This window comes from Mus musculus, chromosome 1 (assembly GCF_000001635.26).
Source record: "Mus musculus strain C57BL/6J chromosome 1, GRCm38.p6 C57BL/6J".
NCBI lineage: Eukaryota > Metazoa > Chordata > Mammalia > Rodentia > Muridae > Mus > Mus musculus.
In genome coordinates, this window is record NC_000067.6 from 71,550,458 (window position 1) to 71,672,104 (window position 121,647).

The window sequence follows — 121,647 nt, forward strand, 5'->3', positions numbered from 1 at the left end:
GATGAAAACACTGACTCTTCAGCTGGGTTTGCAGATGTCCAGTGGGTGACCTGAACAAGCTGAGAAGGCCTGACATCTCTTTGCTCACAGTACATTTATTTGCTTTGTCACCTTGACGTTGGGGACAGATTCCTCTCAACTCTGTATATCTGTGGATATGTTGACTATTTGAGAAGTATTTTGTCCAGGACTGTAGTGCGGGGTTGACCTAGACTTGCCTTGTTTCTCTTTTCTCGACAGCTATCACAATGGGAGCACCAGAACATGAAAGGCGGGGAAGGCATGCGAGTTATGAAGAGTCTCTGCCTATACCGAGAGCACACCGGCATACCCTCCTTAGTCCATCCACTGGCTCAGAGCCACGGCTTTCTCCTATTGCCCTGGGCATTCACCGAAAGTCTCCTTTGGGATCTTTCTGCTTCATTGATCTTTGCTCTCCACAACTAGAGTAACCCAAGTAACAGATTAAATGCCACTCTGCCCAACGGTTCCCAAAACTTCCTTATTGTTTAGAGTACACAGCAGTTCATGGTTCCTCCCTCATTCTACCTGGCCACTCCCTGCCCTCCTTTTGTTCTCTGTGTTGGAATCATTCTTTGCTCCCTGTTGTCACAAACCCTACCAGCACACTCCCTGTGCAGGGAGGGCCTTTGCACTTGCTCGTTTTTTCTCACCCTAGAACACAGGTCTTCAAGTTTCCTGGAGCTGGCTATCCCTCACTCAGTGTTCAGCTCTTCACTCAACTGTGATCAGTGGAAATTTTTCTGACAAAACTGCATAAAGTTGCAGTTTCCTGCCCTGTGCATGGTGAGGCAGGCCCGTGAACAATCATGGCTCTCTCGTGGCTTGCTATTGTCTTTGATGAGGGGAAGGTATCGTCACCTAACACCCTGTACATTTTATTTATTCCTTTTTAAAATAACTTTTTCTTCTCTGAGACTGCCAGCTCTATTTTTTTTCAATTCAAGATTTTTTTTTATATAATATGTTCTGATTATGGTTTCCCTTTCGCCAACCCCTTCCAGGCTTCCCCACTCACCCAGATCTACACCCTTTCTTTTTCTCTCCCTCTCTTTAAAACACAAACAGACAAGGACACACACACACACACTCCCACACACAGAAAATCCATAAAAACAAAATTAATACCCATAATATATAAGAAAAATATTTATAAGGTAAAAATGACGACAACAACAACAACAAATAAACAAACAAAAGCAACAGGCAAAGCACTATGACACCCAAAAGTCTTCAAAAATGCCATCAAGTTCATTATGCCTTGACCAGCTACTACTAGGCTTGAGGCCTCTCTAAAATGTGACTTGTGTATCCTGTGAGACTCGGCTGGAGAAAACTAACTTTACCTTTGTGAGCTTCTGGATTAGACATTGGGGCTTGTGTTTACTTCTCTGAGCACTGAAATCCCCTCTGGTTTAAACTTGTGCGAGCCTTGTGTGTGCTGCCATAGTTTCTGTGAGTTCCATTGAGTAGGCCTTGAGTCCAATCAGAGAGTGGTTTATTACCCCCACAACTTTTGTGCCACTATTGCACCTGAGTGCAATTTATCTATCTTGCAGGTAGGTCATTATTGTAGTTTAAGACTCTAAGGGCAAAAATTTCCCCTTTATCTTTGTCACCACAGAGTAGCATCTTGTTATCTTTCTATTGCTATGATAAGACAACATAGCCAAGGCAACATAGAGAAAAAAGTTTATTCGGATGTAGGTTTAGATTTTTCTAAACCTACATTATTTAGGGTCTAGATCGCTTCAACTGCCCTTCTAGCCCACCAACCAGAGGTAGGGGAAGAAAAAGGTTTATAGGACAAGGGAGTTATGGACCTGTTTAGAAGTAGTTATTTGGGGGTTATTGCACTCTTTGTTGTCAAGATACCAGCAGTCCAGTCTAATAACAAACACCAAACACAAGTCAGCAGCAGTGGCTCGATCCAGCCAAATCAGCATGAGTCGGTGAAAATAGCATGAATAAGTCAGGATACCACAAGAAGTTCATTGGCGCATTTTTCTCTATAAAGTGAAAACTAGCAAAGACCAGAGAAGACAGCAAAGCTTACACAGCCAGCAATGGAAGACCATCCTTTCCATGTCTGTGGGGTTCTGCTTCTACTCTTCCCAAACGTCACGTGCCCTCTCAAGCATCTGCTTCAGCAAAACATCCTCTCACAAGACAGCTCCCAGAAAAACATCCTGTGACACAACTGAGTTCCCAAAGAATCAAAAAATTCCCATTTTATTTGGGCTTATGGTTCCAGAGGGTTGAGAGCCCACGATGGCAGGAGCATGAGGCTAAGAGCTTACTTCTTGAACTGTAAGCACAAAACAGAGAGAATGAACTAGAAATAGTGCTGGTCTTTACTCTCAAAGCCTATCCCAAATTCCTTCCTTACTCCAACAAGGCCACCTATGTTTCTTCAAACAGTGCCATAAACTGGAGACCAAGTATTCCAATGCCATACACTATAAGCACATTTCTCATGAAAACCACAAACAACTCTCAAAAGAGATTATTATTGTTTGGTTGGAATTTGTTTGGTGCTTGTTTTTGCTTTGCTTGCTTGCTTGCTTGTTTGTTTATTAGAGAAGATCTCACAGTGTTGCCCAGGCTGGCCTTAGGCTTCATAATTCTCCTCCTTCTCTCCCTCCAAGTATTGGGATTCTAAGTGTGTGGCATAACACCTAACACTTTGTATATATGCATATGTACAGCACTCTCAATAAACACTTAAAAGAGAAGCATTTGCTTTAATATTATCTTATTGCTCCATGACTCCCTGTGTGCATGGTATAAATTCTACTGGTCACATCCACATACACTCCTAGAACATTAAGTACCTCTTTGAATACATTTTCCACATTTGGACTGCCTTCTCGCTTAGTCTATTTGTTCAACCTGATGATACACGCTTATCTTTTTCTAGGCTTATCAACTTCTAGTCTTTCAATGTCATTAACTTTACAAATTTGTTTACCTTTAGCCTCTCTCTTCCATTGCTAATTTGCATTCAAAATTGCAAAACCCTCTGTGCTGGCTAGATCCATGCCAACTTGACACAAACTACAGCTGGGAGGAGGGAACCTTAATTAGGAAAATGCTCTTACCCCTATAAAATCAGGCTGTGGGCCACCTGTAGAGCATTTTCTTGATTAGTGTTTGATGGGAATAGGTAGCTCATGTGGGAGGTACTACCCTTGGGCTGATGGTCCTGGGTTCCATAAGAAAGTAGCTGAGCAAACTACTGGACAGTGCCAGTAAGCAGCATGACCTCTGCATCAATTTTTGCTTCCAGATCCCTGTCCTGTTTAGTTCCTGCCCTGCAGTTCAGTGGTGAACTACAATGGAGCAGTCTAAGCACAGTAAACCCATTCCAACCCAAATTGCTTTTTGGTCATAGTGTTCTATCACAGCAATAGGAACCCTAACTAAGACACCTCCCATATGATTTTAAACTTTATTGGTTATCTGTTCTTTAAAATCAATATTTAGAAATTCAAATGATTTGTACAGCTACTCACATTGACTTTGCACAAAATATATACATACCCAGACCGTATCTTCTTGTTTGCATAGGTATATAGTAATGTACAAGTTATCTACCTCATTATATGGTCATATAACCAAGGTACACATGATGGGCTCATTCCAGAACCTTCCAAAACTGGTTTCTCTGCTTCCAACCATTTTAACTGAAGTTCATATTATTGTCAATTTCCTCTTTCCAAACAGCTCCCAGACTTCAAGGAAAAAGGCTTGCCATTTCTTAATACGTATTAGTAGGTTAAACTTCTCAATCAATTTTCTCTACCAACAGTGATTTTTGTGACAAATACTTGGTATATTAATTCAGTAACTTAACCTCCTGGGAACTCCTTCTTCTGACAGATGTTCCCATTGGAGGCAGAGGCAGGTGGATTTCTGAGTTTGAGGCCAGCCTGGTCTACAAAGTGAGTTCCAGGACAGCCAGGGCTACACAGAGAAACCCTGTCTTAAAAAAACCAAAAACCAAAAACAAAACAAACAATAAAAAACAACGACCAAAAAAAAAAAAAAAAAAAAACCCCAAACCCTTAGTGGGAGTCAGCCCAATGTGAATGGGCTTCACTAGGCCTTAGTGGCCAGGAGAAAAGCCTAGATTTGGAATGAGATGGGAAGTAGGGAATTGCTACAAGGAACAAGCATAAAGCAAAACCAAACTGTAGTGCATTCAACGTTGAACAAACACATATAGACTTTTCAGATGTGCTCCCGTGACTCAGGGCTCTCAAGCTTCCTTTGGACCGGGTATGAAATAAGAAGCTATGACAATGTCATCATTATAGGATAGGATAGAATAGACCTACTTTCATTGTCGGTATGTCTGGAATAGCAGCTAGTGATTGATCAGCTCGTCCTCGAGGCTGGATCTCTCACTTCTAAGATTCTAGCTTGCTTTCCATCGGCATCTTCAAGGACGTGGTCAGAAGCTTAGAAACATATCCGAGAGGTCAACTGTTCCAAGAGAATGAATGGGGGAGGTATACTTGTATGCTATTGTTTGCCAGTCAGTTCACAATTTGTTCTTTCAATAGATTACTCGATTGGTGTCTTACAGGCTGGTCAGGGCTACAGAACAATTACTGTACCAGTGTTATAAGAAAGGCAAGGAAGATTGCCCTAAGGAAGTGACTTTGTCCAGGGTGATCAAACAACTAAAAACAGAACTCATTTTTTCTTCCTGTTACTAACATGAAACAAGCACCAAGTCTGTATTCTAAAACTATGAGAGAATGGAATCAAGGCTAATCACTGTAAATAGCTTTAAATAAAAGAAAGGAATGTGTCTTGCCCTGTTACCAGAAGCCCTAGTTAATTCAGTTTAATACCTTGGTTTTTGTTTGTTTGTTTGTTTGTTTGTTTTTAACTGGTGTTTTCTTACTGCCCCAGGGTATGTGTCTGCACTTTCTTCCCAAGTTGAGCTCCTGGGCAGGTAAGGAGGTCATAGCTTTCCTTCTTTATGTCCGGGAGAAAGGGCTAAATATTTGCCTATGTATTATTTTTTCAATGTGGAAAATGTCTAGTGTCTAAGCGCTGTTTATTTCCTTTTATTGTTTATTGCTTTCTCTGCTTTCTAGTTCCTGTAGAAATCTAATGTGGTTGGCCAGGGAAGTCCCCTGGAAGTCCAGGAGCACCAGGCTCACACATGTAAACAAACCTTCACGCAGGCAAAACACCCATATACTTAAAATAAAATTTTAAAGATAAGATAAAGAGAAATATTTCTTGGAAACACCTTTGCCCACTGAGCCACTCACTTGTTCTTCCTGAATTTTGACTATTTCATACCCTCTTATAGTAGCTAACTAAAGGCTGATTACAATCTTATATGCGTGGAACTAATTATTCTAATATCTGTCACCTTTTGTTGTTTGTTTAACATTTTTGAGACAAGGTCTTGCTGTTTCTTTGGCAGGTATGGGACTTAAAGTGTGGACCAAACTAGCTCCAAACTTGCAATGATCTTTCTGAACCTTGTTCACCTCTGTACATTGAAAGTTGTGAACACATCCTGAAGACACTCTCATGATCCTAATATATCTTCCTTAGAAACATGAGAGGTGTTCAGAGCAAGGAGTTAACACGTTCTGAGGTCAGAAAAATGAGATAGATATTTGATCAATAGATATTTGGAGAAGGAAAAAGAGATTGGACTATTAGAGAGGAAAGACAAGAAGCAGACTAGCATCCAAATAATAGGAAAATGGACTTTGCACAGATTGGGAGACTAGACTGGAAATAAAAAGCTAAGCTTTCTATAGAATTGTACAATTTTAGGCTCCTTTATAGAATTTTTAAGTTCTTTTTTGGAATTGTATTAAAGAACATTACAAAAGAAAACATAATCAAAAAATTAATTCTAAACATTAATGTTAAAAATAGGGCTGTTAGCCGGGCAGTGGTGGCACATGCCTTTAATCCCAGCACTTGGGAGGCAGAGGCAGGCTGATTTCTGAGTTCGAAGCCAGCCTGGTTACAGAGTGAGTTCCAGGACAGCCAGGAATACATAGAGAAACCCTGTCTCGGAAAAAAAAAAAAAATAGGGCTGTGTATACAGCAAGATATGTTTATTTTGTGCCAAAGGTGTCACTTTTATTAAAAAGAAGCAGATGAGCTCAATTTTGCTATTCCTATTTTTAATAACTTAAGTCTTGAAACCTTTACTCCTGCCACCTGGGCTTGAAGGAAAAGAGCATTTTACACATGGTGATCTTGATGTAAATTCCAGGCCATTTTATAATGTGGTATGAAAAACTTCAAATGACGGTCATTTTACTTCTTTGGGGCTCTCAACTGTGGAGGCAATGACTTCATGCGTAGGTCTCCCAGACCTGTAAAAGGGAGACCATAGCAGAAGGCTTCTCTAATCCTTTCTGACATCGTCAGACAGGGTCTGTTTAGTCCTCTCGCTAGTTTCCCCCAATCAGTGCTCCAGCCGCCGCGGCCCCACCTCCCGGGACCTCAGCAGCAGCACCCCAGATGCGCGCGAACCGCGAGTCCCCACGCCCAGATCTGGGTTCGGAAAGAGGAAGCCCGCGGCTACAGATCCCAGGCTCCGGAGTTAGCAGCCGCCCCGCCCAGCGGCGCCTTCCACCCTAGGCTGCAGCTCACTGGAGGAGGGGCGGGACCTCGGGGTCACGTGGGGTCGACACGCCCTGCCCACTGCTTCCTGAACCGCGGGGTCCGGCCTGCCTGCCTACGCACGTGGCCTGTCCGTCCCTTGACTCCGCGACCCAACGCAGCATGGCTCCGTCTCAGCTTGGTGAGGCCCTCGCGATGCATCATAGGGGTCCTGCCTGCACCATCCCCGCCACCCACTCATGCCGCTGGCCGAGCTGGGGAGGCCCCGGGCCCGGCCTGCAGGCTGGGTGTCCCCAGTGCTGGGCCCTGGGCCTGCAGTTGCATGAGTCCCCTTCCCAGGAGTCCTCCCCGGGAGATCTCGGTGCCAGAAGCCGCGAGTAATGAGAACTGCCTTCTCTTTCAGCCCTGTTCAGTGTGTCTGACAAAACTGGCCTCGTGGAATTTGCCAGAAGTCTCGCGTCTCTTGGTTTGAGTCTGGTCGCTTCCGGAGGCACGGCAAAAGCGATCAGGGATGCTGGCCTGGCAGTCAGGTAAGGCAGTAGGTAGCGTTAAAGGGAGAAAAACGTTGTGACCATATTCACCAGAAAGCCATGCAAAAAACTGACAAAACACAGGGAGAAGTTAGGTTAGAACTAGGGAGCCTTGAGTTTTAGAGTCCTAGCACCCAGCCACTGTTTGCAAACAAATTAACTTCGGAGGGCCATGTGTTATGCAGAATAAACACGAATGTTCAGGTTCCATGGCCTGGCTTTGACTGGTTGCACAGTTAGACTGTAACATCTTTGAAGATCTGTATCTCCCTCTTCATAGCCTCACCCATCAGAAAGTACCAGTGGCTCGATCACACTCATCTCCTGACTAACAGTGGGAAGGGTTTGACAAGAGATGTCAGGAGATGACCCTGAAGGTCTGGAAGGTAGAAAAGGAAAAAGACCTTAGTTCCCTGGCTGTTTTCATTGCCATTATAACTCTTGGTTTGTGGAGAATCCCTATAGAGGTAAATTATTCACCTCTTCATAACTCTTGTTTGTGTAAGCAGTACATAACCCCTGTACATTTGACAGCTTCAGACAGCAAGAATGCCTTTACTTAGTAAATGTCTTCAGTGGATTCTCTTGTGACTTATGGGAGTCCGGAGCATCAGGGACAGCAGACAAGTAGGCTCCTGTGAGGTGCAGTTGAGTTACTGTGGAGCTGGTATGGGTAGGCCATTGTTGCTGTGGCATTTACGATGAAGTACGAGGAGTTCTTGCATTGTCTATCGCCTAGTTTAAATGTTTCTCAGATGGTCATTCATATTTCCACGCCACTGCCCAGTATTTGCTTGCCCCGTTACGCCTTCTCGTATTCTTTTGGTGGTATGGAAGACTGACCCCAATGTCCAGTCCACTCCTGAGCTGTATCCCTAGTTCATTTTTTATGCTTTGCTTCAGAAACTTTTAAAACTTAGAGCCAGGGTCTCTGTAGGTTGCCCAGGCTGGCCTTGAACTTGTGATCCTCCTGCCTCTTCCTCCTTGAGTGAGTTGGAGTATGGATATCTTTTAGAAATTAGAACTATGTCCTGTTAAAGAGTAAGTGTTTTTGTTTGTTTATGCGGGTCCTGGTGCATGGGAGACAAACTTTGTACACCTGAGCCATATTTCCAGTCCAAACATATTTTTAATGTTTTTGTTGTTGTTAAATTCACTATAAATGATTCTCAGTAGAATCTCTTTGCTTTGTTTGTTTGCTTTTGGTTTTTCAGGCAATGGTTTCCCTATGTTGTCCTGGAACTTTATCTGTAGACCAGGCTGGGCTTGAACTCACAGAGATCCACTTGCCCCTGCCTCCTGAGTGATGGGATTAAAGACGTGTGCCACCACTGCCCTTGAATTTCATAATTAAAGGTTGTTAAGAGTCTGGACATTGTAAAGCCAGTGCTTTAATACCTAATTGATTTTCTAAAACATATCATTTAGGAAATATAACATTTTGCAGTATATGAATAACATTTAGGAAATCCAACACAGTGAAAATTTTTAAAGCTTTGCTTAAGTTGGACTTGAAAAAAAAACCTCTTGTAGATTTGGTGGGAGATGCTTTGAGTCCTGGAAAGTGATAATTCAGTAACTGTTTTATTACTCTGTTTTCAGAGATGTGTCTGAGCTAACAGGGTTCCCTGAAATGTTAGGGGGACGCGTGAAAACCTTGCACCCTGCGGTCCATGCTGGTAAGTGGTTGAGGGTTGTAATCCCTCAGTTTATAACAGATTTTAGTTCATAGTTTCAAAAGATACAGGAAGAAATAAATCATAAGCCCCCAAAAAAAGATTTTAAAAGAGTCTACTTCTCCCATTGATCCCTTTATAATCTGACTCCTCACTACAGGATAAGTTCAGATTGTTTTCCTACATTGCTTTTGATCGTGACCTACTAACTAATTTAGCTAATCTAGATTGCGTTGTTTCTATGTACAGTCTGACTATACACTTCTGTAGTTCACACTTGGAATACAGTGTTACCCTGTAACTGTTTCTCAAAAAAAAAAAATGTGACTTCTGTTTAATTGCCTAGCATAGCAAACCCTCTAAGCAGTAATAGCCACAGAAGTGCATGTCTGCATCACAGGTTGCAATAAATCTTATTAAGAAAGACCAGAAAGCTAGTGCTGGAGAGATGGCTGGGCCTTAGCAATTGAGAGATCAGCTGCTCTTGCAGAGGACCCAGGTTCAGTTCCTGGCACCTACATTCCGATTCAAAACCCTCTGTAGCTCCACTTGCGGGGATCAAATTCTTTTGCCCTCCTTGGGCACTAGACATGGGTGGTATACATGCGGGTGTACTTGTCAAACAATCAGGCACATAAATGAAGAGAACAGGAAAAGAAAGGGAAAAGGCTGAAAAGCTAAGGATTATCAGTCAAGTTATGAGCTATAGCTTATGAAAATGTAGACTGGAAAGCTGGCAGACGTTCTGTAAACATTCCTTTTAAGGTTTTTTTGGGGTTGGGGTTTTGCTTTGCATAAGAAAAGGGAATTAGGTCATTTTGGTTTTTTGAGAGTCTCACTCTGAGGCCAGACTAGCCTAGAATTCCACTGTGTAGTGTATGCTAGTCTGGAACTCTTAGCCTCTTAATCAGAAGTATGGGGCACGAGGCTCAGTGAGAATTAAGTATTGAGGGAAAGGGTGGTTTTGTTGTTGCTCTTTGTTTGTTTATGGAAATAGGGTTTCTCAGTGCAGCCTTGGCTGTCCTGGAACTGTGTAGACCAGGCTGGCCTGGAACTCACAGAGATCTGCCTGCCTCTGCCTCCTCTAAGTGCTAGGATTAAAGGTGTGCACCACCACGCCCAGCTGGTTATTTTAATAAAATAAGGTCTTACTATGTAATTCAGGCTTGCTGTCAAATCTGCTATCCTTCCTTCACTTGCTTGCTTGTTTGCTGTTTGTTTCAGAGCTATTCAACTGTGTGTAATGTTCTGTAAGACTATTAGGTGCTTGCTACATTTGCACTGATGTGTAATCCTAAAGTTAGAACGCTGTGACCAGAGGGTCGTTTGAGCTCAGGAGTTTAAGACCATCCTGGTCAATGTGTAAGGCGTTGTCCTTTATGTGATGGTGTGTGTCTTTTGTCCCAGTGCTCGGGAAGCAGAGGCAGGCAGATCTCCTGAGTTGGAGGCCAGCCAGCACTTTATTGTGAGACCCTGTCTCAGAAAAAAAAAAGAAATACTAGAGGATTTGCCTTGTGAGTGATGGGACTCTACAGTGTGAACTCCCTGCATTTCTGACCCTAGCATGTCCTCTCACTTTGTTACATTAGGGATCTTGGCACGCAACATTCCAGAAGACGCTGCAGACATGGCCAGGCTTGATTTCAACCTTGTAAGGTAACAAGTTTAAAGCTGAATGTTGAGAGAGTTAAAACTGAGTGATGCTAAAACCTGATGCCCTCTCCTGCCCTCTCTATAGAAACCCTTTTCTGCATCTTCTGTGTAATATGTGTTATGTATGAACATTTTAATTGGCCCAGATTTGTATTTTCAAACTGTGAAACTTAGGTTTAAAACAACCTTGGCTTTGCTAATTGTTTCGAGCGAACTTCCCACCACTGAGTTAGACCCTTGACACAATCTTTGTTTTTCAGAAGTTAAAGTTTAAATTTCACTGCGTACAACCAAGAAATATAACTGTGTCCTTTAAACATACACGGCAGCTTTATTGAGGTGTGGTTTATGTATTGTTTAATTCAGCCTATTAAAAAGCTGCGGAAAAAGCTGGGATTTGATGCTTACATTCATAAGAGGTTGTGAAAACATCACTACACTCATTGTCAGAACATTCTGGTCTCCCATCTGCACCTCCCACCAGAAGCCCCTGTACTCAGCACTGCTCAGTCTTACCCGGTTTCTGATTGTTTGTAATTAGACTTGCTTGTTTGTATTTAGACAGACTCTTGGTGTGTGGCTGAACGAGCCTCTGGTTCTCCGTCTTAACCTCCCCAAGTGCTGGGATTACTGGGCTGTAGTACCATTTTATACCCAGCTCTGTTGACTGAGTTAAGGTTTACTTTTGGGGAGGTGTGGGTGGGGCGGAGGTCTAGGTATGGGGCTGTCCCCCTGTCCCAGCATCATCTGTCAGAGGCTGCTCGTTCTTCCATTGTGGTCCAGGTATCCTTAGTCTCTGTAAACCACTAAGGTAGATTTGGAGTACCACCTGAAGTAGAAGGCCCTGGTCTTCCCAGTCTGTTTTCTTATGCAAGATTGTTGAGCCATTCAGGGACACTTGCATTTAGGGTCCCTGTGCAACTCTTGGGAAAGACAGTGGGACTTTTAAAGTCTGTATATGCATGGGGAGTAATTGTCATCTCAACAGGGATGGTCTTCCAACTCATAGGTGTGAGATTCTTCCCGTTTTTGAGAAACATTAATTTTTATTAGTTCCTCTTGACATTGTTTTTATATTTTTCAGTGTGTCAGCTTGACACTTGTAATTTTGCTCTTCAGTCTTTTGATTGGCCTTAATACTGTCATGTCTGCATTGTTTTCTTAATTTCCTGTCTGATTGTTGATTGCTAATGTGTATTATTACAATTGATTTCGTGTATTGATCATACATCCTGCAGCCATGCTGGCCTCATTCATTAATAGGTGTTCTTCTTAACAGCTAGGGACTGCCTCGAGATGAACACCGGGTATCCAACCTTGATGCCTTTCCGTTAGTTTCTTTATATATTTCTCTGGCTGAAACACAGCAAACTATTGACTAGAAATGGTGAATAGCGAATACTCTTATTTCTGAATCTTAAGAAAATATTGGTTTTTATCATGTTGAGGTACTTCACAATTCTGGATTTATTGCTGTCTTTTTTTTAAATTATAGATAAATATGGAATTTTTCACACTTTGTGCATCAAGTAATCCTGTGGCTTTTGTCTTCTGTTAATATTACAGTTAGTTTTTCAAAGATCTTTATGAGGCAAACGTGGTGGCTTGGCGGTGGGAGGACAGCCCACAGGACTTTGTTCTTTCTTTCCACCATGTGGGGTCTGGGTCTTGCAGCAAGCACCCGAATTTCCTGAGCCATCTTGCCAGCCCCTAGTTTTTAGGAGTTGAGTTAACCTGACCTTGCTAGGATGATGTCCTATTTGGCTGTGGTATGTAATTTTTTTATTTTCTGGCTTAGACTTACAAGTTAGCTTTTGTGTTGAGCTTACATTAGAAGCAGCAGCCTGGCAGTTTTCTTGGGATGTGTTTGTCCAGTGATGGAATCAGGATACCAAGCTTAATCCAGTGTCCCGGGAGGTCCTCACCTCTCCTGTTGTTGTACTGGTTTCACCAGCGGGCCTATGCCGTGGTCCTGGGGTGGGTGTTCATGACCTCACTGAAAGCAGAACAAGTATTTACATTTAGAATGCTGAGTGTTCCCATTATGTATACAATCTCTTGGGGAAATAGTGGAAATGTGTATGTCCTAGGTAAACATCACAGTCTAAAATGAGATTTTTCTGTACTCTTATAATTTTTATTTATTCTTAAAATATTTTGTTCTGAGTTGGGGGTCTAACTAATGTAGCCCAAATTAACCTCAAACTCCAAATTCTCTGAGTGTTGGGTTACTACCGCTCTCAGCCAAAAAAAAAAAAAAAAATAATGATTTAATAGTTATAGTTAGCTAAGGCTAATCAGCCATCATGCTTGAAGGGTGGTCTGGGGAGTAATAGTAAGACTAGCCAAGCATCAGCCTTGTAGGAGGGTCTGGGAGGAGCATGTATGTATCCCATCTCCAGAGCGTGTGCTGATCCTATGCTCAAAGAGCCTTGACCTTTTTAATATAACTGCTAAGAATTTAAAAATGGTGGGGCTGGACAAGCGGCTCAGCAGTCAGGAGCACTCGCTGTTCTTGTAGAGGACCCGGGTTTAGGTTCCAGCAGCTCACAACCGTTTATTTATGACTTTGATGGATTCTCTTCTGGCTTCCATGGGCACTACGTGCAGGTCACACACACGTGCAGGCAAATCCTCGTACACATAAAAGCAGTCTGTAAGACAAGAATCTGAAATCAGCAGGCTTACAGTTTGTGGTCTAGATCTTCCCAGGTCTTGATCACATCTGTAGTGACTTCTCTCCCAGATAGCTGTAAGTGATGAAGCTGCAGTGTTGTAATGACAGCTAATTTTCTTCCATTGTCAGGGTTGTGGTCTGTAACCTGTACCCCTTCGTGAAGACTGTGGCTTCTCCAGATGTAACTGTTGAGGCAGCTGTTGAACAAATTGATATTGGTAAGGTAAACACTTCAAAACAGGCGGAATTACAGTCGTCTCTTGCTTTTGCTTTTGTTTTTATTACTGAGTGTTTCTGGTATTGTTTCATGTCTTGGAGACAGGGGTTTGCTGCATTGCCCAGACTGGCCTTGAAATCCACTTGTAGTAATCCTCCTGCCTTAGTCTCCAAGGTTCACAAATTTGATTGTGTGTTACCACTGCCAGCTTAGAAAATATTTTATGCCAGGCAGTGGTGGCACACGCCTTTAATCCCAGCACTTGGGAGGCAGAGGCAGGCCGATTTCTGAGTTTGGAGCCAGCCTGGTCTACAGAGTGAGTTCCAGGACAGCCAGGGCTACACAGAGAAACCCTGTCTTGAAAAACCAAAAGAAAAAAGAAAATATTTTATAAACTACCTTTGTGTACAAGGGGAATTCCGATGAGCTATTTTCTCCTTGTTTTTTTTTAAGGTAAAAATTAAGGTAGTAGTGCTATTCACAGTTACTTTATTTGAAAGAATGTTCTTCAACTGATAGGAAAATGCCAAAGAAAAATAACATATTTTGTCCTTCAAAGGTGGCGTGACATTACTGAGAGCTGCAGCCAAAAACCACGCTCGAGTGACAGTCGTCTGTGAACCAGAGGACTATGCGGGGGTAGCTGCAGAGATGCACGGCTCTGATAGTAAGGACACCTCCCTAGAGACCAGGCGCCACTTGGCCTTGAAGGTGGGTACACTTCTGTCACACTGTAAAGCAGTGTCCATGTAGTCTAAGTGTGTCAGTCTAAGCACCACTCAGTTCTGCTAAATATGTCTGTCAGCTTCCCACACTCTGCCTTCTGTCCTTTCATTGAACACAGAGAAATCAAATATTAGAAAAAGTGTTAATTGGGATGTGTTGGGGGGTGGCGGCTGAGGCTGTACCTAAAGGCGTTCTTGGGAGACATTCCTGGTATCTCACAAAATGCAACTTTTTGTAGGCATTCACTCATACCGCTCAATACGATGAAGCAATTTCAGATTACTTCAGGAAACAGTACAGTAAGGGAATTTCTCAGATGCCCTTGCGGTATGGGATGAACCCCCATCAGACTCCTGCCCAGTTGTATACGCTGAAGCCCAAACTTCCCATCACAGGTAAAGTATGAGAAGTACCTGTTGTGTAGACACCTGGCTTTCTCTGTTGTATCTGAAGTTGCTCTCATTCAGAATGTAAGAGTAAATTACTTAGGAGGCCTTAGAACCACCCAGAATGGAGGTGCATGGAAAGTGTCAGAGTGGTACAGCAGCTTCACTGTCTGGCAAACGCCAGGCCCTGGGTGGCAGGCAAAGCCCGAGTTAGAGATGACAAATCTTAAGGCTGCTTTGGAAGACTTCAGGGTGCAGCTGCTGAGGTTTCCAGAGGAGGAGCAGAACGAGCCTGTGGTGCGTCTATAATAATATAACGGGAAGCAGTGAAGAAAGCAGCCGAGGAAGCTGTTGTGTGTTTCAGTGGGTTGAGAGCCACCCTCTGTTTGACAGATGTTACAAGAAGTGATTTCCTTGTTGGGCCTAAAAGGCCAGTAGTTGTGGGCCAACGTAGAAGTGTGAAGTTAAATAACACTGAAGGGGCAGAGTTCTTGCTGTGTTAGCCTGGTGACTGGAGTTCAACCCCAGGCCAGAGTTGTCCATATTCATACCTATTCCCCACACACATGCACACAGGACAACCTTTTTTTTTTTTTTTAAAGACGTGACAGTGATGGGTATTGAGAATTAAAACTGTGTCTATGCTGTGTGATACTGTTCCTGGGGCAATTGGAACATATCCACTCACTCCAGAGAAGGGGCCAGGGACAGGCCAGGGTACAGATTCCACCAAAGTCAAACCTGGTGATCCAGTGTGGTTGATTGTGATTGTTTACAGGAATATTTGTGAGAGCGTATTTATAGGGGCAGAAATGACATAGCTCACAAAGCTGGGACAACCCTGGAGCACACTGCACAGCCTGCAGGCAGCTCCACAGGTTAAAGAGTGTCCTTTCCAGGTAGCTCAATTAGTCTGAGAATGTCTGAGCAGTCTGTACAGCTTCTATAGTGATCCAGTAAATCTAGTCGATTTCAGGGACTTCCTGGGCTTAACCGCAGGGTCAGCTGTTTCACATCCCTTTTAAAGTCCTGTGTCCAAAATAGAGTTGTACCTCCAGGGAATCGATACATGACATTCTGTAGCTATAATAGAGGTATTGTCGGTGTTTCGCCCTGTTTTGTTGCCCTGAGAGGAGTCTGGGAAGAGCTCTGGGTGTGGAGCCCCAGAACTGACATGGGGGCAGCACATGGTGAGAGCTAGGACAGCTTCATCCACTCCCAAGGCAGGCCGCCCTGCTCCATTGGGAAGCAGCTGTTCCCGTTGGCTTCTTTTCTTCCTGTCTCAGCCCAGAGGGCTGGGGAGAGCAGGGCAGGAAGTTTGAGGATTACAGTCTCCTCTTACCCCTCCCACCCAGGGATTTGCAGTTCACTGCTCTGCCGTAGGCACATTCTTATGAAAGGTAAAAGTGTCCCTTGTGCTCAGGCAGAGGAGTCCCGAGCATGTAAACAGCAGCTTCTTAGAAGAGCTTCATTCAGTGTGTCTCCCGACACTTATTTTTAACAACAGAAAAAGTGTTTTGCGTTTTTATGTGGTTTGAAGGTTTGGTAGCACACCTGTTTGTCTGGGACAAAGCTGAAGCAAAGAATAAAGATGGAATCATGTGTGTGTTTGATTCCTGTCTTTGTTTTGTCTTTTGCCTTCTTGCGACTGGAAGTGAGATGGTGCCTGTTTGTCTAATAGACGAGGCATTCGCTGTAGCTCTTTCTGTTGTGTCTGACCAGTTCCTGGCCCACTTGAGAATATGATGTGAGGGGAACCAGTATTCTGGGAGTCTTTAGACAACTGTTCCTCTGCTCACCTTCCCACTCACGATTGGACAAGCTACCCACAGAGGCAGGAGCTGGAGAAGAGAAGAGCGCAGAGCTGCTCTGCTCTGCTCTGCTCTGCTTGCTGGGTGCCTTGTAAGGTATCCCAGTTTAATGCTTCCCACCGACTTCTGTCCGTTCTTCTGAACCTGTACATCTAAGTTCCATGGGGTCTGCTGTGGTTTTCTTTCTGTTGGAGAACATGTTTTGGGCAGGATCTCTCTCATCCCCGAGTGTTGAGATGATAAGCACACACCATTCAGCTCTGCTGCACTTGCAGTCTGTCTGTCTGTCCTTTGGATAATGGTTTTCCTGTGTTGTCATGGAACTCTGCAGTCCAGACTGGCTTAGAACTTGGAGAGACTCGCCTGCCTCCTGACTGCTGGGATTAAATGGAAGCACCACCGTGGCCAGCCTGCAGCTTCTAAAGGATGAAAACACACTGTTTCTGTCCTTCCTCCTGTCCATGGCACCTGAGCTTGTTCCACAGCTGATAGGGTTGGTCGGCTTGTTGTTTTAAGTTGAGGTTTATGATTTATGACATCCGGTCACTGTCATTTTCATAACTATTTAAGCTATTCACATGGACACAGCTGATACCCGGTCTTGTCATTGTTGCTGAGTCTTACAGTTGTATTTCTACTCTGCAGGGATGGGGGTGAGGTAGGAGGAGGAATTTGAAGATGACCCAAGTGTTCTGATCCTTTTGAAGTGTTTGTAGATATCTGTTACATCTTGATTAGTTTTTCTTTCGGGAGAGGAGGGTATCGGAGAATGGTTCTTGAGGAACTCATTATGTAGCCCTGGCTATTCTAGAACTCGATCTGTAGACCAGACTGGCCTTGAACTCCTAGAGATCCACCTGCTTCTGCCTTCCCATTGCTGGGACTAAAGGTGCACACCACCTCCAGCCTTTGATTACTTTTGTGACTTTTGCCTAAAATCACATTGAAGTTGTATAGCTTATAGGTGTCCCTTTTTAAGGGACATACATATATGTAGCCTTTCTTAACCTGCGTGTTAATGTGTACGTGTGTTTTCGTGTGTAGTTCTCAATGGAGCCCCAGGATTCATAAACTTGTGTGACGCTTTGAACGCCTGGCAGCTGGTGACAGAGCTGAGAGGAGCAGTAGACATCCCAGCGGCTGCTTCTTTCAAGCACGTCAGCCCGGCAGGTGAGGAATGCCTTCCAGAGGGCTCTAGAATGCTCCACGAGTAAGGAGCTCTGAGGCCAGTTATACAGCCCTAGGCATCCTAGGCCACTTGGCAAGTCCAGTGATAGTGTCAGTGTAGTCATGGCAACCTCGGTAACATAATCCATATACACATAATTATGTGACAGTGTCAGGAGACAGAGCAGTTGCACCATTGGCTCTTGTGGTGTCTTTCTGAAAGTTTAGGAATGGAAGTGAAGTGACATAATCTCATAAAACCAGAGAACTGCTGCTCCGTTTTGGAATTGTGCCTTAGTAAGCGTGCAGAGATTGTTCATGTAGCATTCTGCTCCTGTTGCTATTGACTGAGCCATTCTTTTGTGTATACTCTCAAGTCCTTAAGTCCACACACAATTCCATGATCCATAATGTCACAAGGGCTGCCTGCAGTCTCACACACCATTGTTAATATTTATTGGGCGCTAAAGTGCAGTGAGTGAGTAGAAGTGAATGGCGTGTGATGCCAAGCCGAGCAGAGTTGGTAATGCGGTGCCTGGCTGCCTGCCTGCGCACAGCAGTGTGGTCGGGATGCAGGGGCTCTGCTTCCACCGCACAAGCCAGGGGCCTCTGCCCCGCCCCCCCCCCGCCCCCCCCCATGTTGTGGTTTGGATGTTGAATTGCCCCACTGAGTAGTTCTCCTTTAATTTGGCATAAGTGCAAAAAAATATTCCACATTTGTTTGAAAAATGCAGGCTAGGTCTTTAAAGATATATATTGTAAAAATTGTTTTGCTTTCTCTGTTTATTTTGTGGTGCTGAGAATTGAACTCAGTCTGCATGTTTTACCACTGCCCTTTAACAAAATATTTTGGTGTGAATATTGAAAAGTAGCAATCTGAGGTTTTAGGTTTATTGTTTGTGCTTTTAAACAGTTGCATATTTGTGTGTGGTGGCGAGGAGGCGCCCAGTCAGTGCAGTGCCTTGGTGAGGGGTGCTTGGCCACTGCTTTTCCTGCCCACCATTACTTTCTCATTTTCTTTGCCAGGTGCTGCTGTTGGGGTTCCACTCAGTGAGGACGAGGCCAGAGTCTGCATGGTCTATGACCTCTACCCGACCCTCACGCCCCTGGCCGTTGCATATGCAAGAGCAAGAGGTCAGATAAGGGATTTTGTCATTTAGAGGGGAAAGCAAACCTTTATACTGAGTAGAATAAAATAGTACTATAGGCTTTAGCATTTAAATTTGTCTTTCATTGTTATAAATTAATACTTAAGATGAGTATATTCACAAAAATGTGTGTTAGTATTTAATGTAATATGGGGGAAAATGAGATTGATACATTTTATTTTGGATATTTATTTATTTTGAATATATTTTTATTATGAGGAAAATTACATAGTCTAACCACTAAGTTTGATTTGATTACATTTTATATATTCAGAAATACAAGATTCTTGTATAATGACCAGCAGAGACTAGTTCATGAAAAGTTTTGAGAAAACTGCTATAGTTCACTAGTTACAGACATAGGCAGCAACTATTGCAGCCTTGTGCTGAGTCCTGCCTGTGTCTGTGAATACAGACTGGATCAAGGCCACGTGGCTTGCTTATTCTCAGTAGCTGATGCTGGCCTATAGCTAAGTGCTAATTTAGAAGGTAAAAGAAATACTTCCTTAACGATTATTTGACTGATAGGGCTAACTGTGTAATAAGGTTAACTGTAGAAAAAGTATGTTTTGTTTTCCACATCATATTTATAATATACCCACCCACATTGTAGTAACAGAGTGTGGGGAGGTGCATGCCACACACCATCATGTCTATGAACCTGAAAGGATCCGAAAGGAAATGCTAGATTTGATCACATGGATTTCTCTATGCAAGCTTGCTTTGTGACAAATCCCTTTAACTTTCATTCACAGGAGCTGATAGGATGTCTTCATTTGGTGATTTTGTTGCATTGTCTGACATTTGTGATGTCCCAACTGCAAAAATTATCTCCAGAGAAGTGAGTAGAGGTTCAGGTGTCTTGATCCATATGTAACTGAACGGCTTGTCCCTAGGCCTCATTGAAACCATAGCCTGCAGTGGTAACGTTCGTTCCAGCTGTTTACCATGTAGGGTACTGAGACAGTGTACCACACAAATCCTTGACTGTTCATTTTGAGATTTAAGGTTTCAGATGGGTGTTTGTCTTGATGGGGGAGGGAGGTATTCTATGTTTAATTCTTTAAGTCCTCTGCTGGGTGTGCTTAATGCCCAAGTTACTGTTGTTCAAGGCATGCTGAGGGGATGATAATGAGCCCCGAGAGGCTCAGTGCACTAACCCTCCCCCATTAGCACCATAGTGCTGAGCCCCAGAGGTTCAGTGCACTAACCCTCCCCCGTTAGCATCATAGTGCTGGGAGGCAGAAGGAGACCCAGTACCTCAGAGAGGAAGGAGCTCTGCGGCTGGGTGCTGTTGGGTTGCTTAATGATTCTTTCTGAGGTCTTAAGCCATCCCAACCATGCCACTCAGCTGGCATGCTACTCACAGGCGGCTGTCACTGAGACATGTGTCTCTAGATAGGTCTCTGGGATCTTATTTCTTGCTTTGTGTTGAGTGTGCTGTCTGGTGCAGGCCTCAGCCCCACGTGATGAGCGGAACAACGTGTAAGAGTAAGAGGCTCATTTACTGGAGTGAATCTTCCATTTGTTCTTAGTTAAAACGAAGATGAACCACAGAAAATTATGATAGGATGGCTTGCAAAATAGTCAGCCCTAAAGAATAATTCTCAGTCTACCTACTAGTTTTTTTAGTTTTAATGTTAGCAGTTGATAGTTCTGGAACAGTTCTGTTCTTAGGACAGCTAAATATTGCTATATCTTACAGAATTGTTCTCTGATTTCTAAAAATAAGAATTTAATTTAATGTACTTACAGGTGTCGGATGGTATTGTTGCCCCGGGATATGAAGAAGAAGCCTTGAAAATACTTTCTAAAAAGAAAAATGGAAACTACTGTGTTCTTCAGGTCGGTGCAGTTCCAAGGTTGGGCAGTAATTTAGTCTTTGGGTTTATTTTGTGTTCTTTCCCCTTGTAGCTCTTTTTTACCAAGATAGTTTTCAAATTTATGCCTTTTTATTGTAGTTGTCTCTGACCCTTTCCCCCTGGTCTTGTCTTTCTTCTTTTAAAAAAAATTTTTTTTAAAGAATTACTTGTTTATTATGTATATGAGCACACTGTAGCTGTCTTCAGACACACCAGGAAAGGGCATCAGATCCCATTAGAGATGGTTGTGAGCCACTCAGGACCTCTGGAAGAACAGTTGGTGCTCATAACTACTGAGCCATCTCTCCAGCCCCAAAGTTTACCATTGCATTGGCCGGGTCTTTCTTAAGATAGGGTTGTACACTGTTGTAGCTCAAGGTGGCCTCAAGCTCACAGCTTTGCGAATGCTGCAATTAGATGCTTATAACAGCGCATCAGACTCTTCTGTTCTTCCTGTTTATGAGACAGGTCTCACTATGGAGCCTTTGGCTGGCCAAGAACTCAGGTACACCTGCCTCTGTTAATCTCAGGGCTACAATTGAAGGCATGAGCACCGCCTCGACCTGCCAGTCACCTTTATTCTCAGTCCTATCCTTTTTATATAGGTGGTTTGAGGCCTTTAGAGCCTAGCTGTTAACTGTCTATTTTTCATTTTTATTTACATGCTTTCTTGTTCAGATGTTGCCTGTTTCACTGCCACTGTTACCCTTTAAAGTGACTGCTCTAAATGTCTTCCTTGTCCTTCCAGAAATAGTCAGGGCACACCGCATCCACCAGGATGCTCATCTGCATTTCTTTTGTTTCTTCCACTCACTCACCCTGCTTCACACCCTTGCAAACCTGCCCCAAGTCTTTATATAACGTACACATTCTGAGAGAGACAGCTGGGCCATAGGCTGTGTATGTTGATAACTTTATGCTGCCTCTGTCAAGAGTGGATGTCCTCGTGGACTTGCTGTTTTTAATTGTTTCACCTTTGCAATTATATGAACATCTCAGACTCACCAACACATTCTCACACGTGGGAGATACACACTATCATTCTTATTTTTCCCATATGATGTTATTTTACTTTTTCCATTCATTTAGTAATATTGTCACCAAGAGTGTGCTGAGATTTGAACCTGGGGTCCTTGTGAATGTTAGACAGAAACGACCACTGAGTTGCCTAGGCTAGCCTGTGCTCACTCACTTTGTAGCCAACACAGGTCTTGGCCTTCCAGTTCTCCCACATCAGCCTTCCCAGATTAGCTGGAGTGTCAGGCCAAAACCCTTTTTTTTTAACATATATTTATTTATTATTATCATTATTATTATAAATAAGTACACTGTAGCTGTCTTCAGACATACCAGAAGAGGGTGTCAGGTCTCATTACGGGTGGTTGTGAGCCACCATGTGGTTGCTGGGAATTGAACTCAGGACCTTCGGAAGAGCAGTCAGTGCTCTTACCCGCTGAGCCATCTCTCCAGCCCCCCAAACCCATTTTTAACTGTACTTCAAATATTGGCCAAATTTCTTTAAAAGAATTTTAGGAAGAAAGGGAAAATAGAATGTAAATGTTGTGCCACAGCCTGTCTGAGTAAGTCGGTTCTATCTGCCAACTGTAGAAAAGGACTGAGGGCATTAACCTAGCAGTGTGCCGTGATGGTCAGGGATTGCAGGGCCTGGCTGTTGTATTGTGCCCATACTAAGTGATGTCAATACACATGTTCATGTTAGGAATAGAGGTATAAATAGACAGTGAAGTCTTTGCTGAGACACAGTGTGGCTGTGTATCTCAGGCTGGCCTGGAACTTAACTGTGCCTCAGCCTGGTGTCTAACCTGCAGTCCTCCTGCTTCATCTTTCCAGGTTCTGGGGCCACATGCATGTACCTTCATACCCGCAAGAATGAATTTTTGTGTGTGTAAAATTTGGGATTGTAGATATAATACTTACAATTTTTTTAATTTGTGTCTCAGATGGACCAGTCCTACAAACCAGATGAAAATGAAGTTCGAACACTCTTTGGTCTTCGTTTAAGCCAGAAGAGAAATAATGGTGTCGTTGACAAGTCATTATTTAGCAATATTGTCACCAAGAATAAAGATGTAAGTTTGGAAGTATGTAAACTAAAAGTTAATAGCATGTCTGTCTTCAGTATATGTAAGCTTATTCTTTATTAGGGTCCAACCATATTTGTAAATGGATAGATATGCAAGCAGCTAGCTCATCTTTGAATTGTCAGGTATGCCTGACACATTAGAAGCTTATGTGTTTATGTACTTAAATAGAAATAAGTATCTTTAGTCATACCTAAGTAAGCTCGTGTCTTCTGCAACTCTATGCATGCGTTAGGTCATGGATGTTTTGTTTTGTTTTGTTTTTTTCCGGATTTTTCAAGACAGGGTTTCTCTGTGTAGCCCTGGCTGTCCTGGAACTCACTCTGTAGACCAGGCTGGCCTCGAACTCAGAAATCCGCCTGCCTCTGCCTCCCGAGTGCTGGGATTAAAGGCGTGCACCACCACTGCCCGGCACAGATGTTTTTCTGTAGTGATAAATGATGCTCTGCTTCAGTGAAAAGCCACCTGACAACCCGAGTATGATCTGTGCTCTCCGATATTCAGGTCGTGTCCTTTGTCGCCCTGTACAAGAGTCTATTCTTGAGACACTGATGATATGGGGAGAATCGCTCACATGCAGTCTTCCATTCAGTCACAGTGCATTATGGGAGAGGACCATCCTCTACTGTACAGATTATAGAACTGGGACAGAGAACAGTTACATCTGTCTAAAGTTACAAGATAGGGAAATGAATAAGAGGGTAGCGGTGTGTGTGTGTGTGTGTGTGCGTGTGTGTGTGTGTGTGTGTGTGTGTTGGGACTGACCACAGAGTCTGAGCCAGGCCTTAGTCCCTGAGCTATTGAGCCTTCAGTTTGAAGGACTGCTTCCTGGCTTACCTGCTGTCGTGCCTGGACTTCTTATTCAGTGCTGGGCATTGGATGTGCAGGTGTTTTGAGAGTCTGTGATTTTTTTTTCCCCAGAAATTGATTATGCTCCTGGCAGGCAGGTGAAGCAACATGGCTCATACCTTGTGAAGGACTGAGCTGATTTGAAACTTAGGCTTTGGTGTTTGTGAGGGATGGTCTGTCTGTCTGTCTGTCTGTCTGTGGTTCAGCTCTACAGAAGCCGGCTCAGATCCAGCTCTTGTGCCCTCTGATCTTGCATTACCCCAGCACCGTGTAAGCTTCTGAAATCCAGCGGGGCTCTCTCACCCTCTCCTCTTGGGAAATGTTCAGATTGTTGAGCTCACTGTTTCCTTCCTCAGTTTTTTTCTCTGAATCTTTGCTGTGCGTCTGGCTTTTCTGTGCTTCTGGAGGGGCACTGGTCTACTTACAAGAGGCCATTGTAGCTAGAGTAAAAGATAAAAGAGATCTGAAGTCTCCCCCCTTTAAAAATAAGATTGGGCTTCAGTGGGGAGTTTGCTTCCATCCGCCCCACAGGCATTGCTCATCGTCTTTGATCTAACTCAGAGTGCCAGGGGTATATTTGAAGTGGACTTCTGAGAGGCTATTTTCTATAGAGTCATGTGTACTGGATGGCTCAAAACAAAAGATGAAGGGTATATTAGTGATGTTAATATATAATGTTAGAATAATATATATATATATATTTTTTTTAAACCATTTTTTTATTATTTTACTTATTTACTTTACATCCCACTCACTGCCCCCCTCCTGGTCACCCCCCTCCCACAACCCTGCTCGTTCCCCTGAAAATCTTTTAAAACTAATCTTCAGATGTTGAGATGTAAGAAGTGTGGGTTCACGTGCAGTTGTTGAGTTCTCTCTCCTACATTCTTTATCCCGTTTCCCTTTTGCAGAGTAGAAGCTTCATTCGGATGAAGCCAAGCTTATCTTTTTCTTTATTTTTAAATTTTCATTGCATGTACTCAATATATATGATACTGTATAACATAAGGACATTTTCATGCATACAGTGGATATTGTATTTAACCATACATTCTCCCCCTCTCCCCCTTTTAGTCCTCCCCACTCTCTTCTCTTTCTTCCCATAGACAGTTTTTTCTTCTTTCATATTGTACATACTGTGGATTCATGATTTTATATATCTATAGATCTAGGGAGCACAAGCAAAATAGAATATTTGTGTTTCTGAGAGTGGTTAAGTTATTTACTTAATATGATTATCCTCAGTTACATTCATTTTTTTCACAAGCAACATAACTTCATTCTTCTGTGTGTGTGTGTGTGTGTGTGTGTGTGTGTGTAGTCTGGGCTGGCCTTGAAGCCCAGGTCATCCTTCATTGACCTCTGAGTGCTGATTGCTGGGACTGCAGGCCTCCTGTATCTTTTTTGTAGCTAGTGTAGCTGTCTGTAGCTGACACCCTTCGCATGCTTAGAGTGCACACTTGCTTCATTGTTCTCCTTGCTAATTTGTACCAAAGGTGACGTTTTACAGACTTAATGCTGAATGTTGGCTTTAGAGTTTGCAAAAAAAAAAAAATTATTTATTTCCAAAACTATTTCTTTGTGTACACCAGGCTGACCTTGAACTCACAGACATCCACCTGCCAGGTACTGGAATTAAAGGTGCATCATTGCCACCAGGTGCAAAATATTTTTAAATTTTAAAATATTTTTAAATAGCTTCTTAAAATGTTTTCGGCAAAGCAAGAAATACTATAATTTGACTTTTCCAGAATAGCAGTGGTTATATGTACATCATAGCAGTGCACAACGTATATGAAAATTAATCTTCATGTTAGTTCTGATCCTGAATCTTATATCCTCAGTTAAAGAAATTCCAACCAAAAAGTATTGTCATTTTCAAATGAAGAGCGTGTCTCATTGTGTTGCTGAATGGTTGTTATCAGTGTGAGAGTGACACATGGGACTGCAGAGAGTGCACTGCAGTAGTCACAGCTGTGCTCACGTGGTTCAGTCTTGAGTAAAGTATGACTGTGCAGCATAATTTGTCCATCTGGCTGTCACTGAGGGACCTAACTGTATTAGGTCTGTCACATTATATCCGTACCTTAAAATCAAGAGATTTCTAAAGCCTGGTGAGACTTAGCTGTCCTGTTTGTTTCAGCTGCCGGAGTCTGCACTCAGAGACCTCATTGTCGCCACCGTCGCTGTCAAGTATACTCAGTCTAATTCGGTGTGCTATGCCAAGGATGGGCAGGTAACCAAGCTGTTGGGACAGAAGAGTAAGCAGAACAGAACAGTAGGCAAAAGCCTTGGTGCCGGGAAAGGGAGATTTGCCAAGTTTCTCTTCCTGCTGTGTCAGTCAGGATTTACTCAGCACCTTAGTAGACTTGAAAACTAGCCAGAGCCAAGTACTGCACTTGGGTACACTGGTTCCTGCTTAGAGGAAGCTGCCTCGGGTGGGGCTAGTAAGACTGGTTTACACACACACACACACACACACACACACACACACTCACACACAGCTCATCAGAAGAGCCTTTCAGGATTTTCATGGTTGCCAGCTATGAAGTTTGCCAGTTTTAGTCACTAAATCCTGACAGACTGTGGTCTCTGGTCCTTGGGCAGGATCTCCAGAGCCAGCAAAGCCACTCAGAGTGGAAGCTTCACTACTGTCATTCTTTGAAAAGACAGTGTTGCGGGAGAAATGTCATTGATTGCTAACGTCCGTGTTCCTTAGGTTATTGGCATCGGAGCAGGACAGCAGTCTCGGATACACTGCACTCGCCTTGCAGGTGATAAGGCAAACTCTTGGTGGCTTCGGCACCACCCACGAGTGCTGTCCATGAAGTTTAAAGCCGGGGTGAAGAGAGCAGAGATCTCCAATGCGATTGATCAGTATGTGACCGGCACTATCGGTGAGGTGCGGACTGATTGGCTTCCCAGTGGACCGTGTTGCGGTCGTCTCATGTATGACAGTCTTCCACCATCCTACCACAGAGAGGCTTCTCAAAACCCTCAGTAGTGTGAAATGCTTAAAACACCTTCCTCACCCCTGTCAACCTCACTGCTGCGCCCACAAACCTCTGAACCACAAACCTCTGCTTCCTGGGTAATGAATTCGGATTAATTTTATAGGCCCGTACTTCCCCTATGGGTTATAATATTGTCACTGCAGGGCTGTTCTTCTCCATCTGCCAGCATCCCCTAGTGTCAGCAGAGGTGACATTAGACTTGAGCCACACGTGATCTGATAGCTGGTCACCAGGGGCCTTCTCCTACCACATTTATACAAAAGCCCTTAGCAGCTCCGTGTGGTTTTGGTACTATTTCTGGTTTTGTTTGGTTTCATGTAAGATGGTGGCTCTAGTGTAGGCTGAGCTGCACTGCAGCTGTGAGTGCAGGATTGTCGGCATGCTCCATTGCAGCCTGCAGAAGGCCTTATTACTTACCACCTCTGCACTGGGATTACACTTCATGGTCAGCTTGTGAGGTGACAGCATCAGATAGTAGTAAATGCCGTGCGTCTCTTTGATTTGCCTGCGGCTGACTTTATACCTGAAACAGTTGTACATGTAGTTCATGTACACAGACATCAGTTATTATCCAGGTCCTAGGTTAGACATGAAGCATTGTCTTAAATGGTTTGGTGAAGGTATATAAAATTACAGATTTAACTTTGAGAGTCAGGACTATTGTAGGTTTTAGGATAAACAAAAGTACAATCTATTCTCTTTGGCAACCTAAGAATGACCTTTCCTTAATGAACATGTTTTTAAAACATCAAAGAACCTCGGCGTGTTGTTTAGTGAGCAGACAGGAGAATGCCCTAGTGGTTGCTGGCCTTGTGCTCTCATTGGATTGCGCTAACAGTGATGCTGGGCTCCCTTTCCGTCCCTGGCTCCCTAGGGCGAAGACCTGGTGAAATGGGAAGCACTGTTCGAAGAGGTTCCTGAGTTACTCACGGAGGCGGAGAAGAAGGAATGGGTGGACAAGCTGAGCGGCGTGTCTGTCAGCTCCGACGCCTTCTTTCCTTTCAGGGATAATGTGGACCGAGCTAAAAGGGTAAGCAAGAACTGGAGTGTGCTGGGGACGTAGAATTGTAGGGATGATTTCAGATAGCCCCTTAGAGTCTGGGGATGTGCACAGGCCACTCGAGCAGTCGATGCCTGGCCTCAGTTTCAGTTCCTAGCTTCACAAAACGAAATTGTGCTTCCTGTGTTTTAGCTTCCTAGAGTCGCATCGGAAAGCTATGTCGGTTTGATATAAGTGAGCTATTTTCCTTCCCTGTGTGATGTAGGCAAAATCCAAATTCTCTTGCTTTGTCTGGATATTTCATCGTTAGCTTATGCTTTTTTAAAGATTTATTTTTATATATTTTTATATTTTATATACATGCATGTACTTATGTATGTATTATGTGTACCTTCCTGGTGCTCATGGAGGCCAGAAGAGGGCGTCAGAGACCCTAGACTGGAGTTACAGATGGTTGTGAGTGCTATGTTATATGGGTGCTGAGAACCAATCTTGAATTCTTTGGGAAAGCAGCCAGTGCTCTAAACCATTGAGTCCTCTCTCCCACCGCTGCATTCTAGAGGGGAATTTTGGGTTTTTCTAGGTATGCATACTATAATGCCTTGAAAGTCACCATTGGTTTTGGGGGTTTTCTCCGCAGAGTGGTGTGGCCTACATTGTCGCTCCATCTGGATCTACTGCTGACAAGGTTGTGATTGAGGCGTGCGACGAGCTGGGGATTGTCTTGGCTCATACGGATCTCCGGCTCTTCCACCACTGACCTTAGCTGACATTGTTTCCTGGTCGTAGATAATCATGTGTGGGGTCTTGGAAGTACCTCTAGAAGAGTCATTTGTATCTTAATATCTGGGTGTGTGGTTTAGTAGGTGGGTCTTACTTATCTGAAAGGTAGAGCTTTCTAGCCTAAGACACCTTATGTGAGGCTTGTTTCTGCAAAACCTGAAAGCATCTCTCCCTCCTGGAGCCAGCTTTCAGGAAAAGTCCCTGTGAGACACCTAAGTGCAGGTAACCAGGAGAAGCCACGCTGCCTTATGATGACATGCCACCCCCACCCCACCCCACCACCACCACCCTGCCCAGCGCTCTCCCCAGGGCTCCTTTCTTCCTGCCTCTCGGAAGCTTAACTGTTTGCTTCCCATTATCCCCTGGGAACTGGGTCCTTAACTAGATCTAAATGCTGGGACTGCTCTTTCTTTCTCCAGAATTGCTTAAAACCTCTGTTGGCTACTTAGTATTCCTGTTTGGTATAAACTTATAAATGGACTGGCGTTCTGCATAGAGCTTTTCACCCAAAGTGAGCAGATATTAACTTGTGGGGGTCAGGGGGAAGTGGGGGTGGGGGTGGAGTGCCTCCCTGTACCAGGCAGGACATAACTGGATCTATGTCCCTGTGGTTATAGTCCTCACTGTTCACCCAGAGGATCCCTGTGGTCACTTAGCCTTAGGTTAGTTTTGCCTTCTTTCCAATCCTCTAAATAAATTTTAAAACTTTTTGGGTTTGTGGTTACTTTTGTTTTGTTTTGTTTTGTTTTGTTTTGTTTTGTTTTGTTTTGTTTGACATAAGGTTTCTCTGTAGCTCCTGCTGTCCTGGAACTTGTAACTGAGGCTGATCTGGAACTCACAGAGTTCCACCTGTCCCCTCGGCCTCATAGTGCTGGAGGTAAAGGTTAGCACACCACACCCAGCACAGAACATTTTATAATAAACAGTCATCTTTTGAGTTGTTTCTGTGCTGGCTGATCTTTCAACTCTTGGAGTGGCCCGCTGAAACAAAGTGGACTTACATAATCAGTAAACTGTGTGGCTTCACAGGGCAGAGATCCCTCAGCCTTGGTTTCTTGGATTGCTTGCTGCTATAGCAACATTCCCTGCCTCTTTGAGGACACAGACATCTGGCTCATGCTAACTGCCAGCCTTGTGAATGAGAAGCTCTAGCAATGGGACTTTCTGTTCCCGTCTCTGGCTTTCACCTCGTGAGGTACCTGAGTCTTAACTAAGCTATGTAGAGAGGCTTCATGGATGATGCTCAGTTGCTGCACTAGGGATCCAAACTCAAGCCTTCTACTATCTTAGTCTCAAAGAAACTCCTTAATTCCCAACTCCCAGACATACATACTGGTGGCCACAGCATTTCTTCATTTATTTTTAGTAGCAATAAATAGCAAATGCAGATTTTTGGCTCATAAATTATTAAATGTGCTGTCTTCCTCAAGTTATTTAGCTTGGCTGAAGGTGAACATAAAACTGTCATTGGAACCGTTTATCTGTTTAACCCTATACTGCCTCATTGAGCTTACATATATAATTCTAACCACTGCCCTTTGGAGTATTTAGACTATTGTGTCCTCAGACCTAGGAGGTGATAGTGAGATTCCAGCTTTCTCATAATCTTGTTACAAATAAAAATAGTGCAGGTGGGGTGGTGGTGGAATAGTTCAAATTTTAACGAGATATTTTAGAGAACCATTTTGTACAGTGTATGAGCGCGGTTGGCCCGTAGAATACCTACTGGCTCTTGTGGCGTAGACCACAAATTCTAGCACTCGAAAGCTAGGACAGGGGACGTGGAGATAGAGCTCATGTGGATCACGTCAGACTCTGAAAGGGATCCCCAGCACACGCAGGATTTCTACACCAGCACATACCGTACACTGTGCAAAGTGCTCACTGGGGTTGGATGCACACGCAGAATGTCTACACCAGCATATACCACACACAGAGTTCATCAATGCACTGTGCAAAGTGCTCACTGGTCCTGACCGAGCGTGCAGCCTGTGCAGCCTACAGGCAAGTGCCTGCTAACCTACCCACGCCAGTGTAGACTGCTGTCCGGGACCCCAGGCTGCAGCCTCTCTCACAAGAGCTACTTTAGAAATAAATGTGGCTCGTAGGGGTGTCTGAAGTGAGGATGAGAGGGAATATGAAACACGCCTTCCTGTCTCACACCCGACTCCACTGAGGAGTGGGCGATTTAGCCAAGAACACTTTCTCTGCTTTCATTACTGAGAGCCTCTTCCTTTGTAATTTATGGAGGGTTTTTATTTTCAATTCAAGTAGAATCATTTAATGAAGATAGAGTAGGACAGTGCTGAAAATAGACATAACTCACATTTCAAAGGAAAATGCCAATGAATGTTTAAGGTTTGTGTGTGAATGTATGTAATGTATGTGTGTATGTAAATGTTTCCGTGTGTGCACTATGACATGTGTGTGGTGTTGGAGGATACCTGCAGGAGTCAGTTCTTTCTTCCACTGAGGGTCCCAAGGATAGAACTCAGGTCGTCAGACTTGGCAACAAGCCCTCTTTCCAACTGAGTGGTCTTGGGGCCCTTGCCCTAGAGTCTTCAAGAACTTGGTGAGTCTACAGGTCATCACCTTCCTGCTAAGCTATCTTTTGGGAATCTAGATCTTTGCAAACATGAGGGATCCCAACAATGCTTTTTTTTTTTTTTTTCAACAATTGAATTGCATTCCTGAGAGAGACTTAAAAATTGTAGCCTGCCACTTTCCCTGCTGCAGTAACGGGAACTTACTGAACAGGAGGTAATTACAACACTTAAGTGTGCTGCTGTGATGTTTCTTAACCACCTTAATGAGTTTCATATAACTAGAAATGGAACAGAATTTTCCATGGAAATATAATTAAATAGGAGAAGCCATCTCCTATACTTAAGATTTCTACCTCCCCATTTCTTCATTCACCTCCCTAAAATGTGTGCCTTACAGGCTTAACATTATAGTGGGCTAACTTACATAATTCACTTAGGTTATTAGAGCTGAAAATATAAATACCAAACAACTTATTTCATTACAAATCAACTTTGGCCAGGCACAGTTAAAACTTCAAAACTGTTAGTTTCTTTTAAAAGTCTGATAACATTTACTAGTTTTAATAGAGTTATCCTGAATTGTCTGTCTCTAGCCTATATCCAGCCACATCTTTTAATTATGCCTTGGCAATCTGGCTTGCTGAAGGCAGTTCTCAGGGGACAACGTGAGTCTGTGAAGACTTAAGGATCTTTGGAAACACTTAAGTGGCATTCCTGATGAATGTTCCCACTTCGAGAGAACCAGGAGAAAGAGTTCTACATTTCTAATGCTCAGAGAGGGCCCTTAGAAATTTGATGCATGGGGTTGGTGAGATGGCTCAGTGGGTAGGAGCACCCGACTGCTCTTCCAAAGGTCAGGAGTTCAAATCCCAGCAACCACATGGTGGCTCACAACCATCTGTAAGGAGATCTGACTCCCTCTTCTGGAGTGTCTGAAGACAGCTACAGTGTACTTACATATAATGAATAAATAAATCTTTAAAAAAAAAAAAAGAAATTTGATGCATATGTTCTCAAGTAGAGCTATCAGTTTAATGTATTGCTTTGAAAACAAGCAGTATGCTATGTGGCCCACATCTCTCTTCCTGGCACTTGGGAATCTGAAGGAGAATTACAGTGAGTCTAAGGCCAGGTTGGGCTACACAGTGAGATTCCATCTTAAAAGTTCGAAAAACCAACAAGGTTTCGCTGTTGTTGGGCTGTTTGTTTGTTTGTTTTAGATTTATTTTTAGGGGCTGGAGGGGTGGTTTAGTGATTAAGAGCACTGCTGCTCTTGCAGAGGACCTAGGTTCAATCCTCAGTGTGCTGGTGTGTGTGTGTGTGTGTGTGTGTGTGTGTGTGTGTGTGTGTGTGTGTGTGTTTGAGTATGTGCATTCAAGAATGCAGGGATCTTTGGAGGTTACAGGTTTGCATCCACTGGAGCTGGAGTTACAGGCAGTTGACAGCCACTGGATAACGGTGCTGGAAACTGAACTTGGATCATCAGGAGCGGTACTGAGTGAGCCCTTCCCAGCTGAGCCTTCACTCCAACTGCTTATTTTTTTAATCTTAACCACAAAGGTCGTGATTTTTATCTTTCCACATAATAGTCAAAGGGAGTGACTGACTATTCAACTAACTAAATCCTAAGATTTAGGATTACAGTCTGACTCAGTTTCGCTGTTACATTTCAGGGACTTTCTGCTTTGTCCTGTAGTTGGGCAGGCTTGACCATTACAACCAGAACCTGCTCTTTGCATTTGTTTGCTTTGTAGCTTTTTATGCCAGGATCAAATGCTACTACATTTGATCGGGTTGACTTTCAACCTTCTGGGGCTCTTCCTGCCTCTCCTTCCCCAGGGCTGGGATGACAGGTAAGGGCTTCTACACTCTGCTGAGGTTTATGTTGTTAACAATGAAGCAAAATCAAGCTGAGTTGCTTTCTTGACCACTTCGCTTATGAATGTGATTCCCACCCTGCCAGCTCTGCTGCCTTCTTTCAAGGAACTTCAGATGAAGACTTCCTTCAATGAAGTTACGACACACACACACACACACACACACACACACACACACACACACACACACACGCTCGCGCACATGCATGCAAGCGCACACACCATGTCAGACAGCTATTTAATGGCACCTGGATCTGTGTACTTCTATGGGTTGAATGGTAGTGGGGGAACCTGGGTCTCATGTAACCCAGGGTGGCCCCTAGCTCCCCATGTAGTTGATTACCTTGAACTTCTGACCCTACCTCACTTCCCTAGTGCTAGGAGTGCAAGCACGCACTACCACATGCATGCAGTAATGATTGAGCACAGGGTGTCTTCACATATACACTAGCGCTCTGCCAACTCGACCCCATCTCCAGTCCTGTTCTTTAAGACATTGTCATGTAGCCTAGTTTGGCCATGTAGCCCAAATTCAGGCCGGCCTCCAACTCAACAGTCTCCTACCCAGACTTCATAATATTTAGGATTACAGTTGTGTGCCATCATACCTAGTATTCTGTTGTGTTTTTCTTTTGTTCTGTTTTTGTTTGTTTGTTTGTTTGTTTGTTTTTCGAGACAGGGTTTCTCTGTACAGCCCTGGTTGTCCTGGAACTCACTTTGTAGACCAGGCTGGCCTCGAACTCAGAAATTCGCCTGCCTCTGCCTCCCAAGTGCTGGGATTAAAAGCGTGCACTACTACCACTGGTGCCCGGCTTGTTGTTTTTTTTTAAGACAAGATCTCACATGCCAAAGCCCAGGCTTAGCCTAGAACTGTCCAGATTCATGACAATATTCCTGCTTCGACCTCCTAAGCAATGGGATTGAAGGTGTAAACTGACAGCCCCGCTCTTCTGTCGTTTTGATGGATACACTGCAGCTAGCTTGCCAACTATTGGGATGGAGAAGTTGAACAAGCGACAGCTTGGGGGCTGGGCCTACTGTCTGTAAGGAAAGCTCCTATCAGCTGGACTCTGCAAAATTAGCGCTTGAAACCTCCTCCAAATGAGAACTAAAGTCCAATCAATCCAGGTGACCTAGTGTGTTCTTCCAGCAAATGAACCAGGAAAGACATTGTTCTGAATGTGTTCCTTGCCAAGAATTTACAAAAGTGCTCTTCACTGAATATTAGTGTATTTTAAAGTAGTTTTGAATTTTTTGCTAATTAATAATTGTGGTAGTTTGAATGAGAATGCTGTCCCCCACCCCCATAGACTCATGCTTGGTCCCCAGCTGGTTAACTGGTAAGCATTAGGCATCTTCGTTGGCGGTGGAGCCTTGTTGGAGGAGATAGGCCGCTGCTACTGTGCCTGCCACATCATGGACTCACCCCCTGAAACTATAAGCAAGCCTCCACTTACTTCCCTTTTTAAAAGTTACATTGGCCATTGTGTCTTTTCACAGCAACAGGATAGTAACTAAGACGATAATGAACTTTCTACTGTTTTTCTGTGCTATTTACTATTCCAAATGACAGATATTTTAGGTAGGAGTGAACCTAAAACCTCCACCATTCTAGCAAAGTGCTCTACCATTGAACCATAGGTTCCATACTATATACCCCAGGTTCAATATAAAAATTCAATTTTCTAAATCTTGTTCATTGAAAAGGAAATTACTTTTGCAGACCAACTGTATGTAAGTAAACTGAGCTGGGAGTTCAACTCAGACTCCAAGTGTCAGCTAACCTGAATGGGCTAGACTCATGCCATAGCACGGGGGCCCCCAAGCAGAACGCCATTCAAATCATTGGAACAGCTCAGAATCCTGTTTTCCTTGCAAGTGATCTACCTGAATAGGTGTTCATTCAAAGAAGCAAAGGCCTGTGATGATTAAACAGAACTATAGGGCTGGAGAGGTGAGGGCATTTGCCGCTCTGTTATGAGTTCAAATCCCAGTATCTATCTCACAAACACTTGTATCCAGCTCTAAGGGACCCAGCATCCCCTTCTGGCCTCCTGATTTTCATGAGCAGCTACACACACACTTGTATGTATGTACACACACACACACACACACACACGAATCTTATTTCCTTTATACTCCTAACGTGCTAGCTAGCAAGCTTAGCCCACATTTGAATCCATTTAAATCTGATAAGGCAGAACCACAAGTGAGGACACAAAATGACGCAAAGTATCAGTGCTTCTGTAAGGCCAGGCAGGCGCTCATGTGCAGAAACCACCCCAGCCCAACACAGTGCCTCTTCACATGCTTGTAGCATCGAAAAGAAAAAGGACATGCATGAAGACAATTTTTCTCTCCAAACACATGATGTTAAAAAAAAAAAGAAATGACGTCCACATCATGGAATGTAAATCTTTTTATTAAAACACTTGTCTTTCCACAGTAGTAAAGCGTTGGCATGTGCTTATAAAAATAATCACCAACCATAATTATACTGAATTCCTCTTATCAACTGCATACAAAGTGTCTTCAATACAATTTTTTCCGTATAAAAATACTGGGAAAAATTGATAAATAACAAACAGGTAAGAGAAAGGTATTTCTAGGCAATCTGAATTGTTGGGACAAAGTGAGTCCTGTGGGAGGGGTGTTTGAACACACAGCCACAGGCCATGTCCTGACAGTGCTGCAGGTCAGATGGCAAAAGAAAGCAGAGGTGTCTGGGTGACTTTCCTGCTCAAGGTCTTGGGTACTAGCATTCAGTACATTTCCTCCTAGTTGGCTACCTGTGTTTCCCTATTGATCCCAGACCAAACCATAAGAACTTTTGATTCTCTTAAACAACACTGAGCAGTACTGAAACCCTGAAGCAGAACAGGGTGACCAACTGTCACCATTGAGGAGAGAAGTCTCAAAACATCCCACGGGGCGATGCTTGGAGAAGCTGTAAATTGTGCTGAAGCTGAGAACATGGCTCCAGAGCAAAAGGCTTAAGGGTGAAAGGACCACTCAAAGATGGAGGGTCTGCTAACATCACTGGGGTGTGGATTGACCTTGGTAGAGAGACACTTGTAGGGTGGGGCTGGAAAGATTACTCTCGAGAATCGTCTCTGTCAGCTTGCACATCTAGCGGCATGAAGCACTCAATGGGGCAATTTACGTTCTGTCAAAATAGAAGACAAACATTAGTAGCAAATACTCGGAAAACCAAAAGTGTGTGTGTTTCGGGGAGGGTTGAGTGGAGATTTGTGTCACAGGTGTTTTATAGGAAGGATAAATAGTTTCAAAAGACTAGCAATGTACTGAGCAATAGACAATGCTTAGGGATTTAGTAAATTATAACGAGTTATAATTAATTCATGACTTTGTGTGTATAAGGAGCCAAGAGTTAACTTTAATCAAGCAAATGCTGTCTGCTTTGTTCATGAGCCTGAAGTTCATTAACAAGGCTACAGTGGCTGGCCAGACAGCCCCAGGGACACCACCCACACCCTATTTCTACCTCCTCAGTGAGGAGATTATAAGCACTTGCTGTAGCGCCTAGCTCTTTTACATGGATGGGTCCTGAGGACTGGACTCATGAGCAAAAGACTTATCTCCAAATAAAACTCATTTGGTTCATTCAAGAAAAGCATCTATCCACCTGCCCCTGGCTGCATGCAGGGAGAGTCACGGTGGTGGGGGTGGGTGGGGATATGTGTACACTTACAGTGTTTGTTCTCTGATTGTATCTCTGTGTATACTGGTTGTAGGTGTGGCCGGTGGTGCCATCGGGACTGGGTTCAGCAGCCCCAGGTCTACGGCAGTTGTCACAGCGCCAGCCCTGAGAGGAAAGACACGAAGTTAAATGGGGTTTAGGATAACCTGAGGGTATCATGACTGAGTTTCAGCTCTTGCCCATCAGCAGTACAAGCAGTTAATCAGGAGACTGCAATGATGCCTGTGTACAGTCGTAACTCTTACAATAGATCTTGGCTTATTCATCTGTCTACATATGCTTTCCTTTCCGCTGAAATATCCTCCTCACTTCTTTTGCTCTTCTCATCTTTGGTCCTACCTTCCTCCTTGGTAGGCTTTCTGCTCTAGGTGGAAGATTTCTCACAGACCCCTAGGGCTGCGAAATCAGTCACAGTGACTTGAGAGTGTGGGGACAAATGCCATCACTTTCTGGTGAAGGAGAGGAATGACTTGGAAGGAACCAGAAAGGACGCCGTGGGTCCCAGGTAGAACTGGGTACCTGGCCACATTCTCTTTCCAGTCCCTTCTAAAACCTCCCTAACCTATACTATATAGCCTTAGCTCTGGCCAGAGGTGGGGCTGGGTACAGGAAGACACCACAGCGGGCCTGTGCTTCTTCCTGAGTTTTGCTGGCACACATTTGCTTTCTCATCACTCCTGAGCTGGGAGGAGGAAGATCTGGAGCTGATGTGGTGAACGATGGCACCATTAGCAGAAGCCCCAGGGGACACAGAAATGGACACTAGGGGGACACAGAGAGAGGCGCACTCTTGGGGCAAAGTAGTCCTTGAAGTTCACAGAATGGGGGAGTTCATGTTGGTAGCCATCTTTTGCCTAACTAGCAAGACTTTACATTTAGGGTTGAAAACAACAACAACAACAACAACAAAATGAAGAAATAAGGCCAGGCTGGAGAGTGGTGGCACACACCCAGAGGCAGGTAGATCTCTGTGAGCTGAAGGCCAGCCTGCTCTACATAGCAAGTTCCAGGATAGTCAGGGCTACTAGACTCTGTCTCAAAAATAAATAAATCCTACAATCACTTTCTTATAGAATCATTTAAACATCTTTGACGTATTTCTCCATTTAGGAGCCTATTTCCCAGAGGGCCTGCTTGCAGAATCAATAACGATTCTCAAAGACCATAGCAACCGCCACCATGTTTCAGAACTTTAGAGACAGGCATTACCCAAAGAGATTCCCGTTCATAGGGAACAAGAATGGAGTGAAGAAAGACTAAAATCTGCCTCCCAACAAAGCCACTCATTCAGACCATGATGACTGAGTCATATGATCTGCTTCTGTGTGTCTGAGAAAGAGACAGAGAGACAGAGGGACAGACAGTCCACTCCATGAATAACAGATAAAACGAGATTGTCAATCCTGCCGGCTGCCCAGACCTAAGAAGGTTGTGATGATACATAGAGTCTTTCTTGTGGCCACATTAACTGCCCTTCTTCTTTTAAAAAGGATTTATCATATGTTTTTATTTTATGTGATAAGTGCTTGCCTGTGTGTATGTCTGTGCACCATGTGTGCATGATGCTCAAGGAAGCCAGATGAGGACGTCAGTTCTTCTGGGAATGGTGGTTATGGACCATGTGAGGAGAGAAACCAAGTCCAGGTCCCCAGGAGAACAGTGAGTCCCATTAAGCACTGAGCCATTTCTCCAGCTCCCAGATTCATTTTTTTAAAAGGTTATTGTCCATTATGCTACTTTTAATCATTGATGAATGCCAATAGCATTAATGGGTGAACTTCACTGTGGGGGTGAGGGGCATTATTCCTTGTGCCCCAGATTTCTGGGACCCTTTAAGGTCAAGCCCTTTACATAACAATTTAATTCCTAAAAAATTAAGCACATTTATTTACATATGTGTATGTATACACATGTGCCCAAAATGTGTGGAGGTCAAAGGGAAACTTGTGGGACCTGCCCGATCATTTTCTTTTTTTGTTTGTTTCGTTTTTATGAATCAGGGTTTCTCTGTGTAGCCCTGGCTGTCCTGGAACTTGCTTTGTGGACCAGGCTGCCCTCGTACTCAAGAGATCTACCTGCCTCTGACTACTCTGAGTGCTGGGATTAAAGGGATGTGCCACCATCTCCAGCCCCCTATTACATTTAAGTTAAAAGTCATTTTGATATTTCACTTATTAAAAGATGGAGTGGAAGTTGTTGTTATATTGAAGAAGGGCCCACGTTAGACATGACTGAGAATTACTGTCTTAAATGATGGCTTTCCCAGCTTTCCATGAGTCTCCTCCTCAAATCTAATTTCTTACCAAAAGATTCCAGCGGAAGGACTGCCTCGCTGGGCCAGCTCTCCCTAGGCCAGGAAGTATGTAGTCTCTGCTTCCTTCCCTCCCCACTTAATGATAGCTATCCTAAACCCCAGGCGGCTGGTTTATGTTTCTCTTTTCTAGGAAGCCTTCTTGCTGATTGCAGGCCATCCAGAACTGTATTCGTCAAAATCTCCTGTGATTAGCTTGGCTTGGCAGGGTATGCTAATTTGCTGCCTCCAAGTATATCCTCAAGAGCAACGGCCACCCTTCCCTGTGTGTCTATTGTTACTTAGCTCAGTATTAGAGTGATAATAATTTTTAGATTGAACAAAGGCTCAAAAATAGTTAAATTTTCTTAGATCACAGTATTATTAAAAATGTGAACAATACTCAGATGCTAGTCCATCAGCTCAGAGCTGGGGCCTTAGTGCTACACTCCAGGCGAGGACAAACAGGGCAGCCTGAGAATTTTAGTCATGGGAGAAGGTGCTGAAGCTATTATCAACTGGGAGGGACAGACCCATTGTGGTGGTTTGAATATGCTTGGTCCATGGGAAGTGGCACTCTTTGTTAGAGGAAGTGAGTCACTGTGGGGGTGGGCTTTGAGGTCCTATGTTCAAGCTCTACCCAATGAAGAAGAAAGCTTTCTTCTAGCTGTCTTTGTCAGTTCAAGATGCAGAACACTCAGCTCTTTCTAGAGTACCATGTCTGCCTGCACACTGCCAAGCTTCCTGCCATGATGATAATGGACTGAACCTCTGAAACTGTAAGCCAGCCCCAATTAAATATTGTCCCTTATAAAAGTTACCTTGGTCATGGTGTCTCTTCAAAGCAACGCAAACCCTAACTGAGACACCCATCTTAGAGACTCTTCCTAAAAGGCAAGGCTCCTGTGCACAAAGCATATCCATGCTGCAACCTCCTAAGTGCTTTATCTAAACGCCAACCAGGCTTACCCGCTGGCCTCCGAAACACGTGCAGGAGCAAATGGCTCCGAGATATTCTTTCTGCCACTGTTCTCCTACATGGTAGGTCTTCCCATCGTCATAGCACGTTGCTTCATCTGCACGTGGGCACAGAGCAGAAAGGAACAGTTGTAAGACCAAGGACAATCAGGTACACTCAAGTTGATGCATCTGCCCTCGACCTGAATGAGCACGGGCCAAATCTCATCAACTTAGGTGAATCACAAGGAGATGTTCCAAAGCCTTGGTAGACTAGGCCAGATGGAACGATTGAAGTCTTTTTTTTTTTTTGGTTTTTTGAGACAGGTTCTCTCTGTGTAGACCAAGCTGTCCTCCAACTCAGAAATCCTCCTGCCTCTGCCTCCCAAGTGCTGGGATTAAAGACATGTGCCACCACTGCTTGGCTTTGAAGTTATGTTTTAAAAACTGAGTCTACATAGCACTTCACTGCAGATGACCAAAGTGCTCAAGTTGTGAAAGTGCTAAAGTGCTTAGACGTGCCATTCAGTCATGATTCACTTTCTGAAGCAAGCTACTGACTTACCAACCACAGACTGACAAGCCCACCACGTCCAGCCCAGCCTGTAAATGGGTGTTTCGGCTCAGTTAGGAACATGGGAGTACTTAAAAAGTCTAGAAAGCATTTTTAGGATGACGTACGGGGATCACACTTGAATTCTCCCTTTCCATTCCCGAGGCATGTGCAGCTCATCCGCTGGCCATTTTCTCCCTGCCGATCCCACTTCTCTCCGATCTTGTAGTTGACACCGTTGTCATGGCACCATTCTGGAAGGTAGGGACATCGCAGGCAGAGAGTTACTCTGTGTTCTGACTCACAGGATGGGCAGAACACTGGAACAGGACGAAAATCCATACAGAGCAGGAAGTCCAAGATCACATTTCTAATGATGAAGCATTTCTTCATCATAACATTTAATATCTTCCAGGCCAGTGTTAAGACTTAACACTACCACCAAGATCATTTCAGAGGACCAACCAGTGATTCATTCAGCTCCTTTTAAATTTTACAAATATGGAAAATTAAAATGGGATTGGAGAATTAAAAAATATATATTTTAGGTTCGCAGAGATCCTAGATACAAAATAGTTTAATTAAACATTAAAGAGAGGGCAGGCGTCGTCGTGCACGAATTTGCTCCCAGCATTAGGGAGGCAGAGGCAGGCAGATCTCTGAGTTTGAGGACAGCCCTGTCTACAGACTGAGTGTACCACATCCAGGGACACACAGAGAAACCCTGTCTCATGAAACAACGACAAAAGCAAACAAACAAAAACAAACAAGAAGATTAAAGAGAAAAACAGCTGGTGTCACCTGATTCATATAAGTGAAGAACGAACGAATATAACAGCCAACAAAATAAAGACAAATGAAATGAATCAGGCTTGTTGTACAAATAGACAAGTCCTAAGAAGTCACCACGAGCTGTGTCTAATGGCAGATGTAAAAATGCCCTTTAACCTCTAAGATTTATACTAAACAGAGTTCACTTACGACCCTCATCCAGGGCAGTGATTCTTCCACTTTAACAATTCAGCCTTCCTTAAACGATGAGCAAATGTATAAGGCAGTTATGACATATCCAGCAAAGACTGGTGAGTCAGAGGCTCACGGATAAAAATCATTGTATACGTCCACATTTGTACTGAGTTATGAAAAACATGCAAACTTCAGTGCAGTTCACTCTCTGAAAAAGCACCTGGTCAAGGCCAAATGGTGTCCCTCCTGTCCCCAGCATGGTATATTGCCCACTGGGCTCTACCCAACAACACACATTGAAACCAGTCTGGATTTTGCTATTTCATGTAAAGGAAAGGAAAATGTTACACAAAAAACTTTAGAGATCTATTAAATGTCATTCCATGGAATATGGGACCTATAATTGTCCATAGGCCTGTGGATATCTATGATATATGATGAACACATAAAAAAAGCACATTAAAAAGCTAATAATAATTATAGCTCTAAAAACAAAGAATGAATGGTTATATACTCCAATACTAAATCTCTAGAAACATAGATAACTCATAGGATCATTTTCACTAATAATTTGAAATTTTAACCTCTTTAAGATTTGAAAATCAAATTATTTTTCAGTCAAAGTTGATCTTAACATTTATTAGATTTATTGATTTGCATGTGTGTGTACATATGTATGTACATATGGGCCTTAGTGTCCCCCCAGGAATATGTGAAGGTCAAGGGACAATTTGTGGGGACTGGCACCACCTGGGTTCCAGGGATGGGATGCCTAGCCTAGCTCACCAGCCCTGAACTTGATCCTTAAATGTAGAATGCAAACTAGGCGTGGTGGCACACGCCTTTAATCCCAGCACTCAGAAGGCAGAGGCAGGCAGATTTCTGAGTTTGAGGCCGACCTGGTCTACAAAGTGACTTCCAGGACAGCCAGGGCTATACAGAGAGACATTTTCCTTTATACGAGCAATGTTTGGGATATCTGGGTTGTGAGATGTGTGTGTGTGTATGTGTGTGTGTGATGTGTGCATGTATATCTGGTTATGCTGAAAAAGTGGTGTTTGTGAGTATAAATGTTCACCTCTGTCCTTACTCAATACTAAAGACTGAAAAGAATTTGGAGTCTCTGCCTGCCTGTCTCAATTAAACCAAACTCTAATGAGATATTTTTTAACTTCAATTTACATAGAGCTAAACACTACAAGGAGCATATCAACACTACAGATATATTTGTAAGGAATAGTTAGATTAGTACACAACTCTTGAAATGCAGTCATATTGCACAAGTAAAATTTCCCATCATCCTTCTATGATGCAAAATGTTACTTGGAGTCAAACAGTCTACTTCTGTTTGCATCATGTTTGGAAGAGCCCGAGTCTGCCAAACATGTTTCCGTGGCCACCTAGTGCGAACGCATGAGACCAGAAGAGATGGAGGAGTGAGAGGGTGGGGAACGCAAGCTACTCACTAGATGAATCGCATCTGAAATGACCACTGCCAAAGCCCAAGCACTGGCATGTGAGCTTAAAGCCAGCGTCAGACAACCGCTCCCACTCCTCTCCAATGGCGTAATGGGAAACCGTGTAAGGGTCAAAGCATGAGTCATCTGTAGGCTGGTTCAGGCCTTCGCTGACTATGAAGAAAAGAAGGAGAAAGGAAAAAAAGGAGAAGACATTTTATTGACGGTTATTGATGGGGAAACGGCCATACTGTATATTGTGACCTAATCAGCACTAACAACACAGACGTTCTCATCGGCAACACTTTGATGCAGTCAGTAGGCACTTGTCACAGCAGGGTCAAAGGACGTCTTCCTTCATTCCCGTCTTCTGTTTCTCATGACATGAAGCAGATCGTCAGGCATTTTAACTAGCTGAGAATATGGGCAGTGGTGCTTCCCCAAGACACCTGAGTACATGGAGCCAATTAACATTTGTCTGTCTCTCTTCTCTCATCTATTACGGGATAATAATATAACTAGCCCCACTTTTTTGGATCTTGTAAAGGCTACATGAAACTGAGGAATCAAAGCTCTGGACCAGTATCACTATGCAGAGATGACTTACTAACTACTGTTACTCAATAATTAACAATTATTGTTAGATACGTCTTTGCTGTAGTCAATGTCTTAGCATCTTTATATAGCATTATAACACAATCTTTACTTACATTGTAGCTTTTCTTTTGCTAAATAGTTTGAAAACCTAGATGCTTATGGTTACTGTAAAACTAGATAAGACCTGATTTTCAAGTAAGAGAAATCACCACCGTGCAGTTAGGAATAAGTAGAAAAGCTGCAGTGGGTTTCCCAAGATTTCATCCCCGTACTTGGGAGGCAGAGGCAGGCGGATTTCTGAGTTCGAAGCCAGCCTAGTCTACAGAGTGAGTTCCAGGACAGCCAGGGCTATATACAGAGAAACCCTGTCTCAGGAAAAAAAAAATCCTACTTGTGGATAGCTTCTTTTAATAGTGTAAAAATCAAAAGTGCAAATGAAATCAATATTTGAAATGCCTAATATTTCAAAAGCCATCATTCTGGAAGAACTAAAAAGTCTATCCAAAATGTTTTGAAACCAAGAGGACCTGGTAAAGACAGGAGTCGGAAAGAAAACAAAGGGGCTAAAACTCTCATGGGGGTTCACTATTTTAAAATATCTAGGAGGTCTGCCCTAACATTAGGAGCCTGGGCTACATAGCAGTTCAGTCTAGCACACTATATACAAACAGCATACAATACAGTAGGACTGTCTGAAACACACCACACACACACCTTCAAGAAAATGATGTGGAAAACCACAAAACCCCTATGCTTTTGAAAAAAATCCCTTTCAAGTGGCATTTTACTAGTGAAACCACAAAAGGCAAATGCTAATTACTGTGGATGGAACACAGAAGATCTGCCCACTTCTGCATTGCCAGACATGCAACTGCTTAACTGAAGAGTCAAATAATAGCAGTCTTCGCTAAGAGGAAGAAGGCTGAAAAGAAGGCAGTGGTCCTACCCAGAAGTCCTGCTCCCTGGAAAAAGTGGGAGTTAGCCCTTCCAGGGTAAGAGGACTCGGGATCCAGTCTCAGTTAGCCCTTAACTCATGCTCCTTGGTGAATCTTTAGCTATTGCAACTTAAGCCAAATGACACATCACTGGCTTCAAAAGGCTTCTCAGAGTCAGGGTCATTCAACCTTTATCAAAAATTTTCAGGATTAAATTTATTTAACCTTTATTAAGATGTTGCATGCTGGTCATTTAACCTTTATTAAAAGGCTGCATGGGGGTCGTTTCATCTTTATTACGTTTGTATGATGGCCATTTAACCTTTAAGAGCTTGCATGTATATAACATGACATATATAATTTATGTATTAAGACACATATAAAGGGGCTGGAGAGATGGCTCAGGAGTTATGTCACTGGCTCCTCTTCCACAGGACATTACATAGGTTCTAGCACCCACATAGTCACTAACAACCCTCTATAAGTCCAGTTCCAGAGGACCCGGTGTCCTCTTCTGGCCTCCATGGGTGCTGAATGCATGTTGCACACATACATGCAGGCAAAACACCCGTACACATAACATTAAAATACGTAAATCTAAAGAAGAAGAAAACAAAGAAGTATATAAAGTTGAAATTTGGAATGGGAAGCTCTTAGGAAAGCAAAGGGCAATATTGGTAACATTTTACATTAGGTACAAAACCTAAGTCATCACTTAAGATTGCCAAGGAGGACTGTTTATAGGTGTTCGGTTCGGGTTAGGAACGCTTAAGTGGACCACAGTATGGGATGAGAGAATAGTAAAAGGTACAAAAAACCATTGCCTCTGTCAACTGGATCCTCAACAGGAGGGGAAAAATGTATTAGAGTAAATAATATTCATGTCCCTCCCAGGCCTGGCATCCTGTCAATATGTGTTGGTGAACATATGGGTTACATAAGGGGACATCTCTGACTGTTGTGCAATCTCATTTTCCTAAGTTTAAAGCCAACAAAGAACGACAGACCAAGTCTTCTCTGGGCTGATCCAGCAAGAAGCGTGTGCCTCAACAGGCCAGCAGTGTACCTACCAGCGTTGCCCACAGTCACAACCTCTTCCCGAACCTTGTGCCTCCTCTGGTTCTGCAGTGCCTCCACTATGATGTTGTAGGTGACCCCTCTGGTAAGGCCAGTCAGAGTCGCACTGGTAGAAGTTCCAGGAACTTGGAACTATACATCCAAAGCAGGGAGAAAGCATTTCAATGATGAATCGGCATGAGCTTCCTTAGTCTATGAGCAATCCCCCACTCCCATTTAAAAACAGACGAAGGGAGAGAACAGGGCTGTATAGGACTCCCACCTAGTCAAGATGAGATATTAAATGAGTGCAAAAAACCATCGTTTTAAGATTGGGGAGATGGCTCAGTGGTTAAGAGCACTAAATGCTCTTCCAGAGGACCTGGGTTCAATTCCCAGCAGCCACATGGTGGCTCACAACCATCTGTAACTCCAGTTCCAGAGCTTCTGACATCCTCACCCTGACATACATGCAGACAAAACACCAAGGTACATAAAAAATTATTAAAAGAGTAACTTAAAAAAAAATCATTTCTGCTAGATTTTTCTACCTAGGTGTTCCACAATTCCCAGAAACCCTCAGCTATACCAGCTTCCTCTGAATCCTGTGGCCACTAGAACTCCTGGAAAAAAAGCCCCTTCATAAACATGAGTGCCACAGACAGACAACATGTGCCATGTAAGGTGCCAACACAGTAGAACTTGGGTTTTCCTAAAATACCGGCACATCCCCAGACTAAAGTTTCTAAGCTAATAAATGTCCTAGGGTACAGTCAATTTTAAAATTTCTGCCACTTTCTAAAAATAACACAATAAAAATTGATTCTAGCACCTGTGGGACAAATTAAAGAAGAGAGTTTTGGAGAATCGATCTCTCATAACAGCTGGTCCCCAACGGTTCACCTCGTCTTCCTAGACACGTAACAGCGTGCCTCTTCAAGGACAGACGCCAAAGGTGGCATTTCAAACTTCATATAAATTACTTTTCCTCTACTTCCTAAGATAATTGTTTCATCCATCTCACTAAGTAGTCTCCAGTGTATGAGAATAATAAAAAGAATTTCGTTTTCTCTACTGCGTGACGCTCAGTGATGCTCTCTGAGTCAAACAACCTCCAGTCAGAGTCGTAGCCTCTGCCCTGGGAGGGTGGGTATACTGGCTGGTGTTATGTGTCAACTTGACACAGGCTGGGGTTATCACAAAGAAAGGAGCTTTAGTTGGGGGAAATGCCTCCATGAGATCCAGCTATGGGGTATTTTCTCAATTAGTGATCAAGGGGCAAAGGCCCCTTGTGGGTGGGACCATCTCTGGGCTGGTAGACTTGGGTTCTATAAGAGAGCAGGCTGAGCAAGCCAGGGGAAGCAAGCCAGTAAGGAACATCCCTCCATGGCTTCTGCATCAGCTCCTGCTTCCTGACCTGCTTGAATTGCAGTCCTGACTTCCTTTGGTGATGAACAGCAGTATGGAAGTGTAAGCCGAATAAACCCTTTCCTCCCCAACTTGCTTCTTGGTCATGATATTTGTGCAGGAATAGAAACCCTGACTAAGACAGTGGGCATCAGACATGAAGCTGTGGTTGTTTCTGAAGACACAGTTACATAGAGAGACACTTTGCAAGGGCTGTCATGTACCTGTAAGGGCTCTTCGTCGGTGCCAACTGGTTGGCATGAAATGATGTACTCAGAACTCTCCTGGAACGGCGTCCAAGAGATGGTTGTCTGAGAGAGAGCTTCCTGTCCTGTAGAGGCATTTGGATTGAGGCCCGGAACATGAGGATAGAGGTGGTAGTCTACGTCTCCCCTGGGAACATGACCGATTTGGACCTCCTCATCTACATTCGGCAGGTATGGTCTTGGCCTAAGCCTGACGGGGGTGGCCGCAGTGGGTGGCGTTGTCCGCCTAAAGCCATGTTCCTCAAAGATCATTTGTTGCCCAACACTGGGTTGCTGGTGGGTTGTGCCAGGAAGCTGAATACCATTTTCGGTGTCATACCCAGGGTTGGTGATGAAGGGGGTCTTTTGAACTGTGGAGGGAACATCCAAGATCTCTGGTCCATGAAGATTGGGGTGTGGAAGGGTAACCAGTTGGGGAAGCTCATCTAGCCAAGAGAGGTTAGAGCCAAAAAAGCAAAGCGCAAAAGTTAAGCTCGAAGAAGAAGCAACCAATCACTGTCAACCCAGGCAACAACTGTTTATCAACCCGATCAGAGCTCCCACACAACCAGCGGTTCTCAGATCACAAAACACTCTTAGAGAAAGAAATCGTGATTTTTTTTTTCTCACAGATTTCTTTATAGTTCAGACAGAAAAAAAAAAAAGTTAGTATGAATTCTCATACAGACAAAGCTTTGAACCGCTGAGCCCCACAGAAAGCCATCTCTGCTCCAATTAAGGCTTTGCAACGAACTGAAGTGTTTGAAGTTCAGAAATCAAATAATAAATAAATCGACCCAAATCAGAAAGGTTTTACTCCCACCATTATAAAGCTTCCCCCCCCTTCCAATTCAAACTATCTAGTTTGAATCTCTGCAAGGTAAACGAAGCTTAAGGTTGTAGAAAAAGAAATAAATCAGACATTTTTAGAGCATGTTAGGTGATTCCTGTCAAAGAGTAAAATATATAAGCCACTCTGCTAGGGAAATAAAAAAAATCCGTGAGAGATGTGTGATGTGTGGAAATGTAGAGACTTCACCCTGCAAAGCAACCACTGGTTATGAGTCTTTACCTGTCTTCTTCCTCCCAATCAGGGGCTCACTCTTCTGATTGTTCTTCAGGGCAATGACGTAGATGGTGTACTCGGTTCCTGGCTCCAGACCTGATGGGAAACGCGGCCGTTTCACTCACGTTGGCGGGCACGGCCAGTGATTGGCTCAGCAGAGGCGACTGGGGAGCAGGCATTCCTGCCAGCTGCCTGTGAAGTCTTTCAGCTTCACTCCTTGTTTATCTACTCTGCGAACCCCAAAGCCCCTTGGCTAGTTAGTCATTTCACAACCACAGCTGATACTTGAATGAGCAGTTTCATGGCAACCTTCCTAGAGGATTCTTTCAGCCTGTAGATAAACTATCTATACTGTGGGCCGACAATGAAATATGTATTTGGGAGAGGCCATCAGAGACTTCAGACTTCTATTTAGGTCTAATCTCAGACAGCTGTCAGTGACAGAGCAAAAATTAGGATGTCTTCTGCTTAAGTCTTCCCATATCAGACTCTTATTTTCTTCTTCAATAAATGCAACAAAGAAGCTGTGATCTCCTTATATCTGTGTGTTTTAGAGACTTCAACATCCAGGAGAATCTATACACACAATTTATCCTATGGGGGAGGGGGGAATAATGAAGAATTTACACCAGAGTGTAATACATCACAGCTGTGTCATAGGACGGCACTGAAATTGCATGCTCAGTTGCTCATATCTCTTGAGAAAACTACTGTCCCTAAACAGAACATCTAGAGTGCTGGGCACCTCATTCTCATGAAATAGCATCAAAGACACAATTGGGGAGTATTATGGACTTGGGGCATCTATGATTAAGGGGGGAAAAAAATCACAGTGTGGAAGCAATACCAGTAATGGTGGCCTCCGTGACACCAGGGCGGGGCCGAGGGACCACTTCTCTGGGAGGGGATCCAGGCTTCTCATACTTGATAATGTAGCCAGTAATCCTGGCACGGGGCGCCTGCCATGACACCAGCAAGGAGTTGGGTGTGGTGGTCAGGAACCGCAGGTTGGATGGTGCGTCGATGGCTGAAAGGCAAGCAAAGTGACACCTTAGAAAAATGAATGTCCATTCTCACAGTTGAGCCCAGCCCTAGCGAACAGAGGAGGAGAGAGAGAATCAGAGAGTCCCGGGAGCCAGAACATGGAAATTCCAGCTCCCTAACTGTTTCTAAACTTGACGCGGCTGATTACAATATGCAGCAGCTGACATTTCCTCCATAGAAAGCATAGTTACCGGTGGAGGCATCGATGATCACGGGCGAGCTCCGGGCATTGTCGTTCAGAGTGTACAGGTGGATCTTGTAGTCAGTGCCTGGCTGTAAACCTGGAAGTTAAAAAGACGCCTGTTTAATCCACTCCTACTTTACTAGGCGAGTTCTCATGCTTGCCTACAGTTTCCTTGACTCCTATACTGGCAGAAGCAGTTACAGGGAAGAGTAAAGGGCTTCACGGGGTGGACAGGTCACTACTAATGAAAAACTCATCTCAAAAGCACCTCACTTATGTCCCAATACTGAATCGTCTCTGATTACAGTTTCCGGTTTTATTATACATAATGCTGTTTGTAATCATAAATTTCATTATGCCTTTTAAAATCTAGGCATGCTAATTTTACTATTTTGTATCTTTATGTTCTCTATATTAACTTTAAAAAAAGTAGGGTTTCACTATGTCTAGTCTCAAACTCACATCCTCCTGCCTCAGACTCCTGCCTATGACTACAGTGTGCAGATTTTCATTAGACAATAATGAATGAGCATTTATAAAACAACAAATTCAATGAATGAGATTTATAGGTCAAGCAAACATCAGGAAGCCAACAGATCGTGGAATGGTGCCCACATTCTCAATACCAGACCAGACTATCTACCGAGCCAGGGTCTCCTGCGGGCGCACACAGGCAGACCACGAGTACACTGACCTGTAATGGTGTAGCTTCTAACATCCGGGCTGATGCTCCTCTGAACTGGGGTCTGGCCATTGGCTGGGATGGCATCGACTTGGAAGCCAGTGATTGTCTCTGTCTTTGTTCTCCAGCTAATAGTGATGGTGGTCTCTGTAGCGTCCGTCACACGGGCCCTTCTTGGAGGGCTAACATCTGTGTAGGAGCAGAGCCAGAGATTAAAGCACGCTTGGCTCATACATGTAAGGTTTGGATATTTTAAAAAGAGTCCTCATTATGCAAATACATCCACTTCAGGAAATACACTAAAAAGTAATGTGGAGGTTACAGAAAGATGGGTTAACGGTATTGAGGAAATATGGAAATGTTCACTAAACAGAAAAGCTTTCTAAATACTATCAGTGGTGCCCAGGGTTGACTCTCTAGTGTCTAGAGCTATGTCAAACAAGTGTGACAATGATTACTTTACTAATATGTAAGGATGTATGGTAGGAATTATAACACAGACAATTAGTAATAACGTCTGTCTGGGTGGCGAATCTTCGGTCATTTCTATAAGGCTTCACGTGTTAATCATTCCATAGGTGATGAAACATCAACAGACTAGACCACAGATCTAATTTAGCCCCACATTCCCTATGGTGGAAGCCAGTTCATCTTCCCCACATTGAACCCTACGAATACAGACCCTCACCAGTACCGCATAAGCCAGCTGTGAGTTTTAACCCACCAGCACCAACACAACACAGTGAAGTGATTCCATTTTGTTTCGGCAGGTCATTTCCTGGATGGATTCCCGAAACGACAAGCTGTTCTATCAACTTCCAAATTCTATTGCTAAGTCAGTGGCTTAAATGTAAAGATCTTTTCTTTTGACTTCCACTCAGGGTGTGTCAGGATTAAAACATGTCACTCATCGGATTACTCACTCTCCAGAGTAGTGATGACTCCCTGGGCTGGTCTGCTTGTCAGTGTGTCCTTGAGAGCATAGACACTGACTTCGTATTTAGTGGCCACCTGGAAGCAGAGGTACCAGAAACTTTGGCAATGGTGTTGCATGATGCCCGGAGTTCTTACCAAAGCATTAGAGAAATGCGGTGATTATAAAAGACCATCTGCATAGCCCAGCAAACCCCAAACCCCCAGGTTCCCAGAGCAACTTCACTGTTACCTATGAGTGACAATACATTTACATTTAAATTAAGTGAATTTTAAAATGTTCTCAGGGGTTAAGTCCACAATCCACAAGGAGCAGCAAAAAAAGAATAAGAAAGAAATCAGTCTTAGCCTTTTTTTTTTTTTGCCTTTATGATATGACAGATATAAATCAGGTTTTGCTTTTTTCCTGATCACAAAAAAAGCAAGAGAAAGCTTCTATTCTACTGCTACTTCTCTAAGAATTGGCCTTGTGTTAAGATGTGCATTAAGCCCTTATAGGATCCTAGCTAATTTCTGCATGGCTAGAAAAAGTTTTAAATACTACTTGCTTGCTTGTTTGCGGCAGGGTCTCTTTGTGTATCTCTGGCTGTCCTGGAACTCATTCTTGTAGACCAAGCTGGGCTCGAACTCAGAAATCCACCTGCTTATTCTGCCTCCCAAGATTAAAGCACAGCTGGCTGATTGTCAAATGTTTTAATGGGGGTAGTGTCAAGTTAGGCTGGTACTAACTGGAGAATGCGTCTTGCCAGGGAAACATCACTCATAAAAGCCATAAACTCAGCCAGAGTGTGTGTGTGTGTGTGTGTGTGTGTGTGTATATAAATTGCTCCCTACCGAATACCACTTCTTTTAAATAAGTGGAATACTTCTGTCAAAGACCTGCACGAAATCCAAAGCTATTTACACCATTCTAATCCAATAGTCATCTTAGGGTATCTAGAAAATCCTAGGTCTACATAAAAGAATTCTATTGTACACATTTGTGACAACCCTATTTGATGGTAGAAGCAAAGAACACTAGGTTTATTATGAGATTGCACCTATGAACTCTATGAAATGACCTCCTGCCTTACTCTGCAGAGGGAAGCTCACTTCTTACCATGAGTCCTGACACAATCACCGATGAGCTGTCTGGAGAAAGGTTGATTTCTTTCATTGGTCCTGTCTTCTCTTTCGGGTTCACCCGCACCCGGTAGCCAGTGAGCTGAACACTGGGTGCTATCCACTGGGCAGTAAAGCTGGTGGGTGTCACCTGACTGAACTTCAGATTGGTGGGCGCAGGAATGGCTGTCAGGATGGTCATTGGTTAAAAGGTTATCTTATAGGGAACGAGGAACGGGGAAAGAAAGCAAACTTGAAGAAGGAGAATGGATGGTCCTCGTAGGGACTGGTGGACTCCCTGGAGACTCCCAGGAGAGTCTGCACAAACAGATAATAAAAACGAGAGGAGTATTTATACCAGCAACTCTCAGAACCACTGCAAACATCTGCATAAACACCAGGGTTCCGAGAGACTTTGGGTCTTATCTCCCTACCCTACGCCTTTAGAAGCCAAGAGTTGAATTCCCTTATTAGTCATTAGAATTGATTTTTTTTCCATTTGTATGAAAAAGATGAGCAATGGCCCCTTTTTCTATATAAATTATCTTTGTACAGGAAACAATTTCACAGACTATTCCATCCTAGAGATAGAATTGTTTTTATTTGTCTCTTTTATTTGGACCCCACGGCAGATAGCACTGCTAAATTTGAAGTATTCTCTGCGGCGTAGCATAAGAAGAAAATTGGTTTACAATAGAGGCAGGAGAGAGAAGCAGAGAGCAGTTCCACAGACTGTCACCTCTGTATGCTTTGAGCATTCCAATCTTGCTCCAGCGGTAAAAGCATAAGAGGCTGGTAAGAAGCACTGGTCCTAATGACGCTGTCCTGTGCATCTGCATCATCATCCTTTAAGCAAATGAAGGCCCAGCACAGGAGAGCTAGCCAGGGGAGGTCTTACCCATGTATTCTTTGATCATGTTGCAAGAAAATGCCTGGCTTAAGAGGGTCAATTCTCAGAGTAAGCTCTATGATTCTAGACTTCTTTCCTCCATGTGTGGAGAGGGAGGGTCACCACCGAGGTGTCTCACTTAGGAAACAATCCGTAATTTAGTACCTTCAAATGTCTTGCTTCATAATCTTTAAATATTTATATATTTCATATGTTTGCACGTCTGTGCTTAGCTACTTTAAATTTCTCTTTCCTAGACTTAGTTACCTAAACATCACCTGACTTTCATTGTTCACAACCATTCCTCATTAAAGAGGGCCTTTCTTTACTAAGAGTTTGAAGGCATTTTTCTACTCTCCCTTACATGGGACTCAATAGCCCAGTAAAGTATAACGCCAGCAAGGCATAAAGCCACTGTTCCCAGAAGCACCCGGGTGGTGGGTGCGGTTAACGATATACCTGTGGACTGGATTCCAATCAGGGGCTGGCTCTCCATATCATCGTGCAAGGCAACCACACTGACTGTGTACTCAGACCCCGGCCTGAGGCCCTGCAGCTCTGCAGTGTCGTCTTCACCATCAGGTGCAGGGAAAAGCTCCCGGATTCCATCCTCAGGGCTCGAGTAGGTCACCCTGTACCTGGAAACTTGCCCCTGTGGGCTTTCCCAAGCAATTTTGATGGAATCGACATCCACATCAGTGAATGCCAGTCCTTTAGGGCGATCAATGTCTGTTAGGCAAATTAATGGTAAGAGGTTATGTGAAAAGCAAGTTGTGAAACAAGCATATTTCCATACCATGCAAAGCAGTTCTGCAGATAACTCTTGTCTTTGATGAATTAAGTTCCAATTATCACACTATTAAAACAGAAAGTTGCTTGACATCTGCTTAAAAGGCTTTTTTTTTTTTTTTGAGATTTAGCATATGCAGTGTCACGTTGCTTATTAAGACACAAGTGTGTGTAAGGTATGTAGACACCCTGAAGAAAAAAATCTCCACCAAGGAAATTTATTTATATCAATTTAAAGATATTCTAGATTTGATTCTGCAATGTGATGTTAGTCTCAAGGACCTGGATTTTCTATATCTTGGAAATGGTAAAGTTGATTTTTTTTTTCCTCAAGTCATAATTTGTCTTAGGTTCTTCTTTTTTCCCCTCTCTTAAGTCTTTATATTTAAAAAGGCTGACCCTGGGCTGGAGAGATGGCTCAGAGGTTAGGAGCACTGACTGCTCTTCCAGAGGTCCTGAGTTCAATTCCTAGCAACCACATGGTGGCTCACAACCATCTGTAATGGGATCCGATGCCCTCTTCTGGTGTGTCTGAAGACAGTGACAGTGTACTCATATAGATGAAAAAAATAAAATCTTTAAAAAGGAAAAAAAAACAAGGCTGACCCAGCCACAGTCCTTCAACCATAACCACTTCTTGGGGCACACTACAGTCAACATTACCATCCAGTCATAGAAAAAGTAGGTCCTGGAGAGATCTTTCATAGATTTGCTAAAAGCAAATAAGATTTTGCTGAGGCTGTTTAAGCAAAGGAGATTCAAAGCACAGCAGCCATTGATGGCAACACTACAGTGATTTTTCCTGCAAGCTCGCTTTGGCGCCAAGAAATGTAGGCCAAGGGCTCATCTCAAGATATGAACCAGCTGACACATTGCCTTTCCCTGTGTGTATACAATGGCACAAGATGTGCGGTGGGCATCGAGAGACACCTGAGGACAATATGACTTTGGAAGTAGGAAACCGAGCATTGGTTACGTACTGGTCACTGCAGTTTGAACCAGGGGCTGGCTTTCTCCGTTCCGGTTCTGAGCATAAACACTAACCACGTACTCCACAGTGGGTTGCAAACCTTCAATGGTCATTTCTGTTTGATCTGAAAAGGAGGGAGAAGCAATTAATTGCAGGTCTATAGAGCCACCCAAGCCACTCCTAAGGACTCAATGAGAAGCAGATGCTGAGCCTATAATTTTCATTTGCAGAATAACCATGAAACACCCATTCCACTTGGGAAAGTCAGATGCCTGTTTCCTCTCAGGACAACTTGTTCACTGGTACCAAAACTGGGGCTGGGGAGCTCGGCTTAGTTGGTAGAATGCTGTTCCCATGAACAAACCCAGGCTTAGATAACCAAGCGGCACAGTAAACTGTGTGCGTATCTATAGTTCTAGCACTCAGGAGATACTGACAACAAGATCAGAAGTTTAACGCCATCCTTGCCTACGTAGTGCAGTGAAGGCCAGCACAGACTTCATGAGACCCCCATCTCAAAACAAAATCTAGCATACTGAAGTAAAATCATATTCAAGAATAAGCTTTACAACTAACTTAACATGATGCCCCATCCCCCAAAATTAATGAGGCTATTCTTGAAAAATTTCAAGAAAGAAATGAAAATTGATCTTAAGAAACTGGCTTGAGACCTTGCAAGCCATTTCATATAAGAACATCAGATCTAGAAGGATCTATAACATCAGTATATCCTTCTCTTCCTACTACACAAGACAGTATTAAAAAAAAATAAAACCCGAGATACACGGATACCAATACTGAGCTGGTGCCAAGCCTATGAATGGGAGTAGCATACACACACCACATAGGACACTCACTTCAAATGGCAACTTCTGAGCTCCTACAGTGTTTCTCTTGCTAGGTGTGGCCTTGTGGTTATCCTTACCTGGACTGGCAGTTTTAGTTTTTGATGGTCCTAGGCCATTTTTGGGAGTGGTGGTCACTCTGTAGCCTGTCACAGGAGAAGTTGAAGGCAGCCACCTGACACTGATGCTGTTGTCCTGGACATCTGTCACCTGCATCTGGGACGGCTTGTCAATTTCTGTAAGTACAAAAGAAAGCAGTGATGTCCCAGTGTGGGGGGAGGGCTGGACAAGCCCTGGCCTTTAGTTCCAGTGTGTATGCGAATGTTCTCTTGCTTCTATTAATGTATTGCAAATGTTTCTTTTGACAAGAATAAAGGGTGTTAGCTTGAAGAAGGAAAGCCATGCATCCAGTCACTATTACAACTATTTACAACCTGATTCTTTCATTCCACAAACAAAGCATTACATCTCAGGTAGGCCTTTGTCTCCTAATAGTCAACCCATCCAGTCATTTTCTACAGGTATTTATAAACACTCTCTGGCTTGTGTCTAATGTAGATACATAGCGGTAGCAGTTAAAAACACAGACAAAAATGTCTGCTCTTGGGGTCTTCTTTGTACATTTGTCTCAAGACTCTATTACTTGAAGGTGTTGTTAGCTACAGGCTTTTGTACACAGAGAAACCCTGTCTCGGAAAAAAAAAAAGAAAAATAAATCAGGGTCAAGGGTGTAGTTCAGTGGTACAGCATATATATATTTATGAGATGCTGGGTTTGGTCCCCAGCACCACACAAAACTAAAGGAAAATCAACTGTGTAGTGAAGACAATACCTTGGACGAATACAGGGATAACCATCTTCATAAATAACCCCGTGTTACCCCAAGAGAAATTTGTACCTGTTTTATAATTGATGGAAACTGGCTTGCTGCTTGCTGGACTGTCCCCACGGCCAGTGACAGCATACAGGGTGATGGTGTAGTCTGCTCCTGGTTTAATGTTGTTGATGGTGGCTGTGGACTTGCTTCCGGGCACAGTGAACTCCTGGACAGGGCTATTTCCTCCTGTACGAAAGGAGTTAGCATAGAATTTGAGGAGCTAGGAGTTACTCCAATATTATTAACACATCGAAAGCGGTATGTAAGTCACTGCAGCTTGCTGGTTCCATCATAAGGAGTGGCTGCTTTAACCCAACCTGACAGACAAGTGTATTTATGTGTGTAGTAAGCCCTGAGAAGTATATAAAAACCAGGAGAACTCTCAAGCTAATGCCATATTAACATCCCTGGGTTAAAATGTCACTGAGTTGCAGATTAACAGGCAAAAGGTGAAGAAATCCCCAGAAATGAGCTCCCTGGTTGATAATAAATACCAAGCAGTCAGCCCTGAAACCATGTCCATATAAGCAACAGTAAGCAGACTCGGTGGGTTGTATTTATACTTATTTGTTGGATGCACATGCACTCTGTGTGTGTGTGTGTGTGTGTGTGTGTGTGTGTGTGTGTGTGTAACAGTAAGACAAAGAAGCCAAGAAACTGAGAGGAAGTGGAGCGAGAGGGGTGTGGGATAGTTTGGAAGAGGAAAGGGAAGGAGGAAATCATGTAATTATATTTAATTAATTGTTTAAATTAAATAGAAAAAGGGGACAAGAATGTGGCTCACTCAACCTAAAATGGAATGAAGTCTTTACAAAAGGGTTAACAGAATATTTGTTAAATTTAGAGAACACTGAAAAGAAAGAATAGTAAGAATTACCAATGGTAATATTTGTAAATATATAAACTTTTTTTTCTCAGCTCTGCTTCCCACCCTTGCTGTAGTGTATAAACCACCTTTGAACTTCATTACAATCAATTAAATGTAGCTCCCATGCATTTTTGGACAGAAAAAGAAAGAAAGAAAGAAAGAAAGAAAGAAAGAAAGAAAGAAAGAAAGAAAGAAAGAAAGAGGGGGAGGGGAGGGGAGGGGAGGGAGGGAGGGAGGGAGGGGGGTTTTCTAAATGGGCCTGTTTGCATTTAATCCTGTTCCCACTGTCAGATTTCCAAGTTACCCACCCGAACCCTGATCCTCTAAGGGTGAAATGGCCCAAAATGAACAGACCTGTCTCTCCGTAGGTGATTCTGTAATAGCGCACAGAGACGGCAGGGGGTTCCCAACTGATGAGCAGGCTGGTGGGGGTGGAGGCAATGACCTCCAGATCTCTCGGAATATCAGAAACTAGAAAAAAAAAAATCACAGGAAAACTTCACATGTATAACTTCCAAAGAAAGCTCAGGTTCACTTTGTCCTTTCCCAGATAACGATTACACACATCCTCTTCAAACAAAAATCTAAATGCAACACTGAATTAGCAGAGTTAAATTCTATGGCGAGGTCAAGGGAAGGGGCTATGGAGACCATCCCAATTGTGAATTCCTTTTTTCCTCAACAGTCTCTTTGGGAAATAATTTAAATCACAGAAGTTATAAAAACTACAGCAGCACTCACCATGCACTTTTCTTTTTTCTTTTGGTTTTTGAAGACAGGGTTTCTCTGTGTGTTATAACAGCCCTGTCTGTCCTGGAACTCGCTTTGTAGACCAGGCTGGCCTGGAACTCACAGAGATCCCACCCCATGCACCCTTAACTATGTGTTATTTGGAAATAGTGGTCACACACGCCCCTATTCACAGCTAAGCTACAGATTGTTCTGATAACAGGTCTCCCAGTCATTGTCACTGAAAATATATCTATCTGTGCTTAAAGCCAAAATCTAGGGCTTGACTCACGCCACACAGAGCACTCCACCACTACACTACATCCACTGCACCCCTTTAAAAAACTTTTATTTACTTTGAGATGAGCCTCACTGAATTGCACAGGCTAACTTTGAACTCACAGTAGCCCAGGATGGCCTTCTTGCTCCAGCCTCCCAAGTACCTGGGATTACACATCTGTGCTACCAAGCCCAGCTAACGAAACAAAAATCATAGGTTTACAGTAACTTTGGTACCATATTATGGTTTTGTATGAAACCTTCTTAAAAACCAGTAAATATCCATGAGTAGTAGTAGCTCATGCCTGTAACTCCAGCACTCACAAGTCAAGGCGAAGTATCTTAGATAAGCTTGGGCTACAGAGCCAGCTTCTGAGTCAGTCTGGGCTATGACGCTCTCTCAAACCATCATAAATAAAGACTGACCAGCAAAAACACCAGAACATAGCTGAACCAGGTGACAATCTCTCAGAGAAATAAATATGTTTTTAGAGGGAGAAATGTTTACCACACAGTCTATCACTGTCCTCTTTCCCTTTTTATTGAGATAAGATCTTGTTGTGTAGCTCTGGCTAGTCTGGAACTCACTCTGTAGACCAAGCTGACCTCCAATCCAGAAATCCACCTGCCTCCAAGCGCTGGGATCAAAGGCGTGCGTGCGTGTGTGTGCGTACGCGTGCGTGTGTGTGTGTGTGCGCGTGTGTGCGCGCGTGCCTGCGTGCATGAGCGCGCACAGCTGCGCCTGGCTCCACCACTGCTCTTTGTGTCTAACATGAAGCTTTTTCACAGTCTACACCAAACCTATACAAAGTCCACACCAAGGGATTTCTTTGCGGATTAAAAAAACAAAATTACCTGTGGCTTGCTGGCCAATCAGTGGCGGGCTCTCCTCTCTGCCATTAACAGCAATGATGCTGACAACGTACTCGGTGCCCGGATTAAGGTTGGTGAGGGTGATGGAATTCCGCGAGGGCGGCACTCGATCCTGCCTGGGTCTTCCGACAGAATGCTCGGCGTGATGGCGGATGATGTAGCCGGTGATGGGGGCCCGAGGAGCCACCCAGTGGACAGTGAATGAGTTGGCGGTGATATCAGAAGAATCAAAACCAGTTGGGGAATCGAGACCTGTTTTTCCCACCCAAGGAGGGGAGCAAAAGACAACAACCACGAGCTTAGACATCGAGGATGGAGGATGTGGGGAACGCAACTGACACTGTTATACGGGACTGATAGCTGACCGCAATCAGCTTACACAAGCATTTCTTTCTTTTTTTCCTTTTAAAAGTAATTGAAACAATATGTAAAATTATAGCCGATTTCTACATTATACCGAAACACTGATACTTCTGAGGGCTTCAGCGTTGTTCTGGGTAGCTTTATATCATAAACTTGACCAAGCTAAAGTTATCTAAGAGGAAGGAGTCGTTAATTAAGAAAATGCCTCTGTAAGATCTAGGCAAGCTTGTAGGGCTTTCTCTTTATCAGTGATTGACAGGGCAGGGCCCTGCCCACTGTGGGCGGGACAGTGCCTTCTCTGGGCTCATGGTCCTGGATTCTATAAGAAACCAGGCTGAGCAGGTCATGGTAGAAGCCAGTCAGTAAGCAGCACTCCTCCATGGCCCCGGGTATCAGCTCCTGCCTCCAAGTTCCTGCCCTGCTTGAGTTCCTGTCCTGGTTTCCCTGCAGTGATGGACTACAGTGTGGAAGTGTAAGTCGAATAAACCCTTCCCTCCCCAGTTTGCTATTGATCATGGTGTTTCCTCACAAATATCACAACAACCTTAACTAAGACAAGAAACCAGTGAAATTCACAAGGAAACCAGGGAACTCTATTGTTATGTTAAACAAAGTAACATTATTATGTTAAACAAAGCAATCCAGTCTCAGAAAGACAAGTGGAGTTTTCTGGTACCTGGATCCTAGCTTTAATTTTTCATATGTGTGTATAGAGCATCTACATGTATGTGCAGAGCAAAGGTCCTGAAACTAGAAAAAGGAATGTGGGGAGAAGAGAAGGTGCTTTAAGGCGGAGAGGGTAGAAAGTGAAAAGGGTCATAGGATAGAGGTGACAAGATGACGAGAGTGAAAACGGGGCTGTACATTACTACAGGGAGAAAGGGGACCAGGAAGGATGACAGGGGGCAAGGAGAGGAACGGAAGAGGAACATCAACAGAGCATGTGAAAATACCATGGCAAAACCACTACTCTACAATAACTAAAATTAATTATTAATTAGTTGTAATTAATTATTGTCATCATAAATTAATTAATAAATTAAAAGTAATGTATCAATGCCACAAAAGGTGGAGATGCAACTATAGACTCAACCTATCATTTTGTTGCTTAACGTTGGTAGCTAACGTGGCTCACCTGTTTTCTGCCTTCCCCGGAGAGGGATGCTCTCATGTTGTTCGTAGACACTGGAGACACTGACTAAGTATTCTGTCCCAGGCAGGAGATCTGAAGAGGCAAAGTGGGATTTGCTTTAAACTTGATTGAGACTTTGAGAAAGCATAACGCTCCCCGGGACTCCGTCATCTGATAAAACATCCAAGCGTTCAGTCCCATAGCCTACCTGTGGCTAAGTGAGTATGTCTGTCTGGACATAATCTGTAAATAAGGGCCGCTCTGTCCTGTCTGTAAGCCCCAGCTCCACAGGTATAAATGGAACTCAGTCAAGTGTAAACACGGGATGTTACTATCTCTCCCGTCCATTTGAAAGGGCATCTGTGAGGGCCACTGATGTAACTTTTGTGGGAGTCTACATTACCATCTACCCATCACAACAACCACATGAGGTGGTCAGCAGCTTCCATGCTATGCAATGTCAAGATGTACAGTTGGACAAAATTTGACATGTGTCCTTGTTGGGGCCATGAATGTATTCAAGACAATGAACATACCTAGTGCCCCTGGACTCACTCCACTGCCCTCAAACTGCTTAATTTTTAAAATAGGGTAATAATGACTTCTCTAAGGGGGAGTTTCTTCTAGCATTAGGACTCTTTAAGATACATAATTAACATGTGACACGGTTTGGCTAAACCGGTGCCAACAGGTGGCGATGGGTCTAGTATATTGGACAATGTGGTTCCTACTGACTGGACAGACATTTCCACACTCGGGTTAAGTATCTGGGTCCTCTGGTCTTTAGCCACCAAGTGAGAGCTGCTGCTGCTGCCTCTTTGTAGTTAGCTTTCTGAGCCGTATCTGAAGAGCAGAGGATGTTTTCTGACCCTATTTGGAAATGGGCCTGAATGTAACTACTTTCCTCTCCTGTAGAACCCCTGTACTTATACAATTTCCTACAATGTTGCAAGCTCTTGTTCTCTTTAATTCAAAGTATCCTCTTCCAGTAGGACTCGGGAAGAAACAATTTCTATAACTTGTCTAATACATGTCAGTTGCTTTCTAAACTCTCCCAGCTTCAGGGAAATGGTGCAAACACGTGCTTTCTGAAATATGAACTAAACGTCTGCCTGTCTCCACGCAAAAGCCATTCTAAGTTTTCTAGTGCTAAATAGATCCCCTGGTGGTGGTAGATCTCACACAAGAAAGGACAATAAACCAGATGCGCTGATCTCCATGTTTCTCACTCTTGCCTTAGTTACAGAATTCACTTGGGAGTCACGTATCTTTTGTGCACTGATTAGAGAATGTCTGACACCTTGGTGCTTCACAGACCGTGCCTTCGACTACGATTTGTAGCGATCAAAGGTCTGCCACTCCGGCAGAATCATTACATCTTTCACAGTTTACAGAGCCGCCTACTGAACTTGGAGAGCGTGTCTCTCGGTCACAGTTCTCCTTTCTCTTAGGTGGTCCTCCAGGAAAACTCAGGATCCATGCCTTGTGCTCCAGATCTACGGATCTGCGTATCTACGGGACAAGCTATGTTTGAGGGCTTACTTGTTAGGACCACGGCATTGTCTGAAGGTGAAATGGATAGCTCTGCAACGTCCTCTTCATTCTTCACGGGTGAGTAGCGCACCAAGAGGTTGGTCAGCTCGATGGACGGAGGCGGGGCCCAAGTGACCCGCATCGTGTCTGGACCGATATTGGTGAATCGCAGATCCGTGGGAGGAGGGACAGCTGATATCAAATAAGGAGGATTGAGTTAATGCGATTTTAAAGTCAAAGCTAAAAAAAAAAAATAGCTGAAAAGGTAAAAACCAGTATTTCATGCAGAAAAGAAACAGTTACAACCATGCAAACAGTCTAATCTAATCTAATCTAAATCATGACACGCTACTGTTAAAAAAATAAACAAAACACTATAGAGAACACTGTTAGGCCCCTTTAACCTTTCTGCCATGATCAATGCATTTTAAAAGAATTTTAGTCTACTTTTCAAATAGGTAGGCTTTTTTTTTGGTGGCTGCTATTGCCGTTTTAGTACATCGATACCACGGAAGATGTTTCTCCCAGGCTGAAGAGGCTTAAGTTGCCACACAGCAAAGACACATAGCAGTACTTTCCGAAGAAACACATGCACGAAGACAAAAAAGACAAGGGGTCCTCAGTTTCCCCGGAGTGAGATATCTACACACTACTGCATTGCCATAATTCCATTCAGTGAACTCTACTTACAAGTGAGGGATTCATGCACAGTGGTTCTCAGCAATGTTTCTTACCATGCAGGGCAGAGAACCTTTAAGATGTTGCATGCTCGTCTCTAGACTGTGGTTAAAGAGGAGTTTCTTTACCCTGTAGAGCAGCACTATCCAGAAAGCCCTACGGCTCGTCGTCATCCTACCCTGAGATCTCCCCTTCTGTTCCACACTCATTTTTGGTAGGTGTTTTATTAGCTACAAAAGGAGCTTATCAAGGTAAGAGGAAGCACGCAGTGGCACACTTTGGAGGCCTGTCTTAGTGTAAATGAGTGCTCATTGTTCAGTTTGATAGTCATACTTTAAAAAAAAACAAACACCCTCAAGATCTGCAAATGTAATCTCCTTTGCATTTCATAAATCAGAGATCTAGAGCTCTTCCCCTTCACATCTGTTTGTGCTTTGACTGAAAGTGCTTGAGACTATTTACGCATACTTTCATGCAACCAGACTAATGTATCCCTTATCTCTGAGCGGGCCCCGTCTTCATCTCCGTAGCCAATCACTGGCTTGGAAACATCCAGATTTAACCACAGCGACTGAGCAGCATGCAACACCATCCATGTCTCAAACACAGAAGACTTCAAGATTCACCCGTTTGCTGTGTCAGTGTAGTAGGGGCACTCTCTCCGCCATTAATGAGAGTGATAACGCTGATGTCATAGTCAATGCCAGGCTCCAGCCCTGTAACTGTGTAGTATCCTACTGAGGAGTCCACAAAATCTTCAAAAATAGGGATCCCTTCTCCTGCCGCAACTACTGTGATTCGGTACCCGATAATGGTGGAAGAGTTTAGCGGGGTCCACCTCAGGCCGATGCTTGAATCAGTTATATCAACAAAGCTTAGGTCAGTGAGCTGGGGCACCTCTATTGAGTTACGAAGCAAAGAGGAGGCAAAAGAAAAGTAGAGGCAAAAAACAAAGGAAAAAATAAAGCAGTGTACATCAGGTGACCGGTAGTGAAATTGACGGAATGCTCAAGCAATGATGGTATATGCAATGTATCCCAAATTATCTGAAAAGACGTCCCAAGCATCATGAGTAATTTGCTCCCCTGGGAGACTAATGCAGGTTACCACATTCTTTCAGGGGCTTCCTCCCATTTAGAAAATGTCCCTGAATGGTACAGTTTTAACTTCTCAAGTGTTAAAAAAAATTAATCATAAACCCATTTACAATGTCAAAATCATTCTCAGAGCCTGAACTGATCTATAAAAGACACTAGCAATGTTGGCGGGGTGGGGGGTTGGGAGTGGGGAGAACACAAAACCTTTAGTAAGAAAATAAAATCTTCCAAAGGTTTTTTAAAAAAAAATTGGCTGGCTAATTGACTTATTTTCCATGTTCAAAAGCCATGATGGCATCATGACCATGGTATTAATCTATGTTGTGAATGTGCCACTCAAATGCACAGTCAGGCCAAGGCCAGCCAGCACAGAGCCCTGAGCCCACTCCACTGCCAACATTTTAATTCATGTAATTTAATTAGTATTCATAAATGCATAGCAAAATACTGCAGAGGGTAAGAGAGTCTGACCAGGGCTTTCAATCTACAGAAGACTGGGGACAAACAATGAACCTATCCCTAGACAGGCCTTTGTGACGCTGTCTTTCAATTCAGAAGAAAGCAAGCCATGGGGGGCCTGGCCTTTACTTCTTTCCTTTCTGTGGTTTTTCACCCCACTTGCAATTTTAAAAAGGATTTGAAGCTGCAAGATAAAGATTTGGATTGTCAACCAAGTGTGTTTCAGTGCTCACATATGGAGACAAAGGCTGTTTTCTAGATAACAGTTGGAGGTGGAGATGGACTGTAAAACCCGGGCACAAAAGCCCCAAAGGGATGCATTTACCACATTACTTTTAGCCTGTCAGCACTGGGTACAGACACGCGACACTGTTTAGTAATCTTTCCGTGTGAGCAAACAGTACAGAGTTAATGCCGTGGCCGCACTCATCAGGTACCCATGGCAACAAACAGCATCCCAGGGAAGCACAGATAGTGAAGCAGAGGAAACAGGAAAGCCTTCATCCAAACAGTTGCTTTTTGGCTTTGTGGTTTTGGAGAGCGCCCTGGGAGGTTGGCATTAAATCCCAACTGTATCTGACACACTCAGCTATCTCGGATTAAGATGCTTATCCCCATCGCTACTCAAAACTGCCACTCTAAGGATAACAGCTTATTTTTCTATTACCTGGGACAACGGTATCAGAGATAGGGGCACTTTCCTTGTCATCTTTGACAGTGTAAACACTGACGTTGTACTCCAGGCCAGGATTCAGGTTCTCAAAAGTGCAGGAACTCTGATCAGCATGGACCACTTCTTCCAGAGAGGTCCCCTGCTGCCCGTTCGTGGGGGTAGTAGTTATTCTGTAGCCAGTGATATCTGGAGTAAATGCAGAGAGGAAGTTACCATACAGAACCAATGTGACTCAGGGTATATTAAACTGTACACCAATGATGGACCTAGAGAGGAAAAGGTGGGACCAAGGGGCAGGGCTGTAATGTACCAACAGTCAGAAAGTAGGAATTACTCTGCCGGGTGACTAGTCCACAGCAACTTATGATAATTTCATAATAACTAGAGTCTGAGAGTGTCCAGCACTTAGACATGAATGTTTTAGATGGAAATGCTAACTCGATCATTCTACATTGCATCCATTGGGCGATCTTACAACCCATATAAATGTGTTAACTACAAAGTAAAATCATGGGACCTTTAACAAAGATAAGGAAATCTTAGAGAAGACCTGAGAGTTTCCTGTCTACAAATTCCAGCCTCTTTTTACTATTTTATCCTGTTTTTCCTTAATGGGCGACCTGTGGGAGAGCTAGGAAATCTACATTTTTTTTTTTGAATGCTCTGAGGTTGCTTTCCACTTAAACATTCTCCGAAGAGTGTAAAAGTTTGAACTATGGGAACGGGGGGGGGGGGGGGTAGGGGCTGGAGGGCACAGAACACAGAAGTGTAGATGCTCATTCTCGAAAACAAATATTAATCATAGAAGACTTCAGAATCATGAAAATTGGGCAGTGAAGGCATTAAAGGAAAGGAGATATCAATAAATCTAGTAGTGGCCAGAGCTCTGCAGGGCCAGGCTGGAAGAAGACAGAACAAGACTGACCCACTGAGAACAGGGAATGAGGGTATATCCTGTCAGTGGGGAGAAGGTGAACATTAACGTGTTATGTGCTAGGAAACCCAGTGGGATGGGAAGTCAATAACATTTCGGTCATTTGCTTTACGCCTGACCATTGAATGGGCAGGCCACTGAAACCAAAGATTGATGATCCAGCTGCCCAGAAGCAAGAACTTGTCAGCTTCAAGTTTCAAACCCAGAGAAACTTATCTGGAAACACTGTAGCTGTCACATTATACAATACATTGCCACAGAGAAGGAAACATCACTCAGTCTGTCTATTTCAAAAGGAGATTAAAAGGAGTATTTTAAACTAGTTTTATTTTGTGTGACTATAATCACACACATTTATAGATAACTGCTTGACACCTACGCCCGAGCAAGGGTAAGAACAGTGTAAGAGATTATAGCTACAAATTATAGACTAAAGATTTGGCTCGGTGGATAAGCTGTTGGCCACGTACTCATGAGGACCTGACTGAGTTCCTATCTCCAGAATCCACATAAAGCCAGACACGAGAGCGTGTCTGAAATCCCCAATGTTGCTAGAGAGCATTGGGAAGTGAAGACAGGAGAGTTCCCAGAAGCTATTGGTCTCACTGTCTTAAAGAAGATGGAAGGCAGTCACGTATACTGAAGGTTATCCTCTGACCTCCATACACACACTGTACCACCTGAACTTAGACACATGAAAATGCATGTAGGCATGCATCCATCATACAAAGGTACTTTAAGATGATATTATATATGTGTATGTATATAATATATAGAGATAGATGCAGATATAGTTTATATAGTTTTGTCAAGACATAGCCCACACTATGACTCCAGGCTAGCATTAAGACTTGCTGTATATACCAGGCTAATCCTCCTGCCTCAGCCTTAGTGTTGGGGTGACGTTACTTTTAGAAAACCATTATCACCGGGCGATGGTGGCTCACGCCTTTAATCCCAGCACTTGGGAGGCAGAGGAAGGTGGATTTCTGAGTTTGAGGCCAGCCTGGTCTATAGAGTGAGTTCCAGGACAGCCAGGGCTATACAGAGAAACCCTGTCTCAAAAAAAAAAATGATCAATGAGTAAAATTAGCAACAATCAAATAATGAACTAAAAATATTGCTCCAACTAGTTGGCTCCCATTGACCATGTTCTCAAGTAGCAAGGTGTGGCAGCGGGTCTCCCAGGGGAATCATAGCTGCTCGTGTAGCCACGCCCAGCTTTTTGCCTAGTGGCTGGGGATGAACTATGTCCTTCTGCATGCACATCAAATGTTCTTCCCCATGTGAGCCTCTGCCCATCCCTGTCTCTCATACATCTTATGGTTCAATTCATTACATATTCATAGGTTACAGATGTGCATACTGAACCAACATGGATTAAAAGAAAATACTGGTTGAAGATAATTTGGATCTATGCTATGCATGCACTCTTTCTTGTTACTGTCCCCAAAACAATCCAGTGGGACAATGACTTCCACAGCATTTGCAATCTATTAGGCTACAAGTAACCTACAGATAGTTGAAGTATGCAAGCAATGTATAGGTTATACGCAAGCACAACACCATTTTATGCAATTGGCTGAGCAGCTACAGAGTTTGGAATCAATGGGAACCCTGAAGCCAGCCCCACCCAGATACCAAGCGATCTGTCAAACTTCAGTAAACAGTCAACTTAAGATTTATGGACTATAGACTATGATTTCAGCCTTTAAAATTGGGCTTTAAATTTATTTATTTATTTGTCATTTATTTACTTGTTATTTATTTGTTATTTGCTTGTTTGTTTATTTATTATGTGCATGCGTGTTGTGCCTACATGTGTGAGGGTTTCAGATCCCCTGGAAACTGGAGTTACAGACAGTTGTGAGCTGCCATGTGGGTGCTGGGAATTGAACCAGGGTTCTCTGAAAAAGGCAGCTGGGGCTCTGAACTGCTGAGCCATCCCTCCAGCCCCAGTTTGGGCATTTTTAACGAGCTGAACAAAATCTTCTTTCCATCTAATCCTCTCAAAATTCCCTGTAGTATAAACGTTAGTCTCCCCCGCCCCCACAGCCTAGCATTTGATTGTTCTCTTTCCTGCGAGTTAAGAAAAGATGCAGCCGTGTTTACACGTAGTTCATGAACTCTCTCATTCTCCTCTGTCACTCATGGAGAGCAGAGCACTTGCTTTCTCTCTTTCTCTGAATGGAATCCAAATCTGTCTTGGGAAAGCCTTATGTGTACGCGGCTCTCAGATCCGCCCCACGCTTCCCTAGGGTGGTGCTCCCCTTTGTTACCTGGGGTAGTGCTCCTCTCCCAGGAGACAGTAAGCACTCCAGTGTCAGGGTTTGCCTCCAGATGCAAGTTGGTCGGTGGAGACAGCGCTACACAACAGAAAAGAAAACTTAAAAGTTAAACTGAACACAGAACACGTGGCCTGTGAAATGTTTCCTCTACGCCCTCTCTCCACCCTTCTTTCCTCGCACCTCCCTCCTTTTTTGCCTTTCTTTATCCCTTCCCTCTAGGACTGGGAAAATAAAGTATTCTATAAAAATACAGGCGACAGTAACCCCGATAGGTGGTCTCTAGGATTAACGCTATTGTAATTCACTACTGAAATTGTTTCATCTTGCCAGTTTGGAAGACTTTTGACATGGAAGGAACACTTCTAATTCTGTGGCCTGCATGACACCAGCTAAACTACATCCAGTTCTGAAGACTCTGCTGATATAAATAAGAGAGAGGTTCTTCCCTTGTTCTGTCTCAAAAGAAAGCTGGGACGCTAACATTCAAATAATTAGAGGAATATGTTTCTTTTTTGGGGGGACAGGCTCTCACTGTTGGTTGGCCTAGAACTTACTATGTAGACCAGGCTAGCCATAAATTCTCCAATATCTGCCTCTCTCTGCTTCCTAAGTACTGGGACTAGAGGTGTGTATTATAAAACCCAGCTCCGCCTCCAGTTTTTGGCTGGTCTTGAACTCCCATCATCATTCTTAACTTTCCCAAGCACTAGGATTAAAGGCACACCCTACCACACCTGGCTTTGGCAATCTTTTAAAATAGTTTACAAGTTAAAAGAAGAAGGAAGGCTCTCCTCACGTGTCACTACTCTGTTGACAATCGGTGCATCTCTCTCCTGGCCATCTCGCAGGACTTGGATGGTGTAAGTGTATTCCACGCCTGGAGTCAAGCCAGACACAACAATGCTCCCAGAGTCTGAAGTCACTTCTCGGGGTGCCTCACCTCCCTGGCTCGGTCGTACACCCAGCTGGAAGGAAGACAGCAAAATCAGCATGAAGGATGAATATTCCAGAGATCCCGAGAGGTTGTAGATTTACACAGGGGGAAGTCCGTTACAACTCCACACTGCATTTACTGGGTGGATAACACATTGAGGGCTCACTTTAGTGATCTTGCAATTAGCTGGAGGTATCTTCCTTTGGTACTAGGGTCCTTTATAATAGAAAGGTTCTAGAGAAATGTCAGTATAACTGTTTGACACAAACCCTTCTGGTGCATACCAGCAGTACACAGGGAAGAAATGCTCTAGGCTCTCTCTTTAATAAGTTATCTGCAGCCACTTTGACACACGGAAATGAAAAACACATTCCCACGAAGACGTCCGTGTGTTCCTAACTACAAAAGCTTAGGTGACATTATCAAACAGTACTCAGCTCCAGAGAAACCCTTCAGATTCTCTGTGGCTTCTAAAACTCTGAACGACATTATTAAGGGAAACTAAAAAGGTGCCGTGGCGGTCTTCATAAAGGTCCCCTCTGTACCTGAGCAGCCCACTCATCAAGATGGCTATTTGCATACTAAAAAGCAGAGTGACCCTCGGTCTATTTCTTTTTTCTCTCTTTTAAACAATCAGGCTTTGATTCCAGACATAATAAGTGTCTCTTTTTTTTTTATCCTCTGGATGCCTAAGGATGGGATTCTTTTTAAAAAACATATTCATTTGTATCCATCACGTCCCTGGTATCACTGCTTTAAAGAACATGACTCTGGATATCTAAAGCGAAGACCTCAATTTTAACTTCTATTAAGAAATTCACCCACAGGGCTTTGAACAAGTTGAGATGAAACTGATTGGATAAAAATGTGATTTTTAAGTGACTCTCAGTTTAATTGGTCTTCCCAAATTGGTTTTCATAAGCTTCTCGACACCCATTTAGAGCAACACATCAAATGAGGTTTGGCTATACTTTTATTTTAAAATGGAGTTCCCTGGGGAGAAGGACAGAAAACAGAACAACACTACAGTTCCATGGCTCATGGTTTTCTTCCCTTGCAACACAGAGAAGCCTCAATGCAGGCTTTGCTCTCAGAAGGTCCTGGAGTATGAGCATAGAACTTTAAAAACCCAGGTCTGTAAAGTGTAGTGGGAATGGAAAGACACCCCTGGGCTGGATCATGAGAGGTGCATCTGAAACTCACCTTGAAGCCAATCCTTGGAGCGGGGGTCCAGGTGATCACAATTGTGGTCTCTGTCACCTCGGTGTTGTAAGGTGGAATGGAGCGCAGAGGCTGCACTGCAAATTAACCAACATGAGGTTCAACGTTAGGCGCATAGGTGTAGGCCAGGACTGCAGATTAACGAGCATTGTAAACAGAGCTTTGGTCTAACCAGTAAGTACACAGAGAATGTAGCTAAGGTGCATTCATCGGCTAAGAAGTTGAACTGCTTCAAGGCACCCAGGACCTGGTGAGACCCGGGAAGGGGGCCGAGGGTGGTGATTCTGCAGGTCCAGCTTTGTTTGGGCTGGGGCTTGAATTTCTGGCAGAGACCTGTCACTCACAGGTAGTAGAAAGAGGGGCTCGCTCACCTCAATGGAAGCTCCTTTTAATTTCTTGGGCCTTATGATCTGTATCTTTTCATGATTTGGGGATCTTATCATCAACATCAAAGATCCATTCCTCCAACATGTGGTTGATCATTCAAACAAAAATGCTACAGACACTTAATACCTGACCACTAGACATAGAAATTATAACTAGTATGCTTGGTATTCTAGTATCCTGACACCACCATCATTTCTTCTACTGAAAATTCTAACTTTTTTTGTTTTGTTTTGTTTTTGTTTTTTCGAGACAGAGTTTCTCTGTGTAGCCCCTGGCTGTCCTGGAACTCACTCTATAGACCAGGCTGGCCTCGAACTCAGAAATCCGCCTGCCTCTGCCTCCCGAGTGCTGGGATTAAAGGCGTGCGCCACCAATGCCCGGCTGAAAATTCTAACTTTTTAACAGCCTGGAGAGAATGTTCAGCAATTAGGACCAAATACTGCTCCTGCAATTCAGAACTGTCCATTTTCACACCTAGGCATTTTCTATTGCGTCAGCCAAGCAGCTAAATCTTGCCCCATGTTTGAGACAATATTCTCTTGCCTAGACAAGACCATTACAGGAAAATCACCAAGCCACAAACCCACAAAGTGTTGTCAAACAAAGGATGTGCCTGTAAGTATGAATTATGGGCTCTGGCAGGGCTTGTTAGGTAAGGAACAACCTGGCTGTTGAGAAATGACATACGCCCCCAAACAGAAGGAGGCTGGATTCCTCCTCTATAAATAACTTATTCCCCCCACTTTTCTCACAGTTGCTCTTAAGAATTTAGCATGAGATATAAAAGTCAGAAAACTGGTTGTTTCCAAAACTTAATTTTGGTAAAGCATCAGAAACCAAAGTTCCTAGGCCCTGCTCATGTTTATACCAAGACTATCTGAGGTCCAAATGGATTTGCTTAACTCCTTGGTTCCACTGGTTTATTTAAATCTGAGCCACGGTGAGCTGCTCATTTGTCTTTCAGTCACCTACCCTACCGTGTTGGAAAGGATACTCCACGCAATTCGGTATGTTAATTAATGGTCAGCAAATACAGTTTTACTGTTACACCCAGAAGCCTCGGGTACGAGGCCAAGTAAGAGGCTGTGTGCACAGAAACTCCATGCTCATTAATTTAAGGGACAGCTCCAAGAAATGGGTTTTGCAAGAAAAACAAGGATACTAGTTCTGTAAGAGTGGATCTTAGACTTTCTCAAAACTGGGCAATGTCAAATACCAAACATTTAAAAAGAAGTCTGCAAACTAGAAAGCAGACTTCATTTGCTGGTGAACAGTTTCGTAGGAAAAAACAGGCCTTCGGTGTTCAACCTCACATTACCAAATGTGCATGCAAAGAAGTTTGTGGTAAACAATAGATTCCTGTGGGGAACAGTTGACAGTTTTTCTAAATTGTTGCTTATTTATTTATTTGTTTGTTTTTGAGACAGGGCCTCTTTGCTTAGCCCTAGCTGTTCTAGACCTCACTAATGACCAGAGTGGCCTTGAACTCAGAGAGATCCACCTGAGTCTACCTACCAAGTGATAGCACTAAAGGCAGGTATGTGCTACCATGCAGGGCTTAGATTACTTTTTAATGCAAACAAGACTTGCTGAAAGCTCCTGGAAAGCTGGGAACCAGAGGTAGACGGCCATAAATGCCCAAAGCATGCTTATTGTTAGGTCCTCCTATAATTCAAACCCGCAAGTCAAAAAAATAACAAGTACTCAGCAAGAAATAAGTCTCAGAGCTCTCTGTCATGTAAATGGAGTGTACGTAGGAGGAAAGCAGCTTGTGAAGACAGGAGTTTATGGGAATGTGGATAAATAAGAGAGTTAAGGCCATTTCCTCTAAAATATTGAGTCAAAGGCTAGTCATACCCAAAACCCTTGTCTTTTTCCTCTGTGTGGAAGATGTGGAAGAGAAAGTTAAGGAAGAGGAAACCAGGCTCTGCTGTGAAGGACGGTAGCCTTCGGCGGGCGGTCCAGGCTCTCAAGGAAGTCACATACTTAACCTCTCTTTCCATTTGCTGATGTCTGTTCAGTCCATGGGTGGATTTTTTTTAAACATATATGACTCTCAGTTGATGTCTAGAGAGTGATGTGATGGAGCTATGCATATGGGTTAGATTCTGTCTACTAGTATTTACTCAGCCTTTTCTACTTTGTATTCAGTCTATGCGCCCATGGATTCGTGTGACTTCCTTAACCAGTCTCCACCATATTTCCTTTTCCTTCTTTCTTTCTTTTTTGTTTCTTGTTTGTGTATTTTTGTTTGTTTGTTTGTTTGTTTGAGATAGGGTCTTTCTATATAGTCCTGACTGTTCTGGAACTCGCTATGTAGACCAGGCTGGTCTCAAACTCAGAGATCCGCCTGCTTTTGCCTCCCACTTGCTGGGATGAATGAATAAAAGCGTACGCCGCCACACCAGCCTCGGCGGTGGATTTTTGGAGAACCTGGAGCTACTGATCAGCAACACTGGCTGTGAGCCTCCAGATCCTCTTGTCTCTGTCTCTCAGTGCTAGGATTACAATTATCCACCAAAGCACCTGGCCTTTTATGTCCATGCCAGGGATCCGAACTCTGGCCCTCATGTGTTAGCCGCACTTGTTTTATCCACTGAGCTACCTCCCAAGTCCTCCTGACTCATAGTGTTAGCCCAGAAAGATAGAAAGAACCTGGAAATACCTGCAAATTAACACACTGTTATCTTCATCAAGCACTTATCAGCCCGGGCAAAGGCCACGAACTGTGCTGCCCACGCTGGCAAAGCTGTGTATGTTACAGCAGACCAGCAAGAAATACTCAGAGAACACCAGCCTGTCCATGGGGCACACCTTCAATGGGGCGGCTTTAAATGGTGCACCAGGGCTTTTTAGGTTCACTTTTGAAAAGCAAAAGGACAGAAAAAGCCAAGAGTTAATTGAGAACTCTAGCTTCACGAAAGCAAGGCATTTGAATTTTAGCTTACGGGTAGTAAAGACTCCGGTGGCTTTGGGACTCTGCTGGTTCCCTTTCACAGCCACCAAGGTCACGGTGTACTCAGACCCAGGCTGCAGATTTCTCAGGGGATACTTGGAGGCCAAGGGTCCCACATTGTACTGCTTGGGCTGGCCTCCTCGGGTCAGGCCCGCGGTCAGTCGGTAGCCTGCTATACGGGCTCGAGGTGGAGTCCACGTTACCAGAACTGTTCTGTCAGTTTCATTGACAAACTGGAGGTTAGTGGGAGCGTCGAGTTCTGGGGAAAAAATAAGATGAAATGTGTCAAGAAACGTTTAGATCAGTAACAGCCATGCGGAAATCCTCCCGCTTGATTAAGCATCCCAAGCTCCCTTACTCAAGGTTGGAACTAAAGTCAGAGCCACAGCCCTGGATACCGTGGGGCTCTGGGAGACTCAGGATAGTGTAGAATTTTGCCGAAACTTTATCAGTTATGAAAATTCGTTGACCCTTTTCACTTGTCTATCATCCTTTGGAAAGGCTACTTTTCCCAGTAAAGATTTACCCACCACCCTTGGAAATTATAGTCACATTATAATAACAGTATTACTTTTTTTTTTCTAAAGCAAAACAAACATTTTGCAAACCCCACAATTTGTTTTGGGCCAGAAAGGTTAAGGGAGGGGGCTAAGTCCAACAGAGTTAGGGCAAGAAAAGCTCCATGGGTCCTGCAGGCAATATGCTAACGTGTATGTTCATTGGCTGACCTAACCTCTGCTGGAGAAATAAAAGCTGCCTCACATGGATCTAATTACAATAACTAAAACAGATGGGCAGAACCCCAGTCCCATGGAGTATCAGAAAGAATCACATAGATCACCATTTTTCTTCTTTCTAAGGATGATAACTGGGCCTCCCATAGGAAGTTAGAACATCTTTGATAGAAAGAACCTTCCAGAGGTGGTCGAGTGTAATTGAGAACATACATGAGCTTTGGAATCCAAACCACTGTCACTTCCTCAGGGAAGACCTTAGGTCTCTTCCCACATCCAACAGAAGTAGCATTTCCCTTTGCACATGTCAGCTAAAGACTTAAGAGCCAGCCAGGTTCTGCTGATAAAGAGCTAAATAGATGATACCTCGCTGCCCAGGGCCACTAAATGTTTAGGATGAATTACTTAAGGTATCAACTCGTTGTGTGGTGCTAGAGAGAGAACCCAGGGCCTCACACATCCCAGACATACATTTACACACCCTGCTGCCTGGCAACTGCTAGCCTCAAATGAATTCTACTATATCTAACTACATATATTTTTTTTTCCCTTTGGTTTTTCGAGACAGGGTTTCTCTGTGTAGCCCTGGCTGTCCTGGAACTCACTTTGTAGACCAGGCTGGCCTCCAACTCAGAAATCCGCCTGCCTCTGCCTCCCGAGTGCTGGGATTAAAGGCGTGCACCACCACGCCCGGCCATATATTTTTTAAAAATGCACTTAAGGGCTGGGGATGTTGTATAGTGGTAGAGCATTTTTTGATTCACAGCTTAAAGAAAGGAAGGTTAAGGGAAGGGAAGGGAGGGAGAAAGGGAGGGAGGGAAGGAAGAAAAAAGAGGGAAGGAGGAGGGAAGAAGGGAGGGGAAACAGAGAGACAAAAGCACTGAAATTGCATCTCCATTAGCAAAGAAAACTCTAACTCCAGCAGTGAGCATGTTGGACATGACATGCGTGTTGGAAGCATGTATGTTGGAGTCAGCATTCTCAGAACGCTAGTTTCATTCCACCTTCAACATTCCTTTCAACTCGATGTTCCCTAACTGCTGAGCTGTGAACCTGGGAGTGAGCAGCATGCTATGGAGTTATCCCAGGTAGAGCTGAGGGTTCAGAGCTGGAAGGAGGGGGCCACAAGACAGGCAGGCAGGCCTGGAACGTACTGGTGGTCTGTTGTGCCGTCAGAGGATTGCTTTCCCTGCCCTGGTGCACAGCAAAGACTTTGAAGAGGTACGTGACCCCAGGGGACAGCCCAGTGATTTCAGCAAAGGTATTTCTGTTGACAGGCAGCCTCTGCCCATGTTCCCCGGGCAGGCTGACAGGCAGGACCTCCACACGGTATCCAGACACCACACTATCAGGAGGGGTCCACATGATGGTGACTTTCACATCAGTCAGTTCCACAAACTGTAGGTCCGTCGGAGGGGGGACGTTATCTAGCAGACAAGAGCGATGAGTCAGTCAGTCACAATTCCCACTGAAGGTTGATGCTAGAAGTTAGCTCCCTGAACAATTCCGCCATCTCTTAGACCCACTCATTCTAGGCCAATACTGGGCTTTGCCTCTTAATCAAAAAATAAATGTGTGTGTGTGTGTGTGTGTGTGTGTGTGTGTGTGTGTGTGTGTATACTCATGGTTAGTCAAACTGATATTGGAATCTCTATTTAGTATCTATAGATAGGCATGTTATAACATAAAACCAAGTTAAAATAATATACAAAAATAAATGTTTTCACTTTACAAGACAGCTGGTGTGTTTGTTTAACTGACTCATTTTATGGTAGTTAAGAGAACAGATTTTCTTAAGAAAATGGTAGTTAAGAGAACAGTAATTCTTAAGCCTCCCAGGAAAAGAAAGAGGAGATGCTGTGAGTTTTTAACCAGAAAACCCAATAGTTGCCTTGGATAAATAAATTCCTTCCAAGTGCTGACATTTTAGCATTTAACTCGGTAGTTCTCAACCTGTGAGTTGAGACCCCTTTGGTGGCAGATGACCCTTTCACAGGGGTCACCTAAGACCATCAGAATTCTACACAGATACTTACATTATGATTCACGACAGTGTGGCTATAGAGCAGCATGACACTAATTTTATAGTTGGGGGTCACCACAGCATTAGGAAGGGTGAGAGCCATTGATTTGGGTGATGGGGGACATAGAAAGAGCTGGCAAAGACAAAAACAGCTCCCTCTCAGGGATCTGTCACCCACGTGACCTGCACCTCAGTCCTCCCTGAAGGCTAAAGAATGAGTCTAATCCACGTGGGCTTTATCTTCCCCTGGAAGGTTAGAGCGGCTCTCTGGTCTAGTCCTAAGAGATCAGACATCAGGGAATGGGCTGTTTTTAAGTTACCAGATCTTGGGGTGCCAGTGGTCTCTTGTTGGATGAAAACGGGTGTGCTCTCCTGGTTCTCCTCCACAGCATAGATAGTGATGTTGTACTGAACACCGGGCTGCAGGTCGCTGAGGGTGACGGAGTTGGCCGTTTCAGGGAGGTTGAGCTCTGTGCTACTGCCTTCTACTGAAGGTGAATAGACAATTCTATACCCTGCAGGTTTAGGAGAACAGCGTTTAGACACATGGTCTTCAGAAGCGGAGGCTAGACAAATTATAACTCTCCTTTCTCATGGCTAAGAATCAGCAAGATTCTTTCCGGGTCTTTCAATGTTACCACTTCCTCTGATAATGCCTGACGGGCACAGAAATAAGAATAAGTTGATAGGAAGCTTTTAATAATCAAATAGCATCCTTGAACCCAGAGATCCTTAATGAATGTCAGTAAGTGATGCCATGACGTGAGACATTCATAGTACTAGCGGCTTTCCCTTCTCGGAGCAGAGGAATGGAATCAGCCTGAGCAGTGTTTGCACCTTTGGGAACTTCACTGGTGAAGCTAGAGCGGCGACTCAGCTCCCTCTTCAGCAGTGAGCAGCAGCTCTGCAGGAATCACCCACCTGTACAGCCCGGGAACTGCCCACTGCAGTGAACAGCGGGGCTGGCCTTATAGGTTGCAGATGCAGGTATTAGGAATGGGGGCGTGTGAACAGACTTGAAGGAAAACGAATCAAAAACGAAGAATCCCTGGAAGATTTGAAGTGGACACACCCACGCACGCACTCACACATGCACACACATGCACACACACCTCCAACCACTTAAAATGGAAGATTTAAGGTGGTACCAGTGTGATCAGAATTTTCCCCTTCCACATCTATACATCAAAAGAAACACAGAAGCCAAGGATGACCTGTGATAGGTGCCTGGGGTCTACTCCACCGAACAACAATGGAAGTATCATCAACCTGGTCCACGGTAGGGTCTGGAGGAGCGTCAGGTGCTGAAAGAAGAAGAAAGGAAATCAGTCAGTGTTGCTACAAGCCCACGCGTTACAGAAAAACAAAAAGAGTCTTCAAAAATTTGTTTTTTAAAACAGTGGTTCTTACTGCAGGCTAGCCTGGATCTCTACCCTCAGCATCCCAAAGCTGTATGTATGAGTGTAAGTATGTGTGATTATGATGTATGTATGTATCGTATCACCCACCATACCACCATACCCCATACCTAAAGTTGCTTTTATCATGGCTGGGTGCCCACATACCTGTAGTCTGTGAGGTAGACAGGATCAAGCTCTGTTTTCCCTCCTCAGATATCTGATAGACATTGACAATGTACTTTCTGCCCGGGAGCAGGTCAGGAATGTTCACGGAAGTGGCCGTGCTTGGGAGATCTTTAAAATACAGGGCAAAGGTTAGTGGCCTGAGCAAACCAATCTTCCACGGCTTCTAAGAGCGCTATACTCAGAGGGTGAAAGCCCACGAGAAATGTTCTAGTGAATAGCCTGCAATTTCCAATGTAAGTAAGTTCTTTCATTTTCCACTTTCCCCCACCCCCGAAGATGTATAATTTTTAATAACATCTCTCTGTTTTTTTGTTTTTTAAAACAGAGCTGTCATTAGATATCAGAGTAGTAGCCATGGTGGAAGGAAGGATGACAGGGCAGGGGTTGGAAGGAGATTCATTTTTATGATCTGGGTCCTATTCACATGTATGTTCAGTATCTTCTCATTATTACATTGGTGGGGGGGGGGCGTACACACGTGATGGAGGTCAGACTGGAGGGTGAACTTGGGTTATAAGGCTTAGGGGTGAGGGCCTTTACTCACTGAGCCGCCTCACTGGCACCAGCAAATATTTTTAAAGACCCCCTCATCACTGGGCTATTTTAAAAGTAAACAAGAAGGTAACTCCGCACCCCTAAAGGATAACATTGTCAGCCATAGGCCTCATCCTGGTCCCCCTTCCATGGCTATGAGAAATACACAGCACCAGAGGCCACAAAGGTGCCCAGGGAATCCCAGCCTGGCCAGAGAGGAGTCACCTCTCTCCTGGCTCTGATGAAAGGGACCGTCTTCCGTTTGAACTGTGGAGGCGTTCCGGAATCAAAACTCCTGCGAGCCAAGTAAGTATCTAGAAACACGAGCCGAGGAAGCCAGACATTCTACTTACCAAGGTACTGTGGTTCATCTCCCTCCTCGCTCAGCTCATACTCCACCCGGAAGCCTGACACGGTGTCGGAGGCTGAGACCCATGAGACCACAAAGCTGCTGGCTGTGATTTCAGTTACAGATTCAGAAGTGGCCACAACAGGAGAGTAGGGCGCAGTCTCTCCGGTCACCGTGTTGCCTAGAGGAATGGGAGCAGGGGACAAGAGCCTTTGATTATCTGGAATACCCACGCTCTCTGTGTTCAGAGGATGTTCACCATCCGAGCAAAGAAGCAGCTAAGGACAGAACCTTCTCTGGGGAACCCACGTCTGAGCAGTGCAGGCACAGCCCCAACAGATGCTGGCTACGTACTGGTCACAGGGGTGCTGGCGCTGGTGGTGAAGTCGAAGCGTGTCACTTCTCTGTGGCCATACTGCTGGATGCTGATGAGCTGTCCCTCATAGATCACACCTGGGGTCAGGCCTTTGATGGTATAGGAGTTAAGGTGGCCAGGAATGGTAGCTTCCTTCCAGCGACCCGTAGAGGTTTTCTGAATATGTAAAAGGAAAAAAAACGTGGTGGTTAGTCATCTTCAAAGAAGAATGGAGGATAGATAGGATTCTCGAGGCTCTGTTTTGGAAGAAAGATGGTGGAAAACCTGACTGGGAACAGGGCCTCTACAGTTTGTCGATGTTAATTAATTATTCGTCCAAGTGGTTGACCAAGCACTCAGGGCTGTTTTGCTTGTTTGTTTCTCCCCCTGATCTTCACCTTCCTGCCGGAAGTGAAGTGCCTCACTGCACTTTACAGGTGGAGAAATGAGGTTTTCAAAGTTACACACTTGAGGCCTCGAATCATTTAAGACCAGCGCCATCAATTCAGCCTCTAGACTTTTGTGGTAAACAGAGGCACGTCTCTCTTCTGAAGTGAGAAAAGGCCTCACGCTCTATCTTTCAACTTGGTGGGATACATTTCAAGCTTCTTGCCTCGCGAGACACTGAAAAGTATAATAACATTGCCTGGACTCAGATCCTGGGGCCATCACAAACAAGGTTCAACGTGTCTGGTGGCGTGACTCATCCTTGGAAATGAACGACCCATCAAGAGTCGTTAGCCAACTCTGGGAAAGACTGCAGAAGAATAGGGTTCGGTTTGTTTAATCTTCCCCCTCCAGTTTACATTTTTATATCCTGTCCAGCTTCATTAATATGTCATGGACCACAGAACTCATTGCAATAGATTGTGTGGAAAAGAAACACCCAGACTTCAAACAAGAAATCCTTTTAAGTGTAAATATTCTAAAGCGGTTTAAATATCAAATACATGGTTAATGCCCAGTGATTTTTTTTTTTAATGTTATCTAATCAAGTTTGTACATACTTCAAATGTTCTAATGCCCGGTTTTTTATTTTGGAGATAAATAAAAGTGATCCAAGCAAGTTCTCTTTAATCTTTAGTTTTAGCTCAAATATGCTGAAAGAAATTGAAGTTAGCCATTTTGTTAGCTTAAAAATTAGCAATTGGCCATCAGAAGAAAATATGAGAATATAAACTCTCAGATGGCCTACATTTAAAAAAACGAAACAACAGAAATTCTTTTTAAATTTTCAGAGCCATGGATGCGGCTCGGTTGGCAGAGCACTTGCCTAAAGGTGGCCAAAGTCCTGAGTTCAGTCCCTAGCATCACATACCAAGGGGGAGCTGAACCTATAATCAAGCACTCAGCAGGGAGATCAACGTGAGCTACGTAAGAATATGAAGTCAGTCTTGGCCTAATGGGGTCATCATCTCAAAACGAAACACAACAAAACCGAAGCTAAAATGTTTGCTGAGAGTTTAATCAAATGTGAAGACGCCTCAACTCAATGTGTATTTCGAAACCTATTTATAAATGCCTCATTTGTAGTGACAACATGGGACGGCTGAAGGAAAAGAGTGAGCTCAGCAGAATGGAATTCCCCAAGAGTTTAAATTCGACCGAGTGAGTTGACGTCCTAAGTCAGACAGGTTGTTGTAGTCTAGGATTAATAATAGTTCAATTGAGTAGATTTGATTTTTAAAAGTGCATTTCTCCTTTCTGAAGTAGTGGTTTTAAATTCTGTCATAAACTTTGGAGATGGAAGAGGGCAAGTCTGAGAAGGGACGAGACATCAAGGGTTAATAGACTAATATGAGAGACTCCTTGCTATGGTTTTGGCATCTGGATGGTTAGAAAACGCTAGGGTTTGGGGGTCCTTTTAGAAACCAAATATAAACCCTTCCCCGCTCCTCCTTCTCTCAATACCTCATTCCCTTCTGTCTACACAACTCAAGAGGACTACAGGACAACTGAGTTGAGTCAAAAGAACGATGTTCATTTAGCTGGTTTTAAACTCTGGAAATAACTTGAAAATGTGATTTTAATTTTAATGACATTGCAAATGGATACCAAAATTTCAAATTTTCTTTCCACATTGGATGAGAATAGTTGTTAGCATTATGGCTTCTAAGATTTTCCTAAGCCAAAGGCCTAATTTAATTTCTTCTACATATCAAAACAAAAAAACCAAAAACAATCAAAAAACCCTGAATCTACATGTTGATTCGACTAACTACATATTGGCTAGACACTAAGAAAATAAATGTCAGCACTGTTCGACATGGCATCAGATCTGTCGACTCAAAAGCAGTAACAAACCCAGAGGGCAACACATCCTAGTCCCATCAGGTCAGGGGTCAGAGTCCAAGGCTGCGGAGCTATTACTCACAGGTCTCCATCTGAGAATGTACTTGGTGATGTGTGAAGGCTCCGGGGCATTCCACTGGATGGGGTGGGAATTGGGCTGGCTGGGGGTCTCCGTGATAATTACTTGGACAGGTCCAGTTGTGCCTGAAAATGAAAACATGCCATCTCTTTAGCTTGTGTGGTCTTAAAGTTTTACAAAACATGGATGTCCATCCTTAAAGACTTTTCGCTTCTCGGGAAATGTGGGCAAAGAGTCTAGTTAAACCTTCTACATTGTGACATTAGCTGAAGAAAAAGCACAGTCTGATTTGACCTGGTAATCATTGCCTTTCCCATAAGAAAAGCAATTAGAATTCTTTTTCTAATAAATACGAGAGAAACCACTCCAGTGTCTCATAGCTTGCCTTCTTCTCTGGCTTTCAAAGTAAGACGTGGGACAACTGTGAAATTTCCTTAACACGAAGAATGTAGCTCAGAATACAGACCTCATGTGCTAATTACATGAAGGCTCTTGTAAGACAAATTCCGAATCATGGAGGCTTTCGGGACAGAGGACTCTGCTCAGAAGCAATGATCCCAAGGCCTTACGGCGTGACACAAAACAAACATTTCTAAATGGGGCTGAATCCGGACAAACAGACAGAGGTAATAATTAAAGCCCAAGGTTTATTTCCCCATCAGTCTAAGCCTTCTCTCCTTTAGTGTTTTTGTTTGTTTGTTCGTTTTACATTTACTTAAGTACACTCTTAAAGCCACTGTGAGCGAATTGTTCAAAAAAAAAATCTTTTTAAGCAATCATCAATTGAAATGACATTTGAAAGCATATATTTAAAATTCAGTATTTTCAGATCTTGATATGACTGTTATTAACAAAATTTAAGATAGATTCAGGTTTTTTCCTTGGGGGGAAAAAAAAGGCAAAATAAGAGAAGGGAATCAATTTTTTAATATAGTAGATTCCATTTAGGATAATAATGAAATTTTATCAAAAACTCTGTTTACAGAATGGAAATTTATCTTCTCTCTAATTCTTTGTCAGTCAAAATCCATTTGTACAAAGTCCTTACAAAAACCTAAGACACAAAGTTCTCACTGATGCTCTGTGAGACAGAAGAAAATTCTGCATGCTGATAAAGGAGTTCTCTACACTACCTGCGATTTCTGAGTGCTCTTGGAAAAAATATATTGACTTTCAGATTTAATTATGGTCTTAAGCTTCTAAATTCTTTAAAAGCAAAATCTTCTTTAGCAGAATAAATATGTAACTTACATATTTATGTGACCTCAAAAGATTTTGAACTCAACTTCTTCATTGGGAATAACTCAGCTTGTTGAAGACTAACACATATTCATTGAGTCTTGATTTCACTTAATGCTACAAGCTGAAATGTCAAAATTCTCATCTTTGCATCCTAAGGGGCATAGGACCCACGCGCCACACAGGTTGGTTGTCCCATTAATCAACTCAAGTCCATTGCACAGCCCTCTGGAATAGCTCCTTCCATAGATGAAGAGCCTCACAAATACAAATACATTAAAAACATTTCTTTCAAACACTATTTAAAGAGGTTTCATATGAATCAGTAAAAACAGACCTTATGTTATTAGTGACAATCTGCATAAGGCTGTTAAATATTGCTGTTTTAGAAAAATCCTAGTATAATCTCTCAGGTAGATAGACATGTCTCATGCATCTTATTTACTGAATTTGAGGCTGGAAAACTTGTGATAACTAAATCTCCTTGATAAATCTATTATTAAGAGAATATAAATGACATTTACTGTCTGTCCAGTCATCAAACCCTGTGTTCACAAGGGTGACAGAAGACGCGGGAAAGGGAGGGAGGGAAAGATGCTCGCAATGGTTAACCCAAGTGACTCAGAACTTCATTTCCTTTCTCAGCCTTTCAGCGCAGATCTGAAATCCCATTATTTTTAATTTTAATTTTTAAAATGCCTACATATGAGAGAGTACGGGTGCCGGCAGGAGACAGAGGCATGGGTCCCCTGAGCTGAAGGTTCAGCAATTGTGCTGTCTAATGGGAGGGATGGGAATTAAACTGCGTAGGGACTACAACCTCTGAGCTCTCAGCTCTCCAGGCCCCTAAGATGATGACAGGGTCCACCTTCAAGTGACTGCCCTGAATGGCAAAGGGGATTTAAAGCATTTCTGTGCAGGAATGGGAAGGAAGGAAGGAAGGAAGGAAGGAAGGAAGGAAGGAAGGAAGGAAGGAAGGAAGGAAGGAAGAAGGAAAACCCCTCATCTGTTTTCTAGGTCAATTAAATTCCAGCTCTCCACTATACTCTACACTACAACACATGATTTAAAGATGGGAAAGTTAAAAAAAAGGCTAGCTATCATTTACACTACTTAAATTGAAGTGTTTTTATATCCCCTTTGATGCTGGCTAGTTGTGTGATCCCGACCATCCACCTCCCTGGACCTTTTACACTTCTAATAGCAATGCCCACTGTGAGATCTTCACTTGTAGGGTGCCACATTATACACTTTCAAAATCAGTTGACAGTAAGGTCAGAAAGAGTGATTTCCGATAATAGTGACCCTGGAGAAGTTAAACATTCATGATTTTTTTTGACCCGAAAGGTTCTTTCTCTACCTAATTTGCTGAGAGCTGTGCTTTCCTGGTTGCTTATTGACAAACCAAATTCCTGCTACCTTTTGTTAGTTTGAACATCTCTACCAACCTAGTAGGAAGAACAAACAGGGCAAGGCTCAGACACGGTCTTTCAGCCATCGGAGCCTCAAAGGCTAGGCATGAGCCCTTGAGCAAAGCCTCCATTGAGATAAACACTGAGCCTGCTATCTAGGGTCAAACACTCATCCGCTTGCCCTGAAATCTCTTCTGTGTTCAATGGGTTTTTGACATTGCCCTTTTTAGAAACAGGGAACAAAGTCAACAGGTAAAACTCCCGCTAGGTGACTCTTCCTGTCCATCAGCAGATCTACCCTCAATGCTTGCAGCAAGATATATGTGAATAGACTTATTTTTAAAAGAAAAGGTCTTAAAAGAAAATAAATTTCAAAAATTGCCCTGCAAAAACTGACTGTGAACACAAAAATAAACTTCTATTCTTGGCTTGTATCATTGGAAAATCCAATCCTCCTAAATATGTGTTTTCTGAATTTATGGCTCATTTGTAATCAGATTTTTAAACTATATTAAGTTGACCAGGTGTAATGTGCACACCTGTGACCCCAGCCTTTTGGAAACAAGAGACAGGAGGCATGGTCAGAAGTTCAAGGTCATCATTGGCTACATAGTAAGTTTGAGGCCACCCAGGGCTAGATGAGACTCAAAAAGCAAAACAAAGCAACTGGATTCAATTTTTAAAAATGTTAAGTAACTCACTCTTGGTTTTGTTTTGTTTTGTTTTGTTTTGTTTTGTTTTTCGAGACAGGGTTCCTTTGTTATAGCCCTGGCTGTCCTGGAACTCACTTTGTAGACTAGGCTGGCCTTGAACTCAGAAATCCGCCTGCCTCTGCCTCCTAAGTGCTGGAATTAAAGGCATGCGCCACCACGCCCGGCAAGTAACTCACTCTTAAACCAAAGTCCAGCAAAAATGCAGGCTGCTCTGAGCTACATAGTTGCGGAAGCAATCACCTATCCTACCCTGACAATGTCTAAGGGCTGAGCGGAGGAGGATGTCCCCAGCACATAAAAACAATGAGCGTATTCTGGATATGGGAGGCATGCAACTCTAATCCCAGCACTTGGGAGGAAGAGGCAGGTGGATCTCTATGAGTCTGAGGCCAGCCTGGTCCACAAAGTAGCCAGAGTTACACAGTGAAACCCTGTCATTGAAAAACAAACAAAACATGATTGCATGAGTGGTGGACGGGTGCTCTGGGTCTCTGACTGTTAGTGAAGGACTGGAAGCAATTTTAAAGGTGGTTAGCAAGTCTCCCTTTGTCCACAGGAGAAGTTAACTAGTATCTCTCTCACAGCACAGTCAGAGCGAGGACTCACACTGCCTTGGGCTCTCATCGTTCACTTTGGGACACTCTTAGGAAGATTAGTTTAATCTTAGTATTTAATCTTAATACTTATGGAGTTAATTTATTATTATAATATTTTGTATTCTTGTGGATTATCTCCCCCCACCCCAAATCTTTTTGTTTCTGAATACAGGTGGTATTTCATGTCTTAAATTTGGGCCAGCAAGATGGCTCAGGGTAAGGTGCTCGCCTCCCACAAGCCTGTAGACCTGAGTCTGATCCCCACATAAAGAATCGTGTGTGAAGAAAGAACTTCAAAGTCCACTCTGACCTTCACGTATGTGCTGTGACCCAGTGCCCTCTCCACACACATACAGATAAATAAATAAATCATTAACGGAAATCTAGGAGTCTGCTGAAATGGCACTCATAATCAACGTGTGAATTTTAAATGTTTTCCCCAAAATGAATTAATGCCTATGGCTAGGCATGATGTCTCTATGGGAGAACAAACAACAACCAAACAAAACAATGAGAACCTAGCAATAAATATCAACAACAAAACCACAATAAATATTTTAAGGTATTCGAACGGTGTGGGTGGAGTTGACCAAGTTTCTTGGCTCCAGATTTTGTTCCACATTACATCTCACTAAACAAATGAAATCTGACACAAAGAAGGGCTTAAGATGGCAGGAAACAAATTTATGCCTCATACTGTACTTCTTGCCTTCTGTCGATGTGACTTCTCTTTAAGAAACAGAATGTAAAACTCTTTCACTTCCAGTCTGAGTTACTTTATGGCTCTACTTGAACACACACACATACACATGCACGAATGCAAGCATGCATGCCCATGTATGCGCATGTGCACACACATGTACACTCACAAACACAGGCACACACACTCACTCACACATGTACACACATGCACACGCATGCATGTGCACATACATACACACATCCACACATGTGTTTGCACAAGCACAGATACACACACACACACACACAGGACTGAGATAAAATGAACTGAAATGTTTTCACCTAATGGAGTCCTCAACTGTGTAAAATGCAAAATTGTAGCATGCACTTTTTCATAGTCTTTGGTGATTTTTCCCTGATGAAGGGTGAAATAAAACAATTTAAGACAAAAATGCAATTAACTATTAGACAGTAATATGAAAAGGGATGGGACAGAGCAAGGCCCCCACTGGGATTCCAAATAGTAGCATAGACTGGCATCCATGGGTCTGCTTCTGTCTCAGAGCTACTTACCTGGGTAGGTCTGCAGAGGTTGACAGTGCCACTCCCCGATGCCACGGCCGTAGCAGTAACACTGGTATCGGACACCATGCACAAACTTCTCCCAGGAGTCACCAATCTGGTAAAATGTCCGGGTCTCTGAATCTTGGCACTGGTCTAAAACAAACACAAAGAAAAGATTAAAACAGCCTCAAACACATCACTGTAGTGTGATGAAGTGTATTCTTAAAGTATGAATATAAAAATTCCAGTTCTTACAAATATAGTTAAAGTAAGTTATAAGTGTATGTGTTTGTGTGTGTGATATGTGCTTGTGTGTGAGATACGTGCATATGTTGTGTGAAACCATTTCCCCAGTCCTAAAGTAATATTTTATTCAAGTCATTTACCTTATGGGAAAATTAGTCGTTAAAATTAAAATGTACCTTTTGGGAAGGATATTTGGTGTCCTACAGGGGAAACATTGCTAAATTTAAAAAAAATGTAAAGATTAAAATTTCAGCATATAGCCAAAATCTGAAAATTAATTTTAGGAAACTAGATACCAATTAAAAGTTTTAAAACTTGCCATCTGTAAAATAAGAAAAGAACTTTGCAATGATTTCATTTTGTGTACTTCTTCGGAATTCAGTAGGTAGCTTTACATTAATGAGCTAAATTTAAAGCATGAACAGCTTTCTAAGCAAGCCTCCCGGGACCTCTCGGCTTTACAATCGCAGGCCGAACAAACTGCTGGGATCAATTTGCTGTCTCAGTAAGCAGTCTGCCTCCTTCAGTAAAGGAGTAAGAACTGATTATCTTAAACTTTGGATTTGGGGAATAGGCTCCTTTTAATGTTGATCGCTCAGTGATGGCCCAGCCCTATCTATTTATCTACTTATTGTACAGAGAGGCAAAAGCTGAAGTGTTTTGGCCGGAGGCAGGCATCTACTGGCTGAGTCCTATACCCATGTTTCTTTTCTGCAGTCAGTAACGAAACTTCCTTTGTCATGACTCAGAACCAACAAAGCTAACCCCACTCACTCACTGCAGTAAAGCCACCCTTGTTACCAACACATTTGCAAGGCTCTCTGCAGACTGATGGATGAGGCAGGTTTGGAGAGAAGGAAGTCTGGCGATACCAAATAGCTTTCCTTATCTGCAAGTGGCCAACCAACCAACCAACCAACCAGCCAACGTCCTCGGTGAAAACCAACCAAGCAGAGGCGGCCACTTACCAATGGGGTCACACTTCCATCTGCCCCGGCCCTGACCAAAGCAGGTACAGTTCAGCATATGTCCCTCCTCGTGACGCTTGTGGAACGTGTCGTTCACATTGTAAGTAATGTCATCAACGATGCACTGGTCTGTCCAGGGAACAGTTGGGTGAGTGATAAGCTTTGACTAATGAAATCAAAAGAAACTGCATTTTTTCAAGGCAGTCAGTTCTACTGCTGGATTTAACACCTGCTAAAATACATTTTCTACTGGCACAGAATAATCTTTTTTTCAAAGCTTAATAATATTAATTTTTACTCCCCTCTTATTCTGACTAATAGACTTGTAATTGTCAGGGATTACAGTCCATTAAACTAAAAGCCATGGTAAAATATAGTTTCCTGTGGAGAAACTAATTTCTCAACAAAGGCATGCCTTAGTTCCTCTAACATCCTCATTTAGTTGATGATTTTAGTTAAATTTTTGGTTGTTACCCTAAGACGAAGAGAGAAATTTACATAGCATACACCACCATGTGGTAGTCTCCTTTCTGGGATGGAGAGCAGTGTGCGCTGGTTGGGTTTTACCAACTTGACATAATCTACACAGATCTGAGATGAGAGAATCTCGATTGAGAAAACTGTCTGCACAACACTGGCCTGCAGGCCAGTCTGGGAGGAACTGATTTGATGAGTGGTTAACTGGAGGAGGACCCAGTCCATGGCAGGCAGGTAGTGTTACCCCTGGGCAGGTAGTCCTGAGCTATATAACAAAGGAGGTTGAACAAGTCAGGGGAGAGCAAGCCTGTAAGCTGGGCTCCTCGGTCTGTGGGGCCTCTGCTGCTTCAGTTCCTACCTCCAGATGCCTGCCTTGACTTCCTGCCCTGACTCTCCCCAGTGATGGACTGTGGCCTGAAAGGTGTAAGCTAAAATTAACCTTTTCCTCCCCAAGATGGTTTGGTTTGGTTGGGTTTGGTTTGGTTTTGCTCATGGTGTTCCACAGCAATAGAAGCCTAAGACAGAAGGTAATTGGATCTGGGAAATACAATGACATCTGTGATGTTCAGAAAGTTTTAGAATGTAAATCAATGCTGTTCCTCACTCAATGAGAAATCCCGAATAAGTTACATTCTATCTTTGGGACCCCATTTTCTCATCTGTCAAACTAAGGGCTGTTTTGCATGTCTTATTAGTTTTCCTCCTGCTCTGGAATGTTCTAAGTAACAAAGAGGACTCCCAGATATCTCTAGCCATTGGACACCATTAAAGGAATCAATGTAGGGCGCACTGTTTATGGACTGGCTATGGGAACTGTTTACCCACTGAGTTCCACCTAAATGTTACTTTTCCAATCAAAGAAGCTGAAATTGCTTTAATACATTAACAGCTCCTCCTATCACACATCTGAGTCCAAAGGGGAAAAAAAGCTGATTTGAAAAAAAGAAATTAGTCTGAGGATGTGATGTATTCATCACCTTAAATTTGACAAATAGAAAATATCCATCCATTCCCGCCCCTCCCACCCCCCCCACCCCCCCCACCCCCGGCTTGGAGAAATGATACCATCTTCTCTAGACATAAACACGGGCAGAACCTTGAGCTAAAAGGATTTCAAATATTGATCTCTCTTTGGGAAAGCCATCCTTTTGGCTCAACCTAAATGCTTACATCCTGAGAATATTTCCAGAGCCCTAGAACTATTCAACTCACTCGCCAGCTTTTCTCAGCGGGCTCCTGGAATCAAGAGACCTCTTCAGCACAGCGGGTGAGTGGATAGCTACACACTGCATGCTTCCCTCTCTGCTTTTGCAACTACAGGCTTTCACACAAACTCTCTGGTCAACACACCAGCATACCTCGGAGCTGGGAGTAGGGGATGCAGGCCCATTCTCCACGACCGTTCCCCACACACGTGCACCTCATCATGTGGCCCAGGTCATGCTGCTTATCCCACTGATCCCCAATGCGATACATGACCCCTTCATTGGTTGTGCAGATCTCCTCGTGGGCTGGTTGGAAATGGAGGAGAAACACTTGGTAAACAGCCATGGAATACAAATGGATAGTTATGTGAAGATAGCAGTCTTGTTTGATAATCCTGACAATTCTCTCTCCTTTGGGAAGAAGACTTGCATGCATGTAGCTGGATGAAGGTGGAGTTTTGAACTCTCCAGGAAAGAACCGGTCCAGAGGAGATTGGAGAGAAATACCAAAAGGGCTGAAGAAGATTAGACTAGGAAAATCTCATATACTCATTGATTCTCGTTGTCTAGAGGACTGGATTTAACTATAGCCTTGTGACTTCACCTGGTTCACTCAAGTTCAAAGGGAAACTGTGAGCATAAAATCCCAGGTAAAAGTGACTGTCCCTCTTAAACCCAATGTCATCTTCTGTTGAAATGAGAAAAACAAAAAGTGTAGTTTCCTTGCGTCTGAGCACATGACTCTCCATGACCCTCAGGCTATTGGTTCTACAACTGGAAAAGATGTCTTCTACCGGACTCTCGAAACTTAAAAACAATAAGCAATCCCTGATTCCTCTTTCTGTATCCAGGTAAAATGAGGACAGCTCTGTATTTGCCAGAATACATTGCCATTGACAGTTTTCTCAATTTGCAAATGTAAGATATAATACATAGATGCACATCGTACTCTCCCAGACCATCAACAGGCTGCTAGCGGGTCCACACCCATAACTCACAGGGCTTCCTCTTACCAGCCATTGGGCAGAATCCAAACTTCTGATCGGCATCGTAGTTCTGGGTGGTGCCGCACCATTTCATGTTGTCCCTGCGACCCTCAGAAGTACAGTCGGTGTAATTCCGGTTGTTGTACAGGAAGGGGAAGTGGCACAGAGCACCATTGGAATTTCCGCCTCGAGTCTGAACCAAAACTGCCCAAGACAACACACAAACCCGAAGATTACAGCTGAGCTGTGTTGTGTACGACAAGGAGAGACTACCGCAGGCTTAGACAGAGCCAGGTTCCGGCTGTTAAGTCCCAGAGGGCCTATCCACAAATAAAAAGATATCTGATAATACAGCCCTAAGCTTCTTAGTGGATTTTCATCTTCACTTTCAAAATAGATTTAAATCTCATGTTTTCTCATTTTCCCAGCCAAGGGGGGAAAAAAAAGATTAAATGATAGCTTTGTGTAAAATTCGACTCTACACAGAAGATAAGTACCGGCACCCTTGACATTTATCCTGTGTGTTCATCGGCTCTGTGGGATCATCCACTGATTTCAATACTTGAGTGTCTTTAATCACATCATAATCCCCATGTGTCGAAATAATCAAACCATAGGGCTTTTCCCTCAGTGACATTTCCCCAGTGGCGCTAAGGGACATGGAAACTGCCTGCCTCTGCTAAGGGATTAGCTGTGGGTTCAAATAGATCAAAGCTATAGTTCCCGTGCAGCCTCGGAATGACTGACTGACTGCTGGCACACAGAAGGGTGTGCACGGCAAGGACAGACAGACGACCGCCCTCTCTGGTTCCTCCCAGGACACTCACCCGCATGGTCTGTGCAGAAGGAATACTTCTGGTCTTGTTCGTAATTGGAAGTTGTGCTACACCACAGATGTCCGTCTTGCCGCCCTTCGGTGGTGCAGGAATAGAAGGTCCTACCGTTGTAGGTGAACGGGAGGACACAGGGCTCCCCGTTTGAATTGCCACCATAAGTCTGGGTCACGGCTACAAGCATAACCAAGAGTCTCAGTCAGTACAGTTGTTTCCCACCCTCACCTCTGACCCCAGTGGTGACAAATTTCTAATTTAAATGGAAACTGTGCTACTAAAGGGCCAAGATGAAAAGTCTAGTCAGCTGGTTAAGGGTGAGCCAGAGTTCTCCTTTTAATGTCTTTGGGAGACACTTCTGCTACCGTGACTCAGTTTCCCCACTTGTAAAGCTTTATTAATACAAATTATTATGATTTGAAGACGGCACAGAGCGATACATGCTTGCTTACATTCTCAGAAGAAACAGTATATATGGCTGCTCTAGAAAAACAATTATAAAAGAGAGCATGTTTGACCCAGAAGAGGCCATGTGCTGCTAAAAGACATCTATAATTCCAAATTGAACTCAGAGTACAGATTATTGGCTAGTTGAGAAAAAACAAAAACAAACAGGAAAAAAATGGTGTTCTTGCAGCATCCCTTTCGGCAAATACAGATACTACAAAGCAGTTTGATCCTCATGATAGGAAGAAAATATACAAGTTATAATACTAGAGAAGAGCCGGGCGTGGTGGCACACGCCTTTAATCCCAGCATTCAGGAAGCAGAGGCAGGGGGATTTCTGAGTTCAAGGCCACAGCCAGGGATACACAGAGAAACCCTGTCTCAAAAAACCAAAAAAAAAAAAAAAGACCAGAGAAGAAAATGTCAGCTACTATGATTTTTATCACAGGATTATAAACTTTTCTGGATTTATGGTTTTACATTTTTTTTTACGAACAGCTAAGATACTGCAGACACTGAATGTAGGTCCTCTGGCATCCGTGGGCAGATGGTGCCTACCTGTCTCCTGGCAGCTGACGCCATTGCCCAGGCACGTGCACAGCATTTGCTTGTTTCCTTGCGACTTCAGCCACTGCATTCCCACAGAGTAGACCACACCACTGTCGGTGACACAGTGGCCGTAGGGAGCGGGCTGGGGGTGAGTCTGCGGTTGGTAAATAGCTGTTCGGACATCAGTGAAGGAGCCAGATCCTAAGGGCAGGAGAATGAAAAAGTTATAAAACTGGAAGGGAGAAGTCAATGAGTCCAGAGTCTTCTTGGCTTGACCCGGAACTTCCGCACTCAGCCCAAGAAGTGGTTCACAAGACTCCTCATATAATCCTCATCGGAGCCACACCTGAACAGCACATCTAAGCGACAACATTATCCTGCCGCACAACACAACAGGTTATCTTTCACAAACCTTCAGTCACGCTAGGAAGCGATCCATCTGTGAGCTCCACACCCCTCTACCACTCTCCCCTCCCGCCTGGCTGCTAGCCTTCCCTGCCCTGTTCTAAGCTTCAACCCACTGAGCTGCTCATCATTCCTGGGTACCATGCTCCTGCCTTCTCCCTATGGCTCCCCACTCATCTGAAATGGTCTGCCTTGCCTGTCTTCCCTCATAGCTCTCATATGCTCTGTGTGTGGCCTTTCCTCTTCCTGAGAGACCCCTGAAGACCCACAGGGGATATCCTGCCTTCTCTAAAACTTGGCTCTCAGGAGGACACCCTGGAGAGCTACGGATTTCCTAAGTTATCCCTCTTCCTGGGTGTCGGTGCTCAGCAGAATTCCTTAGGATGTCTGTTTGTTTTCCTAGAAGCAACCAATCCTCACAAGTTTCCTCGGATAGTTAACACAACAGATTGTGCTAGCTTCTCTTTTAGAAATCTGGCTTTTGAAGGTCAGAGTCCGTATGGCAGCGGAAGAGCTTCTAGAATGAATCTAGCCTCTTCCCCCAGCGCTGACGAGCACAAATACCCAAAGAGAACTCAGACAGAGGACGCCAATGGTGTCAAGGCCCACCATACAGAAGGACGGCAAGGCCCTCCTAGAAGAGGTTGTTTCGTTTAACAGTGTTTCTCAAACCCTTTAATAGTGAAACACCTCGGTATATTAGTGATGCCATAAAAATAGTTAACACGTATTGTTTAATCCCAGTTAGCTCAGTTAATCCTTCATGTAGTTCAGTCGACTGACATTCGTAACTGTTCTTCCTCTGCCTTATGGCCAATAGCTGTTTTTATCGATGATAATTGGATAATGTAGAGATCATCAAATGTAACCTTGTTTGCTTTCACAAGGATTAATTAGGTCCAGATAAACTCGTCAAAAGGGGAAAAAAATCTAATTACTATTGCCTGAATGACTGACTGCTAAGAGGCTAAGTAACAAGGCTGGACTATCACACAGTAAAAGCTAGATGGAAACCCAGAGCGCAATAGCGGGAAGGTACCACCCACAAGAGCTGCACTTCCTTCTTCCGATGTGTGTGTGCATGAGAGACAGCATCTTTTTTTTTTTTTATTTTTTTTTAAAGATTTATTTATTTATTACATGTAAGTACACCATAGCTGTCTTCAGACACACCAGAAGAGGGCGTCAGATCTCGTTACGGGTGGTTGTGAGCCACCATGTGGTTGCTGGGATTTGAACTCTGGACCTTCGGAAGAGCAGTTGGGTGCTCTTACCCACTGAGCCACATTGAGCAGGTTTGACTAGAACTCACTACGTAGCCAAGGCTGACTCTGGACTTCTGATCCTCCGTCCCTCTACTTCCTGATCCCTGGAATCGCAGGCACAACACACCCTCCTTTTATTTAGTGATGGGGAACCAGAACCAGGGCTTTGCGCATGGTTGGCAAGTGCTCCGACCCCTTCCTCAGACTCTGACCAAGCATCCAAGATACATACAAATACCTTTCTTTGTTTTAGTTATTCTTTTAAATTTATATAATAATTATTGGGGTGTTTTGGGAGGGTGCTGGGAACTGAACCCAGGGCTTGAGGATTCCAAGTACATACCACACATTCACTCACTATTGCTTGTCCATGTGAGGGAGGGTGCATGCACATTATCTATGTGCGCATGCGTGTGGAGAGCTTGTGCATGTAGAAGGCAGGGATTATGCCCAGAGCCATCTTGTTTTCTATGACACCATCTTTCACAAACCTAGAACACAACTTCCCCCAACTCCCCCAAGAAAAGTGGGCTGGCCAGCCACACCATCTCACTAACCTGGAACCACCCCCACACTTCCAAAGTAGTGTAAGCTGGCTGGTCTGTAATCCCCAGGTATCCTCCTGCCTCCACCTTCTTGGTGCTGGGATAACACCATCACACTTGGATATTTACTTTGGTTCTAGACTGAACTCTGAGTCTCATGCTCATAAGCCAAAGCCTATACTAATAGAGCCATGACCAGAGTACACTATGCTTTCCAACCCAGCCCTCTGTGCTAAAGGCACGTCTCAACTTCATTCCACTCAACTTTGTTCACAATATAGAATGAATATTTTTAAACAGTTATGTGAACGATTCCAGCTTCTTAGCTGAAACGCTATAAATCACCCTGGCGTGGAGCTGTCCCCGGTCCCAGCGCCTCACCGGCTGAAGCACTTTGTAGAGCATGTCGCTCACACTTCCACTCCCCTCTGCCATTGCCTGTGCAGACACACTGAAGCAGGTTTCCTCGGTTGTCCTTCTTGCTCCACGTGTCTCCAATCCTATAGGATGTCCGGGTGTCCTGATCGTTGCATCTGTCTGTTTCAGGAGAGAAGCATTGAATATAGAAGTTATCTAGTAACCGACACGCAGCCATCCACACTAAGATGGGAATGCTGCAGTTGAATGCTTCTGAGTGGCTGTTGTTGGTGTTAGTACATCCTACCCAGTGCTGGTGATGCATATATTAAAATTCAGATACCCGGTTCGTTACAGTACAGCCCTACCTCTCCATTTGCCAAAGGAAAAAAAGAAAAAATACTATTCAGTGTCTTTTATTGATTAAAAAAAATTAAGATTTTCTACATTGGTTCTTTGACTCAATTAATTATCTGGCAATCTACTCTTTACTCCTCAGTGTCTTCCAGACCTTTTTCTGTAATTACAGCCCATGGCCCTCCTTTCAATAAACAATAAGGAGGCAGGTCTCTTCCGACTGCCCCAGGGAAGCTAAAAAGTTAACCACACCAATCTCTCCACTTGTTATGTAAAAGTATTCCTGTGGAAAAACAACTTCTCTGGCTAGAAGGTTCTCTTTTCTTGCCCCACCCAAAACCACCTGTTTTACAATTACAAAGTCACCCACGTGGTTAACCCCAGCGTCTGGGAGGTAGGAGCAGGAGTGTTAAGAGCCCAAGGTCTCTCTCAGCAACACAGTAAGTTCTAGGCCAGCCTGGGCTTATGAGAATCCTCCCTGTATAATAGTAATTGTAATAATAACAGTGACAATAACCAATAGCAACGACAAAATGGCTTATCCCACGGTTAAAAGGTCTCTTCTGGAGTTAAGGATGCTGTCTCTTATTATCCTTGTAAAAAGCTGGCCCCAGGCATCCTTCTTCCCTCCCGCTTCTAAGATTGTCTTGAAGTCTTAATTGCTGCTTCTGCCTTCAAAGTTCCATTTAGAATTTCAAACTAACAACAGCCTTGGAATTTGCTGAAGCATGAATTTTAAAACGCATGCAAAAAAAAAAAAAGTCAAATCTAGATATCTTGAATGTGTTTTGTTTATCCAGCTTAAACTAGTAATTAAAAATACCACCCAAGTTCAAATTCTTTGCCACACAAAAATAAGTCATGGAAAAAGATCAAATGTTTCCCCCAAACTTATAGGATCCTTAGATCTTTTGATTTAAAACTGTGATGAGCTTCAGTCTTCCAAGTCGTTTGTGGCAGTATTTTCATTGAAGACAAATTAGACATCTAATTCTGAGCCACTGAGCTGGCTTAGTGAGTAAAGAACCTTGCCACCAAACCTGACAACCTGAGGTCACTGCACCCTGCGCGGTCCAAACTGTCCTTTGCCCTCCACATGCACACTGTGGCGTGTGTGCCTCCCACCTCCACACACAAAATAAACACATGTAGAAAGAAATCTAATTCAGACTCTTACCTATCATTTAAAACCCTTCTGACAGCATGCAAAGTTTCTCAAACAAATAGCATGTGATCAACAAAATTTTATAAGTACTTACTTTGTATGTGGCAATATGGGGAGGGAAATACGAACTGGGCATCAGCCTTCAGAGAACACTTAGTAGGTCAAAGATGAGGAAGGCTCATGTATTAATCACTTACAAAGCTCAGCATTAGGAGTTTCAAGAGATACTGATTCAAAGATACTGAAAACAGGTTCAGGTTTGACAACACTGTTAGCTGGGGTCTTGGACCTCTGTTCTTGTGTGTCTATGCATTTGCCTGAATCAATGGTTGATTTTTTTTTCCTGACACTGCAAATGCAGCAATATTTAAGTCACAAAGTTAGACCCTTACTGCCCACATTGTAGCGTAAGAGCAAGGATGGGTTATAATTTAACAGTCTCTCTGCCCAATCGATGAACAAACAACACACAGAAATTCATTCCACTTTCCTATTTGAAGGATAATACTGGGCACGGACTCATTTCCACTAGGTTCTTGTTTAGAGTCAGTAAACCTTATTTAAACTTCAAACATAGAAGGAAATCCGAACATGGGGTAGAGCCTTTTATTTCCAATCGCTCCCCCAGGTCAAAGGATTCATTTACATGCTACTTTAGGGATTTAATTGTCCTCGGTACCAGAAAGGTATCTCTGAGATAATTCCCAGATCAAGGAAGACCCATCCAGCAAGCGAATACCACTAAGGCTCTTTTCATTTTTACTAGCTGACTGCCTAAGGCAGGGTTGAACTGAGAACTGCCTTTCCTAGTTATTGAGTGTCCTCTGAAGAAGCAGAAGGTGATGGTTATACAGTTTTTCTGGACATCTTATGATACCACAGAGTCACCAAGGCATCACAACTCTCTCTAGGGATCCAGAAGCAACAGTGGGCTGCATTGTCAACAGAAAAGAGCTAAACCTACTTCTGGAGGTACAGGTGATGCGTCCATTGCCTTCGCCTAGACAAGTACAGTCCACCATCATCCAGCCTTGGTAGGGCTTTTCCCAGGTCTCCCCCACGACGTAGGACGTCCCAGCAGCATGATCAAAACACTTCTCAGCTGGAGAAGAAATGGGAAAGCAAAAAGAAAGGAGGAAGAGCGATTTAAAATGATAGCGTCTCCCTATAATTTACAGTGTAGCATGGAATCAAAACCCCAGCCACATTTCTTAAAGTGGCACTCTGTTCAGATGAGCAGGCACGCCCTGCAGCTAAGCACGGAGCAAGAAGCCGGAGCAAGAGGAAGCCCCAGCCTTGCTGCAAGTAAATTCTGTTGTCCTAATGAGTACACAGACCGGATTTTTCTGCCTGTCCCAAGCTTCCCACTAACATTTCAAGTGGAAAGAAATGCAAGTCTTTACCCTGTGGGAGACGACCCTATGCAAAATCCCAACCTTTCTCTTTTAACTCATTAATTCAGTCCTGGGAATTGAACCCAGAACCTTATGTTAGCCTCAGCAAGTGCTCTCTACCACTGATCTGTGTGTCCCTAAACTAAACCACTATAAAATATGAACGACTTACAAAGAATGAGAGGAGCGCTCTTTAAATTTTAGACTAATGTAAAAAACAAAAACAAAACAAATTTGAAAAAACACACGTCTGACTTGGAGATCTAAGAAAGAGAACCCAAAACTTTGGGCTTCAGAGTACAACCAAGGCTAAGACAAAAAAACAGAAAAAATAAATAAAACAAACCAACAAAAATCCCCCACAACCTTTAATGTTTGTTTTTAAGGAAATTGCCAAGGTGTGACCGGAGCCACGTGGCATTTTGTGCTTTAACAAACTGTGTTCCAACAAGAAATGTGTCAATAGTGTAATTTTTCCTCCTTTAAATAACATGTCTTCTTCACCAAGGGGACAGCATAGTATATAAACAAAAGAAATCACTTCTTCCTAAAGATTTTAACTCCACCTTGTGCTTTTCAAACAAAATTAAGATTCCTTTATGTTCCATAGTTCAGGATCTGATTTCCTTAAGGCTGGTGACTCGCAGCACATTTCACTGGTTTTTATGCTGTGATTCAGCTATCCCGGCCACTGGTTTGCTTAGGCTATCTGCTTGTGGCTCCGTTCCCCTCGATCACACACACGAGCCACTTACCTATAGGTTTGCAGGTCCATTCCCCTTTTCCATTTCCCAGACACAGACACTCTAACATGTAGCCACCAGTCTCATGTGGCCTCCTCCACTTGTCGCCAATCTTGTAGGACTGACCCCCTTCATGGCAGCGATCTGTTACAGATCAAAGGCAAACGTTAGGGGATTGAGAGAATTCAGGGGGTGCTCATCTCATGTTCTGCCTGAGATAAATAAGTATGTATGTTGGCCAAAATGCAATCCCTAATCCTGAGGGATTTTTTTGGCAGGCAGCTCTCCTGCCAAAAAAAAAAAAAAAAGCAGAAAGAAGGCTAACACCATATCAGCCCACTTTGGGTCAATCGTTAAAGCACAAAAAGGAAAGCCATGGAGAACTCTGAATGGCAAGAAGTCATAAATTGTGGTTCCCCGGAGACATCACAGGCAATCTGTTCCCTAGACAGAGAAGAGCTGGGGGAACTGTCCTCCTAGACAGCAAGGTGAGCTACTTGGGCATAGCATTCCGATCTCCTGGAGGACGGAGAGCCTGCATTCTACTCCAGGGTGGAAATAGCACTCTGGCAGAAAGCAAGCAGACACACTCATGAGGGTTGGAAACCCTGATACTTTCTTAGGCTGTGAAATCCAATGGCTGAATTGTACGCAGGGTCACAAGTGTACCATCGACTCTTGGGCTTTGCCAGGAAACTTGGAAAAAACCCTCATGTTAAATGTTGGAAATATTGATTTGGTCTATTCAGAAGGGACTAATTGGTTCTTTTGGACAGAGGACTTATATTTAAAAGTTGGTTTTTAGAGAGAAAGTCTTATTAATAGAACGTACTGGCAACCCAATGAGTCACACGAGAAAGACTGCCGCAGCTGTAGACTTCCTGAGAGAAAGCCCAGGACCTAAAGTTCCTTGGAGATGCACTGTGCTCATCAGCCTGTGTTGAATTTGAGAACCGCAAGGTTTTCTCCCCAAATCTAATCTACTCATCACAAAGAACCAGACTCCATGACAAAGAGCAAAAACCCTTCTGGCTCATAGCTGCAGAGGATAAAATGATCAATCTGGCTTAAAGAGGCCCAGATAATTTAAAATAGGTAGGTCCCTTGGGCATATCTTATTGAAAAGAACCAAGAGATCTTCCACTGTCCACACACACACACACACACACACACACATACAGAGAGAGAGACAGAGAGATTCCATCTCTGCTTAGATCCATCTTCCAGATGTAGAGGAGCTAGGTGGGTGACGACATGGGGTTTGGTCATTGAAGTAAAAAGTATTCACTATTCAGTCAGGGATAACAGGAAAAGGCAAGGACAGGCCAGAGGGAAGTGTGTATATGTGACCTCAATAACTCCACAGAAGGCCTCTCTTACTTGCAATGGTACAGCTGATCCTGCCTCTCCCAGCCCCGATGCAGGTACAGTCCCAGATCATGGAATCTTTAGGGCGCTCATAAGTGTCACCCACTTTGTAAGTGTTCCCAGTGTATTTGTCAAAGCAAGTCTCTTCAGCTGTGGAAAGGGGAAAAAAAAAAAGTCCATGTGAGTCTCACACACATACATGGCGACTCTGAAACTTAAGAGAGACAAGTTTTTAAGTTAGGCTTTAATAAAACCAGAGCTCTTGACCTTTGGCCAGCTCTCAGCGGTTCCCTTATTTATAATGTAAAGAGTTCCCAGGAAAAAGCCACACCCTGTGACCAGCTGAGTTGCAGAGGAAAGATTCCAAATTCCAGTCTCAAACCAGGGAAATCAATTCAAGGGTCACAAGGGACACAAACAGTTTGAAGGTTGCCGGCCTCCCAGCAGTGGCTGGCCTTTGTCAGCCCCACTGAAACATTTGTCCTGTACCCTCCCTCAGCAGCCTCTCTGAAGGGACTGCTGTAGCTCACCGGAAGCGTATCAAGGGGCTTCAGGAGTCTCCGAAGTGGTAGTGGGTTGTTGTTTTTGTTTTTTTCACGGAACTGCAGCTAACAAATCACTTTACAACCCAGTGCCTCAAAGCAACTTCTGGCCCATAATTGGGAGCCAAAAGATCCGAGATCACTTTCTAATAAATTAAACTTTTATAAGCAAACTTTTATAAGTTTTCTTTTTGAAGGGAGACACGCAAAACCTCTCATTTTCTAATCAAAAGCTCCAAGAGAATAAAAAGGCGGCTTTGGAGACTCGTGTGGATTACATTTGTTTTAGAGGTAAGAGCATGTGAAAAGCCAGTGCAAGAAGTCTAATAAGAGGGAATTACAAGCGACTGGAGCAGGGAGGAGGAGAAGGCAAATGTGGTTTTACTTAGAGCATCATCTCTGCCAGGGCCCAGACTGCCTTCCACTTACGCTCAGGCTTGCTCTCGCAGTTAAAACCCCGGCTTCCTCCATAGCAGGTACAAACCAGGGCGTTGCCTAGGTAGGTCCGTTCCCACTGCTGATTTATCTGATAGTGCTTCCCATTGTCAAAACAGCCAGCTGCGAAGAATTGATGGGGAAAGTTATTAACAGTTCCATCCCTCCCTCTCTTTTTTCCCCTACAAAACTACTGAATTTTGCCAACTGACTTGGTGAGCCTGCACAAACAAAAAAACTCTTAAAAGCAATATTCCACTAAAGTTCAGATGTGGAAACTAGCTAATCAAAGATTTAAGCATTGTTTATGTAGATGGATGTTTAGGGGTTTTTTCCTTCTTATCTTTTAACTTGGGTAAAAGTTATACAATGACGTCATGTCCTTATGGGCAGGGGAACTACCTCAGCAGACTTGAAACACTCTGAGAGGCCAGAAATAGAAATTACTTTTAAATCCTGAGGGCTTCAATACTCTTAACAACAACAACAAAAAGACAAGAAAGAAAACTTAAGTTGGGTGTCTTGATGACTATGCCAATAACCCCAGCTCTGTAGAAACTGAGGCAGAAGAATTGCTCCCAAGTTGAACACACAAGCCTGGACAACACAGGAGAATGCCAGGCTAGCTTAGGCTACAGTGTGAGATCATGGCAAAAAAAAAAAAAAAAAAAAAAAAAGAAAAAAAAAAGAAAAGAAAAGAAAAGAAAAGAAAAAGAAAAAAAGGAGGGAGAACTTTTAAATTTTCCTCTAGCCCAAGATAAAGGAAGAGTGTGTCTCTGAAAAACTGGAAGAGAAATGGCTATCCTTGCTCTTGGGGAAAGAATCCTAGGCTACCCCCCCCCCCCCAAAGCACTGAGCCAACTAACATCTCTTTCAAGTTGGTAAGAAACTACCTATTTAGATAGTCTCACCTCCTCCCCGTGTTAAATATTTAACCAGCTATTTGCTGATAAAGAAAATAAGGATCAGGGGAACCACAATAATCTCTGATGTAAAATTTGTAAGTTCGTGTCTCTTTTCTCTTTCACACGTTTTGGTTCCTGGAAGGGCGAACTGAAGGTGTAGAATTTGTTAGCGCACTTGAGGGGAAGAACAGACGGTCCCTACCTCCACTTCACCAGCAACCAGCCTGTTCAGACCTAAGCCTTTTGTGTCCACAGCTGGTTTCCCTCGATAAAGCGCGCACTCACACACGTTCGCACAGCCACGCACGCGCGCAAAAACTTTAGCCACAACTTGAGCGGGCGCTTGAGGACCAACCCATCCCTGCCGCCGGCCGGTTTGAACCAGACTGTCGGTACTCACGCTTGCTCTGACTGACAGCCACCGGGGATTGAGGCTGCACGATTTGCTGAGCCTGCCTCTTGCTCTTCCCGGCTTCGGTGCAGCGCACCGAGGTCCCCAGGCACAGGACTGCCAGCAGCAGCAGCCGCCCGGGTCCCGGACCCCTGAGCATCTTGAGTGGATGGGAGGAGAGTCGCCCTCCCCAGGAGGCAAGTGGCCACGAACTGTGGGTCCCCTCGCAGCCTGCGGGAAAAGTCCTGAGGTGGGGACGCCGGTAAGGAGATGGAAGGAGAGGACCAGAAGTTGTCCGGCTCACACCCTGGGCTCCTTTTCTCCCCCTGTGCAGCGCAGCGGGTGCGAGCGGTTGAGCCCCAAGAGCAGAGGCTTATATGGGACAGTACCTTCCCGCCCCCCACGAGGCCCTGCGCGCCGGGGAGGAGGGTCCGGTCCGACTCCTCCCGCCCCTCCTGCCGCCGCAGCCGCCGCCGACCGCGCGCCTATTGGCCCAGAGTCCGGGTGACGTCACGGGGTACGGTGGGTTCGCCCCGAACAAAAGAGATGCTGATCTCCCGCCAGGTCTGGGACTAGAGAACTTTTTTCCCCTTTCTGGTTTCCTTTGCGGTCGTCAAACTTTTGGGAGGAGGATTGGGGGTAGGGATGGGAAACGGCTGTAAAGTGATGTAGACTCGAAGGAAAGGGAGGGAGGGGCTGGAGCCTAAGGAAGCCTGGGGTGGTAAGGCTTACCCCCCTCATCTCTTAACTTTTTTTTTTTTAAATTGGTGGCTGTGGTGGTGTTTGAGAACATTGCGTCACCTCTGAGAAAAGTCTGTGCACACCAGAGTGTATTTTGTGGGAAGGGAAAAAGTCATAAAGTGGCCACCACCTTGTCCCTGTAGGAATCCAAACTTCACTTTTGCAGCCCCGGGGCGGGGCGGCTCCTTCTGGGTGCTTTTCCTGGGTCCTGGGCGCCGCCTAGGGTCCCCTATCTTTGCCTTTATGGTGTTAGGTAGGCTCAGACCTCGGTTTCTCCACGCAGTACCTGCCAGGTTTCAAGGAAGAGCCTGGGAGAGAGTGAGCGCGTGGCAGAGGTGACCCCCTTCCCTGAGCTTCCACAGCCCTCGGTTCCGCGCGGCGCTCTACAGATTCCAGAGAAACTCACAGGACCAAGTTTCTCTCTAAGAGGAAGCAACAGAAAGTTTCTTTTCTAAGTCGTGAAGCACAGTTTTCCTTTCCTGGGGATGGGGTGCCCGTTTCTTTTAAAAGGGCAGTAGTGAACAGCTTAAGAAGGGGAAAAGTTGAACTGGCTGATGAAGGGGGGCGGGGGGACCCTTCCCGTCCATGCCACGTTCACTGGGCCATCTGCACTCAAACCTAGGTGGCCTCTGAAGGGGGAGTTGGGGTGAGGATGGGTACAAAGATTTAATGTCTTGCCTCCCTCCAGACTTTACCCCGAATCCCCTTGCATGTGTCCGGGCGTTTATTTTATTTTATTTTATTTTATTTTCAGACTTCGCAGTCATGGCAGAATTCCACTATCCACCCCTCCCCCGCTGCCAGATTTTTTATATTTCAATTGTTATCTGCTCCAAGAATGTATAAAGTTCCACTGAAAATTCTCTGGACTTCCTACACTACTGAAGTTGAAAAGGGAATAGGAGACGTCCCCCTGAAGCCAGCAGCTCTAACACGTTGGTCTTTTTTTTTTTTTTTTTTTTAACCTTTCAGACACACACAAGCCCAGTTGCTTTGGTAGGGCTTCAAAAAGACCTTCAAGAAGCCCACTATTTTCAGAGTAGCAGATCCGAACCCCAAACTTGGCTTTCTCCCTCGGTTAGGCGCATGGTCTCCTTTGCTTTGAGAACATATTAAAGCTACTAGCTAGCAAAATATGTTGTTTGTACCAGGTTCTTGGATAATTTGAATTTGTGTGCTTTATAAAATCCTCAACACATTAAAGACACAAAATTAACATTTATCTTTATTGATGTAAAGAACTAAAAACAAAACAAACACACACACACACACACACAAAAAAAACCCACAGCAAATACCAGTTTCTTACAAGCAGTGTAAAATAAGTCAAGAATCTTTGTGACCAACACTCAGGGTTGAACCAGTGCCATACATTCCCCCAAATTTAGAATCCCGTCTGAGTTAGTTTTTTTGGAATTTCTCATCATCCCTTGACAAAACGGTTTTCTCTTTCAGATATAAAAGGGCTCCTTGTAAAACAGTGAACTTCTGGGAAGTGCTCTCTCCAGGGGGGGAGAAGGATACCTGGAAATCAGGATGCTTGCTAGATAAACCCGAAGGGAAGGCTTTCCACAAATATGGTAGATTCTGGAGGAAGGAAATAAGTGGTTAGAAAAGAATTTTGTCACAAAAATATGATAGTTTGGTGTATTTACCGTACTCAAAATACTTTAAAATAATATACTTATTGGAAAGGTTTGTGGGGAACCCACTTTACATTTCAGAAGAAAGTTTTCTCTTTCAGTCCCATAGAAAATGTCTCTGGTGGCCCACAAGCAGAAATATTTGGCTGAATTTTATAGGAATGCTTTGACTTGAAAGTTGTGTTTTGGTTTTGATTTGGGACATGGAGATATTTTCTTAATTAAGGTAAACTGGCCCTGCTACGGTAGCCTTCCCCCATCCAGATCTCTTCCAATTCAAGTCGATTATCTCTAACTCAGAGGTAATGAAATCTTAAAGACTACAGTTGGGGGTCAGGGAGCTGGAGAGATGACTCAATGGTTAGAGCACAGGCTGCTCTTCCAGGGGACCCAGGTTCTGTTCCCAGCAACCACATGACCATGACCACCCACAACCATCTGTAACTCTAATTCTAGGGAATCAGTTGAAATTATACCTCACCAAACTCTTGGGTTTTTGTTTTGGGTGTTTTTGTTGTTGCTACTGTTGTTGGTTTGTTTTGGAGGGATTGTTTTGTTTTGTTTGTTTGATTCTTTTGTTTGTAGTACTTTTAGCATTCTCTGGTTTTATTTCAAAGACCTAATCCTAAATTGCAACAACAGAGCATCCTCATTTCTTAGTTTTTCTAGGAGGAAGTTGGCCTGAATTCAGTATACTGGTGGCTTCTCTTTGCCCATCAGCTCCTTGGGGGCACTAGCTGTCTGTGTGTGGCGGTATAAATGTGACCAAGACACATCTAAGCATGAAGGACCATGCCTTGCCTTGCTTCCCCCTGTAATTGCCAGGATGGCAGGATTTCCCCAGTGAGTTTCTGACAACTTAAAATTTCACTGGGGAAAAGAGAACGCATACATCTGTGGGGTACGTTCTTCAGATGTTGGCTGTCGGAGGGAGACGGTCAAGAGTGTGTGTGGTAGAGAGCTTGAGCTGGTTTGACTTCTTTTGAGTTAAAGTCGTAGTTGGGTGAAGAGCAAAGATAATTTATTAGACCCACTCACTCAGGACTGAAATAGAAACAGCTCACGGGATAAGCTTTAAGGGTAAAGTTTTATGTTCTAAGCATTTGGCGGTTGTTGTTTTTTTTTTTTTAAGACTAATAAACATTATAGGCAATATCCCTACTGACCAAATTGCTTGCCTACTGGGGGAGGGGAACTCCTGATAAGAACATCTGGACTTCAAAGAATACAATTGGGTGACAGTGGCTGGGTTTTTTTTTTTTTTTTTTTTTTTTTTTCCTGAAAATCTTTGGCCTTTATCCTCCTATTAATCTCTGAGTCCTGCCAGGGGAAGTCTTTGGCTGGGTGACCTTAAAACTTTCAGCCACCGGACCGTGTAGCGTGTTTATAAATGTCCTGATTTTTCTATCGTTGAGTTGGACGGAGATAGATTACAATTGTTTTGTTTATTTTGGTTTTTAGGGTTTGGAGAGGGACATAGTTTGCTGTTGTTTTGTTTTTGTCTTTGCATGAAATCCTTCCTTCTTTTTCTCCTTAAAACAGCCACGTTTGCAAAACTGCTGCTCATTTAGCACAGGTGTAGAAAAAGCATTAGCTGCCCCGTGGGTAGGCCGTGTGGAGAGAGAGTCTGAGCAGTTTGTCCAGACTTGACAGGAAGAAGCTGGCAACTAGGGAGCAAATGTTTGATAACGGTTTTAAATTATGCTGTGAAAGCTGGCTAATTTTAACTTAATAAGCATTTTATTTATATTTGAAGATGCTTTTTAAAAAAATCAGCACTTTAAAAAGCCTTAATCCATGCCTTTTGCTCCTTAACGGGAATACTCTTCTCTCATTAGAATGACGTAACTCCCGAAGGCTTTGCAAAGGAGTCCACTTCATCTAGTAAAACGGAAAGAACTTCTGTGCAACTGGACCACTTCACCAGGCTGTCTCTACTTCCCAAGACTGGCAGCATGTGGTTGGGAAATCTTTATATTTATTGTTGATTCTTTCTCCAGTTTGACTTTATCTTATGTTGGCAACATGATTTTAAACCCAATTTTGTTCTGTTGGCAATTTGTTTTGGAAGGTTGACGTAAAAGGAGAAAAAAAAAAACTTGAAAGATTTTTTTCATATTTAAATTATTTTCATTTTCTTAATCACCACGTATTACAGATTTCTCGTATGCAACTGATCATGAAGTTGCAAAAAAATGACCATGAGTATTATGCTTTAAGTAAAGATGTATGCCAATAATAGACTATTGTGATAGAGGTGTCAGTAGTCATTCTTTGCGCCTAATTAGTGGTGACAAATTAAGGTCACATCCAACTGAATTGTAAAGATGATGGCAAAAATATAGTTCTCTCAAAATTTACACTGAATCACAAACTAGGTTAATGCAATATATTGTTTTATTAGCTATGAAAATTTTACTTACATGGAATGGACATTTAAAAATCACTGTTTAAAACATGAAAAAGGAACACATTGTTCCCAGGCAAAGAATCATACCATTTCAATAGCTCGATAGGAAAAAATAAATAAGTAGATTTTCTTAAACACCGATCTAAGCTGTGTGACTTGCTAACAACCTGCATACGAAATTCCTCACTCGCCCATCAACAGCTGTCTCCTTTCACCGCAGAGTTAGGAATGGAACCCAGAGCCTGAAGCATGCTAATCATGTGCTCTCAGGACCAAGCTATGGCACCAGCCCCCACCGAGAATTCTCAGGAACATCCCATTGTCCTGACAAACGAGAATCTATGGCTCAGAAAATCTCTAGAATGGCATTTTCTAAGTCACCAGTCTTAAAGAAATGGTGTATCACTTCGAACTCTCTCTTTTGCAACAAAAGCACCCATAAAGCAGTTAATTGACTACAGGATATGGGAAGATGTCATGGCCAACATGAGACTAACCATCTAAGAGACGTCACACATAAAGCTATGCACTGGCTTCTGCTTGCTGATTAGGACTGTTCAGTCAAGTGGCAATCTGACTAATTTTTTGGTGGACAAGTACGGGGTCGGGGAGGGGGATTGAATCAGGGTCTTGACCACATCAAGCATACTCTGCTGAGCCCCAAGTCCCTTGTGCCTAGTTTGGGCATTTTGCAACAAATGTGAAAGACTAGGAACTCTCTCCTAGCCTGAAAGTTTGGTGGGAATGGTCTGTCTTAGAGTTGGCTTCTCGAGGCTCAGCGCTATCCTCCGTGCTACCTGGGATCGAGCACTTGGTAAATGAAGAAAATGTCTAAGGAGTGCTTTTCTGGCCACACGGAGACAACGGCCGGGGTGGGTGAGGGGGGGGTGGGGGTGGGGGAGCAGTACTCAGTACTTTGCATGTGTTATTTAACTTTGTCCTCAAAGTAACTGCCAGAAATAGATATTAACAGCCTCGTTTTACTCTCTGAGGCTCAGTGTTTAAAGATGAGACTGAGCTGGAATTTAAATTAAGGTCCCTGACATAAAATTCATGTCCTTAACCAAGACATTCACGGCTTTTTCTGAAGTGATTTTTGCCCCACATAGGTTGCAAGCAGTGTGGGAAACTATGTGGCTTTTTTACCTTAGCTCTTCCTCCAGATCCTCCTGCGTTGCTCTGCGCCCTGAGGCCTGGCCTCCTGAACTATTCAAGCCATCTGCCTGCTTGCAGGAATACAGGAGAAAAGGGGACAGGAAACGGCTTCCCCACCTCCATTCCACTCCCCGATGCCCTTCCGAGAGCAGCTTCCTGCTCCTGGAACTTGCCTTTTCTTTTTTTTTTCTTTTTTTTCTTTTTTGAGACAGGGTTTCTCTGTGTAGCCCTGGCTGTCCTGGAACTCACTTTGTAGACCAAGCTGGTCTCGAACTCAGAAATCCGCCTGCCTTTGCCTCCCGAGTGCTGGGATTAAAGCCCGGCGGAATTTGCCTTTTCAAAGTGGGGACAATATAGATCAAGATTGGTCAGCATTTGGGGTAGGGCAAGTGGGTGAGGGAATACGAAATAAATTCTTTTAAGGTAAAAAATAAAATAAAATAGAATAGAATAAAATAAGAATAAACTTCTCTAATTGTCAATTTATTCTATTAGAATTCTAATCAAATTTAATTTATCTCTAGGGATAGGGTGGGTCAGAGACAGTGCATCAGAAGATAAACAGACCCGAGGTACTCCTTCAGTAGGAAGCTCCAGCTCTCGGGAGCTCTGTCCTACCAATGGTGGCCTAGAGTGACAAAATTTTTATTTATGTCATTTTTTCTTTAAAGATTATTTATTTATTTATTTATTTATTTATTTATTTATTTATTTAATGTATGTGAGTAGACTGTCGTTTTCTTCAGCCACACGGGAAGAAAGCATTAGATCTCATTACAGATGGTTCTGAGCCACAATGTGGTTGCTGGGAATTGAACTCAGGACCTCTGGAGAAGAGCAGTTGGTACTTTTAACCACTGAGCCAACTCTCTAGCCTCTTTATTTCTTTTTAAAAGATTTTTAAATCAGATAGATATATAGATAGATAGATAGATAGATAGATAGATAGATAGATAGATAGATAGACAGACAGACAGACATAGGTATGTGCATGAAGAAGATACTCCATGGAGCTGGAGTTACAGGTGATTGTGAACTGCCCAAAATGGGGCCCTAGATACTGGGAGCTGAACTCAGATCCCCTCGAAAAGCAGTATGTTCTCTTAACTGAACTGTTTCTCCAGCCCCAAGTGTGACAATATTTCTTAGTTGCTAATTCTTGAAAGCTTAAAGCATTACTTATTTATCCATCGTTGCAACTTTGGTAACATACTTTCCCCCAAAGTCTTCCCATGAAAAAACACTTGAATTCTGTTTTCTGGTGAAACACAATCCAAATACTAGCAGTTTCTAATCATGACAGTTATACCTGGTTTAATTTTATGTGCTAACATACAGCTAAGGTACATAATTATTTTCCAAACTGAATAGTTAGTATCTGGGTATGGGTTTCCCCTTGTAGCTCTCCAGTCTGCTGCTGATCCTGTGTCCTCTAACACTATAGCTTTCCCAGAGTACAATGCTTTAGTACAGCGATCATACAGCTACAGAATGTAAATCGTGATGTGTCCACCAAATCATTTGAGTCACGCAAAGAGGTTGGAATCAGCAGGCAGGTGAGATGATGCACCCCTTTAATCTTAGCGCTGGGGAGGCAGAGGCAGGCAGATCTGTGAGTTCGAGACCAGCCTGGTCTACAGAGTGGGTTCTAGGACAGCTGGAGCTCTACAGAAAAACTCTGACAATAAACAAACAAATAAATGTGCTTCATATATCTGCAGATGCCCTGTACATAAAAGTGAAGGATGGTTTTGCTTGCATCATGCAGCGGTTACAACACAAGGTGATGTTTAGGAAGACAGCTTTTCTTTAGTACTTTGACACTTCTCACAGTGTCCTGGAGACTTTTCAACTATGATGTCTTTGTTATTTATTTATTTATTTATTTATTTATTTATTTATTTATTTTTTTTGTGAGCCATAATTTTTCTGCATTCCATCTCAAAGATACTTGATAATTTATCCTTTCTTGCAAAGCAGGCTTGTTTCTGTCAGCTGATGCCATGTTCTGCAAGATTCCTGAGACTTCATCAATAAACACAGCCAGCCTGTCTGCCTATTTTCTTCTTGCAGTCAAGCTTTGAGTAAAATAATGCAAATGTTGAAGACCCTAATGATTGAAACCACTTCAGTTTAGGAGAGCAATACAAAGTGAACACAGTGTGGAATTTTGGGTAGGTAGCATACCAATTCTGTCCCTATTTTGTCCTAAGTGACAAAAGTTGTTGTTTTTTTTTGGGGGGGGGCGGGGTTCCAGACAGGGTTTCTCTGTATAGCCCTGGCTGTCCTGGAACTCACTTTGTAGACGAGGCTGGCCTCGAACTCAGAAATCTGCCTGTCTCTGCCTCCCAGTGTCACCACTGCCCGGCATGACAAAAGATTTTGAGTTCAGGCCTGCAACATCATAAATGGGAAGCTATTTTTCTTCAGAAAACGAAAATCTTTCTCTTTTAAGTGTTCGTACTTAAAGTGTGGTGGGTTTTTTGTTTTGGTTGTCTTTGTTTGTTTGAACTGATTACAAGTGCTTAGATAAAGTTATCACTTAAACACCTGGCTCAGATAATTCAGCAAACTGTGCCTCAGGCTGCTCCCATATAGAGGGTTGGAGTATAGAGAGGAAGGTGATTAAAACATTAGAACATTTTAAAAGATGGTTTGTCGCTTTCTCTAAGATATTCCCTTCAGATTTCAGCTGCCTTTTGAGACATACACTTTGATAAGGGTTGTCATGTGTACACCACAAAGTGGGTCGCCTCTGATAAGAGTGACCAAAAGTGCTCTGGTCCTTGGTGTGACCATCCCCTCCTGTCCTGTCCCAACAACCATGAGTCAGCTCTCTGCCACTTTAAGTTAGTTTGCACTTTCCTTCTTTTTTTAAAAAAAGAATTATTTGTTTTATGTATATGAGTACAATTATAGCTGTGTTCAGACACACCAGAAGAGGGAGGGCATCAGATCCCATTACAGATGGTTGTGAGCCACCATGTGGTTGCTGGGATTTGAACTCAGGACCTTCCAAAAAGCAATTGGTGCTCTTAACCACTGAGCCATCTCTCCAGCCCTAGTTTGTATTTTCTAGTTTTATGTACCCATGGCATCTGGCTCTTTCCCTGAGGATGAATATTTTGTGATTTATCTCTGTTTATTGTATGAATAAATCATTCTTTGTATGTATGGATTTTTTTCTTGGATAAATATCTAGTAATGAAATTGTTCAAATCATTTACTATGTGAATTTTTTTCCTAGCATTTTGAGACATCGTCCTCACTTTGTTGTATTCCTCTGGCGGTCACCATCAGTGCACGGCGCCCAGCTCTTAACATCTTGTTGCACGGAATGGTTGCTTCATGTGAGGGAACAATTTGTTCCCTCTCCCATGTGAGCAGTTACCAAGGGGGCTCCTGTGTTACCAGCAGTTTAAATTTACTAGTCAACAACTGGGAAAAAAATATCCTTTTTGGCACCATACTTCAGCTATAATTTGGGATTGTATTATGTTTTTTTTTAATTTAGCATTTATTGTGTGTATCCGTATCTGTGTGGGAGCATGAACGCCATGGCACACCTATGGAGATCAGAGGACAACCCTTAAGAATTACTTCTTTCCTACAAAGTGGGTCCCAGGATTAGATTCAGGTTGTAAGGTCTAACTAACTACAGGCACATGTTTACCCATTGATCTCTTTTGACAACCCATGGATTCTACATTTTCAGAAAGTCTATTTTGTGGTGCTTTCATTTGGAGTCCAGTAAAATGTGTTACTTTCGGCAGTTTTTCAGTACATAAAGTTATTTTAATATTCCCTGTTTTGCTTATCCAGTATTACATCATTTTCTATCAGCCCACTGTTTGAAAACAAATTCTATTTCTCTTGAGGCATGATGTCAAAGATTGAAATTGGAAAAAAAGCTTAGTTGAAAGCCAATGAGGGAAAAGACACTACAGGAAATAAATACTATAACCATGGCTTGGTAGGTGTTCAATTTAATGATTATCAAGCTAATTGGCAGGTAATGATAGTGTCTGTTATTGTCTAATGTGATTAGTATGTAAATAAAGTGATACCAATTAGTTTCTATGTGAAGTTGCTACTCATGGCTCTGAGCATTCTGGCCATTCTAATGTTTGCCCTCCTCATCATGGTCCTACTTTAGCATTTCTCTATGTAGACCTGTATTTATTGCAGCTCTCAAAATTTTCATTGATGTTTTTCTCCCAAACAGTACTATCATGTGTTTAATGGAGGGCATTGACTTCATTCTTTCCAGGAAATCTTTTGTTCCTCACATTACATATATATTTTTTAAAGATTTATTTATTTATTATATGTAAGCACACTGTAGCTGTCCTCATATAGTCCAGAAGAGGGCATCAGATTTCATTACGGATGGTTTTGAGCCACCATGTGGTTGCTGGAATTTGAACTCGGGACCTTCGGAAGAGCAGTTGGCGCTCTTAACCACTGAGCCATCTCTCTAGCCCACATTACATATTTTTAAGGGGGATGGCAGCGACTCCCAGATGTCTACCTAGAGCAGTCTCTTCTGGGCAAGTCTTCTCACGCACAGTTGACTTCCTTTATGGCCTCCCTGGTAGTTAGATACACAGTAGACATCATCCGCATCAGTGGAATGTGAGAAGTGACATGTTTCAGATCTGGGTTGGGGAAGTCATTCCACACTGTGCCTCCTCCAGTTCATTCTCACCAGCAGAAATGCAGACATGGCTGACATCCAGCATTTACCGTAAAGACGATGAAAATGTTTTGGAAACGATTTTGGCTCTGAAACACCCTGGTGAGCAGAACTTGACCAGTGACCTGGATCATTCACTTTGGGACTGTTGTCTGAAACAGAAATAGACATTTTATTCATGAAGTCCCTGTAGGCACATCTGTTACGGAGCCATGCTTTTACAGGAGGCTTTGCCTCCCTTAGCTTCCCTTTTCTGCAGTTGCTAGCTTTGTCTTGATGTTGACACCTCTGTACCACAGCCTTCTCTTTCTCCCTTTTCATATACACATACACTAGAATTATAGTTTCTATGCCAAACTCCTCTAATGTTTTGCTATTTCCTGCTGAGAGGTAAATGTAGACTGCCCAATAAATATTTTCGAGTCCCTGCTAAGAATACTAGTACAGTCAAAGGATTTTTCTCCCCTCAAATCTACTTGTTGAAACCCTTATCAGTCATAACCTCACATTGGGACCTTAATGGGAAGCAGAGTCTTTAAAGAAGCAATTAAGTTACAAGTTTCTTAAGGCAAGCCCTGATTCTATGTGACTGTTGTCCTTATGAAAAGGGCAGAATTGTCAGTGAGCTGTCTGAACTCTACAGCTTGGTCTTGATGTTGCCTCATGACTCCAGACTCCAGCAAGGCTGCTACACAAACCTCCACAACAGCTGTAACCAAAGCACCTGGAAACTTAGTCATGCCACCTGGGGAGAAGGAGAAAGAGTGTCTGGCCAAAGGGGGTCTGGAATTTGAAGGGAAAGAAGGACTTTACAGTAAGAAATGGTAATACAAGCTCTGAAGACATATTTAAACTTAAATAGGGGACCAGTGAGTAACATAGAGTCCAGGCAGACTTTGGAAGAAAGGGTCAGTGTTTCCACAGATGACTCAGGGGTCAGTGCTTGCTTAGAACCTTGGAGGAGCCCATAATACTTTCTTTTTTAATACAGACTCTCACTATTTAGTCTTGGCTGTCCTGGAACTCACTTTGTAGATCTGGCTTACCTAGAATTCAGAAAGAGACCCACCTGCCTCTGCCTCTGCCTCTGCCTCTGCCTCTGCCTCTGCCTCTGCCTCTGCCTCTGCCTCTGCCTCTGCCTCTGCCTCTGCCTCTGCCTCTGCCTCTGCCTCTGCCTCTGCCTCTGCCTCTGCCTCTGCCTCTGCCTCTGCCTCCTCAGTGTTGAGATTAAAAAGCATTCACAGCCAGACCCAGCTTCCACAATATTTTTAAGAGGGAATTCTGCTCAAGGAGGAAAAAGATCAGTGGTGAATATTGATGCCTTAAAAGAAAAAAAACATAAAACAAAACAAAGAAAAGAATAAGATCACAAGAAATCTAATAAATCCAAAGAAGAATATATGTAAGCCTGGTACAATGAAGAACCAGTTTGAAGGTGGCTTGATATGGATTGATTATTATTCACTGGACAATTTAACGAAGCACTTGGAAGAAGCCCTTTTCCATAAGGAGATCCCTGTGACATCTAGGATCTCTCAGATGCCAGAGCTGGGCAGATTTATTCTGGTCTTTGAGTCATTTCTAAAGCCAAAGTGACAATAACAAGCCTCTATTCTGCAGTCTCTGGAGTCTCAGGTCTAAAATGCTGAACAAAATTTGATGGCATAGATCTCGAGTTCTTGGTTCTATCTCAATTACAACCTCTCCACAGTCTTTGAGGCCATAACACAAATGTAGGAGTAACTTTCTGCTGCCCAAATCGACTGCTATAGTAAACCAAAATGATATTAACCCTTGCCACTTGTGCTGTTGATAGTTCTGTAACCTTTTGAGTCTTGATAGTGGGAACTAGTAGAAGATAATGAAGGCTAAACAGTTTGTGACATCCAAGCGATGTGGCATTCATCAAGATGGTTCTTAGGCCCCACCTGTAACGACTGCTCATTCATGGCACTTAAGAGATTTGGCAGCTCCAAAGGAAGGCCAGAACATGAGTATAGATGACATTGCCTTATATTAAGATGACTCATTGCCTGGATTCATTTGGATGAGTTTTGAGGCTGCACACAGGATGTTGTAGCAGGTTCCTAGAGGGCCACCTGAAGGAACTCAGTGGAGTAAATCTCTCCCCTGATGACTACCACATTGCAAAACGGCAGAGGTGGCAATGTCAGCAAAGGATGAGTCCTTTGATCTTGATGCTGCCCCTGGACCATCTCTGCCCATTAGAATTCAGTGACTTGTGCCCAGTTTGAGCCTATCAAGAAAGTGTTTACTCAGTAGTGCCTATGATAGCATATCCACAATACAGACCAATGTAAGATACTCTCCACTGACGACTGAGTCTGGTTATAAGAATCAAAGTAGTGGAGATTTCTTCTCATAAGCAACTCATAGCCACGTGTTCATGGATAGACCTTAAAGCTCCAGATGACTGAGTAGTAAAGACCCTGGAAGAAGAAGTCTAACCTCAGGCTCTCCTTCATTATCTATATCCTCAAAAGAAAATAATTGATGTATTTTGTTCTATTGTGTTTTCTGCCAATTACTATGTATAGAATTGACTCTTCATGTTAGTCCTACTCATGAATAGCCAACCAAGTCACTTGGTGATGGCAAACTCAACAGTTGAATTTTAATTCTCATCTTTAGTTTCTTCTGAACTGTGTAGATGTGAATTTCCAAATCTTGTAAGTTGGCTTTTTATTGCATGGTAGATACTCTAGGACTACACACAACCCAGCAAGCAAGATGACCAGACTACAGTCTAGAAACTTTCAAGTTAAAAGGAACATGTTACCGTTAGCTGATTGAGCCATGCCTGTCAGAGAGCCTCTCTCCCTTCCCCAGGAATGAGAGGTGAAGCAGGAGTCTGCAGCTATGCTGATGTGTATATAGTGAAGAAGATTGGAGTTCTTTCTGTAGAGTTCCTGTGGACCGGTAACTGGAGCAGGACACTCACCAACTGAGCACTCACCTTGTCAAAAGAATGTCTTCCAATTGCCTTTGATTCTGCATCCTTTATAATATCCAAAAGTAAAGCCATTGCATCAGGATTCAAAGCAGTTTTTAGAAAGCAAACATGATTTCTCTATCTTACAACTGCTTTCTCTTGGTTATTTTGAAGACATAGTTCTTGAATTAAAAAATATGCCTTATCTAGGTTAAGGGAGGAATTTTATAATCATCACTTCTAAATATAAAGCATACATTTTTATAACAGTCAAATCTAAGAACCCAAATAATGAGAAACAAGAATTACCAAGACACTTGTTTAAACTAAATATTTTTAACTATGCTTTGGCTTAGATAGATTTTTTTTTTCTTTTCTCTTTTTTGTTAGGTCTCTGAGTTAAAAGGACAACATGAGGCCAGGACAGATGAGAAACTTGTCCTACCAAGATGTGATGAGCAGTCATGCAAACAAGAATTGTTCGCTTTCTTGGAAAATTGAAAATAACCAAAACTGATTCCTCAATGCTCAAATATCTCGATGTGCCCAGATCATCAGAACGTTTAAGGAGCAAAGCAATTCTAGCTACTAGTTCAGAAACCAGAAGGGATAACTAATGGTTATCTCTTGAAGGTATCCATGTTATAAAGGTACACCTATTAACACATTCAAAACTTTATATAGCTATTTGTTATGGACTGAATGTGTTCTGCCATCTTCTCAATGTTATACGTTGAAGTCTGATCCTCAGTTTTGGAGAGAGAGAGAGAGAGAGAGAGAGAGAGAGAGAGAGAGAGAGATTGATTTCTGAAGCCAGTCTTGATCCAGTCCATCGACAGGAGTAGTATAGCACAAGTCTGGCTGGGGGGAGAGGGGACATATTTTCAGGCAGATTCAGTAAGAGAAAATTCATCCTGGCTGTGAGCTGGACTGTCCAATAGATCGGGATCTTAGAAGGAAGAAAATGTGGCAAAGGAATAAGTTGTTTCTCTCCTGTGTTTGGTCACAGCACCCAGAAGTGCTGACTAACAGGAAATTGTTTGTAGGTGAGTAGGGTCCTTCAAAAGCATTTGAACCAGTTTGCAGGGAGGAATCTGAAGTATTTTTATGACGTGGGCTAGAAGCCTGAGCATGCATAAGCAGAGGTTCATAACAGGTAATCTTGGTGGGAAGCTCATCAGGTGAGTATGTCACCAGCAACACTGACTGTCCATGAGGCTTCGTGCTACACTGTGGTAAATGGCTTTCTGAGACTCTGGGAGAGGCTGAGTCACAAGATGACATACTCATTTGGAAATTTCAGGACAGCCTAGCATTCACACTGTGGCGCGGATCTTGCTGGCTGCTTTTAGCCAAGTATACAGTGAGAATTTGAAGTGATAAAACAGAACAGCAGGATTCTGGGGGGAAAGTGATTTTTTTTCCTAGACGCATGTTTAAAGTTGGATCTCAGGAAAAGATGGTTTCAAAGAGATGGAGGTGGTTTAAAGAATGCAGGCACACTAGGACCATGGGAATGACACCTTAAGGGCATCTCAAGGTTTAGCTCATTTTTTTGGAAAGACTTTCTTCTATGAAGGGAGCATCTCTGAGGTGTCTAGATTGCCCAGAAATGTCTAGGGGATGAATTCACCAGGATATTTTCATCAAACTCAGCCATGAGGCATGCAGAGGCAAATGCCACTGCAGTCCAGAAGGATCTTGGCTACCACTTGAAAATGGTGGCCAACATTAACATAATTCTTGTCGCATCCACTCTCGACCAGCAAGAACTACACGACCACCAGTCCTTCTAACAGCAGTTTATTCAGCAAACTAAAGTCTTCATCTCTCTTGCTTCAACTTTCTCTCTCATCTTTTTCTTTCTTCCTCTTTCTCTCTCTCTCTGACCCGGGCCTCTCACTCTTATATACTCTCAGCCCTCATCCACTCACTGCAGGCCATGTCACCTCACCAGGCCCGCAGCTTCAGCTAATCAGGGCAGCAGGGGCATGTCTCCACCAAAATGGATTCGCCAGTGTCCTGGTGCACCTGCGCAGCTCTCACGATGGTTGTGGCTTATTTTCAGGTGTATGAGGAAGTCAGGTGCAAGTCATAAGACTTAGCTGCAGTCCCAAGAAGGCGCCAGGGACTGCTGCCACACCCGCTCCTCACAAATTCTTATGATGCTAATTTTGCAAGTATGGAAAGGAACAAGAGTTAATGCCTGGGATGCCAAAGGAAGATCTAGGAAGACAGGAAGTGTCAAAAGGGTCAGAGTCCCTGCAAACAGTCTCAAGAAGGTGAAGCCTAAAGCTTTGAGGGTAGAGAGTCCAAGGTGTTTGAGGTGCCAGAAAAGTGAATATATGCTTTCTGCAAATGTCTGTGGTTGGTGTGTGTGTGTGTGTGTGTGTGTGTGTGTGTTAAAGTGTGTAAGTGTGCATGCATATGTGTGTACATGAATGTGGAGACATAAGGCTGCTGTTGGGAGTCTTCCTCAATTACTTTCCACTAGTTCATTGAGACAAGTTCTCTTGATTGATCTCAAAGCTCACCCATATAATATTTAGTCTAGCTGGCCGGTTTGGTCTGGGGCATCCCCCGCCTTCACCTCCTGAGTGCTGAAATCAAAGGCACACTCCCAATTCAGCAGTTCTGTTGGTGCTTCAGAACCTGAGTCCTCACACTTGGGCTTTACCACTGAGCCATCACTCCCATCCCCTCTAAGTGAATACAGGCTCTCTTCTCTCTCCCTCCCCCTTTTCCCTCCCCATCTCTTCCCAGGGTCTCTATGTAGAATAGGATGACCTCAAACTATACTCCTCCTGTTCCAGACTCACGGGTGTGGAGACTGCCTGCATACAGCTTGTTAGTGTTTTCTTTAAAAGCTTCTGTGCTTTCATGGCAGAGTTGAGACTTGTGACCGAACCCACATTAACATATTAGTTATGAATCTGAAAATATTTCCTATGTTCATTTAGGAACAGTTTGCTGACCTTTGGTGTAGAACATCACCAAGGTGAAATGTCCTTTCAAATCTGGATAGTATTTTTTTCTGCTGTTTTATAGCCCTTGCCAAGACATGATTCAACACTAATAGTTTAAGTATCACAGCTTTCTTATTTTCGTAAAGGAATTAAAACTGACTTTCATATAAAATACTCCTCTTCACACTTCTATTTCAAAGGTTCAAAAATATTTATCTGAATTGCATAATCAAAATCACGTACAGTTCAAATAGGCAGAATGATACTTGATAACAGATTCCTGATGGACATACTGCCTGAGCTCTGGAAACAGAAGGGTACTGGTCACCATGCTTTGGGCACACAGTAGGCATCACAGGTGGGTACTGACTCACCATGCTTTGGGCACACAGTAGGCATCACAGGTGGGTACTGGTTCATCATGCTTTGGATACACAGTAGGTATCACAGGTGGGTATTGGGTCACTATGCTTTGGGTACACAGTAGGTATTACAGGTGGGTATTGGGTCACCATGCTTTGGGCACACAGTAGGCATCATGGGCAGGTACTGGCTTGCCATGCTTTAGGAACACAGTAGGCATCAGCAGTCTGTTTTATAAAGAGAAAACAGAGTTTAGGTGTCTGTGAGCTGAGTGGTTGCCAAAGAGTTTTGTTGTCATATTTGTAGTCATGTTGCTTCAGATTCTGGGTTGTCTTGTCCACTAAAGAAGAAATCCCTAGGAGTGGGGATCAACAGTCCATTTCTTTCATATACTTCTTCTAAGGATGGGGTGCCAGGTTGAACACATGAGTGTTCTCTTTTCACGTCTCTTTTCAGAGGGAAAGATGATGCTTCAACAAGCCAGAGGTGAAAATTCCTGAGGCTCCAGCCATACAGGAGGATTTCCTCAGTCTTAGACTCAAGTCTCAGTCTGCTTTGGTTTGAAATGTTGTCTTTTTGTTGTTGTTATTTCTGTTGTTGTTGCTGCTGCTGCTGCATACTCCCAAATGATACATCAGCTTTCATGATTCGTTTTTATTTTTTCTCACCTACTGCTTGAATATTAGACTCTTTGCCTAGGCAGCAAAATCTAAAAGATGCCCAGAGATCTCAGAGATGCCCAGCAAAAGAAGGCTGAAAGGGTCAAAGACCCTCACAGTACATAATACTGTGTGAGGGGGAATGGCAAATACTAGTATTTTTTAGACAAAGATGAAGTTGTGAACAGATTAGGCTCCTTTTTTGATGAGCCACAAGTGCTTGCTGCAGACTGGTTTAAGGATGCCCTTAATATTGACAACAGGACCAGCAAATGCTCAGTGGGTATGGTGGTTTGAATATGCTTTGCCCATGGAACATAGCACTATCAGGAGGTTTGGCCCTGCTGGAGTAGGTGTGGTCTTGTTGAGGGAAGTGTGTCACTGTGAGGACAGGCTTTAAGGTCTTCTATGCTCAAGCTATGTCCAGACACAGTCAGTCTCCTCTTGCTGCCTTCTGATCAGGATGTAGAACTCTCATCTTCTTCTCCAGCACCATATCTGCCTGCATGCTGCCATGTATCTCATCATAATGATAATGGACTGAACCTCTGAAACTGTAAGCCAGCCCTAATTAAGTGTTTTCTTTTATAAGAGTTACCTTGGTCATGGTATCTCTTCACAACAATAAAACCCTAACTAAGACAATGGGTAAAGGTGCTTTAGCTGTCAAGACTTGAGTTCAATCCCTGTGCCCCACATGGTAGAACAAGACAAGAGCTGTCCAGAAGTAGTCCTCTGGCTGCCACATGAGCATCCTGGCACATACCCCTGCCCTCAAGCATTCCCCAATAGACTGCCATAAGTAGTTCTCTGAACCTTACATACACATGTCACCCACACTCCCCACTCCACATGCTTTCACACACACACACACACACACACACACACACACACAGAACATTAAAAATGTGCAATGCACAGATATACACAGCATTTCCTCAAGCTTAGTAAAATACTGACAAAGCAAGGACCTGTCTTCTGCAGTCCAATGTTGTATATAACTTGTGTTCTTCTCACTTTATTCTCATTTGTTAGTGGCCCCAAAGTTGCAACAGTTCAGTCTAAGTTACCGTGTTAATCTAAGAGGAAGATGTTAGGGGGGCTGAAAATTAACCCAACCTTTGGGAACATTTCTGGGCATAATGACCACCATATGCTGAGGATGTGTGACCTGGTTCAGGAACACATGGCAGGAAGCACTTTGCATATTAATCGCCTTCTTTGCCTTATAATTGTAGTAAAAGTCCCTTTTAAGGAAAGGACTTGCTTTGGTCAAAGCTGGATGAAACTCCATCTGGTCTACCTACACCATTAGGACACTGCAGAGATCCTAAGTGGCTCTGTGGTTCGGGTTAGATGATATCAGTTCATCAGTTGACATTCCTATATAATTGGCACTCTGGTTCCATGCTCTGCTGGGATTTGTCAGTGTTTATTTGATTATTTCTAAATCTTAGTTCCTCCATCTGTATATCTGTCATCCAACTGTACTGAATGAGATTATTTTATTCCTTGGGCTCAAACTTTACACAATTAAAAATAAAAGATTCAGGAGAGCTGAGCATGGTGGTGCACACCTTTAATGACAGTATTATTCAAGAGATAGAGGCAGGCTGTTCTCTGTGAGTTCATGGCTAACCTGGTCTCCATAGTGAATTCCAGGAGAGCCAGGGCTATGTAGAGAGACCCTTTCTCA

The 121,647-nt window shown here is 43.4% G+C and overlaps 2 protein-coding genes, 1 long non-coding RNA gene and 1 pseudogene across 17 annotated transcripts; 3 read left to right on the forward strand and 1 right to left on the reverse strand.

The window, feature by feature from the left end:
- The first annotated feature begins 6,698 nt into the window (after positions 1 to 6,698).
- Positions 6,699 to 28,946, forward strand: Atic (5-aminoimidazole-4-carboxamide ribonucleotide formyltransferase/IMP cyclohydrolase). Its single transcript, NM_026195.3, has 16 exons — positions 6,699 to 6,817; positions 7,040 to 7,166; positions 8,769 to 8,845; positions 10,432 to 10,498; positions 13,302 to 13,390; positions 13,949 to 14,100; positions 14,354 to 14,510; positions 17,357 to 17,482; positions 18,506 to 18,613; positions 19,383 to 19,468; positions 20,383 to 20,472; positions 22,451 to 22,579; positions 25,584 to 25,676; positions 26,160 to 26,342; positions 27,329 to 27,484; positions 28,095 to 28,946. The coding sequence occupies exons 1-16, from the start codon at positions 6,799 to 6,801 to the stop codon at positions 28,212 to 28,214; spliced, it is 1,779 nt and encodes a 592-aa protein (NP_080471.2). The 5' UTR covers positions 6,699 to 6,798; the 3' UTR covers positions 28,215 to 28,946.
- A 6,069-nt stretch (positions 28,947 to 35,015) lies between these two features.
- On the reverse strand, positions 35,016 to 102,823 carry Fn1 (fibronectin 1). 15 transcript variants are annotated; one of them, NM_010233.2, is made up of 46 exons: positions 102,375 to 102,777; positions 101,064 to 101,192; positions 100,105 to 100,242; positions 98,737 to 98,868; positions 97,552 to 97,689; positions 95,090 to 95,245; positions 92,503 to 92,694; positions 91,495 to 91,674; positions 90,695 to 90,871; positions 89,835 to 89,987; positions 88,000 to 88,128; positions 86,795 to 86,938; positions 81,584 to 81,705; positions 79,209 to 79,386; positions 78,859 to 79,035; positions 77,951 to 78,079; positions 77,600 to 77,689; positions 76,706 to 76,900; positions 75,517 to 75,789; positions 73,621 to 73,887; positions 70,268 to 70,362; positions 68,927 to 69,095; positions 68,122 to 68,208; positions 64,903 to 65,094; positions 63,306 to 63,578; positions 62,011 to 62,193; positions 60,472 to 60,561; positions 58,956 to 59,225; positions 57,447 to 57,563; positions 56,246 to 56,410; positions 55,428 to 55,583; positions 54,513 to 54,626; positions 53,203 to 53,472; positions 51,853 to 52,040; positions 50,744 to 50,831; positions 49,833 to 50,009; positions 49,146 to 49,235; positions 48,758 to 48,937; positions 47,917 to 48,006; positions 46,824 to 47,290; positions 45,207 to 45,345; positions 42,614 to 42,778; positions 40,310 to 40,435; positions 39,641 to 39,747; positions 36,373 to 36,486; positions 35,016 to 35,826 (listed from the first exon to the last, which is right to left on the reverse strand). In NM_010233.2, the coding sequence occupies exons 1-46, from the start codon at positions 102,523 to 102,525 to the stop codon at positions 35,755 to 35,757; spliced, it is 7,434 nt and encodes a 2,477-aa protein (NP_034363.1). In that variant the 5' UTR covers positions 102,526 to 102,777; the 3' UTR covers positions 35,016 to 35,754. The 15 variants fall into 15 exon arrangements, with proteins under 15 accessions (NP_034363.1, NP_001263341.1, NP_001263338.1 ...); XM_006495700.4 differs by having other exon boundaries at positions 35,062 to 35,826; positions 46,824 to 46,930; positions 102,375 to 102,823; XM_006495697.4 differs by having other exon boundaries at positions 35,062 to 35,826; positions 46,824 to 47,215; positions 102,375 to 102,823.
- Positions 102,824 to 102,877: 54 nt separating this feature from the next.
- On the forward strand, positions 102,878 to 112,386 carry Apol7d (apolipoprotein L 7d). Its single transcript, NR_040308.1, has 4 exons — positions 102,878 to 102,929; positions 106,588 to 106,709; positions 110,295 to 110,488; positions 111,562 to 112,386. It is a non-coding gene; the product is annotated as an apolipoprotein L 7d (long non-coding RNA).
- Gm19003 (predicted gene, 19003) lies at positions 114,312 to 115,449 on the forward strand (annotated as a pseudogene).

Coding starts and splice junctions, on each gene's coding strand:
- Fn1 (NM_010233.2), bottom strand. CDS start 102,525: ATGCTCAGGGGTCCGGGACCCGGGCGGCTGCTGCTGCTGGCAGTCCTG. Junction 86,939..87,999: donor ATGGAAGTGTGACCCCATTG/GTAAGTGGCCGC, acceptor TGTTTGTTTTAG/ACCAGTGCCAAGATTCAGAG. Junction 45,346..46,823: donor CCGACGAAGAGCCCTTACAG/GTACATGACAGC, acceptor TTGGATGTATAG/TTCCAAGTTCCTGGAACTTC.
- Atic (NM_026195.3), top strand. Junction 13,391..13,948: donor TGTTGAACAAATTGATATTG/GTAAGGTAAACA, acceptor TGTCCTTCAAAG/GTGGCGTGACATTACTGAGA. Junction 26,343..27,328: donor TGACCGGCACTATCGGTGAG/GTGCGGACTGAT, acceptor CTGGCTCCCTAG/GGCGAAGACCTGGTGAAATG.